This window comes from Nuphar pumila, chromosome 1, assembly GCF_984573655.1.
Source record: "Nuphar pumila chromosome 1, dmNupPumi1.hap1.1, whole genome shotgun sequence".
In the NCBI taxonomy this organism is placed as follows: Eukaryota; Viridiplantae; Streptophyta; class Magnoliopsida; order Nymphaeales; family Nymphaeaceae; genus Nuphar; species Nuphar pumila.
Genome location: NC_143249.1, coordinates 93,807,898 through 93,952,076, shown reverse-complemented (window position 1 = coordinate 93,952,076; position 144,179 = coordinate 93,807,898).

Below are 144,179 nucleotides of genomic sequence, written 5' to 3'. Positions count from 1 at the left end.
ATGACAACGCAATTGTCGTGATTTCTGCGATGACTCAATACCTAGTAATGGGATATCTTTTTCAAATTGTCTACCATATTTCCAACAAATATTTCTCCCAAAAACCAATTCTTTCAGAACCTAATCAGGTCTTTGCCTTGCAGAAAGCATCCACAACATTTGATGGTTCGGACAAGATTAGGCAAAAGAACAACGGTATCTCAATACTCGTCAGCCTTAGAAGAAGAAATGGGCTCCCCGCGATCCGAGAGGAGTCAAGAGCAGCAACAAGAGGATGATGGCATAGATCCTCAAATATATGCCATGTTCCGAAAAATAATGAATAAGATGATGAATGAGCAGCCCAGAACCAGCTAAAAAAGGAATCCATTCAGAGAGAAGTTCCACGGGCACAAGGATAAGAAGGCTTCTAAAAGGCAAGTCCAGTCAGAGGAGATTTCAGATGAATCAGACTCAACTGAAAACACCGATGAAGAATATGAGGTGCCTCCGGCATTCCAGAAACGTGGCCAAAGGAGGAGCCACAAACCAAGAAGTCAAGTTGCAGAAGAGCCCTTGCAAGCGCAGTTCAAGGAAATGGCCAAAGTAGTTAAAGATCTGCAAGCCCGCGACAAGGGCAAGAAAATCTTCACCAGCGAGGACTTTTATGATGGCCTAGAAGGGGACGATGACCTGGAAAACCTTCCTCGAAAATTCATCAAGTTCAATGGTTCTGGCGACCCGAAAGCTCATCTCGCCACATTCTTTGCTGAGTGCTCAAGGTTCAAGAGGGACAACAGAGCACTATTTCTATGTTTTCCCCGCAGCTTGGAAGGAGTTGTAGCTAAATGGTATGCTGAGCATATCAACCCCATCGACCTCAAGGAGTTCGATAAAGTAGTGAACTTGTTTATTGAATGCTTCCTATTCAAAACGGAGGCGCTCCTGACACTAAGTCAACTCTGCAATTTAAGGCAGAACGAGAATGAGAAAGCATGAGATTTCATTCACAGATGGAGGTCAGTCTGCAATAAAATGAGGGATCCCATATCAGAAAGGCATGCCCTATCATTGATCCTCAACAATTTCTCGCAACCATTAAGAGGATTAATCTCTACTGCACCATCCCGAACTTTCATCGAGTTGACTGAATGAGCCGAATGGCTCAAGCTGAGTGTGGAAAATGGAGTCTACGAAGGCTTCACATTCCCCAAGCATAACCCCCAAGGTGAACAGAAAAAAAAAACACATTTCACCTACTCTGCCAACAACGGCCACAACAGTCGAAATCATCACAAGGGGCAGAAGAAAGATTACTGCTACGGCGTAGGAAGTTCGAATAACAAAGGCGATTAGAAAAGAAAGCCTGCTCCTCAATACAACAAGCCTTCTCAACAGGATCAAGGGCCGAAGCTGCGGGAGAAAACCAAGCATGAAGGATGGAGCTACAACAGAAAGTTCACTCGTTTAGACCAATCACACGAAGATGTACTCGAGTATATGCTATCAAAGGAGATGGTCAAGTTACCAAGACTGGCTGATCCCCCTGTACCCATGGGGAAGTGGAAAGACCAATTTTGCAAGTTCCACAGGACAGTGGGACACAACACTGAGAACTGCTTTGTTCTCAAGAACATCGTGCAAGACCTCATTGACAAGAATCTATTGGTAGAAGGAGAAGAAGAAGAGAAAATGGATATTCTTAACCAACCATTTTCGTCACATACTACAACAGTAGTATCTGAACAGCCATTCCTACCTCATGAACACATCAAGCCATGTTCTATTCAAGACCTCCAGATGCAACATCAGGTGTCAGTGCTACGACAAGCAGCTCCAACTTCTAATAAGATGGACATAATCTCATCATTCGGCAGGATGAAAGTGTCTGAAGAGCCCACAAAGTCATCCCCTAAGTCAAAGGGAATTCCTGATTTCCTTTATCAAATCATCAAACCCAGGCCAAAAAATTCAAGTCAGAAGCCTCTGACCGCTGTGTCCAATGTTTCCATTCTTGACTTGGCCAAGAATTCCCGCAAGCATCAGCAAGTACTGGATGATCTGCTCAGAAAGATTAAAGTCAAGCCCAGTACCACACCCGAAGACATGGCACAAATTATGAACTCAACCATGACAAATGCACCAATCACCTTCTCAGATGAGGACCTTCCAAAGCCTCATTCCTTTCATAATAATGCTTTGTACATCGTCGTTCGAGTGAGAGGGATGATAGTACCCCATGTGCTGGTTGATGGAGGCAGCCACCTCAATATATGTCCTGAAATAACAGCAAAGGCATTAGGGATCAAGGACGAAGAATACATTCCAGATCCTATCACCATATATGGGTTTGACAATCATGGTCAAACAGCTAAGGGCAAGATATTCCTGGAAGTGTTCATCAATTATTCAGTGCACTCCGTCCTCTTTCATGTGGTCAATGTACCACCCACCTACAATCTGCTGCTCGGAAGAACGTGGATTCATAATGCTAATGCAGTGCCTTCCACCCTTCATCAATATGTAAAATGGTCAAAAGGTGGATTGATTACAACAGTATTGGGAGAGGACCCAGAAGAAAGGCTCTCGCAGCCCATGATCCCTCGACCGTCATTCACTGCGGATATTCCCAGCATCAGGGAAAGTGAAGAAGTCAATCTCAGAGAAAGCCGAGAAATACTCCAAGCAACATCAGAACTGTCTCTGCACACTATAGCCATGACCCGATGGAGAGGTCTTGAATTCTTCAAAATTGGAGGCCGAATCAACTACAGTGCCATCAAAGATCATCCGTTGTTCCTGCAATTCATGAAGGCAAGAAAGGGATTTGATTTACTTCTGAAGCACGAATATCAACCCTTCAAAGGACTAGGCAAGAATGAAGATGGCCACATCGAGCCAGTGGTCCAAAAACATCGTCCCCACAGAGCATGGCTAGGGTTTACCGGCGAAAGCTCACCAAAGAAGACTGTTTTTGTCAAAGGGGCACATTGAGAACCATTTGTTATTTCATTCTATTCTTTCCAAATAAATATCTCATTCTATCAATGTCTTTGAATCAACTCGAAATCAATAAAATTTCAAATTTCTTTGCCTATCTGGATGCCATCTGTCTCCTTTCCGTCTATCTCCTCATTTTATAATTTTAATGCCATTTTATGCATGGTTCTTTTCAAATGATTGTTTGTCTTATAATGGGCAATATTCCCTAAATCAAATTTCTTATCCAAAATTTCAGAATGTCTTCCTGAGCAATCAAAAAGTTTGTTCTCAATCCAAAGGCCTTTCAGAAGTCGGCAACAATTCACCGAGTCAAAGCAAGTACAGAAGATAGCAAGGTTACAAAGCAATCAGATGACTATGCAGAATTTGATCAGTCTCTTCAGGAGTTACCAGAGTTCACCTCAGCTCAGAAGCAAGACGAACCATCTTCTCTAGTACAAGATCCAACTGAAGATGTCAATATCGGTTCAGAGGACAATCCCAAGATTCTAAAGATCGGTAGCAGTCTAAACCCGGAAGAAAAGGAAAGGCTCACTAATTTCCTCAGGCAATATGAGGAAGTGTTCGCATGGACATATGCAGATATGCCAGGCCTAGACCCAAAACTAGTCGAGCATCGACTCGTTTTGAAGCCAGATGCTAAGCTAGTTAAGCAGAAGCTGAGAAAGATGGATCCTAGGATAGAACAACAAGTCAAAGAAGGACTCAAAGATTTGCTCAAAGTAGGATTTATTCGAACTATTGACTACCCAGATTGGTTAGCCAATATCGTCGTTGTTCCAAAGAAAAGCGGCAAAGTAAGGATCTGCATAGACTTCAGAGACCTTAATAAAGCGACTCCGAAAGATGATTATCCACTTCCAAGCATTGATCTTCTAGTCGATAGCACGGCAGGACATGCCATGTTTTCCTTTATGGATGGATATTCCGGCTAAAATCAGATTAAGTTGGCCGCCCGCGAACAGTCAAAAACTTCCTTCACTACGCCTTGGGGCACTTTCTGCTATACAGTTATGCCTTTTGGGCTAAAAAATGCGGGAGCAACATATCAACGAGCAATGGTCGTTATCTTTCACGATCAGATGCACAAAATCATGGATGCGTATGTTAATGATATCCTCGTGAAATCCAAAGAGGAAGAAGATCACCTCGAAGCGCTTGATCAAGTCTTTGAGAGACTCATTCTTTATAAGTTGAGGCTTAATCCTCAAAAGTGTGTTTTCGGAGTCGAATGAGGCAAACTGTTGGGTTTTCTGGTCAGCAAAAAGGGAATTGAAGTTGACCCAGCCAACGCAAAGGCTATCATCGATATGCCACCCCCGACGAATCTCAAAGAATTGCGTAGCCTTCAAGGACGCATGCAATCAATTCGGCGATTTATTTCCAACTTGGCAATGAGATGCGAACCTTTCAACCACTTGCTCAGAAAAGGAGTTAAGTTTGAATGGGGACCAGAATATCAGCAATCTTTCGATCGTATGAAGAAATATCTTCTCAATCCTCCTATCTTGAAGCCGCCAGAATTGGGAAAACCACTCTTGCTATATATCTCAGTAAATCAAGTCGCATGCGGCGGATTCTTGGCGCAGTACAAAGAAGGCAGCTTGATAGAGCACGCCATTTATTATGTGAGTTAGACTTTCATAGATTATGAAAAGAAATACTCTCAAATAGAGAAGACCTGCCTAGCTCTGGTGTAGATGTGTCAGAAGCTAAGACACTACCTACAAGCATCTGAAGTCAAAATCTTATCCAAACTCAATCCTCTAAAATACATCCTAGAGCAACCTTTCCTCAGCGGGCGAGTCGCCAAATGGCAAGTCTTACTGATGCAATATGACTTAGAATATATCTCACAGCAATCCATTCAATTGGCGAATTTTCCTCTTGCAAAAGAGGTAAAGGCCGAGGATGATTTCCCAGACGAGCAAATTTGCAATATCCAGCCATCTCCAATCTGGAATTTATTTTTCGATGGTTCCAAAAATATGGCTGGAATAGGCATTGGGATCTTATTAATCACTCCAGAGAAAGAGATGATTCCATTTTCTCTTAAGTTAGACTTTCAATGCACCCACAATATGGCTGAGTATGAAGCCCTGATTCAAGGTCTAAAGATTCTACTAGACTTCAATGTTAAGAGAGTGCATGCTTACGGCGACTCATTATTCGTTGTCAATCAAGTCCGAACCGAATGACAAGTAAAAGATCAGAAGCTATTTCCTTATCAGAAAATCGTTTCAGCTCTTGTTAGTCAGTTCGAAGAATGTCAACTCTTCCATATCAAGAGAGATTTCAAACAAGTGGCTGATAGCCTAGCTAGCTTAGGCTCCATTATGACATTCAAGAATGGAGAATCATGTCGCTCTTTCAAAATTGGTAGACTTGATCAACCTACTTTCCTTCCAACAGAACAAGTAAACCAAGCTGAGCAGAAGAAGAAGCCTTGGTATTACAATATCAAAACTTTCATAGAAACTGGCGAATTTCCTCCAGAACTCTCAAAGAAAGAGCATCGAGCAATCCAACGTATGTCTACCCGATACTTCATTCTGGCCAATGTCCTCTATCGTCGTGGGTTCAGTTTAGAGTATTCCATATGTTTAGATGAAGACGAAGCCAAAGAAGTCATGCGAGAAGCACACGAAGGCATTTGTGGTGGCCACGTCGGCTACCAAACCCTGGTCAAGCAGATCATCAGAGCAGGTTACTACTGGAAGACTATGCAGCAAGACTGTTACCGTTTCGTGAAGAAGTGTGTCCAATGTCAGATACATGCACCTTCTATTCATACTCCAACAACATATTTGCAATCTGTTGTCTCTTCATGGCCATTCTCTATATGGGCCTTCGATGTCGTAGGTCCCATCACCCCTTCTGCTTCAAATGGCTACAATAACTTCCTTGCCGCAACCGAATATTTCACCAAGTGGGTAGAAGCCACCACTCTGTGCACAGTAGAAGGCCGACATGTGGTCTCTTTTATTCACAAGAACATCCTTTGCCGTTTCGGCATCCCGCATGACATCGTGTCTGTAACGCCCCGGATTTTCAAAACAAAGCTAAGTTAAAATTTTCATGGATTTCTTTTTCTTTTTTTTTCTTTGCAGCGGAACTTAGAAAAGCTTTTAGCAGCGGAATAAGACGATAATGAGTCGTCGGTTTTAGAAAACTCCGAGCACGTTGCAGGTATGTGGCCAAGCAACTCATTAACCACCAAAGTGTTCCATTTTATCGAAAGCACATGTTTATTACAACACTACTGCTTAGAAAAGCAGTGAAGGTTCAATAAAAAGGAAGCAGTACAACTCTGTCTAGAGAAACCCTGGAACTTGATGCCGCCTTGCTCCGCATATCGCCACGCAGGTTCAACACCTGAAATCCCCATTAAACGGGGTCAGAACCACTGATGGTCTGGTAAGTAGGCAAACACCTATCTATTCAACTCAAGTAAATGCATAGACCACTCAGGGTCGCAGTTCGTAATACGACGCTCAAGCCTCCATGACTTAGCGTATATCGCACAAGCCTCATCAGGGCTATGAGTTGAACATCCACGCAAGTCATCATGACTTCGCATAAGCCTCTTCAGGGCTGTGAGTTAGAATAACCTCTCAAGTCTCTACGACTTAGCCTTGACTTCCTCAGAGTCACGAATGGATGTCTAGCTCAAGCCTTTATGCTTGGCACATCCGTATCCTACGAATCTAAGGACAGCTCTCCGAGCTTCACTTAGTCGTACGGATATCAATGGGGTTCTTTCCCAATCGGTCCAGTAGTATACCGACCATGACATCTTCACAAAGGTTATGCAGGACTGACTCAACAACGTCATCCACTCATACATTCAAAGTAGCGTTGTACCTAAGCTAATGCTTTGTTTCGATAATTGCACCTCCCCCTGGGCTTAGGGGACTCATATCTGGGCGACAACGCGACGATCTGGGGGTTGATTATTCTATGTATTTTAGATACCCCAGAGGCCTGTTGACCCCATCCCCCTAGTAGAACGGTACAGCATACCGGAAGAGATCCTTACTAGGTATCCGAATGCATTCTGCTACTGCAGTAGTTGGGTTCAATCCTTAGATATTTAAGGATAACCACGACCTTCATACCTCTGAGTGACGAAGGCCATCAATGAACTCTATCAGGTTCGGGTGAAATATATGTCACTCAAGGCTGCGCCATCACCGTCTTCCTCGGTGAGAAATTCTGAAAGGGGCCTGCCGGTCTTACAATTACTTGACGAACATTGCATGCCTATAGGGCAGCCTTTGAGAAGTATGTACCCGACCCCAATCAACCACACGGTTTTCACCGTGGAACAAAGGTTTTATTCATATGCATGCTTAACTCTGCTCTCGGCACTTCGGCCTTGACGAGCACTTCACCTCTTTCGGTGGAAACAACACACTCCGGCTCAGCGGCCCTTACGAGTCTGGTTGTCTGAAAATTCTCAATGAGCATGCACATGACTCGATCTCTACGGATCGGCTACTCGGCGTATTTTTACGCAACGAGCTCAGGACCTCGTCAAGGCCCTACCACTACTTTGGCGCAACGGCTCTTACAAGTATGATGCCCTTGCAGGTGTCAGGGAGACGAGTCATTCTGACATCGTTCCAACAAAGGACATCATTGTGCCACTTAACTGGTTTTGGCAGCTCTTCTGCCAACCATTCTGTCAACACCTTCTCTGCTCTACCGGCAGTGGTGCGACGAACCTTTCTACATTGTAGAAGGCGTTCCATAACTGGGTAGCACTTCTGCTACGTTCTTTCTGAGCCATTCTTAGCTCCTTCAGGAATTTCAGCAGCACTTCCTCTCTTTGGTGGGAAATCGCTACGCTTATCTCGGGAAATGGATGCGCACCGTTGTGCGTACTTTGCATCCATCAAGGTTGCAGGAACCTTGGGCCATAGCCAGGCCATACATAATTGATTTAGTCTTTACGTAAAGAGCATTTTGCCAAAATGCGAAGCCTTTCCAATAGGGGCTTCATTCGTCAAGCAGAATCTTATACGAGGAGCGGTAAGGGAATCGCATGGGCGATTTTGGAGTTGATCTCCGTTTGAACGCTCACTTACGCGCCATATATGTAATATAAGCAGAAGCCTGTGCTTTATACAGCGGCAGTGTAAAGGAAATGCATATACTATTGTTCAGGGTGTGTAACTGAACGAAATATTCTACATATATAACAAAACAGGAGCCTTGGCATCGTTCGACGCGACGGCGTAAGTAAATACATTGCAGAAAGCAGGAGCCTTGGCATCGTTCGACGCGATGGCGTAAGTAAATGCATAATCGGAAGTGCAGTAATCGAAAGTACAGAAAGCAGGGAGCCTTGGCATCATACGACACGACGGCAAAGGTAAATTACATGGCCTGTGCGATATAAGACCCGTCGGCAGTATCAGCAGATATACACCTAGATCTGTATCCAACGATAGTTACGAGGCGAGCGAGTGAACACCGAAGTGTCCTAGAGGGCTCAACCAAGAACTAGGGTGAGATACTATTTTGAAGAATGCATATACTGCGTATTCGAACATATATATCCGACGATAGTTACGAGGCGAGCGTGTGAACACCGAAGTGTCCTAGAGGGCTCAACCAAGAACTAAAGCAAGATACTACTTCAGAAAGTATATGCTATATACAAACAATCAAATACTTGAGAGAGATGGTTTAATGAAGCGAACTTACTTCAATTTGAGGAAGAAACGACTTCGATTGCTTCAAACGCTTCGAACGAGGCTCGACTTCGAAAAAGGATCAACTTCGAACTTCGGACGAAAAAGGACTTGGACTTTGACTTTGAACCAAACCAGGTTCAAGTCAAGTCAACTGGGTTCAGACTTAGGTCAAGTAGGTTCAGACCTAGGTCAGGTGGGTTAGGACCAGGTCAGGCAGGCTCAAACCAGGTCAAGCAGGCTCAGGCTAAGTCAGGCAGGCTCAGACCAGGTTAGGTGGGCTCAGGTGGGCTAGGCTAGGTAGGGGAGGTTTGAAAAAGGAGGAGAGAGAGAGGGGTTGGCGATTTTCTAAAGGAGGGGGGGTCCTCTATTTATAGGTTCTGAAACTTGGTCCCCAAGTTTCAGAATCCCCTCTTTACCCTTGGGCTTTTCTGAGAATCCCTTCCATGGAAGGTGCTGGAAGGCTCTGGAAGGTGCTGGAAGGTGCTGGAATATTCTAGAATCTTCTAGAATATTTTCTGAGAAATATTTCTGTGGGTCCCGCAAGAATTTCGGGTTTTCGGCGATTTTTTTCCGAAAAATTCTGAGTACGCCATTATCTTCGTATTGATGCCACTAAGAAAGTTGGCTCGCAGGAATCCTTTGATTTTGTTCAGATAGGAAGTTATGGCTTCCAGAGTGTTTGAGCATATATTCGCGATTCGACTAATATCCTAAGTGTAACTGGCTCGCAGGAATTGATTCGTTTCGCATTCTGAGAAAAATGCCATTTTTACCAGTAAATGCCTCATGAATTTTATTCAGATATTTTCTGAAAAATTGCAGGTCTTACAGTGTCAGACAATGGCAGTCATTTCAAGAATGAAAGGATGAAGACATTCTGCTCAAAGTTCAAAATTCATCATCATTTCTCCGCTCCTTACTATCCTCAAGAGAATGGTCAGGCAGAAGCTACCAACAAAATCCTAATTCGTATCTTGGAGCGAACCGTGGAAACAGGCCGTGACTGGCATGAGAAGATCCACGATGCACTATGGGCCTACCAGACCACTATTCGCACTCCAACAAATGTGACTCCATCAGAACTGGTCTATGGAACAGAAGTAGTATTGCCGCTACATGTTCAGAAGCCCGCTTTGAAATTCACATCACTCTTACAATTACCCCTTGATCAATACCAGCAGCAGCGACTTGTACAGCTAGACTTGCTCGATGAGAGAAGGCTAAAAGCAGTAGAGCATGCTCAATCCTATCGCCAGAGAATAGCCAGGCAATACGCGAAGTCTGTCATCGAAAGAAGATTCAAAGTCAATGATCTAGTACTTCGATCCACAGCTTATCTCAAGCATCATTCTGGTGGCAAATGGTTGCCAAATTGGGAAGGTCCCTATGTTGTCAAAGAAGCATTACCCCGCAACTCATATCGGCTCATCAATGCCGATGGGGTAGAATTACCAGATCCCATTAATGCTCGACACTTGAAAAAGTTCTATACTTGAAGCATCTATTCTTCCTTTGTAATCTTCCTATTTTCTTCAATAAGGATCAAACTTTCTTTTCCCAGTTACACTGGGGCATTTGAAAAAAGAAAAAAAAAATTCTGTATGCAGGCAGGATAAACAAGTCTCTCATTTCACACTTGTGCATTCATGTGCATCAATTTACATTCATTTGCATTTCAACTGCATTAATAACAATCTGGACAGTATTGGGATTTCAACAAACAATCCCATCACAATTCCTAATTGTATTTCAAAATTGAAAAACAATCATTAGTATTGAACCAAAATTCAGTTCTCGAACTGGTATATTTTCAAAAATCTAGTGCTCGAACTGGTACATTTTTAAAATCCAGTGCTCGAACTGATACATTTTCAAAATCCAATTTTCAAGTTGGTCTATGTTTTCTTTTGAAAAATCGAGTTTCGACTCGGGTTTTTCCTCAAATAATTTTCCTTTGTTGATCCGAGTTCTGACTCGTGATCTCTTTACCTTATTTGAGCTCTGATTCGAGCTCTTCATTTTCCTCTGTTGATTCGAGTTCTGACTCGTGATCTCTTTACCTCATTTGAGCTCTGATTCGAGCTCTTCATCTTCTTTTGTTGATCCAGGTTCTGACTCGAGATCTTTTTATTCGAGCTCTGACTCGAGCTCTTCTTTTCCCTTTGTTGTTTTGAGTTTCGACTGGTGAACCATTTACTTCATTCGAGCTTTGACTCGAGCCATTTGTTCTCCTACGATGATCCAAGTCAGTTTGACCCTCAGGGTCTGTCAATTTCTCAAATTTGACATTTGGCCAACCAATTCCCAATTTAAATCTTCGGATCATCTAATTCTTCAATTTCGACCCTTGGGTCATTCAATCTCGACCCTCGGGTCATTTAATTCTTCAATTTTGACCCTCGGGTCAGTCAATTCTCCAATTTTGACCTCAGGTCACCCAATTCCAATTTTACAAGTTCAATTTCCAAGGTTGACCTTCGGGTCACCCAATTCTCCAATTTCGACCTTTGAGCCACTCAATAATCAATTTCGACCTTCAGGTCACCCATATTCGGCTTTTTGGTCAACCAATTCTCAATTTCGATCGTTAGATCATCTAATTTCAAACCTTCGGGTTACCAAGTCTATTTCAATCATTTTCGACCTGCGGGTCACCTTTGCCAATCTAGGTCGTGTTCATTCCGCCTATTGGCTCAATATCCAATTTTAATCATTTTCTCTTGCGAGAGACCCTTTTAGGGAGAGTTCGAGGGAGCTCGTTCTTTTCGCATGCTATCCAATTCATTCACTTAGCCCCTTTTCAGGGAGAGTTTGAAGGGACTCGCGTCTTTATGAACCGTTTGCAAAACAATTTTCAATTTCACATAGAAAACCCTTTTAAAGGGAGAGGCTCGATGGAGACTCGCTTTTCTTGTGGCCCCCCCAATTTTCCTACTTGGCCATTTTCGTCATGAAGGACCCTCTTTTTAGGGAGAGTGTGATAGACTCGTTCCTTTCATGACCCAATTTTCCGACCTCACTACTATCGGCCCCCTTTCTATAAGAGAAGTCTAATATTAGGGAGCTTTGACGAAAGCTTAATTTCTCTTCGAAAGTTCGTTTTGCAAACAACTCCTCTTTAGGGAAGAGAGGGGTAATTTCCATTTCCCATTCAGGTAAGGGCTAAGCCTGAGTCTCTCTTTTTGGGGAAATAGAGAGGAGAATTTTCGTAACGGATGTGTTGAGTCGGACCTCAAATGCTCTCTTTCACCCAGGATTTTAAGAACAATTGTGTCAATCTGTTAATCAATTACCTGTTGATTTCAAACTTTATTGCACAAATTTTACCTCAGCTTACCTTTAGCATTACTCCCAAAAGAGTGAAGCTTTTGCAAAAAGAGATTCAAAATTCAAATTCTTTTATTGGCCAACCAAAAGGATGAAGGATAAATCCTCGATATGGCCAGAAAAGAAGATCCAATGTTATTGAAAAGTCGTAGGTGATTGATATTGATCGCAGTTATGGCACATCTCTAAAGATTATTCTTGTAAAGATAAGACAGTGGAAATATCCTGAATGCTAGAAAAGAGAGCAGTTATCCAAGCCCTGTTTCCTCAAAATCACATAAGCTACAATTAAATATCCGCAAAGGGGATCCCTCAATTGTCCTCAAGATGAAGGCGAATTAAGCGAGCAGACCCCCGGGGCCAAAGAAGATTTGAAACATCTCCAAGATGACGGAGTTTGTGACGGATCCTTCCAGAGAAAGTCCAAAGCACTGTCGAGATGAAGGCAGATGTGATGAACCTCCCGACAATCCCCAAAAGATATTTAATTTCAGCTATCACCCAAAAATCTCTAACCCATGAGCCAACATCGTCAAAGAAGGATCGAAACATCTCCAAGTTGAAGGAGTTTGTGACGTACCCTTTCCAAAAGAGAGAAAGAAAAAACAAAGAGAAAGAGAGAAAAGTTAGGACATCTCCAAAATGAAGGAAAATGTAACCAAAACCCAAGAAAGCCAGAAGAGTGCAGAAAGATTATCATGAGAGAAGCTCCCAGGATATCAAACTGCCAAGTCTATCAAGAATTTTCTTTAAATTTGTGAAATTCTATTATCAATACTCTTTCATCAATTCCTTTCATAATATTAAATTCTCTATTTCCTGTTCATATCAAGGAAATTGATAGCTTCCCAGAAGAAGGTCAATCGCGAGCAATTTGAATTCCAAATCTTGATTCTATGAAGTCAATCTCGTTTGGAGGTAATGCTTCAGGTAGAAAAGAAGGAATATTTTGCAACAATATGCATCATTTTCAAATACTTTGAATCAACAACAAAATTTTCAACATTTTGACAATAATTTCTAGCTATCCTGACATGAAGTGAGAGCTTGATGTCCGTTTATGATACATCCTGACACCAATTTCTAAATCTCTCTTAAGGACTTGATTCCTTCCCTTCTTTGAGAGCATGAGCTCTCAGATTCGCACACTTCCCTGTGTCCCCACTGTCCCACCATAGACAGTCCCATTTCGGTTCGAGGTCGAACCACCAATCATTTTCTCGCAAAAGGCCAATTCAAAAGCTGATTTTAGTCTCAGAAATGAGGCGCCCAAGATCAATCCCTTTTCAAGGTTTAGGGACCCCATTTTTCTGCTTTTTGCAAAACCCCTATCGAATTTATTGTCCGAAGGTTCCATCATGGTCTCTTCTTTCGAGGATTCCATTCATTTTCCGCCCGATCAGGATAAGGGTACAAACCTGAGCCTCCTTTGATGAGGTATTTCATTTTCCGCCCAATCAGGATAAGGGTACAAACCTGAGCCTCCTTTGATGAGGTATTTCATTCTCCGCCCAATCAGGATAAGGGTACAAACCTGAGCCTCCTTTGATGAGGTATTTCATTCTCCGCCCAATCAGGATAAGGGTACAAACCTGAGTCTCATTTCAATGAGATATTTCATTCCCCAATCAGGTTAAGGGTCAAACCTGAGCTTCGTTCCATACGAGGTATTTTCTACCCATCCAGGTTAAGGGCAAAAACCTGAACTTCACTCTCATAGAGTGAATCTTTCCTCTTCATTCCACATCTCATATCTATCATCTTCACTGGGCTAATATATCTATACCCAGTCAGATCCTTCTAACTGGGGCATTGTTTTTAGCCCAAATTTGGTGTGTTTTTCTTTGCCACTAAGCTCGGCCACAAGCCGGTTTAGTAGCAAAAAGAGACATCTGTAAACACCCCAAATTTTTACTCACCTCCTCGACATTTCCACCCAGCATCATCATTCATCCTTTGAGATCACTAGAGGGCAAAATGTTAAATTTTTGAGCTCAGAACTTGCAAAAGTCCAAATTTCATCTGCAACTCTCAAAATTTCTCTATTCTAGCTCAGATGTTCAAAATTCTACTCCTAACAAGAGACTGGAATCTCCAAATCCTGATTCAAGATTACATTTCAGAAAACATGTCATTGCATAGCATTGCATGAACATTTCATATCATTGCACTGCACAACATGTCATTTCGAGATCCAAAACTCTCGATTTCAAAACCTTTAATCCAGATTCGAATTTCAACTCTTTTCAAAATCGATTCCAAAACCCTGGGTCTTTAAAATTATCAATTTTTCCCATTTTACCCTCAGGACTCTGAATTTCAAAATATTTCCTCAGGGAAACGATCTGGATAGTTTTCAATAAGGACTTCAGCCACTTCATCTCAGATTTTACCCTTTTGTCAGCAATTTACAATATCATTCTTTTGCAAAATGTCTGTTTTGCTAATTGGTCCAGATTTTTATGAAAATTCCAAAAAGAGGTTTACTGTCTTGTCGTTATTTCAATAAAGAAGCAATATGGGACCCACCCTGAGGTGGTGCCACATAGGCTTTTCTTTTGAAAAACCTAAATTTTGAAAAAAACACTAAAATATAGGAGCCTTGTCCCTGGATTGGCGCCACTTGTCTTTTTCTCTCTCCTCCCATTTCCCTGCCATGTGTCAGCATGGGGTTCACCTAGAGGTGGTGCCACATGTCATTTTCTCTCTCTTTCCATTTCTTTGCCAAGTGTCAGTGTGGGGCCTCTTTAAGATGGCGCCACATGTCCACCATCTTCACTCTGTGCCATGTGTCATTCCAAGCTCACCATGAGATGCCAAGTGTCATGTGCTGCCCAGTTCAGAAAAAGTAAATCTTGTCTCCTCTGAGGTGGCGCCATTTGAAGGGTGTCTCTTGCAGAGGACACGTGTCAATCTCTCCCTTCTTTAGAAAAAGCAGACTGACACATGTCTCTCCTTACTTTTCTCAGAAAAGTAAGTGACACATGTCACTCTTATCTTCCTTCAGAAAAAGTAGAGGACATGTGTCACTCTTGGCCTTCTTCTGAAAAAGCAACCATTCAAAAAAATTCAAACAAGGCCTAGGTCGCGCAAATGCTGATTTTCATCCATAAAATTATTTTATTTCATTTTTTTTTTGAGGTGGCACCACATGGTTCTTCTCCTTCTCTTCCCTTCCACCATGTGTCACTGCAGGATCTCCCAAAGATGTTGCCACATGTCCACCCACCAGTCCTCCAGAACCAACCTCATTTGAATTTCAAATCTACCCTTAGGTGGCACCATTTGAGAAGACTCCTCCAGCTAGCTGACACTTGTCAGAAGCAGAGCCATCCTGAACCGCCACGTGTCCAAATCCCCCTGCATCAGAAAAAGTGGAAGCAGCCCTCCTCTAAGGTGGCACATTTGGCTTCCTCTGCTCCTGTCCTCCTGCACATGGCAGCGTGGAGCCTCCCGAGGTGGTGCCACATGTCAGCCTCTGCTCCCTCCAGAAAAAGCAGAAATTTGAATGTTCAAACTCCTCAAAGGTGGCACCACATGGCATGCTCCTACTTCTTCTAGAGTCAAACCTCAAACCCCCTTTTGAGGTGGCACCATTCTAGAACCCCACTTGGCTTCAATTTTCATTTTTTTTTTATTCAAAATAAAAGGTAGCCCCATGAGGTGGCGCCATATGAGAAGCTTCAGAAAAGCAGAGTTTGAATTTCAAAAACCCGAGGGAACCCCCTCTGAGGTGGTGCCATTTGGGAGACTCCTGCAGAGAAAATCAAGCTAAGTTTGAAAATTTTTAAAAATCCCCTGCTGAGGTGTCTCACCCACAAAATTCTCATTTTTCTATTTTCTCAAAAATCCAAGTGGCATGCCCTGAGATGGCGCCATATGGAGGGCTTAGATTGAGCCTGTTTGAAATTCGAAAATCTCAAAAAAATGCTACAAATACAAGGTCCCACGCCCAGCTGAAGGGAGAGCTCCCTTTGGATTTAGCATTTTCACTCAGAGTTGCCCTACTACACGATTTTGAAGTTCTGAATTCATGCCCTCCTTGGGCTCAATTGAGAGGGTGCATTGAAGCACCAACCTTGCTCGCACCACTTCCAATTCGATCTAGGCGTGGATCGATTTTCGTGAACCCTCGGAAGCCTGGATTGAAGGACGAAAGAAGCCATTGGTAGCCGTTCATTTTGGGAGTTCCAAAGCTGTAGGAAAACACAAGGTGCACTTCTATCCCTATTGATTTCATTATAGTAATATCCTTACCCGATTCGTATTGTCGTTTTGAAGAAAGAGCTCATCCGAGGGATGGATCGAGCTATTCTCGTAAAATGACACATAGCAAAAGATGTTTTCATGCTTTCTTGATTAGATTTCCACATTTCATTATGTTCATGCATTAAAAAAAGTTAGCTTTACATTTTATTTCATTAAAATAGTATGCTCCATGAATTTATTTAATATTTCATGCATTCAGCTTCATTTATGTAACTCCCTGTTTTTGTCAGTCAATCCACACATCATTTTATGCATTTATTTTTCGTTACAAATACTGAGAAAATCATAGTAGGCGCCCTTTGGTGTCCCTAACACTTTGCCAAAATTTTGGAATGATTTGAATTCGTTTACTATGGTAAATGTTCAAAATGGTAGGTCGGGTTTTGTTACCTAGGATACATTTTGGAAATTTATCTCCGACTTGTAAAATCGCGATCTCTCTCATATGAGGTCCGATTTTCAATCTGAAACATGTCTTAAACTCGAGATGATGTCTAGTATTTAATCTGATTTTTTCCGATTTTGTGAGAATTTTTTGACGTCTGACAAAAATCTTAGAGTTTGGGACACGTGTCAGAGCCTGATTTGGGCCTCTGAGACTTTGGATCAACTTAAGTCGATGGGTTCTCTTCAATTATTGTTCCAAATCCGAATCTGTAAAAAATGAATGTCATTTTCTAAGTATCCTCTGTTTTCATATGAAATTTTATGATTTTTAGAATAGTCTTAATATTAGTTTCGGATTTTTCTTGTCAGTCTCCTGTTTTGTTCTATTTGTCTGATCTGTTAGTTTAGGCTAGTAATGTCATAATTTTATCTCTATTCCTGTTGATCAAATGCTGAAATCATGAAAATGAAAGTTGTTTCTGCATCTGTCTTTAGTTTTGCATTTAAATATCAGAAATTTCCATGGTCGGATGCTATTTTTTCAGCAATTTTATATCAGATCAGGTCGATTTTACCTCCGTTAGAGCCAAATTCCCGGTACCAAACTCACCGTAGTTCAAATCTCGGAGCTGTAAAAGTCAAAAGTGTTCAATTTCATGTCCTTTATCAGTCTGCAAAATATCAGATGTTTCTATGGTGAAATTTTTGCATTATCACATAAAGTGTTACATTTGGTTCGGGTCCGTAGGCGAAACTCGCCCATTTTAGGATTTTCTGTAAACTTTTGCATCCAAACCATGTCATTTCGTGGGTTTTAGCATTCTAGGCTGTTTATAATAGCAGATAGATGCTCCATACCAAATTTGACAGCATTTGGAATTCGTTTGATGCCCCGTTTAATCGTATCATCAAAACAGGGCCCCGCGGGACCCTGATCCAAGCGAAAAACAAGCGAAATTCATTAATTTTGATGCATGGAAGCATGTCAAAATTCTGATTCTACGGTCATAATGTGTTTAGCAGCATGTCATCATGCCTCATACTGCATTTCATTATCATTTGGTTCGATTCGAATTTCAAAATCTCAATTTTACCTTCAAAAACCCTGATTTTAAAAGGTATAATTTCAATATTAGGGGTATTTTGGTCATTTTGACCACAATTTCGAATTTCAAACTATTTCTTACTGAATTTCTTGCATTTGCTTCATTTCAAATATCAATAAAGCATGAAAATAGGGTTTATATCCAACTCAGTCCAATAATTTCGGAATATTATTGGAAAATCTTGGAAAAACCCACATATTTGAACTAACCCCATTTCAAGTTTGCCAGGGACATTCAAAAGAAGGATCTGAAGTCTGCAATTTCTTTTTATTTCATTTAATTAGTGATGTAATAATGTAACTTTTGGAATAAGAGGTTTAATTTTCTACTTAGACTAGGATGCATATCATATAGTTTGAATTCATGCAATATCCTGTTTATGTGATTCATGCATTTTATTTCAAAAGCACTATGGATGTACACAAATGACACATGCACCAACTCTTAGGGAGTTGATGAACTCGGTGGAGTCCATATTTACGGCCCTAGTCGGAATATGGACGAAACCCAGATTCAACATCTTCCTACCAGTCACACTGAGCCTACACTCTTAGGCTATCTTCTAAAATTTCACTACATGCCTTCAATTTTACAAAATATTTTAGAATTAACTAAGTAAATTATAAACATATTTACGGCCATAGTCAGAATATGTGATGATTCTGCTTAGTTTAATCATAAAATTGCATGTTTTCCTAAAATAAAAAGGGTTTTTCATAAAAAGACATTCATCCACTCATGTCATTTGCATCATGGTATCATTTGCATTTCTCATGATCTTCTCAAGAAAATTCTATTACAAGGAAATCGATTTCTCTAGAAACTCTAAAAATTTTCAAGGTTGGATTTCCCAAGTCAAGTTTTCCCATGATTTTCCCTGGAAAATATTCTTTTCTTAAGACTCATTTTCAAAAGGACTTCCTCATATTTCTCAAGAATCAAAATCGATTTCTAGATATTTCAAGGACAATGTTCTCAGGATTTCAATTTCCTAAGTTTTGATTTCCCTTCTCCAAAGAGCTTTCCAATGAATTTCAATCGTTTTCCAAAGAAAATTTTTAAAGTTAGAATTTTCCTGACAAATGCTTTCCTTTTCAAATGTTCACCTTTTTTCAAGAATTACTTCTACTTTCCCAGGATTATCAACCTTTCATGATTTTCCCGAATCTTTACAAACTTTTTTGAGATTTCAAATCCTTTTATCAGAATTTCCTAAGAAATTGATTTCCAATTTTCCTTAGAAACATTTTCCAACTTGTTATCATCACAAAATTTTTACTTTTGCGAGTCAAACTGACCTTTGAAAAAGATTTTGAAAATAACTCACCTCCGTTTTAAAATGCGGGAAAATTCCGAAGAATGGGACTCGCCTGTCGGTACGAAGTTCATCCGTTCCTGGCGCCTTTACCAGGGGTAATTGAACCAAGGATCAATTGTATGCTTAGCTTTGCTCAACTTGTCTAAATCATGTTCTATTTCCTAAATGCACAAAGAATCAGGCATGTGCTATGGATTTCTGAAAATGCATATTTGAAAACATGATGTTTGATTTGAATATTGGAAATATTTGGAGAATTCTTGGAAATTCTTGGAAAAGATGACACTTGGAAAATCGTGAATCATTGTGAAAGAATATTTCTGAAGAAAGTGAAAATCGATTTTTGAAGAAATCTTGAAGTTTTGTGAAAATCAATTTTGAGAAATGTGAAATAGCTTTGGAAAACTTGATTTCTTTGAATTCAAACTTTGAAATTGAAAATATAACTTAGAAAAATCGAATTTGGAACTTGGGAAATACTTGAAATATCATTGGCAAATCCATATTTTGAGAAAATCGATTTTTGAAATAGACTTAGGAGATTTTGAAGAAATTGATTTCTCTGAATTGAAATTGGAATTTGTAAATGAATGAAATGAATGAATATGGATTTGAAAAACTTGATTTTGAGGAATTGAGGAAATCCTTTTTGTATTTTTGAGAAATGCAGTGCATTTTGAAGTTAGCCTAAGAGTGTAGGCTGAATGTGGCTAATACGAAGATTACAAATCTAGGTATCATTCATATTCTGACTATGGCCATAAATACAAATTCCACCAAGTTTGTCAACTCCATAAGAGCTTGTGCACATGCCATTCGTGTAGACCATAGTGAATTGGTAAAAATATGCAAGAATTGGCATACATAGCAGTTATATATCACAGTTTAAAACTATATGCAATGCATCATATTCTATGCAGGAATTGAAATTCTTATTCCAAAATTAATTACAATTTACATCACTAATCAAATTTAAATACAGGAAATAAAGGAAAATAAAGTCTTCAATGTTCCTGCAAAACTAGAAAACTGGTAAGTGAAGATATGTTGGCTTTTCTAGGTTTATCCAGCAATATCTGGAAATTGCTGGATTTTGCTAGATATAAGCCATGATTCCCTGATATAAACTTAATGAAATATAAAATAAAATTGAAAAAATAATGGAAATAAGATTTGAAAATTCGAAATTGGGGTCAAAATGACCAAAATACCCCTGATAGCAAGACTATGGCCTTGAAATCAGGGTTTTTAGAAAGATATTTTGTAAAATACAACTTTTAAAATACAAATAATGATAAATTAACTCAAATATGATATGACATGATTAAAAATATGAAAATTAAGGTTAGGGATTTCAAAATTGAGGTCAAATGACCAAATTACCCCTATTAGCAAGACTATGGCCTTGAAATCAGGGTTTTCTGAAATAGATTTTGATAAAAATTTGAGATTTATGATTGAAATAAGCATAAAATCAAACATGAAACATCCTAATATGATTCTAAACATGAAAAAACCCTAAAACTGCACACTTATGCACAAAAATCAAGAAATATCACCAAAATTGTGATTTTATCAGAGTTTTTTTATCTTTCAGGTATCCTGTTTTGCAATTTTATTAATTCAGACATCAAATGAATTCTAAATTTTATAAAAATTGACACAGACACTTATTATAACCCTAAAATCAGATTGAAATTGCAAAAATAACTTTTTGACATTATTTTAATCCAAAAAATGCATTAACAACCTAAAATAAGCTATTTTTAACCTAGGCCACATACCAGTTTCAAAGTTAGACCCGAATAAGGGGTCAATCTTCCATGAAAACTTCTGAATTTTTACAGAGATAAACTAGGAAGAAAAACAGACATTTATCAATTTACAGATTGGAAAATCATCTCCGGTTAGGGAGAAACCCTTCCGGCAATCTGAACTAAAATCTAATAAACCTAACAGGGGTTAAAACAGCTACTTCAGATTGAAAATACAGACATAAATAGCAACCTTAATAAAAAATTTCTAAAATTTTATAAGTGAACAGCAGACAAAAAAATAAAAATACTCATTTTTTACAGATCATGAATTGGATCTGTGGTTTGGGATCTATGAACAACACAAGTCTGATTAGGGTTTTGGTAAACCCTAACGAGTTTTAAATTTAAAATCACACTTTCTGTCAAAGGAAAAATACTAAACAGATATCTAAAAATCTCAAAATTTCACAATAGACAGATCTAATCAATATGAATCCATGGCATTTTACATATCTCAAATCGGATATAGGATAAGAAAAATATCATAACAGAAAGTTACCCTTTTGATTTTAACAACGATTTTAAAGTTTTAAAACTCGATTTAATGTCTGATTTTTCTGACAGGGTTCCCGAATTCCAAAATCTCTGATTTTTTTACAGTAGTTCATTTACACATCCATGTATCATATATAAAAAAATCAAACATTAACAGTAAATATTTCAATCCAAAACAGCATGCTCTTTTCTGTTCTAAACTAAAAACACAGAAATCTAAGAAATTTGAGAAATCATGCATTAACTAATAAAAAACAATAAGATAAACACTAAAACAGTAAAATAAAAATTATTTCTATGCTGGAAAACGTATAATAAACATGAATAAACAAATAAATAAATAAATATTAGGGAATCAATGGCTGGAATTTGATGTTACCTTTAAAAGCATGGATTTAACCCATTAAAAGGGTAAATCACATGTTTCATTGGTTAATAATGTAAAGACCCATGTTAAAATTGATTCTAATGGATTAGAATCCCTGTAAATACCATGAAACAGAGTTAGATCACTTTCTTGAACCTCTCTTGAGGTTCTTGGACTTGAATCCATGGTTTAATCCTTGAACACAAGAGTTTCCATGGTGAAATCTATTGAAAAATCATAAAAAACTAATAAAATAATAAAATAATATTAAATAACTCACCTTGGGGCTGCAGCTGCAATGGAGGAAGGTGGAGGTGCTGGAGAGGAGAGAGAACCCATGAAAATTTGAGAGAGAAAAGACCCCCCTTTGACCATCTTTAGGTCCCCTATTTATAGATTTTTTTTTTTTTCGATTTGTTTAGGAAGAGTTTTGATTTTTTTGGACTCTTTTTAATTGTTTTTGATAAACCACATGGGGAGGACGGGTTTTTTTGGAGAATTCTAACCTAAATGGACTCTAATTAATCCCTAATTAACACCTAGTTAAACCTTCGAAAGTCCAAATGTGGCACCACCTAGTATGGACCCACATTTGGTTTTTAAAACTTGAATTTAAAACCTTTAAAAACCAATGGTTTAAAACTTAAATAAAATAGATTTTTAAAATTGATTTTGACTCTTGACCTTCCTAATTAAGCCCCTAACTAACCTAAGACTACTAATTAGTCCTCTAACTGACCTAAAAACCCCAAATGTGGCGCCATTTGGGTTTTTCAAAAACCTAATTTTTTTAAAACTTTAAAATCAAAGTTAGAAACTAGAGTGAAGATAGGGGTTTTTAAAATTAAATTTTGACTCACCTAGACATCTAACCTAAGTAGGACCTAGTCTAACCCTGACTTTTACAAATGTGGCGCCACCTTGAGTGGGCCCCACTTGAATTTTCAAAAACAATTTTAAAGCTTGAAATTGAGAGAATTTTCAAAAGAGATTCAAAAGTAGACTTGAAATTAAAAGTTTTGAAATGGCATAGAGTTCCAACTGGATCAGAACTCCTCTGGATATGGCGCTAACTGAGTGGACCCCACATCAGAGTTTTGAAAATTTGAAATAAATACTGAAAATGGCTTTGAAAAGGGGTTAAAATCAATAGTTGAAATTCAAAGTTTTGAAAGTAGAGTCTCAAGCGAACTGGAACTCCGGGTTAGAGTCCTAGATTTTTAGGACTCTGCGATTTTGGTTCTTAAAAGCCAAATAAAGGAATTTTTAAAAAGATTTCATCGAAAATTGTGAAATAAATTAAAAAAACACAGTCAGGGTTAGACTCCTAACTCGACCGAACTCTGAAATAGAGTCCTAAACTAACTGGACTTTGTAAAATGACCTAAGTTTTGAAAACAGATGGAAAAGATTGAAAAGGGAAGTGAAACAGACTTCAGAATAGACTCCTAACTGGATTAGGACTCTGGGACAGAGTCCTAATCAGACTGAAACTCTAGAATTTTGAGAAATTTGACAAATAAAGGAATCTAGAAGCGACACCACTTAAATGGGTCTCATCTGAGAATTGAAATCAATTAAAATTTGAATTTAAAATGAATCCAGATTGTTTTCTGAGAAAATATTTTGAAATATAAAGTCCTGGGGTTGGAAAATGACAGAATATTGAATAAAAACCCAGGTTTTGAAATTGGTTTTTGAAAGAAAGGTTTTAAAAATAGAATCTGGATTAAATGTTTTAAAAACAAGAGTGATGGATCTCAATAATGAGATGTAATGACATGCAATGCTATGCAATGCAATGAAATGGTATGCCGAATGCATGCAATGATATGCAATGACACATGAAATGTAAGTACTGGATGTGGGTGAAAATTTGGGGTGTTTACTGATGCCCCTCTTTGCTGCTAAGCCGGTTGAAAGCCGAGCTTAGTGGCAAAGAAAACACACCAAATTTGGATTATAATAAAAAATGCCCCAGTTAGAAGGATATGACTGGTTATGAAGAAATTAGCCTTGATAAAAATGGTAGATATGAAATGGAGAATAAAGAGGAAAGAATTTACTTCAAAAGAGGTGAGATTCAGGTTTTGCCCTTAACCTGGATGGGACGGGAAATACCTCGTGTAGAAACGAAGCACAGGTTTGACCCTTAACCTGACCGGGCGACGAAATACCTCATCAGAATGAGGCTCAAGTTTAACCCTTAACCTGCTTGGGAAATGAAATACCTCCTCAGAGGAAGCTCAGGTTTGTACCCTTATCCTGATTGGGCGGAAAATGAAATACCTCATCAAAGGAGGCTCAGGTTTATACCCTTGACCTAATTGGGCAGAAAATGAAATACCTCATCAAAGAAGGCTCAGGTTTATACCCTTGACCTGATTGGGCAGAAAATGAAATACCTCATCAAAAGAGGCTCAGGTTTATACCCTTGACCTGATTGGGCAGAAAATGAAATTCCTCATCAAAGGAGGCTCAGGTTTATACCCTTAACCTGATTGGGCGGAAAATAAAATACCTCATCAAATGAGGCCCAGGTTTATACCCCTAACCTGATCGGGCAAAAATGGAATACCTCATCAAAGGAGGCTCAGGTTTGTACCCTTGACCTGATTGGGCGAAAAACGAAATACCTCATCAAATGAGGCTCAGGTTTGTACCCTTAACATGATCGGGCAAAAATGGAATACCTCATCAAAGGAGGCTCAGGTTTGTACCCTTATCCTGATTGGGCAGAAAATAGAATACCTCATCAAAGGAGGCTCAGGTTTGTACCCTTATCCTGATTGGGCGGAATTGAACAGAATCCTCGAAAGAAGACCGTGATGGAACCTTTGAATTTTACACAATAAATCTGACAGGGGTTTCGCAAAAGGATGGCATTGAGGTCCCTAAAGTTCAAAAAGGGATTTGATTTTGGGCGCCTCATTGCTGAGACTAAGTAACTTTTGAAATTGCCTTTTGCTGGAATTGGTGGCTTAACATCAAGCCGAAATTAGACTGTCTATGGTGGGACAGTGGGGACACAGGGAAGTGTGCGAATCTGAGAGCCCATGCGCTCAAATTATACCAAAGAAGGGAAGGACTCTTGAAAACTCCCGTTATCAAGTCCTAAAAGGGATGGTGTCAGGATGCGCCAACGATGAACCTCAAGCTCTCGATTCATGCCAGGATAGCTAGAAAATATTGTCAAAATGTTGAAAATTTGTTGTTGATTTAAAATGATTGAAAGTGATGCACATTGTTTTGAAAATATTCCTTCTTATCTACCGAAAGTATTACCTCTGACTGGGCTTAACTCCGTAGAATCAAGATTCGAATTCAAATTACTTGCGATTGGCTTTCTTTCAAAGAAGCTATCAATTTCCTTGATATGAACAGAAAAGAAAGTATTCTTGATATTGTGAAAATCATTGGTGAAAGAATATTGATAAAAGAATTTCACAAAATTAAAGAAGATTCTTGATAGATTCGGCAGTCTGATATCCTGGGATTCTTTTCTCATGACGATCTTTCTGCACTCTCTTTTTGACAGAATTGGAGCTCTCTTGGATTTTTTTTTTCGGGAATTACATCATCCTTTATTTTGGAGATGTTTTGACTTTTCTCTCTTTTTTTTGGGAAGGGTACGTCACAAACTCCTTCATCTCAGAGATGTTCCGATCCTTCTTTTCTCTCAGAGATTATCTTGATAGTTATTAGCTCTTTGGTTGGAAGTCTCTTGATGATAGCGGTAATTAAATATCCTTTAGGGTTTGTCGGTAGGCTCATCACACTCGCCTTCATCTCGACGGTGATCTGAACTTTCCCTGGAAGGATCCATCACAAACTCCGTCATCTTGGAGATGATTCAAATCTTCTTTGGCCCCGAGGGTCGACTCGCTTAATTCGCCTTCATCTTGACGACAATTGAGAGATCCCTTTTACAGATATTTAATTGCAGCTTAGGTGTTTGAGGAGATATGGAGATTGAGTGGATTTTTCTGTATCACCCAGGATATTTCGACTGCTTCATTTTTCAAGAATGATCTTTAAGAGTGTGTCATTGACTGCGATCAATATTAATCACTCATGGCTTTGCAACAACATTGAATTTTCTTTGCTGGCCATATCGGGGATTTATTCTTCATCCTTTTGGTTGGCCAATAGAAAGATTTTGAATTTTGAATCCTTCTTCGTGAAAGCTCTGTCCTTTCAGAAGTAATGCTGAAGGTATTTTGAAGTAATGTTTTTGTGCAATAAAGATTTTGAAATCAACAAATATTCGACGACGAATTGGCAAAATTTTCTTGAAATCCTTTGTGAAAGCGCAACACATCCATGACTAAACTGAATCCTGAAAAGTCTTAGTAAGAGATCAACTCGAAGGTTAGGTTTGGTTTTGATTTACCAGCTTGAAAGCAGGATTTGTTGACCGTCCAGCTCGAAAGCAGGATTCGTTTTGACCTACCAGCTCGAAAGTAGGATTTGTTGCCTGACTAGCTCGAAAGCAGGATTTGTTGACCGACCAGCTCGAAAGCAGGATTTGTTGACCGACCAGCTCGAAAGCAGGATTTGTTTTGACTGACCAGCTCGAAAGCAGGATTTGTTTTGACTTACCAGCTCGAAAGCAGGATTTGTTGACCGACCAGCTCGAAAGCAGGATTTAATTTGACCGACCAGCTCGAAAGCAGGATTTGTTTATTTGGAAATGATTGACATTAATGAAGTTGTAACCCGAAGGCTTGAAAAGTGATAGGTATTGATAAAGTTGTAAACCGAAGGTAGGAGCATGACTGATGTTGGTAAGATTGTAACCCGAAGGCTTGAATTGAGAATCTGATAGAGTGGGCGGCTCAGAGGCCTGATTGATCAAATTGGATGATCCGAAGGTCAAGATTTGAGAATTACATGACCCGAAGGTCAAAATTGGGAGTCGAACGACACAAGGGATTGAAATGGGAAATCAAAGGTTGAGATTGAAAAATTGAATAACCCGAAGGTCGAAGTTGAGGATTTGAATGACCCGAAGGTCGAAATTAGAATTTGAGTGACCCGAAGGTTGAAATAGAGAATTGGAAATTGGAAATTAGAAATTGGAAATTAGAAATTGGAAGTTTAAAAATTGGAGATTTAAAAATTGGAAATTTAAAAATTGAAAATTGGAAATTGGAAGTTGGAAGCTTAAAAATTGGAAATTGGAGATTAGAAATTGGAAGCTTAAAAATTGGAAATTGGAGATTTAAAAATTGGAAATTTAAAAATTGGAAATTGGAAATTGGAAGTTTAAAAATTGGAAATTGGATGACCTGGAGGTCAAAATTGTGAATTGGTTTACTGGGAACGACATGGGTTCTGTAGGGATTCAGCCTAGGAACGACATTGGTTCATTTGGAACGACATGGGTTCTGTAGGGATTCAGCCTAAAAACGATCAATTCCATAGGGATTTAACCTAGGGACTATAGTTTAAGAAGGAAGGATTCAACTTGTGAGCTTTGAATGGACCAGGTGTTAAACTGGGCTTTTGAGGGAAGATTCGAATTGGAATTCAAGTCTTTAAGGAAAAACTAGATGAATTGGATTTTGAAAGAGGGTTTGGGTCAGAACTCGGATCTTCTAGACCAATTTAAAAGGAAAAGAAAACTCGGATCAGAACCCGAATCTTCGAAGGAAAACTAAATCCATTGTGGAAGGAAAAGAAATTCGAGTCGGAACTCGAATCCTGAAGGAAAGGTAGATCAATTTGGAAGGAAAAGAAATTCGAGTCGGAACTCGAATTTCGGAGGAAAACTAGATTAACTAAAAGGAAAGAAGATCCGAGTCGGAACTCGAATCCTGAAGGAGAACTAGACCGGTTGGAAGGAAAGGAAATTCGAGTCGGAACTCGAATCCCGGAGGAAAACTAGATCAACTAGAAGGAAAGAAGATTCAAGTCGGAACTCAAATCCTGAAGGAAAACTAAACCAGTTAGAAGGAAAGGAAATTCGAGTCGGAACTCGGATCCCGGAGGAAAACTAGATCAACTAGAAGGAAAGAAGATTCGAGTCAGAACTCAAATCCCGAGGGAAAACTAGATCAACTAGAAGGAAAGCAGATTCGAGTCGAAACTCAAATCCCGAAGGAAAACTAGATCAACTAGAAGCAAAGCAGATTCGAGTCGGAACTCAAATCCTGAAAGAAAACTAGATCAATGTGGATACTGAATCTTAAAGTGTACCAGTGCGAACACCGGATTTTGAAAATGTACCAATACCCGCATTATGTTTTAAAAAATTACCAGTATGAATACTGGGTTTTGAAAGATTACCAGCACGAGCACTGAATTTTGGAAGATTACCAGTACGAGCACTGGATTTTAAAAAGATTGTCAGTACGATCACTGGATTTTGAAAGATTACCAGTGTGAGCACTGAATTTTGAAAAATTACCAGTGCGAGCACTGGATTTTAGAAAGATTGACGATGGCTCGGACGACTTGCCGGGGTCTCAGGATTTTATCCCTTATCCTGAATGGGAATTTTGATGCGAATACAAATTGATGCAGATGAATGCAGGTGAATGCAAATGAATGCATGCAAATGCAAATGAATGTAAATGGGTGCACATGTGTGCAAAATGAGAGATTTGTTTGATCCTGCCTCCATACAGGGTATTTGTAGATAAAATCAAAAATTAAAAATGCCCCAGTGTAACTGGGAAAAGAGAATATTGATCATTATTTGAAGAAAATTTTGAAGGAATTATAAAGAATAGGACATGATTTAAGTATAGAATTTTTTTAAATGTCGGGCATTGATAGGATCTGGTAATTCCACTCCATCGTCATTGATGAGCCGATAGGAGTTACGAGGTAATGCCTCTTTGACAACATAGGGACCTTCCCAATTGGGTGACCACTTGCCACCCGGACGGTGTTTGAGATAAGCTGTTGACCTAAGCACTAGATCATTGACTCGAAATTTTCTCTCAATGACAGATTTTGCATATTGTCTGGCTATCCTTTGACGATACGATTGAGCGTGCTCTGCTGCTCTGAGCCTTTTCTCATCTAGCAAATCAAGTTGTACTAGCCGTTGTTGCTGATATTGATCAAGAGGTAATTCTAGAAGTGATGCAAATTTCAGAGCAGGTTTCTGAACATGTAGAGGCAGTACTACTTCAGTTCCGTAGACAAGTTCTGACGGAGTAGCATTAGTTGGAGTTCGAATGGTGGTTCTATACGCCCCCAACGCATCATGAATCTTTTTATGCCAGTCACGGTCTGTTTCCAAAGTTCGCTCCAGGATTCGAATCAGAATCTTATTGGTGGCCTCTGCTTGACCATTCCCTTGAGGATAATAAGGAGCGGAAAAATGATGATGGATTCTGAACTTTGAGCAGAATGTCCTCATTCTCTCATTTTTGAAATGACTACCATTATCTGAAACAATATCATGCGGTATGCCGAAACGACATAGGATATTCTTGTGGATGAATGAGACCACATGTCGGCCTTCTACTGTGCGTAGAGTGACTGCTTCTACCCATTTAGTAAAATATTCTGTTGCGGCAAGAAAGTATTTGTGGTCATTTGAAGCGGACGGAGTAATGGGGCCTACGATATCAAAAGCCCACATGGAAAATGGCCATGGTGAGACGACAGATTGCAAGTATGTCGCTGGCGCATGAATAGAAGGTGCATGCATCTGGCATTGAACACACTTCTTCACAAAACGATAGCAATCTTGTTGCATGCTCCTCCAGTAATATCCTGCTCGGATGATTTGTTTGACAAGAGTTTGGTGGCCAACATGACCACCGCAAATGCCTTCATGTGCTTCCTGCACAACTTCTTTGGCTTCTTCTTCGTCCAAACATCTGGAATATTCAGAACTAAACCCACGACGATAGAGGACATCGGCAAGAACAAAATATCGAACAGACATGCGCTGAATTGCTCGTTGCTCTTTCTTTGAGAATTCTGGAGAAAATTCGCCAGTTTTAATGAAATTCTTGATGTCATGATACCAGGGCTTCTTTTTTTGCTTAGCCTGGTTTATCTGCTCTACTGGGACGAAAGCAGGTTGATCAAGTCTACCAATTTCAAAGGAACGACAAGATTCTTTGCTCTTGAAAGACATGATGGATCCCAGATTGGCTAAACTGTCTGAAACTTTATTGAAGTCTCTCTTGATATGGAAAAGTTGGAATTCTTCGAATTTGTCGGCAAGAGCTGAGACGATTTTCTGATAAGGGAGTAATTTCTGATCCTTCACTTGCCATTCGGCTAGGACTTGATTTACGACGAGCAAAGAATCGCCATAAGCATGCACTCTTTTGACATTAAAGTCCTGTAGAATTTTCAGACCTTGTATCAAAGCTTCATACTCGACCATATTGTGAGTGCACTGAAAATCCAGTTTGAGAGAAAAAAGGATCATCTTTTTCTCTGGTGTGATTAGCAGAATCCCAATTCCTATGCCTGCCATATTCTTGGAACCATCGAAGAATAAATTCCAAATTGGGGATTGTTGAATATTGCAGATTCGCTCATCGGGGAAATCGTCTTCGGCTTTAACATCCTCTGCCAGAGGAAAATCTGCCAATTGATCTGCAACTGCTTGGCCTTTGATAGATTGTTGGGAGACATACTCCAGATCATACTGCATTAACAGAACTTGCCATTTGGCAATCCGTCCACTGAGGAATGGTTGTTCTAGAATATACTTGAGAGGATTTAATTTGGATAGGATCTTGACTTCAGATGCCAGCAGATAGTGTCTCAATTTCTGACACATCCAAACCAGAGCTAGACACGTCTTCTCTATCTGAGAGTATTTCTTCTCGTAGTCAATAAAGGTCTTGCTCACATAGTAAATGGCATGCTCTATCAAACTGCCTTCTTCGTATTGCGCCAAGAATCCGCCGCAAGCAACTTGATTAACTGAAATATATAGCAATAGGGGCTTCCCCAATTCTGGTGGTTTTAAAATAGGAGGGTTGAGCAAGTACTTCTTTATGCGTTCGAACGATTGCTGACACTCTGGTCCCCATTCGAACTTCACTCCTTTTCTGAGCAAATGATTGAACGACTCACATCTCATGGCCAAATTAGAAATAAATCGCCGAATTGATTGCATGCGTCCCTGAAGGCTACACAATTCTTTGAGATTAGTCGGGGGCGGCATGTCAATGATAGCCTTGGCCTTAGCGGGATCCATCTCTATCCCCTTTTTGTTGACCAAGAAGCCTAGCAACTTGCCAGATTCGACTCCAAAAACACATTTTTGTGGATTGAGTCTTAGCTTGTAAAGAATGAGCCGCTTGAAAACTTGATAGAGAGCTTCAATGTGATCTTCCTCTTCTTTGGATTTCACCAGAATATCATCGACATATGCATCCATGATTTTGTGCATCTGATCATGGAAAATGACGGCCATAGCACGCTGATAAGTGGCTCCAGCATTCTTAAGCCCAAAAGGCATAACCGTATAACAGAAGGTGCCCCATGGCGTGGTGAAGGATGTTTTGGATTGGTCACGAGCGGCCAACTTGATCTGATTATATTCGGAGTATCCGTCCATAAAGGAAAACATAGCATGCCCTGCCGTGCTATCAACAAGGAGATCAATATTTGGGAGCGGATAATCATCTTTTGGAGTGGCTTTATTGAGATCACGGAAGTCGATACAGATTCGAACTTTACCATTCTTCTTGGGAGCTGCTACGATATTTGCCAGCCAGTCCGGATAATCAATTGCTCGAATGAATCCTGCTTTAAGCAGATCCTCAAGTCCTTCCTTGACCTGTTGCTTGATTCGAGGATCCATTTTTCTTAACTTCTGCTTAATTGGTTTCGCATCAGGCTTCAGAACGAGGCGATGTTCCACCAATTTAGGATCTAAACCTGGCATATCCTCATAAGTCCATGCGAATACTTCTTCATGCTGCTTGAGAAAATTAATGAGCCTTTCTTTCTCTCCCGGACTCAAACCGCTGCCAATCTTGAGAATTCTAGGATCATCTTCTGATCCAATATTGATGTCCTCAGTCGGATCCTGAACTAAGGATGATGGCTCATCTTGTTTCTGAACTGATGCAAATTCTGGTAATTCTTGAAGAACTGAATCGAACTCTGTGGATTCTTCTGACTGCTTTGTAGTCTGTCTGCATTCTGTTCTTATTTTGACCTGATGAATTACTGCTGACTTTGAACAGGTATTTGGATTAAGGACGAGTTCTTGATAGATCGGGAAGACATTCTGAAAATTGAAGAGTAAATTGATCCAAGGAAATCGCCCATCATAAAACAGATTGCTTTTATTGAGAAGATAATTGTAAAAACAAGAGATCAAAGTAATGACAATTTTGCAAAGATTTGATAATGAGAAGTAAAGAGACAAATGGCATCTAGATAGATAAAGAAAACTTGCAACTTTATTGAAAGATAGAATTGATCACAATGACAGTGATGAAAATGAAATGGGGTATCATCCCAACAAAAGAATAGAAATGAAAAGACAAGCAGATTCTTTTAATGTGTCCCCTTGATGAAAATAGTGCCCTTCTGGGATCTTCTGCCAGTGAAACCCGATCCGGCTCCCTTAGGGTAGAATTGATGATTAGGCTTTTGAAAGAAATTTTGATTAGAGGAAAATATTGATTGAGAATTTTGGTAGACAATTGAAAGAATTATCCCATTACTAGGGATTGAGTTGTCGCTGGGATTACGACAATTGCGCTGCTATTCTTTGTAAAATAAACAACTGAAAATATGCCTTGTTACCTAGGCGAGGTCGTCAAACTAAGGTGAAATGAAAATTAAAGGAATTTTATTAAAAATATGATTTTAATAATACACTTGACAGAGGGGAGGGGGACAGACAATTTTCCACCACTCCTGATAATCAGAGGACACTCGAGGACCAGGAAAAATAGTAAGAGTAACAAAGGAATCCCAGCCATGTCTGGCAGAATGGTATGCTCCGGACCACTGATCTGATGTGAGATCGAACTCTGGCAGGACCCCTGATAGTGGACGAATCTCTACCCGCTTTTGTCTCTGAGAGAACTGCCTGACACACCGCTCTGGATGGTAGTATGCGCATAAGAAGGGACCAAGTAGCCTGAACCGCTTGTCGTACGCATAGGTATATCTGGGAAGTGACTCCTGACGATCAAAGTAGTCCCATACGACTTCTTCCTTCTGAAGGTTATCGATCAAGAATCGGTATCGAGCAACTGGAAGAAGCTTTTCACCATTGTATCTGAATGAGCTAGCTCGGGCTGGCACATGCCAGAGGAACCAAGATTGTAATGCGTAGGTGCACCCTTCGACTAGAATCGATTCTCCAAGTGTGAAGCGGGTCAACCCTCGGTATAGAAAAGCAAGTGCGGCCATGGCAATGGAGAGGTGGCTGGTCTGTCGACTTCCCCACCTTCGCAGAAGTTGGACTATCCTGATATCTATGTAATTCCGTCCATCGAGAAAGTCCCACTGCGAACACCAGTTCTAACCCACAATCGTCCAAGTGGTCCGGAAACATACGAGAGAAGTTCTTGAACCATGAATAATATCACCGGGGAAAGAAGGATCCGGTGCTGAGGACTCGATGTTCTGGAAGACCTTGTCGCACCTCATAGAAGATGTGACCCTCAGGAAAGACTGAATCGAGTTGACTGGATGCCATCAGACTGAAAAACATGGAAAAAATTGGGATAAGACTTGGGAAAATACAGGAATTTTGAAAGAGAATTGCAGGCAGGATAAAATGAAGCAGAAATTCGAGATCCAGAAGAAAGTGAGGATGGAAAATCACCTAGAGTTTTGAAGGAAATTAAGGGAAATTTGGAAAATCGTCAAGGGTTTGATGAAATATGAAGAAATGCTTCATAAAATGAAATCGTCCAAGATTTAAAACATGGACAGTATATGGAAATTGATTGGGGATTTCTGAAAAATCGTTCAGTTATTTAGAAAATTAGGAAAATATGGGAAATAAAAAGAAATGACTACAACACATCCTGCACAAACAAGTATGCACATACAGCATTCCCTAAAAGCTGACTCTAGATGCATAATTTTTTTGAAATAGCTGTGGGACCTTAATCCTAACTCTAAGGTTCAGATCAACTGTGTCCAACCATGCTATGCCGATATACTCAAGCCAAGGCTCGATGTACGTGGCATAAAATCAATTCCTCCGGTTCTAGGTTCAAGTTTTCCAACATCCTTGAGCACCTACCGATATACCTCGGACTATGGCCCTTAGGTACGTGGTAGGGGGGTGTTAACCCAAATAGGTGGCCCAGTTGTGAGACTCTGTCCCGAACTATGGTTCTGGAAGAGAGCCCAGCAACGTGAAGACCGGGACAATATAGGTGGGGTGTTTTTTGAAAAATATGAGCACATGCAAGCAAATAGAAGGCTCTAAGTCCTAAAGAGATAGCTTTTTGAAAAATTTGAAGAAGCAAGCATTGTTTTCATACTATTCCTAGATTAAGGAGTGTTGTATTAGACCTAAGTCTATGTGAGCATGAATAATTCTCCTCAATATGGTCCTACCAAACCATACTTAGTCTACATGGAGTCCATGTCAGCTGGGTTCAAGTCTAGGCTCCTAGGTTCACATGATATTATAAAGTAAAAGCTGACATTCCATGGAACACAATTTTGACAATTTGAATTAAGCAAAGCATTAGATTGATCAGGCGTAGACAGGTCCCATCTCGGTCGCCAAACCTGTTATCATCGCAAAATTTTTAATTTTGCGAGTCAAACTGACCTTTGAAAAAGATTTTGAAAATAACTCGCCTCCGTTTTAAAATGCGGGAAAATTCCGAAGAATGGGACTCGCCTGTCGGTACGAGGTTCAACCGTTCCTGGCGCCTTTACCAGGGGTAATTGAACCAAGGATCAATTGTATGCTTAGCTTTGCTCAACTTGTCTAAATCATGTTCTATTTCCTAAATGCACAAAGAATCAGGCATGTGCTATGGATTTCTGAAAATGCATATTTGAAAACATGATGTTTGATTTGAATATTGGAAATATTTGGAGAATTCTTGGAAATTCTTGAAAATTCTTGGAAATTTTTGGAAAAGATGACACTTGGAAAATCGTGAATCATTGTGAAAGAATATTTCTGAAGAAAGTGAAAATCGACTTTTGAAGAAATCTTGAAGTTTTGTGAAAATCGATTTTGAGAAATGTGAAATAGCTTTGGAAAACTTGATTTCAAACTTTGAAATTGAAAATATAACTTAGAAAAATCGAATTTGGAACTTGGGAAATACTTGAAATATCATTGGCAAATCCATATTTTGAGAAAATCGATTTTTGAAAGACTTAGGAGATTTTGAAGAAATTGATTTCTCTGAATTGAAATTGGAAATTGTAAATGAATGAAATGAATGAATATGGATTTGAAAGACTTGATTTTGAGGAATTGAGGAAATCCTTTTTGTATTTTTGAGAAATGCAGTGCATTTTGAAGTTAGCCTAAGAGTGTAGGCTAAATGTGGCTAATACGAAGATTACAAATCTAGGTATCATTCGTATTCTGACTATGGCCATAAATACAAATTCCACCAAGTTTGTCAACTCCATAAGAGCTTGTGCACATGCCATTCATTTAGACCATAGTGAATTGGTAAAAATATGCATGAATTGGCATACATAGCAGTTATATATCAAAGTTTAAAACTATATGCAATGCATCCTATTCTATGCAGGAATTGAAATTCTTATTCCAAAATTAATTACAATTTACATCACTAATCAAATTTAAATACAGGAAATAAAGGAAAATAAAGTATTCAATGTTCCTGCAAAACTAGAAAACTGGTTAGTGAAGATATGTTGGCTTTTCTAGGTTTATCCAGCAATATCTGGAAATTGCTGGATTTTGCTAGATATAAGCCATTTTTCATGATTCCTTGATATAAACTTAATGAAATATAAAATAAAATTGAATAAATAATGGAAATAATATTTAAAAATTCGAAATTGGGGTCAAAATGACCAAAATACCCCTGATAGCAAGACTATGGCCTTGAAATTAGTGTTTTTAGAAAGATATTTTGTAAAATACAACTTTTGAAATACAAATAATGATAAATTAACTCAAATATGATATGACATGATTAAAAATGTGAAAATTAAGGTTAGGGATTTCGAAATTGAGGTCAAATGACCAAATTACCCCTGATAGCAAGACTATGGCCTTGAAATCAGGGTTTTCTGAAATAGATTTTGATAAAAATTTAAGATTTATGATTGAAATAAGCATAAAATCAAACATGAAACATCCTAATATGATTCTAAACATGAAAAAACCCTAAAAATGCACACTTATGCACGAAAATCAAGAAATATCACCAAAATTGTGATTTTATCAGTGTTTTTTGATCTTTCAGGTATCCTGTTTTGCAATTTTATTAATTCAGACATCAAATGAATTCTAAATTTTATAAAAATTGGCACAGACACTTATTATAACCCTAAAATCAGATTGAAATTGCAAAAATAACTTTTTGACATTATTTTAATCCGAAAATTGCATTAACAACCTAAAATAAGCTATTTTTAACCTAGGCCACATACCAGTTTCAAAGTTAGACCCGAATAAGGGGTCAATTTTCCATGAAAACTTCTGAATTTTTACAGAGATAAACTAAGAAGAAAAACAGACATTTATCAATTTACAGATCGGAAAAATCATCTCCGGTTAGGGAGAAACCCTTCCGACAATCGGAACTAAAATCTAATAAACCTAACAGGGGTTAAAACAGCTACTTTATATTGAAAATACAGACATAAATAGCAACCTTAATAAAAAATTTCTAAAATTTTAGAAGTGAACAGCAGACAAAAAAATAAAAATACTCACTTTTTACAGATCATGAATTGGATTTGTGGTTTGGGATCTATGAACAACACAAGTCTGATTAGGGTTTTGGTAAACCCTAACGAGTTTTAAATTTAAAATCACACTTTCTGTCAGAGGAAAAATACTAAACAGATATCTAAAAATCTCAAAATTTCACAGTAGACAGATCTAATCAATATGAATCCATGGCATTTTACATATCTTAAATCGGATATAAGATGAGAAAAATATCATAACAGCAAGTTACCCTTTTGATTTTAACAACGATTTTAAAGTTTTAAAACTTGATTTGATGTCTGATTTTTCTGACAGAGTTCTCGAATTCCAAAATCTCTGATTTTTTTACAGTAGTTCACTTACACATCCATGTATCACATATAAAAAAATCAGACATTAACAGTAAATATTTCAATCCAAAACAGCATGCTCTTTTCTGTTCTAAACTAAAAACACAGAAATCTAAGAAATTTGAGAAATCATGCATTAACTAATGAAAAACAATAAAATAAACACTAAAACAGTAAAATAAAAATTATTTCTATGCTGGAAAACGTATAATAAACATGAATAAACAAATAAATAAATAAATATTAGGGAATCAATGGCTGGAATTTGATGTTACCTTTAAAAGCATGGATTTAACCCATTAAAAGGGTAAATCACATGTTTCATTGGTTAATAATGTAAAGACCCATGTTAAAATTGATTCTAATGGATTAGAATCCCTGTAAATACCATGAAATAGAGTTAGATCACTTTCTTGAACCTCTCTTGAGGTTCTTGGACTTGAATCCATGGTTTAATCCATGAACACAAGAGTTTCCATGGTGAAATCTATTGAAAAATCATAAAAAACTAATAAAATAATAAAATAATATTAAATAACTCACCTTGGGGCTGCAGCTGCAATGGAGGAAGGTGGAGGTGCTGGAGAGGAGAGAGAACCCATGAAAATTTGAGAGAGAAAAGACCCCCTTTAGGTCCCCTATTTATAGAATTTTTTTTTTTTTTGGATTTGTTTAGGAAGAGTTTTGATTTTTTTGGACTCTTTTTAATTGTTTTTGATAAACCACATGGGGAGGACGGTTTTTTTTGGAGAATTCTAACCTAAATGGACTCTAATCAATCCCTAATTAACACCTAGTTAAACCTTCGAAAGTCCAAATGTGGCACCACCTAGTATGGACCCACATTTGGTTTTTAAAACTTGAATTTAAAACCTTTAAAAACCAATGGTTTAAAACTTAAATAAAATAGATTTTTAAAATTGATTTTGACTCTTGACCTTCCTAATTAAGCCCCTAACTAACCTAAGACTACTAATTAGACCTCTAACTGACCTAAAAACCCCAAATCTGGCGCCATTTGGGTTTTTCAAAAACCTAATTTTTTTAAAACTTTAAAATCAAAGTTAGAAACTAGAGTGAAGATAGGGGTTTTTAAAATTAAATTTTGACTCACCTAGACATCTAACCTAAGTAGGACCTAGTCTAACCCTGACTTTTACAAATGTGGCGCCACCTTGAGTGGGCCCCACTTGAATTTTCAAAAACAATTTTAAAGCTTGAAATTGAGAGAATTTTCAAAAGAGATTCAAAAGTAGACTTGAAATTTAAAGTTTTGAAATGGCATAGAGTTCCAACTGGGTCAGAACTCCTCTGGATATGGCGCCAACTGAGTGGACCCCACATCAGAGTTTTGAAAATTTGAAATAAATACTTAAAATGGCTTTGAAAAGGGGTTAAAATCAATAGTTGAAATTCAAAGTTTTGAAAGTAGAGTCTCAAGCGAACTGGAACTCTGGGTTAGAGTCCTAGATTTTTAAGACTCTGCGATTTTGGTTTTTAAAAGCCAAATAAAGAAATTTTTGAAAAGATTTCATCGAAAATGGTGAAATAAATTAAAAAAACACAGTCAGGGTTAGACTCCTAACTCGACCGAACTCTGAAATAGAGTCCTGAACTAACTTGACTCTGTAAAATGACCTAAGTTTTGAAAACAGATGGAAAAGATTGAAAAGGGAAGTGAAACAGACTTCAGAATAGACTCCTAACTGGATTAGGACTCTGGGACAGAGTCCTAATCGGACTGAAACTCTAGAATTTTGAGAAATTTGACAAATAAAGGAATCCAGAAGCGACACCACTTAAATGGGTCTCATCTGAGAATTGAAATCAATTAAAATTTGAATTTAAAATGAATCCAGATTGTTTTCCGAGAAAATATTTTGAAATATAAAGTCCTGGGGTTGGAAAATAACAGAATATTGAATAAAAACCTAGGTTTTGAAATTGGTTTTTGAAAGAAAGGTTTTAAAAATAGAATCTGGATTAAATGTTTTAAAAACAAGAGTGTTGGATCTCAATAATGAGATGTAATGACATGCAATGCTATACAATGCAATGAAATGGTATGTCGAATGCATGCAATGATATGCAATGACACATGAAATGTAAGTACTGGATGAGGGTGAAAATTTGGGGTGTTTACACAACTCCAAAAGCATTTTCTAAGCATACATCGTGTTTTCCAACTTGCATTTTACAAAATTTCATAGCACATGCCTGAATTCTCTGTGCATTTAGAACAGAACACAATTTCGATGATTTAACTAAGTCAAGCACATTTTTGGTCCTTGGTTCAATTACCCCTGTTAAAGGCGGCAGGAACGGTCGAACCTCGTACCGACAGGTCGAGCCCCATCCCATGGATTTTCCCGCTATTTTAAAAAACGGAGGCGAGTATTTCAAAACCATTTCCAAAATCCGGTCAAGTTTGACTCGCGAAAGCATGTTTTCCTCTTTCTCTCCCGCACGGGAAGGGAAGACGGAAAATTTTCGTGACGATAACAGCTAGCCATGGAAGGCCCAGCCCACCAGCCTGCGCACCAGCCCTTCAAGGGGCGCTACCAACATAAGGAGAGGAAAACACAAAAAAAAGAACAAAAAAAAAAGAAGAAGAAAATTTAGCTTACCTTAATGCCAATGTTGGAAACAGCGTGAAATGGGGAAACCAAGGGTTTCCCTAGTATTTGATGGGTCTCACCCACCCACGAACCCACTGCACCATGCATGCAAGGGGACGGTTTGGGCCCATGCCCCAAACCGAAAGCAAAATAATAATAATAAAAAAATGAAATGAATGGAGGGGGCTCACCTTGCTGTGCAGGGTTGGCTCAGCTGGGAAGGAGTGTAAGACCCGCAGATTTCTGAGTGCTTTATTGTTTGATTTGAGTTGGAATGTATGCTTGTGTGTACTTGTGAGGTGTAGCACGTGATTTAATGAGATTTGACTATGCTTTGTATTTCTGCCTTGTATGCGCGACATGAAAATTGCATAACTATATGGTGCAAGTAAGAAGTGTCTAATCCTGGAAGAATTAGCTTCTGAAAATTTAAGGGTTAATTTATAATATATTTTTATGGTTTGTCCCTGAATTTAAGACTTATACGACGTAAAAACCTCGTCAGTGCATGCGAATTACGAGTTCGGACCCAAGTTTGGACCCGAATCGTGATACGCTTAATTCTCGCAATTGGGTGAGAATTTCCTTATAAGGCTTTATGCATTTCGTAGTAATTGAGGTTATATACGGCACTAAAAGATTTAATAGAATTTATTTAATGTTTTATTTCATTAATTAAGTGTTGTTTTGAAATATATTGAATTGGTGATTTTGGATCTTGGATCCGGGTCACCTAGAGGACCCAAAGCCTTTGGGCACCCCTCTAGAGGGACAATTTTGTCTATGGTTGACCAGCTGGTCAAGGTCTGACCAGCTGGGTGGCACTTTTGAAAAGATTTGCATGAATTTTAAAATATAGGCCACGATTGGCCATTTTCTTCTTTTGAAACTCATGATGAGTCTTGAAACTCATCATGAAGGGCATTTTTCAATAAAGGGGACCATGGGATTGGCGCCCCATGGTGCTTTTGTAATTGTTTCAAAGAGATTTAAATAGCCAAAACCGATTGGCTAGCCTTAGGGGCAGTCATTGTAATTCCTTCAACTTTTAAAGGCTCTTTCAAAACTTTTTAATGGCATATTTGCAAACCTTTTTAGAAACTTCAAATGAGAGACATGCATTGGTTGTGGACTGGCCATGGGGGGGCGTGGAGCACTCCAGCCCTCCATCTAGGATGGATTAATCTCAGCCGTCCATCCCTCCTAACCCTACCTACTTAACCCTTGAAGAGAGAGAAGAGAGCCCTCTCTTGGGCGATTTTCTTGGAGGAGCCTCTCTCTCCTCCCTTACTCTTCTCCTCCTTCTTCTTCTCAAAATCGAGTTTGTGAGTGTGAGTGTGGTGCGGCTCCAGCCGTGAGCACCTCCTTCATCTCCTTCCTCTCTATTGTAAAGCCGCGAAGGTGAGACACCTCCTTCCCTTTTTCCGATTATGGATTTTGTTCGAGCAAAGTTCTAACTTTGCTTGTATTATTGGGCATTTTCGTTCTTGATTTCCTCCTTCCTCGTTTATGTATTTTGCAAATGGGCTGCACCCTATGAGAATGTGGGTTTTCGTTTTTAAGCAAGTCTTTATGCAATTGTTTTCGCCGCCACACCATGAGCGTGGTTGGCTTGAAAGCCTCACGGTTTTTATCTTCCATTTGTTGATTTTTCATGAGGTTACATGCCTTCATTTCCATTTCGGGTCCATGCACCAACTGCTCCCTTTCTTTTCCTGGATTTAACGACTTTGCTTTGCTCGGTTTTGACGCCGTGAACCCTTCATTTTGGGCCCAGCCGAATCGGGTCCAGACTGCTGGACATGTCCAGCAGCTTGTTGACCTTGGAACGACTCCCAGCCAGGGCGTCTTCCCCTCCTTCCTTGTGGTGCGTTTCGAACCGTGGTCAAGCCCACCAAATCGGGTGGGTGTGGGTCGGTCTGGCCCTGGCCTGACATGGTCTGGACCATACACGGTCCAGACCTGTCAAAGGCCTGCTCCTGATTCGTTCAGCTGGGCGCCATGCCCAGCACACCACTCATTTCTGTTCGGGTTGGGGCATAGGCCCTTTTCGCGCCTTTCAGCTTGTGTTTCGGACTTGCTGCGGCAGTTGCAGCATTTGTGCTGTAACCGGGTGCAGGCTGCACCCGTCTCTTTGGCCATTGGCTAAGGCCAGCTTGGGTCTGGACCAGTCGGTCCAGACCTGGTCCACGTTGACGCACCTTCTGCAACCAAACTGCAGCAGGTGGGTCGCCTCCGGGTACTAGCTGCAATGCCAGCACCCTTCTCGTTTTGGTGGTAGCCGGGCCCCAAGTGAGGTCTGGACCAGTCGGTCCAGACCTGGGTCCCTTTCTTGGCTACACCCGGATTGCAGCCCATGCGGCTGCATGTGTGCTTATACAGCGCGGGGTCCAATACCCCCAACGAGTGCCTACGACAAGGGTTTTTCCTATGCCCCGACAGTCCACATTAGTGATTGGCCATGTCTAAGACATTGGGTTTGCGACCGCTCCATAGAACACACACACATGCATGTACATCCTCCTTGTTGCACCTTTGAGCAACTTTAGTGAGCCTTCGGACTGCAGCATAGGCGGCTGCAAGTGCACGCGTGGCACGGGGTCCAATGCCCCAATGAATTCCTTAATGTTGACTCGTTGTGATTTAGGTAAAGTGCGCGATTGCTAGAGGGAGTAGTAAATAAAACATATAGTTGTATGTGCGCTAATACCTGTTAATGTCATCGATATGATCATGTGGATTTAGCCTTTTCACACTTGTGTTTGTTTTGTTATGAAGCACGAAATGCTTACAAATATTTTTGTCTTCAATGCCTTTAAATAACTATGTCTTTTCCCTTGTCCTGCATGGATCAAAGCAACTTGTATATTTACAAGTGTTGACACTTGGTCATGTGGGGTTTCCGATGGTATTGGAGTGTCATGCACTCGAACACACACGCATAGCATAGTAGCATTTGGATGATGAATATGATCGCTAACTCATGTTAGTGAATCTCGTATGATTGTCACCTAAGGAACGTGGGCATAATCGTGCTTGCTATGCCTTGGGGTGCACTATGGATATTGCAGTCGTGTGAGACATATGCAATTTAGCCTATGGATATTGCAGTGGTGCATGACTCGCGCAACCTCGGAACTCCTTGGCGAGTTGTTAGCGAGATGAGTTTGTTGATGGTTGCAATGTGCGGGTTATGAACCTTGGCACTGCTTGTGAGTTAGACCTTATATGGCAAATGCTTCTAACTGTCCCATCATAGCATGCAATGTTGGAATTATCATAGGATGGTTCATTCGCTTATGACACGATGCACATATTTATTCATTTGTACTTTATGTTCTGTGATGCATACCTCACTATTCGATATGAGTTGTGACATGAATAGTCGTAGTTAGTCACTCATGCTTTGACTACTTACACTGATTTATGCTAGTGACAGATCTTCGTATTGTTGCATTAGTACTTTATGTTCTGCGATGCATAACTTGTCATAAATGTTGGTCCATTGCTTAATTATGTTCCTTGATACATGCCATGTTATACCTAGAAATTGTCGATATTGCTCCATGTGTAGTTATCACTGTTCTATACTTGTCCATGCTGCAATTGCTCAAAAACTGTAAGTTAGCATGATATGTTTACCTGGTATAGCTTGCTTTCGATTTCCACATATGGTATATTATGGTCTGGTTTGTCTCACAAGCTCGAAAGAGTACTGACCCCATTTTATGGGGATACAGGTTTACTTAGGCGTGCGATGGAGCTCGGTGTGCTGCAGCGGACCTTGAACCCACACTTCTGAACCTCACCTGTTGTATCCTGGCAGTTTTGGTTTTATAAGGGAATGATTTGTAAATTTATAAAATAATTAATAAAAGTTGTTTCATATACTGTTGTTTCACTCTCGTAGTGGCCGCCGAGGGTTTTTCCGCTTGTTCTTTTCCCTTTTGGCTTCTTCCGCATCTTTACGCATCTGATTTTCAAAAAAAAAAAGTTTACTCAAAAATTTAAAAAGGGCTTTACAGGTCGGGAAATCTGGGGGCGCTACAGTCTGGTATCAGAGCCGTGTTTTTAAAAGAGTTAAGAAGTGTGGTTCAAGTCTCTGTACGCATCAGTCATCGCATTGTAAGTATTTCTAATCCAGTTTCTGTTGTTTCGTGGCTTGTTCTGCTTGATTTGGTGAATTGTGTGTTTCTCGGGTGTCATCCGATGAGAGACCCGGTTTCGTGTTTTAAGCCTTGTATTTCGGGCTTAAGACATCGAATGTCGGAACCTAAGGGTTTGTTTGTGCTTGTGGACCTAGTTCCCAAGCTGTTTCGAGTCGACTCCTGTGAGAATTGGAGATTTCGACTGAGATCTTAGGGGACTACTCGCATAGTTTGCCCTTCTCGTTCTACGTCGTGTGGTGGAGACGATTGATATATCATAGCGATTATCGAGCATTTAGCCTTATCGTGTTATAGACGAGATGGCTTCGACGAGAATCATCGTGTGAGGCTCGGAGTGGATATTTTCCCTCTTTTCCCACTTCGATGGAATTGTTCGTAACCCTGCCTTTGACGAAGGGTATCTTGTTGGATGTGATTCTTTTGGACAGAAGGCTGAAGCCTTGTCTGTGCCAGTGAGCTTCTATGTATTCCGTTGGCGGATACTTGACACTGTCGTTTTCCCCAGACGTTCTTGGTGATAAGAACGTATTTGTTGCTCGTGCTTAGCAGGTCGTGTTTGTGTTGCCGGTGATGGCACCTGACTCTTGAGAGGGTCGTGTTCTGGGGATGGCTCGACACCGATTATCTGGGTGTTGTCGCTCGTGAGAGAGCGTTGCGGGAATTTTTGTTTCCCCCACCACTGTCTGGAGGATCATGGTGCGTTGGCTTAGGAGGTGATTCCTGGTAGCGCCAACTGTACCGCTGGATGGAGTAGCTCTCCGGCGATGCCATTAGCGTGGTGATTCGCTAATGATGCTGTTAGCGTGGTGATTCGCTAATGATGCCATTAGGATGGTGATTTCCTAATGACGCTACTGAAGTGGTGATTCTTCAGTAATGCAGTTAGCGTGGTGATTCGCTAACGATGTCATTGGAGTGGTGATTCTCTAATGAAGGTCATTGGAGTGGTGATTCTCCAGTGATACCGTTGGGGTGGTGACACTTCAGTGATGCCGTTAGCGTGGTGATTCGCTAATGATGTCGTTAGCGTGGGGATTCGCTAATGATGCCATTAGAATGGTGATTTCCTAATGACGCTACTGAAGTGGTGATTCTTCAGTAATGCAGTTAGCATGTTGATTCGCTAACGATGCCATTGGAGTGGTGATTCTCTAATGAAGGTCATTGGAGTGGGGATTCTCCAGTGATATCGTTGGGGTGGTGACACTTCAGCGATGCTGTTAGCGTGGTGATTCGCTAACGATGCCGTTAGCGTGGTGATTCGCTAATGATGCCATTAGGATGGTGATTTCCTAATGACGCTACTGAAGTGGTGATTCTTCAGTAATGCAGTTAGCATGGTGATTCGCTAACGATGCCATTAGGGTGGTGATTCTCTAGTGAAGGTCATTGGAGTGGTGATTCTCCAGTGATACCGTTGGAGTGATGATACTTCAGCGATGCCGTTAGCATGGTGATTCGCTGACGATGCCATTAGGATGGTGATTTCCTAATGAGGTTGCGGGAATAGTGATTTCCTTAGCATGGTTGTCAGCATGGCAGTTCTCCGACTATGCCATTAACGTGGTGATTCGCTGACGATGCCGTAGGATGGTGGTTTCCTAATGATGCCGCTAGGATGGCGATTCCCTAACGATGGTGTGCTTAACAAAGTTACAATTAACGATGTTACGATAGATGATAGCTTGGGACGATGCTAGATGAGTATAGATGACTCTCGTATTTTGTCTTGTCATGTGATGATGACTTTCCTTGTTTCGTTAGAATGGTGTTTTTCTAACGCTCATCGTCTAGGATGATGATCTTCTAGCGATAGCAACCTTGTTTGGTGTCGCTTGAATTCCTTCATAGAACGTGCTTTCGTCGTGTTGTGTCGCACGATTGAATGTGATGTAAATTTTGTCTCAATTTTTGTGTGCTTTATACTTATGATTGTTGTTTGACTGCTGCGATTGTTGTTTCGCGAGCTAGGTTTTTTTTCAGACCTACCTTTTTACTCACATTGCCTTCTGATAATGATAGATGACTTGGAAGACTAGATGCAATGTTGTTATGGGCACTGTGAACCACCTTGCAGAGGTTGTGCATCAGCAAGCAGCTGCAATGCATCAGATGGGCGAGAATCTTCAGCATGTAGCCCAGAGTGTGCAAAACAGCAGTGTGGTTACGTATAAGCAATTCATGGAGTTAGATCCTCCTGCTTTTATGGGTAAGGCAGACCCTGAAGCTGCTGAGTCGTGGTTACGTGAGATGGAACGTATTTTTCGTGTTCTGGATGTCCCAGAAGAGAAGAAAGTGGATTTTGGCACTTATCGTTTGAAGGACCATGCAGAGAAGTGGTGGGACACTATCTCTTCGGTCAGATTCAAGGACGCGACTGTTACGTGGGATGAATTCGTGGAAGTTTTTAACTCTGCTTATTTTCCGAAGCATGAACGCAGTAGGAAGATGCAAGAATTCTTGGACTTGCAGCAAGGAGCGATGACCTTGTCCGATTATATTACAAGATTTCGTTGTTTGGAACAATATTGTCTGAAAGTTTACGTTGCGGAGAATGATCGAGCAATGAAGTTCGCTCGTGGTTTGAGGCCTACTTTGAGAACTAAGGTGTTCACTAACGGACCTAAATCGCTCGAAGAGGCTATCGAAGTAGCTACGTTGTTGGATGACGATCAACCCGAGCATCAGGCTCAAGTTTTCGCGATTGTAGCGGAGAAGAAACCTAGTGTGGTGGAGTCCTCACCACCTACTAGAGGGCGGAAGCATCAGAAAGTGCAGCAGAATGTCCAGCGGGGACGACCTCAACGATCGAATCGCCAATAGAAGCAACCTCAGTGACCGGGAGTTCAGCGGAAGTATCGGCAATGCAATGTAGATCACGCTTTTGGAGCTTGTCCTCGTTTCAATGGCAAGTGTTTCAAGTGTGGACAACCTGGGCATATTGCCAAGTTTTGCTTAGAGAAGCCTCTGACAGACTTAGTTGTTGCCGAGTAGGTGCTGTCAGACGAGATCTGACCCTTTTATTGTTGCTTGTTGTTTCGTGATTTCGCGGACGAAATCCCCTTTAAGGAGGGTAGAATATAAGACCCGTGGATTTCTGAGTGCTTTATTGTTTGATTTGAGTTGGAATGTATGCTTGTGTGTACTTGTGAGGTGTAGCACGTGATTTAATGAGATTTGACTATGCTTTGTATTTCTGCCTTGTATGCGCGACCTGGAAATCGCATAACTATATGGTGCAAGTAAGAAGTGTCTAATCCTGGACGAATTAGCTTCTGAAAATTTAAGGGTTAATTTATAATATATTTTTATGGTTTGTCTCCGAATTTGGGACTTATACGACGTAAAAACATCGTCAGTGCATGCGAATTACGAGTTCGGACCCAAGTTTGGACCCGAATCGTGATACGCTTAATTCTCGCAATTGGGTCAGAATTTCCTTATAAAGCTTCATGCATTTCATAGTAATTGAGGTTATATACGGCACTAAAAGATTTAATGGAATTTATTTAATGTTTTATTTCATTAATTAAGTGTTGTTTTGAAATGTATTGAATTGGCGATTTTGGATCTTGGATCCGGGTCACCTAGAGGACCCAAAGCCTTTGGGTGCCCCTCTAGAGGGACAATTTTGTCTATGGTTGACCAGCTGGTCAAGGTCTGACCAGCTGGGTGGCACTTTTGAAAAGATTTGCATGAATTTTAAAATATAGGCCACGATTGGCCATTTTCTTCTTTTAAAACTCATGATGAGTCTTGAAACTCATCATGAAGGGCGTTTTTCAATAAAGGGGACCATGGGGTTGGCGCCCCATGGTGCTTTTGTAATTGTTTCAAAGAGATTCAAATAGCCAAAACCGATTGGCTAGCCTTAGGGGCAGTCATTGTAATTCCTTCAACTTTTAAAGGCTTTTTCAAAACTTTTTAATGGCATATTTGCAAACCTTTTTAGAAACTTTAAATGAGAGACATGCATTGGTTGTGGGCTGGCCATGGGGGGGCGTGGAGTACTCCAGCCCTCCATCTAAGCTGGATTAATCTCAGCCGTCCGTCCCTCCTAACCCTACCTACTTAACCCTTGAAGAGAGAGAAGAGAGCCCTCTCTTGGGCGATTTTCTTGGAGGAGCCTCTCTCTCCTCCCTTGCTCTTCTCCTCCTTCTTCTTCTCAAAACCGAGTTTGTGAGTGTGAGTGTGGTGCGGCTCCAGCCGTGAGCACCTCCTTCATCTCCTTCCTTTCTATTGTAAAGCCGCGAAGGTGAGACACCTCCTTCCCTTTTTCCAATTGTGGATTTCGTTCGAGCAAAGTTCTATCTTTGCTTGTATTATTGGGCATTTCTGTTCTTGATTTCCTCCTTTCTCGTTTATGTATTTTGCAAATGGGCTGCACACTATGAGAATGTGGGTTTTCGTTTTTAAGCAAGTCTTTATGCAATTGTTTTCGCCGCCACACCATGAGCGTGGTTGGCTTGAAAGTCTCACAGTTTTTATCTTCCATTTGTTGATTTTTCATGAGGTTACATGCCTTCATTTCCATTTCGGGTCCATGCACCAACTGCTCCCTTTCTTTCCCTGGATTTAACGACTTTGCTTTGCTCGGTTTTGACGCCGTGAACCCTTCATTTTGGGCCCAGCCGAATCGGGTCCAGACTGCTGGACATGTCCAGCAGCTTGTTGACCTTGGAACGACTCCCCGCCAGGGCGTCTTCCCCTCCTTCCTTGTGGTGCGCTTCGAACCGTGGTCAAGCCCACCAAATCGGGTGGGTGTGGGTCGGTCTGGCCCTGGCCTGACATGGTCTGGACCGTACACGGTCCAGACCTGTCAAAGGCATGCTCCTGATTCATTTAGCTGAGCGCCATGCCCAGCACACCACTCATTTCTGTTTGGGTTGGGGCATAGGCCCTTTTCGCGCCTTCCAGCTTGGGTTTCGGACTAGCTGCGGCGGTTGCAGCATTTGTGCTGCAATCGGGTGCAGGCTGCATGGTTGCACCCCTCTCTTTGGCCATTGGCAAAGGCCAACTTGGGTCTGGACCAGTCGGTCCAGACCTGGTCCACGTTGACGCACCTGCTGCAATAAAACTGCAGCAGGTGGGTCGCCTCCGGGTACTAGCTGCAACGCCAGCACCCTTCTCGTTTTGGTGGTAGCCGGGCCCCAAGTGAGGTCTGGACCAGTCGGTCCAGACCTGGGTCCCTTTCTTGGCTACACCCGGATTGCAGCCCATGCGGCTGCATGTGTGCTTATACAGCGCGGGATCCAATACCTTCAACGAGTGCCTACGGCAAGGGTTTTTCCTATGCCCCAACAGTGCACATTAGTGACTGGTCGTGTCTAAGACATTGGGCTTGCGACCGCTCCATAGAACACACACACATGCATGTACATCCTCCTTGTTGCACCTTTGAGCAGCTTTAGTGAGCCTTCGGGCTGCAGCCTAGGTGGCTGCAAGTGCACGCGTGGTACGGGGTCCAATGCCTCAATGAATTCCTTAATGTTGACTCGTTGTGATTTAGGTAAAGTGCGCGGTTGCCAGAGGGAGTAGTAAATAAAACATATAGTTGTATGTGCGCTAATACCTGTTAATGTCATCGATATGATCATGTGGATTTAGTCTTTTCGCACTTGTGTTTGTTTTGTTATGAAGCACGAAATGCTTACAAATATTTCTGTCTTCAATGCCTTTAAATAACTATGGCTTTTCCCTTGTCCAGCACGGATCAAAGCAACTTGTATATTTACAAGTGTTGACACTTGGTCATGTGGGGTTTCCGATGGTATTGGAGTGTCATGCACTCGGACACACACGCATAGCACAGTAGCATTTGGATGATGAATGTGATCGCTAACTCATGTTAGTGAATCTCGTATGATTGTCACCTAAGGAACGTGGGCATAATCGTGCTTGCTATGCCTTGGGGTGCACTATGGATATTGCAGTCGTGCGAGACATATGCAATTTAGCCTATGGATATTGCAGTGGTGCATGACTCGCGCAACCTTGGAACTCCTTGGCGAGTTGTTAGCGAGATGAGTTCGCTTATGGTTGCAATGTGCGGGTTATGAACCTTGGCACTGCTTGTGAGTTAGGCCTTACATGGCAAATGCTTCTAACTGTCCCATCATAGCATGCAATGTTGGAATTATTATAGGATGGTTCATTCGCTTATGACACGATGCACATATTTATTCATTTGTACTTTATGTTCTGTGATGCATACCTCACTATTCGATATGAGTTGTGACATGAATAGTCGTAGTTAGCCACTCATACTTTGACTACTTACACTGATTTATGCTAGTGACAGATCTTCGTATTGTTGCATTAGTACTTTATGTTCTGCGATGCATAACTTGTCATAAATGTTGGTCCATTGCTTAATTATGTTCCTTGATACATGCCATGTTATACCTAGAAATTGTCGATATTGCTCCATGTGTAGTTATCACTGTTCTATACTTGTCCATGCTGCAATTGCTCAAAAACTGTAAGTTAGCATGATATGTTTACCTGGTATAGCTTGCTTTCAATTTCCACATATGGTATATTATGGTCTGGTTTGTCTCACCAGCTCGAAAGAGTACTGACCCCGTTTTATGGGGATACAGGTTTACTTAGGCGTGCGATGGAGCTCGGTGTGTTGTAGCGGACCTTGAACCAACACTTCTGAACCTCACCTGTTGTATCTTGGCAGTTTTGGTTGTATAAGGGAATGATTTGTAAATTTGTAAAATAATTAATAAAAGTTTTTTCATATACTGTTGTTTCACTCTCGTAGTGGCCGCCTAGGGTTTTTCCTCTTGTTCTTTTCCCTTTTGGCTTCTTCCGCATCTTTACGCATCTGATTTTCAAAAAAAAAAAGTTTACTCAAAAATTTAAAAAGGGCTTTACAGGTCGGGAAATCTGAGGGCGCTACAAGGAGGCTGTTGTGCCCACCAAAAGGGGAGTGTTAGACGGTGGAGTGGAGAAGGGCTGGGGAAGAGAGGAAGAGGAGAGAGGGTGTCGACCCGCTCTCTCTTCCCTTCCCTTGCTTAAAAAGAGGAGAGGGGAGATGGGTGGTGGGCAGTGGAGGGGAGATGGGTGGTCTCCCTCTCCCACGCCCCACCCTAGCTCTATGGACCTAAAAAGAGGGGTCAAGGGTGGCCCCAACCACCCCCAACCACTCCCCTTAATTTAAGGGGAGTGGTTGGCCTTGACCTCTCAAGGTCAAGGTCAACCCAAAAAAATCGACATCTCTTATTTTTTTTTTGAAATCTTTATAAATTGTAGGGGCTACCTCCTAAGGGGCGTCCAACCTACCTGTAAACACCCCAAATTTTCCACATCCATTCTCAAACAACCCTCCTCAGGCAGTGTCAACCCTATTAGGTCAGTGTAGGAGTCAAACCCTGAGTCAGTTTCAGAAAATCACTATTTTACCCATTTTCACTAGGAAAATTACCATTTTACCCCTAGGTCATCCCGGACCCTAGTCAGTCGGAGTCAACAAAGCTCACTGGTCAGTTCAGAACATTTAGAATATCAGTCATTCCAAAGCTCATCTGAGCTCACAGTGAGAAGACCATTTTCATTTCTGACAATTCTTGCCAAATTGGGATCATTTCTTCAGAAATAAGCTCATTTTTCACTCAAATCCAAGTCAATTGTCTCTGAGTCAGTCATTCATAGTCAGTCATATTCCCCAGAGTCTAACTTGAGCTCACCAGAAGTTCGAGTGCTTCTGTTTCAGTTCAAAACCATTTCTAAGTGTTCAGGAGCCCATTTTAGTCCATTTCAGCTCTTTCAGCTGAAATTAAGCCGAGTTCAGTCAGTTGAGCTAGTGTTTGAGCCTTGATTTTAGTTCATCTCAGTATTACTGACCTTTGTTTTAGCTCAAAGCCAGTTCAGGTTCGTAATTCACTTCGCTCCAGTGACCATTCTGTATCATTTCTTTAAAAATGACAGCTTTTCTTGAAAATTCAGCCGGAAAGGTCAGTTGAGTCAGTATCATTGTCAGTTCATTTGAGTTCTAAAACTCTAAAACCCAGCTCAATCCAGTTCATTTCAGTTTAATCCAGCTCAAACCCTAATTTACAGTGTCACTCTAGCTTGGCAGAGCTCGAAAATGATTTCTTCAACCATTTTTGCAAATTTTGTCAATTTTAACACTTTTTGAACTGGTACGAGTGTCAATCGGGGTCTAACATCCAAAATTCTTCATTCAGGGTTAGCATTTCGCATAGCATTTCATGTCATTTCATATCATTTCATAACATTTCATCACATTTCATTTTATTTTCGAAGTCCAGAACTCTAGTTTTATAAATTTCAATCCAGATTGAGTTTTAAAAATTTTCAGAAATCAATTTCAAACCCCGGGTTTCCAAAATTAACATTTTTACCCCCGAAAGTCTAAATTTGGAAATATTTTCTCAAGAAAAATAATCTGGATTTATTTCAAACTCAAAATTTTCAAATTCTACACTGGATTTGCTTCGCAACGAGCTATTAAACTTCAAAATCTGAGCTCGTTTCAAAAACTGCCAAAAATATTTCGTTTTGTTTGGAAATATTTTCTCGAGAAAGACAATTTGGATTTCTTTCAAAATCAAAATTTCAAATTCTACACTGGATTTGCTTCGCAACGAGCTATTAAACTTCAAAATCTGAGCTCGTTTCAAAAACTGCCAAAAATAGCTCGTTTCGTTTGGAAATATTTTCTCGAGAAAAACAATCTGGATTTCTTTCAAAATCAAATTTTCAAATTCTACACTAGATTTGCTTCGCAACGGGGTATTGAACTTCAAAATCCGAGCTCGTTTCAAAAACTGCCAAAAATAGCTCGTTTTGTCTGGAAACTTTCTGAAAAGACTATTTTACCCCTCTAATCGTCAAAATGAATTTCAAAATCAAAATTTGGACCCGCTCTGAGATGGCCCATCCATTTGCATTCTCTTGTTTTAATTTATAAGAAAAGAAAAAAAAATTATCTTTTTCTTTATTTTTTGTTGTTTGTTTTATTTTATTTTATTTATTTATTTTTAAATTATTTTATTCTTCCTAAGGTGGGACCCACAAGGGGATCAACCACCCTAGCCCACCTTCCAGCCCACTTCCTTTCTTCTTTTTCCTCTATTTTTTTTTATTTTTATTTTTTATTTTATTTCTTTTCTATCCTTCTTTCCTTCTTTCTTTCTTTTCTTTCTTTCTTTCTTTTTTTCCTTCCTCCTTTCTTTCCTCTCCCTCTAACTCACGTATGGTAGTCCAGCCCCTCCTCTCTTCCTCTTTCTCCCTCCTTTCTTTCTTTCTTTCCTTTTCCTTCTTCCCCTCTTCTTTCTTTTTCCTATCCTTCCTTCTTTCCCCTTTCTTCCTTACTCTCTTGCCATTTCCCTCCACAGCCGTATGGCTGCCAACCATTCACGTAAACTGATTCCATCCTCTCATTCCTAGCAAAAATTAAACCTAGAAACTTAGGGCAAATGGTTATTAAGCCCTAAGTCAAAAAACAAAACGGGGAGATACGTTGGCTGCCTCTCATCTCTTAACGCACCTCTCATATCTCATATCTCTCTCTCTCTCCCTTGAACTCTCTCTTTCATTGCAGCAACACAGCTCCACGCCCAGCACTTGTACCACACCACCACACAAGACACCAGTCACTTTCAAGCTCCTTTCTGCAGCCCTTCTTCAGCCACCCCGAGGAAACAGTTCAGCCATCTCCAGCCAACAGCCACCAGCTGGCACCACCTCTTCTAAGTGCACTTCGCAGCAGCCAACCTTCAATAGTTGCAGCAGCTGCCGCTCCTTCCATGACCAGCAGTTCAACCTCTCCTTCACCAGCCACACCATCTTCAAGCTCCAGCCGGCATCCTTTTCGCAGCTGCAGCAACAGGTTCAGCCACCTCCTTGGAAGCTTAGCCCTTCCATCGATGCAGCAAGTATTCCTTCAACCATATCCAAGTGCAAATCCCAGGTAAAGACCTTCCTCGTGTTTTTCTTTTGAATATGGCTTGTGAATCCAGTGTAAAACTAGATTCGCATGTCTTGGAAATCCTGTTCTTTAATTATCATGATGTGAGATTTTCGATTCCCCATGAGAATGCTATGAAAGAGGGGCGATCCATCCGACAAGTGGATCGGATCTCCTCACATCAAAAGCTAACATCAAGCCAATATCATACCTTCTTGGGTATTTCTTTTCTTTTCATTAATTTCATGTAGGTTGCACGTTTTAATGTCATATTTTGGTTCATTGCATGATTTAAGTAGTTGCTCTAGTTATGTAGCGTAGGTTTTACTAGTTTTTGTCTAAAAAATTTTATGCTTTGATGTTATGCGCAGTCCCAGTTATGATTCTGTGTCTAATTTTTCTTTTATAAATCCTAAAAATTTTTATGATAGTTCTATTATCTTATCTCTGACCTCCCGCCAAAAACCCCAAACCATTTGGGTTCTAGAACCCTATCAAACAAATCAAATCCCAAACCGGGATTCTGCATTTCTGGAACTTCCAGTTTCTGCTTTAGCAGACAAAAACCTATGGCACCACCCTTGTGGGAGATTAGGATTGTCCTCCAAAAATCACAGTGAATTCATAATCGAATCTACTGATGATCTGAAAATTTTGAGGTTTTTACAGTTAGTTTTGACCTCTGTAAAAAAATCGGATTTCTCAGCTCCTTGGGAAAATCTCAATTTTCCTTCATCAAGGTATAGACAGACCTTAATGCACCGATTCAACCCAATCCATAGCCCTTCTGCAAAAACCTTCAAAATGAAAGTTGTTCCTAACATAATTTCCTGTCATTTCCCAAAATGTAGGAATTTTTGGATCTGTTTCATTATTTTTCCTGGATTTTCCCTTTCTGTCTAACAGATTCAAATGTCCAGAAATCTCAGAGATTTAGGTCTCTGATAACAGTATGGACTTTTCCAAACCATAACCCGAATCCCAATGTTGTCAAAAGATTAAATCTTCCTTTGTTTGTCAGGGACATCTTCCCACAATTTCAGCCTTTTTCCCATCCGTCTTCCATTTTTCCCATGTTTTCTACCGAAACCTGTCTGTTTCCCCTAAATCGTAGAGTCGCCGGATTCCGATCCGACTTGCCGGAGTGGCACAGCTCCGACCATAGGTCAAAACCAGAAAGTGTAAAAGGAAACAATCCTTGCCTTACTGTCCTCTATCACCCCATAAAATTTGGGAAATTTTTATGGAAATTTGATATCCTAAATCCCCTTTACAATCAACATTTTAGGCAAAAATCACAAAATTTAAGGTTTTTATTTGAATTTCCATATTTAAAAATACAAAAAAATTAGATTTTCGAGCTCCATTATGTTTCTAGGGTTATTTTAGGTGTCCATGCCAAATTTGGTTTAATTCCAAGTTCATTTGCTCCATGTGTTAGTTTATCTTTAAATTCAGAAGCGAAAATCAGGCGAAAATCAGGTTAAATTTGATATTTATGATATTTTTGCCATTTTAGGGTTTTTATCATGTACATAAGCATGTAGAATCATATTAGGGTTAATTTCAATCTCCTTTGCATTTCATATTTTTCAATTTTGCAAAATTTATTTCAGAAAACCCTCGTTTCAAGGCCATAGTCTTGTTATCGGGGGTATTTTGGTCATTTTGACCTAAATTTCGAAATTTCAATTTCTAATTCTCCAAAATTTTATGCATATCATCATATTTCATCATATTATATTTGATTTATTTCATTTGATTTTCAAATTTCCAAAATTTACAAAAATTCTTTCAAAAAACCCAGATTTCAAGGTCATCAGGGGTATTTTGGTCATTTTGACCCCAATTTCGAATTTTCAAGTTTATTTTTGAAATTTATTCATTATTTATCATGTTTATATCAAAGGGGGTATGATTTTGGGTTTATATCTGAATAATATCCGATAATTTCCTATATTTTCGGATAAATTCAGAAAAACCTACATTTTTGTGCTAACCTTGTTTTCTAGTTTTGCAGGAACATTCAAAAAGAAGATTTAGCTTTTATTTCTTTTATTTCAGTTTAATGTAAAAATCAATGTAATATTTGGAATAAGAGTTACTTTTCTGCTTAGAATAGGGTTGCATTGCATATAGTTTAATTTATGCAAATTTCAATATGTGATGTATGATTCTTGCACATTATTTCAAATTCACTATGGTTTACACGAATGGCACATGCACAAGCTCTTATGGAGTTTATAAACTCGGTGGGATTTGTATTTATGGCCATAGTCAGAATACGAAGAAACCCAAGATTTATGATCTTCATATTAGCCACATTCAGCCTACACTTTTAGGCTAACTTAAAAAATGCACTGCATTTCTCAAAGTTTTAAAAGGATTTCCCAATTCCTCAATGAAGTTCCCTTTTCAAATTCATATTCATTCATTCATATTATTCAAGTTGCATTGTTTTCAAATTCATTTTCCAATTTCAATTTCAAAAAATTCAGTTTTCTCAAGAATTTCCAAGTCTTTCTCAGGATCTGATTTTCTCAAAATCCTAAGTTTTCAAATGACATTTCAAAGCATTTCCCAAGTTCAAATCAAGATTTTCCTATGCTTTAAAATTCTCAAATTTCAAAATCCCAAGTTTTCAGAAATCCATCTTCTCAGAATTCCTGTTTTCCTGAGAATTCATTTTCCTTTTCAGAAATCACTTTTCCAATAAATTTCCTGATTTTCTCAGAATTTTCAAATCCATTTTCTCAGAAAACAATTCCAAATTTCAAAATCGATTTTCCAAAGTTCAAGTTTTCCTGAGGAATCACTTTCCAATGCAAATTTCTGATTTCCATTGAAATTCAGTGATTTTCCTAGGAATTCAATTTTCAAGCACTTTTCCAATCCTTTTCCAAATGCATTTTAATTTTCCAAAGCAAACATCATATTTTCTCAAACTTGCATTTTTCAAAATTCCATAGCACAAGCCTGATTCTTTGTGCATTCTAGGAAAAATAGAGCATAATTTAGCTATTTGAGTCGAGTTAAAGCACATAATTGGTCCTTGGTTCAATTACCCCTGGTAAAGGCGCTAGGAACGGTTGAACCTCGTACCGACAGGTGGATCCCATTCCACGGAATTTTCCCGCAAATTTTTAAAATGGAGGCGAGTAATTTTCAAAACCAATTTCAAAACTTTGGTCGAGTTTGACTCGCAAAATTCGTTTCTCTCTCACAAGGGAGGGGAAAATTTTTTGCGATGATAACAGGTTTTGCGACCGAGATGGGACCTGTCTTCGCCTGATCAATTATGTGCTTTAACTTAGCTCAATTATCAAAATTATGTTCTATGGAATGTCAGCTTTAATTCCTGATATCATGTGAACCTAGGAGCCTAGACTTGAACCCAGCTGACATGGATTGCATGTCGACTAGGCATGGTTTGGTAGGACCATATTGAGGAGAATTATGCATGCTCACTTAGACTTAGGTCTGAAATACAACACTCCTCAATCTAGGACTTGTATGAAAACAATGTTTGCTTCTTCAAAAGTTTTCAAAATTCTATCTCTTTAGGACTTAGAGCCCTCTGTTTGCCTGCATGTGATCATATTTCAAAAACCACCCCACCTATGTCTACCCGGTCTTCACGTTGCTGGGCTCTCTTCCAGAACCATAGTTCGGGATCGAGCCTCACAACTGGGCCACTTATTTGGGCTAACGCCCCCCTGCCATGTACCAAGGGTCATAGTCCAACGTATATCGGCATGCGCTCAAGGATGTTGGGAAAACACAGGCCTAGACCCGGAGATGAGTTTTATGCCACGTACATCGAGCCTCGGCTCGAGTATATCGGCATAGCATGATTGGACACAGTTGATCTGAGCCTAGAGTCAGGATTAGGGTCCTAAAGCTCTTTCAAAATCAATGCATTTAGAGATCAGCTTCTTAGGGATTGTTGTATGTGCATAATTGTTTGTAATTGAATGTATGATATTCATTTTCGCCTTATTTTCTCATATTTTTCCCAATTTTTCCAAAATACAGAACAATTTTCCAAAATACCTCATTTTTCATCTTTTATGAAATATCTCCTTTTTCTCAAAAACCCTGGACGATTTTTTTAAATTATCCACCTTTTCTTCAAAACTTCAAGAGATTTTCCATTCTTTCGTTCCTCTGGACTTCGAATTTCCAGCTTTCATTTTATCCTGCCTGCAATTTTCAAAGTTCTTGTATTTTTCCAATGTCTAATTCCAATATTCCTATCTTTCAGTCCAATGGCATCCAGTCAGCTCGACTCTGTCTTTCCTGAGGGTCACATCTCCTACGAGGTGCGACAAAGTCTTCTCGAGCATCGAGCTCTTAGCACCGGACCCTTCTTCCCCCGGTGGTACTATATTTGGTTCAAAAACTTCTTCCGTATGTTTCCAGACCATTTCAGCGACTGTGGGTTGGAACTGGCATCTGCAGTGGGGAAGTTGACAGTTAATGGCAATCTGATCCATGCACTGGCAGAGCGGTGGAATCCGCGCACTTGCACATTCTGGTTCCCATGGGGCGAGATGACCCTGTTGATGAACGAATTTTCAGAGATTATGGGACTGCCCGAGCCAGCCAGTCAGCCTGGAGATCCATTGGAGCAACAATTTTTTTTTTTGATCAATGTCAAGAGTCTGGACCCTAAAGATGTTGTAGCTCGCATGACAGGACGCAAGTCTTTGCCACTGATTGAAGAAAATGGAAATGACTATGTGAAACTGATCGAGATCTACCGACAGTATGGGGCATTTGCAGAAGTCAGCTCATTATCCAGAACAACTCGAGAAAGAATTCAGTATGCGATGGTCATATGCACTGAAGGGCTCGCTTTCTTCCCAGATATACATATGTGTATGGCAAGCAGTTCAAGCTACTTGGCCCATTTTCCTATACCTACTACTATCCAGAGTGATGCGTCAAGCAATTTTCTCAGAGACAGAAGCGCATAGAAGCTCGGCTACTATTAGGGGTTATGCCAAAGTTCAACCTTGCATCAGCGCAGTGGTCCGAAACATACCATTCTGCCAAATATGGCTGGGATTCTTTCATCATTCCAACTCTTTTCTCCAGACCTCGTGTCTCTGCTGATCATAAAGAGTGGTGGCAAATTGTTTGTCCGCCCCCTCTTTCTCAAGTTTATTATTAATGCAATCATGTTTTCCCTTCAATGAATAAAAAACTTTCAAATTCTTCATTCTTGGTTTGACGACCTCGCTTAGGTGACAAGGCATATTTGCAGTTGTTCGTTCTTCTCGCAAAGAATGGCAACACAATTGTCGTGACTCCAGCGACGACCTAATCCCTAGTAATGGGATGTTCTTTCAATTATCTACCAAATTCTCATCAAATATTTTTCCTATATTCATTTCTATCCTGAATCTTCATCATTAAAATATAATCATCCATCTCATTCTGCAGAGAATATCGGTATTTCCAAGTGGTTCAGGTCAGATCAAGAAAGAAGACACCACTGTGTCAGTGCATCAGTGATTTTAGAAGCAGGCAAGAAGAAATGGATTCTCCAAGATCTGCCAGAAGACAGAGTCTGAATGATAGGGATGACATTGATCCTTCTACATATCAGATGTTCAAGAAAATGATGATTAGGATTATGTCTGAGCAAGCTGAAGACAGTTTCAGAAAGGCTCCCATCAAGGAGAAGACATATGTCTCCTTCTCTCAAAATATCATTGGCAAGAGCAACAAGTGATTTGGCGCGTGTCTGCTCGATATTTTATTCTCTCTGATGTCCTTTATCATCGTGGATTCAGTTCTGAATATTCCAGATGCCTAGACAAAGATGAAGCCAAAGAAGTCATGTGGAAAGTACACTAAGGCATTTGCGGTGGTCACGTCGGCTACCAAAATCTTATCAAGCAAATCATCCGAGCAGGATATTACTGGAGAACTATGCAACAAGATTGCTATCGTTTTGTGAAGAAGTGTGCTCAATGCCAGATGCATGCACCTTCTATTCATGCGTCGACGACATATTTGCAATCTGTTGTTTCGCCATGGCCATTTTCTATGTGGGCTTTTGATGTTGTAGGCCCCATTACCCCTTCTGCTTCAAATGACCACAAATATTTTCTTGCCGCAACAAAATATTTTACTAAATGGGTAGAAGCAGTCACTCTACGCACAGTAGAAGGTCGACACGTGGTCTCGTTCATCCACAAGAATATCCTATGTCGTTTTGGCATACCGCACGATGTCGTGTCGGACAATGGTAGTCATTTCAAGAATAATAGAATGAGGACATTTGGCTCAAAGTTCAGAATTCATCATCATTTCTCCGCTCCTTATTATCCTCAAGGGAATGGTCAAGCAGAGGCCACCAATAAGATTTTGATTCGAATCCTGGAGCGAACTTTGGAAACAGGCCGTGATTGGCATGAGAAGATCCATGATGCATTGTGGGCATACAAAACCATCACTCGGACTCTAATTAATGCTACTCCGTCAGAACTTGTCTACGGAATTGAAGTAGTACTGCCTCTACATGTTCAGAAACCTGCCCTGAAGTTTGCATCACTTCTGGAGCTACCACTTGATCAGTATCAGCAACATCGGCTAGTATAGCTTGATTTGCTCAATGAAAGGAGGCTCAGAGCAGCAGAGCATGCTCAATCATATCGTCAGAGGATAGCCAAACAATATACAAAATTTGTCATTGAAAGGAAATTCTGAGTCAATGATCTAGTGCTCAGATCAACGGCCTATCTCAAGCACCGCCTGGGTGGCAAATGGTCACCGAATTGGGAAGGTCCCTATGTTGTCAAAGAGGCACTACCTCGTAATTCATATCGGCTCATCAATGCCGATGGTGTGGAATTATCAGACTCTATCAATGCTCAATATTTGAAAAAATTCTATACTTAAATCCTCTATTCCATCTTTTGTAATTCCTCAATATATTTTCTTCAATAATGGTCAAATTCTTCTTCCCCAGTTATACTGGGGCATTATTTTGAAAATTATCTTCAAAACGTCCTGTATGCAGGCGGGATCACACAAATCTCTCATTTTGCATGCATGTGCACCCATTTACATAATTTGCATCCATCTACATTTGCATGCATTCATTCGCATTCATCTGCATTCATATGCATCAATTTGCATTTGCATCAAACTTCCCCTTCAGGTTAAGGGATAAACCTGAACTACCCATTCAGGATAAGGGATAAATCCTGAGACCCCGACAGTTGTCTAAGTCATCGTGAGGATGAAGATTGAAAATCTCTCATCAGAATTAGTTGGGTAAATTTTCAAAAATCCAGTGTTCGTGCTGGTAAGATTTTCAAAAACCAGTGTTCATGCTGGTAAAATTTTCTAAATCTTGTGTTCGTGCTGGTAAATTTTCAAAATCCAGTGTTCGTGCTGGTAAGATTTTGAAAAAACAGTGTTCGTGCTGGTAAAATTTTCTAAATCCAGTGTTTGTGCTGGTAAATCTTCAAAATCCAGTGTTCGTACTGGTAATTCTTTCAAAAACAGTATTCGTACTGATCCATTTTCAAAATCCAGTACTTATACTGGTTCATTTCCAAAATCCGGTATTCACACTAGTACATCTTTCAAAATCCAATTGTTATTGGTCGGACTTTCAAAATCCAATTTTTATTGGTCAAACTTTCTAAATCTGGTTTACTGGTTAATGTTTTCAAACCTAATCCATGCTACTCTAGTTTTCTTCATGATTCGAGTTCCGACTCGAATTTTCTTTTCTTCCAATGGATCCAGTTTTCCTTCGAAGCTTCGAGTTCCGACTCGAATTTCTTTTCCTTCCACAATGGATCTAGTTTTCCTTCGAAGATTCGAGTTCCGACTCAAATTTTCTTTCCTTCTAATTGATCTACTTTTCCTTCAGGATTCGAGTTCCGACTCGAATTTCTTTTCCTTCCACAATGGATCTAGTTTTCCTTCGAAGATTCGAGTTCCGACTCGAATTTTCTTTCCTTCTAACCGGTCATGTTTTCCTTCAGGATTCGAGTTCCGACTCGAATTTTCTTTCCTTCCAATGGATCCAGTTTTCCTTCGAAGATTCGAGTTTCGACCTGAATTTTCTTTTCCTTCTGAATTGGTCTAGAAAATTAGAGTTCCGACTCGAATTTTCTTCTAAATCCAATTCAAATGTCTAGAATTGGTCTAGAAACTTAGAGTTCCGACTTGAATTTTCTTTCAAAACCCAATTCATTTAGTTTTTCCTTGAAGATTTGAATTTCGATTCGAATCTTCCCTTAAAACCCAGTTTAGCACCTGGTCCATTCAAAGCTCACAAGTTGAATCCTTACTTCTTAGACTGTGATCCGTAGGTTAAATTCCTATGGAATTGATAGTTCGTAGGTCGAACCCCTGCTGAACCGATGTGATCCCTAGGTTAAATTCCAATGGAATTGATAGTTCTTAGGTGGAATCCCTATTGAACCCATGTCGTTCCCAGTGAACCAATGTCGTTCTTACGCTGAATTCCTATTGAACACATATTTTTTCCAGTAAGCCAATTTTCAATTTTGACTTCCAGGTCATCCAATTTCCAATTTTTCAATTTCCAAATCTCTAATTTCGACGTTCGGGTCACTCAATTTCCAATTTCGACCTTTAGGTCAATCAATTTCAATTTTGACTTTCGGGTCAATCAATTTCCAACTTCGATCTTTGGGTCGATCAATTCCAATTTCGACCTTTGGGTCAATCAATTTCCAAATTTCCAACTTCAATCTTTGGGCCGATCAATTCCAATTTCGACCTTTGGGTCAATCAATTTCCAATTTCCAAATATCAATTTCCAAATTTCCAATTTCCAATTTCCAATTTCCAATTTCCAATTTCAAATATCAAATTTTAAAATTTCAAAATTTCAATTTCCAATTTTGACCCTTTTGGTCACCCAATACCAATTTCAGTCATTTCCTCTTGCGAGAGACCCTTTTTACATGGAGTTCAAGGGAGCTCGTTCTTTTCGCATGCTATCCTTTGTTCACCTAGCCCCTTTTCAGGGAGAGTTTGAAGGGACTCGTGTCTATGTGAATCGTTTGCAAAATAAAATTCCAATTTCATACAAGGAACCCTTAGTTCAGGGAGAGCTTCGACGGAAGTTCGCTTTCCTTGTGACCATAATTTCGTACTAGGCCATTTCATCATGAAGGACCCTCTTTTCAGGGAGAGTGTGATGGACTCGCTCCTTCATGACCAATTCACCGACCTCACCATTACCGGCCCCCTTTCCATAAGAGAAGCCTAATGTTAGGAAGTTTTGACGAAAGCTTAATTTCTCTTCGAAAGTTCGTTTTGCAAACACCTCCTCTTCAGGGAAGAGAGGAGTAATTTCTATTTCCCATTTCTGAATCTTCTCCTTTGGGGAAAGGAGAAGAAAATTTTTGTCGTGGATGTATTGCGTTGTGCTTCAAATACTCGCTTCCACAAAGGATTTAAAGAAAATCTTGCCAATTTGTCATTAAATATTTGTTGATTTCAAAATTTTTTATTGCACAAAAACATTACCTCAGAATACCTTCAGTATTATTTCCGAAAGGTCAAAGCTTTCGTGAAAAAGGATTCAAAATTCAAATTCTTTTTATTGGCCAACCAAAAGGATGAAGAATAAATCCTCGATATGGCCAGCAAAAAGAAATTAAATGTTGTTGCAAAGCCATAAGTGGTCGGTATTGATCGCAGTCAATGGCACATTTTTAAAGATCATTCTTGGAAAATAAAGCAGTCAAAATATCCTGGGTGATACAGAAAAATTCATTAAATCTCTATATCTCCTCAATCACCTAAGCTGCAATTAAATATTTGCAAAAGGGATCTCTCAATTGTCGTCAAGATGAAGGCGAATTAGGCGAGTAGACCCCCGGGGCCAAAGAAGATTTGAATCATCTCCAAGATGACGGAGTTTGTGACGGATCCTTCCAGAGAAAGTTCAGAGCACCGTCAATATGAAGGCGACTGCGATGAGCCTCCCGACAAACCCTAAAAGATATTTAATTTTCGCTATCATCAAGAGATTTCCAACCAATGAGCCAATAACCGTCGATTTAATCCCTGAGAGAAAAAGAAGGATCGAAACATCTCCAAGATGAAGGAGTTTGTGACGTACCCTTCCAAAAAAAAAGAGAGAGAAAAGTCAGGACATCTCCAAAATGAAGGATGATGTAATAAAATCCCCAAAAGACTAAGAGAGCTCTAATTCTGCCAAAAAAAAAAGTGGGCAGAAAGATCATCATGAGAAAAGAATCCCAGGATATCAGACTGCTGAATCTGTCAAGAATCTTCTTTAAAATTTGTGAAATTCTATTATCAATATTCCTTCACCAATTGCTTTCACAATATCAAGAATACTCTCTTTTCTATTCATATCAAGGAAATTGATAGCCTCCTTGAAAGAAAGTCAATTGCAAGAAATTTGAATTCGAATCTTGATTCTACGAAGTTAAGCCCAGTCGGAGGTAATACTTTAGGTAGAAAAGAGGGAATATTTTCAAAACAATGTGCATCATTTTAAATTATTTTGAATCAACAATAATTTTCAACATTTTGCCAATATTTTCTAGTCATCCTGGCGTGAAGCGAGAGCTTGAGGTTCATCTTTGGCGCATCCTGACATCAGTTGTTATCCCTTTTAAGGACTTGATAACGGGAGTTTTCAAGGTTCCTTTCCTGTTGGTATAATCTGAGCGCATAGGCTCTCAGATTCGCACACTTCCCTGTGTCCCTACTGTCCCACCATAGACAGTCCAATTTCGGCTTGAGGTTAAGCCACCAATCATTTTCTCGCAAAAGGTCACCAATTTCAAAAGTTATTTAGTCTCAGCAATGAGGCGCCCAAAATCAAACCCCTTTTCAAGCTTTAGGGATCCCAATTTCATCCTTTTGCAAAACCCTTATCGGATTCATTGTGCGGAAATTCGAAGGTTCCATCATGGTTTCTTTCTTCGAGGATTCTATTCATTTTCCGCGCAATCAAGATAAGGGTACAAACCTGAGCCTCCTTTGATGAGGTATTTCACTTTCCGCCCAATCAGGATAAGGGAACAAACCTGAGCCTCCTTTGATGAGGTATTTCATTTTCCGCCCAATCAGGATAAGGGAACAAACCTGAGCCTCCTTTGATGAGGTATTTCATTTTTCGCCCAATCAGGATAAGGGTACAAACCTGAGCCTCCTTTGATGAGGCATTTCATTTTCCTTCTGATCAGGATAAGGGTACAAACCTGAGCCTCCTTTGATGAGGTATTTCATTTTCCTTCTGATCAGGATAAGGGTACAAACATGAGCCTGCTTTGATGAGGTATTTCATTTTTCGCCCAATCAGGATAAGGGTACAAACCTGAGCCTCCTTTGCTGAGGTATTTCATTTTCCGCCCAATCAGGATAAGGGTACAAACCTGAGCTTCCTCTGAGGAGGTATTTCGTTTTCGATCAGGATAAGGGTACAAACCTGAGCCTCCTTTGATGAGGTATTTCATTTTCCGCCCAATCAGAATAAGGGTACAAACCTGAGCCTCATTTTGATGAGGTATTTCATTTCCCGGTCAGGTTAAGGGTTAAACCTGAGCTTCGTTTCTACATGAGGTATTTCCTGTCCCATCCAGGTTAAGGGCAAAACCTGAATCTCACTTCTTTTGAGGCAAAATTTTTCTTCTTTATTCTCCATTTCATATCTACCATTTTCATCAGGGCTAAATCTCTTCATATCCAGTCAGATCCTTCTAATTGGGGCATTTTTATAGCCCAAATTTGGTGTGTTTTTCTTTGCCACTAAGCTCAACTGTAAACACCCCAAATTTTCCACATCCATTCTCAAACGACCCTCCTCAGGCAGTGTCAACCCTATTAGGTCAGTGTAGGAGTCAAACCCCGAGTCAGTTTCAGAAAATCACCATTTTACCCATTTTCACTAGGAAAATTACCATTTTACCCCTAGGTCATCCCGGACCCTAGTCAGTCGGAGTCAACAAAGCTCACTGGTCAGTTCAGAACATTTAGAATATCAGTCATTCCAAAGCTCATCTGAGCTCACTGTGAGAAGACCATTTTCATTTATGACAATTTCTGCCAAAATGGGATCATTTCTTCAGAAAAAAGCTCATTTTTCACTCAAATCCAAGCCAATTGTCTCTGAGTTAGTCATTCATAGTCAGTCATATTCCCCAGAGTCTAACTTGATCTCACCAGGAGTTCGAGTGCTTCTGTTTCAGTTCAAAACCATTTCTAAGTGTTCAGGAGCCCATTTTAGTCCATTTCAGCTCTTTCAGCTGAAATTGAGCCGAGTTCAGTCAGTTGAGCTAGTGTTTGAGCCTTGATTTTAGTTCATCTCAGTATTACTGACCTTTGTTTTAGCTCAAAGCCAGTTCAGGTTCGTAATTCACTTCGCTCCAGTAACCATTCCGTATCATTTCTTTAAAAATGGTAGATTTTCTTGAAAATTCAGCCGGAAAGGTCAGTTGAGTCAGTATCATTGTCAGTTCATTTGAGTTCTAAAACTCTAAAACCCAGCTCAATCCAGTTCATTTCAGTTTAATCCAGCTCAAACCCTAATTTCCAGTGTCACTCTAGCTTGGCAGAGCTCGAAAATCATTTCTTCAACCATTTTTGCAAATATTATAAATTTTAACACTTTTTGAACTGGTACGAGTGTCAATCGGGGTCTAACATCCAAAATTCTTCATTCAGGGTTAGCATTTCGCATAGCATTTCATGTCATTTCTCATCATTTCATATCATTTCATAACATTTCATCACATTTCATTATATTTTCGAAGTCCAGAACTCCAGTTTTATAAATTTCAATCCAGATTGAGTTTTAAAAATTTTCAGAAATCAATTTCAAACCCCGGGTTTCCAAAATTGACATTTTTACCCCCGAAAGTCTAAATTTGGAAATATTTTCTCAAGAAAAATAATCTGGATATATTTCAAACTCAAAATTTTCAAATTCTACACTGGATTTGCTTCGCAACGAGCTATTAAACTTCAAAATCTGAGCTCATTTCAAAAACTGCCAAAAATAGCTCGTTTCGTTTGGAAATATTTTCTCGAGAAAGACAATTTGGATTTCTTTCAAAATCAAAATTTTAAATTCTACACTGGATTTGCTTCGCAACGAGCTATTAAACTTCAAAATCTGAGCTCGTTTCAAAAACTACCAAAAATAGCTCATTTCGTTTGGAAATATTTTCTCGAGAAAAACAATCTGGATTTCTTTCAAAGTCAAATTTTCAAATTCTACACTGGATTTGCTTCGCAACGGGGTATTGAACTTCAAAATCCGAGCTCGTTTCAAAAACTGCCAAAAATAGCTCGTTTCGTCTGGAAACTTTCTGAAAAGACTATTTTACCCCTCTAATCGTCAAAATGAATTTCAAAATCAAAATTTGGACCCGCTCTGAGATGGCCCATCCATTTGCATTCTCTTGTTTTAATTTATAAGAAAAGAAAAAAAAAATTCTTTTTCTTTATTTTTTGTTGTTTGTTTTATTTTATTTTATTTTATTTTTTTTAATTATTTTATTCTTCCTAAGGTGGGACCCACAAGGGAATCGACCACCCTAGCCCACCTTCCAGCCCACTTCCTTTCTTCTTTTTCCTCCATTTTTTTTTTTTTTTTTTTTTTTATTTTATTTCTTTTCTTTCCTTCTTTCTTTCTTTTCTTTCTTTCTGTTTTTCCTTCCTCCTTTCTTTCCTCTCCCTCTAACTCACGTATGGTAGTCCAGCCCCTCCTCTCTTCCTCTTTCTCCCTCCTTTCTTTCTTTCTTTCCTTTTCCTTCTTCCCCTCTTCTTTCTTTTTCCTTTCCTTCCTTCTTTCCCCTTTCTTCCTTACTCTCTTGCCATTTCCCTCCACAGCCGTATGGCTGCCAACCATTCACGTAAACTGATTCCATCCTCTCATTCCTAGCAAAAATTAAACCTAGAAACTTAGGGCAAATGGTTATTAAGCCCTAAGTCAAAAAACAAAGGGGGAGATACGTTGGCTGCCTCTCATCTCTTAACGCACCTCTCATATCTCATATCTCTCTCTCTCTCTCCCTTGAACTCTCTCTTTCATTGCAGCAACACAGCTCCAAGCCCAGCACTTGTACCACACCACCACACAAGACACCAGTCACTTTCAAGCTCCTTTCTGCAGCCCTTCTTCAGCCACCACGAGGAAACAGTTCAGCCATCTCCAGCCAACAGCCACCAGCTGGCACCACCTCTTCTAAGTGCACTTCGCAGCAGCCAACCTTCAATAGTTGCAGCAGCTGCCGCTCCTTCCATGCCCAGCAGTTCAACCTCTCCTTCACCAGCCACACCATCTTCAAGCTCCAGCCGGCATCCTTTTCGCAGCTGCAGCAACAGGTTCAGCCACCTCCTTGGAAGCTTAGCCCTTCCATCGATGCAGCAAGTATTCCTTCAACCATATCCAAGTGCAAATCCCAGGTAAAGACCTTCCTCGTGTTTTTCTTTTGAATATGGCTTGTGAATCCAGTGTAAAACTAGATTCGCATGTCTTGGAAATCCTGTTCTTTAATTATCATGATGTGAGATTTTCAATTCCCCATGAGAATGCTATGAAAGAGGGGCGATCCATCCGACAAGTGGATCGGATCTCCTCACACCAAAAGCTAACATCAAGCCAATATCATACCTTCCTGGGTATTTCTTTTCTTTTCATTAATTTCATGTAGGTTGCACGTTTTAATGTCATATTTTGGTTCATTGCATGATTTAAGTAGTTGCTCTAGTTATGTAGCGTAGGTTTTACTAGTTTTTGTTAAAAAAAATTTATGCTTTGATGTTATGCGCAGTCCCAGTTATGATTCTGTGTCTAATTTTTCTTTTATAAATCCTAAAAAATTTTATGATAGTTCTATTATCTTATCTCTGACCTCCCGCCAAAAACCCGAAACCATTTGTGTTCTGGAACCCTATCAAACAAATCAAATCCCAAACCGGGATTCTGCATTTCTGGAACTTCTAGTTTCTGCTTTAGCAGACAAAAACCTCTGGAACCACCCTTGTGGGAGATTAGGATTGTCCTTCAAAAATCACAGTGGATTCATAATCGAATCTACTGATGATCTGGAAATTTTGAGGTTTTTCCAGTTAGTTTTGACCTCTGTAAAAAAATCGGATTTCCCAGCTCCCTGGGAAAATCTCAATTTTCCTTCATCAGGGTATAGACAGACCTTAATGCACCAATTTCACCCAATCCATAGTCCTTCTGCAAAAACTTTCAACATGAAAGTTGTTCCTAACATAATTTCCTGTCATTTCCCAAAATTGAGAAATTTTTGGATCTGTTTCATTATTTTTCCCGGATTTTCCCTTTCTGTCTAACAGATTCCAATGTCCAGAAATCTCAGAGATTTAGGTCTCTGATAACAGTATGGACTTTTCCAAACCATAACCCGAATCCCAATGTTGTCAAAAGATTAAATCTTCCTCTGTTTGTCAGGGACATTTTCCCACAATTTCAGCCTTTTTCCCATCTGTCTTTCATTTTTCCCATGTTTTCTACCGAAACCTGTCTGTTTCCCCTAAATCCTAGAGTCGCCGGATTCCGATCCGACTTGCCGGAGTGGCACAGCTCCGACCATAGTTCAAAACCAGAAAGTGTAAAAGGAAACAATCCTTGACTTACTGTCCTCTGTCACCCCATAAAATTTGGGAAATTTTTATGGAAATTTGATATCCTAAATCCCCTTTAGAATCAACATTTTAGGCAAAAATCACAAAATTTAAGGTTTTTATTTGAATTTCCATATTTAAAAATATAAAAAAATTAGATTTTTGAGCTCCATTATGTTTCTAGGGTTATTTTAGGTGTTCATGCCAAATTTGGTTTAATTCCAAGTTCATTTGCTCCATGTGTTAGTTTATCTTTAAATTCAGAAGCGAAAATCAGGCGAAAATCAGGTTAAATTTGATATTTATGATATTTTTGCCATTTTAGGGTTTTTATCATGTACATAAGCATGTAGAATCATATTAGGGTGAATTTCAATCTCCTTTGCATTTCATATTTTTCAATTTTGCAAAATTTATTTCAGAAAACCCTCGTTTCAAGGCCATAGTCTTGTTATCGGGGGTATTTTGGTCATTTTGACCTAAATTTCGAAATTTCAATTTCTAATTCTCCAAAATTTTATGCATATCATCATATTTCATCATATTATATTTGATTTATTTCATTTGATTTTCAAATTTCCAAAATTTACAAAAATTCTTTCAAAAAACCCAGATTTCAAGGTCATCAGGGGTATTTTGGTCATTTTGACCCCAATTTCGAATTTTCAAGTTTATTTTTGAAATTTATTCATTATTTATCATGTTTATATCAAAGGGGGTATGATTTTGGGTTTATATCTGAATAATATCCGATAATTTCCTATATTTTTGGATAAATTCAGAAAAACCTACATTTTTGTGCTAACCTTGTTTTCTAGTTTTGCAGGAACATTCAAGAAGAAGATTTAGCTTTTATTTCTTTTATTTCAGTTTAATGTAAAAATCAATGTAATATTTGGAATAAGAGTTACTTTTCTGCTTAGAATAGGGTTGCATTGCATATAGTTTAATTTATGCAAATTTCAATATGTGATGTATGATTCATGCACATTATTTCAAATTCACTATGGTTTACACGAATGGCACATGCACAAGCTCTTATGGAGTTTATAAACTCGGTGGGATTCGTATTTATGGCCATAGTCAGAATACGAAGAAAACCAAGATTTATGATCTTCATATTAGCCACATTCAGCCTACACTTTTAGGCTAACTTAAAAAATGCACTACATTTCTCAAAGTTTTAAAAGGATTTCCCAATTCCTCAATGAAGTTCTCTTTTCAAATTCATATTCATTCATTCATATTATTCAAGTTGCATTGTTTTCAAATTCATTTTCCAATTTCAATTTCAAAAAATTCAGTTTTCTCAAGAATTTCCAAGTCTTTCTCAGGATCTGAGTTTCTCAAAATCCTAAGTTTTCAAATGACATTTCAAAGCATTTCCCAAGTTCAAATCAAGATTTTCCTATGCTTTAAAATTCTCAAATTTCAAAATCCCAAGTTTTCTGAAATCCATCTTCTCAGAATTCCCGTTTTCCTGAGAATTCATTTTCCTTTTCAGAAATCCCTTTTCCAATAAATTTCCTGATTTTCTCAGAATTTTCAAATCCATTTTCTCAGAAAAGCAATTCCAAATTTCAAAATCGATTTTCTAAAGTTCAAGTTTTCCTGAGGAATCACTTTCCAATGCAAATTTCTGATTTCCAATGAAATTCAATGATTTTCCCAGGAATTCAATTTTCAAGCACTTTTCCAATCCTTTTCCAAATGCATTTCAATTTTCCAAAGCAAACATCATATTTTCCAAATGCATATATGTATTCTAAGGCAGTCAAAAAAATCTTATAGTAATTAAATCATGCTTATATGTGTTCTAAGGTTGTCAAAAAAATTATAGTGATTCATTCTTGCAAATATGTGTTCCAATGCTCTCAAAAAAAATTTGTAGTGATTCAATCATGCATATATGTGTTCTAAGGCTGTAAAAAAAAATTTATGGTGATTCAGTAATGCATTTTTGTGTTCTTAGGCTGCAAAATAATTTCATAGTGATGCAATCATGCATATATGTGTTCTAACGTTGTCAAAAAATTTTTATGGTGATTCAATCATGCAGATATGTGTTCTAAGGTTGTCAAAAAAAATTTATAGTGATACAATCATGCACATATCTTTTCTGATGCTGTCAATTTTTTTTATAGAGTTTCAATCATGCATATTTGTGTTGTAAGGCTGTCAAAAATTTTCATAATGATTCAATCAAGCATATATGTGTTCGAAGGCTGCAAAAAAAATTCATAATGATTCAATCTTGTAGATATGTGTTCTAAGATTGTCAACAAAAATTTATAGTGATACAATCATGAAGATATGCATTTTAAGGTTGTCAAAATTTTTTTACAGTGATTTAATCATGCATATATGTGTTCTAATGCTCTAAAAAAAAAATTTATAGTGATTCAATCAAGCATATATTTGTTCTAAGGCTAAAAAAAAAAAATCATGGTGATTCAATGATGCATAATATATGTTCAAAGGCTGCAAAAAAAAATCATAGTGTTTTAAACATGCGTATATGCGTTCCAAGGTGGTAAAAAAAAAATCGTAGTGATTCAATCATGCAAATATTTGTTCTAAGGTTGTCAATTTTTTTTTATAGTTATTCAATCCTGCATATATGTGTTCAAATGCTCTTAAAAAAAAATTATAGTATTTCAATCACGCATATATGTGTTCTCAGGCTGACAAAAAAATTTCATAGTGATTCATCATGCATATATGTGTTCTAAGGATGCAACAAAATTTCATAGTGATTCAATCAGGCATATATATCTTGTTAGGCTATCAAAAAAATATCATAGCGATTCTATCATGCAGATATGTGTTTTAAGATTGTCAAAAAAGAATTATAGTGATTGAATCATGCATATGTGTGTTCTAATGCTCTAAAAAAAATTTGTAGTGAATCAATAACATATATGTGTTCTAAGGCAGTCAAAAAATTTAATAGTGATTCAATCATGCATATATGTGTTATTAGGCTGCAAAATAATTTCATAGTGATTGAATCTTGCATATATGTGTTCTAAGGTTCTAAAAAAAAATTCATAGTGATTCAATCATGCTTATGCTTGTTCTAAGGCTGTCAAAAAAAATTCATAGTGATTCAATCAAGCATATATGTGTTTTAAGGCGGTCAAAAATTTTTTATAGTGATTCAATCATGCATATATGTGTTCTAAGATTGTCAAAAAAAATTTAATGTGATTCAATGATGCATATATGTGTTCTAATGCTCTCAAAAAAAAATTATAGTGATTCAATCATGCATATATGTGTTCTAAGGCTGGCCAAAAAATTTCATAGTGATTCAATGAAGCATATATGTGTTTTAAGGCTAAAAAAAAATTCATAGTGATCCAATCAAGCATATATATGTTCGAAGGCTGTCAAAAAAATTTCATAGTAATTCAATTATGCATATATGTGTTATAAGGCTGTCAAAAAAATTTCATAGTGGTTAAATCATGCTTATATATGTTCTAAGGCTGTCCAAAAAAATTTATAGTGCTTCAAGCATGCATATATGTGTTCTAAGGCTGTCAATAAAATTTTATATTGATTCAATCATGCATATATGTGTTCTAAGGCTGTCAAAAAAAATTCATAGTGATTCAATCATGCAAATATGTGTTCTAAGGTTGTGAAAAAAAATTCATAGTGATTCAATCATGCATATATATATTCTAAGGCTGTCAAAAAAAATTTATAGTGATTCAATCATGCATATATGTGTTCTAAGGCTGTCAAAAAAAATTCATAGTGTTTAAATCATGCTTATATGTGATCTAAGAGTGTCAATAAAATTTCATAGTGATCCAATCATGCATATATGTGTTCTAAGGCTGTCAAAAAAATTCATAGTGTTTAAATCATGCTTATATGTGTTCTAAGAATGTCAATAAAATTTCATAGTGATTTAATGATGCATATATGTGTTCTAAGGCTGTCAAAAAAGATTCATAGTGATTCAATCATGAAGATGTGTGTTCTAAGGTTGTCAAATTTTTTTTACAGTGATTCTATCAGCCATATATGTGTTCTAGTGCTGTGAAAAAAAAATTTAGTGATTCAAGCACGCATATATGAGTTCTAAGGCTGTCAAAAAAATTTCATAGGGTTTAAATCATGCTTATATGTGTTCTAAGAATGTCAATAAAATTTCATAGTGATCCAATCATGCATATATGTGTTCTAAGGCTGTCAAAAAATTTCATAGTGATTCAATCATGAAGATATGTGTTCTAAGGTTGTCAATTTTTTTTTACAGTGATTCAATAAGGCATATATGTGTTCTAAAGCTCTAAAAAATAATTTAGTGATTCAAGCACGCATATATGAGTTCTAAGGTTGTCAAAAAAATTCATAGTGATTCAATCATGCATATTTGTGTACTAAGGCTGCAAAAAAATTTCATAGTGATTCAATCATGCATAAGTGTGTTCTAAGGACGTCAAAAATGTTTCATAGTTTTTCAATCATGCATATATGTGTTCGAAGGCAGTCAAAAAAAATTTATAGTGATTAAACCATGCTTATAAGTGTTCTAAGGTTGTCAAAAAATTTTTATAGTGATTCACTCTTGCATATATGTGTTCTAATGCTCTCAAAAAATTTTTGTAGTGATTCAATCATCCATATTTGTGTTCTAAGGCTGTAAAAAAAAATTCATAGTGATTCAATAATGCATTTATGTGTTCTTAGGCAGCAAAATAATTTCATAGTGATTCAATCATGCATATATGTGTTCTAAAGTTGTCAAAAAAAATCATAGAGATTCACTCATGCAGATATGTGTTCTAAGGTTGTCAAAATTTTATAGTGATACAATCATGCGCATATCTTTTCTGGTGCTGTCAAAATTTTTTTATAGAGATTCAATCATACATATATGTGTCGTAAGGGAGTCAAAAATTTTTCATAGTGATTCAATCATGCATATATGTGTTCTTAGGCTATAAAAGAATTTCATAATGATTCAATCATGCAGATAGTTGTTCTGAGATTGTCAAAAAAAATTTATAGTGATATAATCATGAAGATATGTGTAGTTGTCAAAAAATTTTTACAGTGATTTAATCATGCATATATGTGTTCTAATGCTCTCAAAAAAAAAAATTTAGTGATTAAATCAAGCATATATGTGTTGTAAGGCTGGCAAAAAAAATTCATTTTGATTCAATCATGCATATATATGTTCAAAGGGCACAAAAAAAATTCATAGTGATTCAACATGCGTATATGTGCTTCGAGGTGGTAAAAAAAAATTCATAGTGATTCAATCATGCAGATATGTGTTCTAAGGTTCTCAAAAAAAATTTATAGTTATTCAATCCTGCATATATGTGTTCAAATGCTCTAAAAAAAAATTGTAGTGATTCAATCACGCATATATGTGTTCTATGGCAGACAAAAAAAAATCATAGTGATTGATCAAGCATATATGTGTTCTAGGGCTGAAAAAAAAATCATAGTGATTCAATGAAGCATATATATGTTCTAAGGCTTTCAAAAAGATTTAATAGTGATTCAAACATGCAAATATGTGTTTTAAGGTTGTCAAAAAAAATTTATGGTGATTCAATCATGCATATGTGTGTTCTAATGGTCTAATTTTTTTTTTGTAGTGATTCAATAACATATATGAGTTCTAAAGCAGTCAAAAAAATTTAATAGTGATTCAATCATGCATATATGTGTTATTAGGGTGCAAAATAATTTCATAGTCATTCAATCATGCATATATGTGTTCTAAGGTTCTCAAAAAAAATTTCATAGTGATTCAATCATGCATATATGTGTTCTAAGGCAGTCAAAAAAAAATTTATAGTGATTCAATAGGCATATATCTGCGCTACGGCTGTCAAAAAATTTTTCTACTGATTTAATCAATCATATATGTGTTCTAAGGCTGTCAAAAAAATCTCATACTGATTTAATCATGCATATATATATATATATATATATATATATATATATATATATATATATATGCTACGGTTGTCAAAAAAAATTCATAGTGATTCAGTCATTCATATATGTGTTCTAAAGCTGTCAAAAAAAATTTATAGTGATTCAATCATGCATATATGTGTTCTAAGGCAGTAAAAATAATTCATAGTAAATGCACCATGCATATATGTGTTCTAAGGTTGTGAAAAATATTTTATAGGGATTTAATCAAGCAGATAAGTGTTCTAAGGCTGTCAAAAAAAATTTATTGTGGTACAATCATGCATATCTTTGTTCTTATGATGTCAAAAAATTTTTATGGCGATTTAATCATGCATATATGTGTTCTAAGGCTGTCAAAAAAAAATTGTAGTGATTCAATCATGCATATATATGTTCTAAGGCTGAAAAAAAAAATCATAGTTATTGAATCATGCATATATGTGTTCTAAGGTTGTGAAAAATATTTCATAGTGATTGAATCATGCATATAATTGTTCTATGGCTGTCAAAAAGATTTCGTAGTGATTGAATCATAAATATGTGTTCGAAGGCTGTAAAAAAAAATTCATAGTAATTCAATCATGCATAATTGTGTTCTAAGGCCATAAAAAGAATTCATTGTGATTCATTCAGGCAGATACGTGTTCTAAGGTTGTCAAAATTTTTTTAAAGTGATTTAATCATGCATGTATGTGTTCTAAGGCTGGCCAAACAATTTCATAGTGATTCAATCATGAATATATGTGTTCTAAGGCTGCAAAAATATTTTATAGTGATCCAATCATGCATATATATGTTCTAAGGCAGTAAAAAAAAATAATAGTTATTCAATCGTGCAGATATGTGTTCTAAGGTAGGAAAAAAAATTTGTAGTGACTCAATCTTGCATATATGTGTTCTATTGCTCTAAAAAAAAAATTATAGTGATTTATTCAAGAATATATGTGTTCTAAGGCTGTCAAAAAATTTTCATTGTGATTCAATCATGCATATATGTATTCTAAGGCTGCAAAAAATTTTTATAGTGATCCAATCATGCATATATATGTTCTAAGGCAGTCAAAAAAATTTCATAGCGATTCAATTATGCTTATATGTCTTCTAAGGCTATCAAAAAAAAATTGTAGTGATTCAATCTTGCATATGTGTTCTAAGGTTGTCAAAAAAAATTGTATTTATTCAATCATACATATATGTGCCCTAAGGCTATGAAAAAAATCTCATAGTGATTCAATCATGCATATATGTGTTCTACGATTGTCAAAATAATTTCATAGTGATTCAATCATTCATATATGTGTTCTAAGGCAGCAAAAAAATTTCATAGCCATTCAATCATGCATATATGCGTTCCTAGGCTATGAAAAAAATTTCATAGTGATTCAATAATGCATATATGTGTTCTAAGGATGCCAAAAAAAATTCATAGTGATTCATTCCGGGAGATATGTGTTCTAAGGTTGTCCAAAACTTTTTATAGTGATTTAATCATGCATATATGTGTTCTAAGGCTGGCTAAAAAATTTCATAGTGATTAAATCATGCATATATCTGTTCTAAGGCTGCAAAAAAAATTTATAGTGATCCAATCATGCATATATATATTCTAAGGCTGTCAAAAAAAATTGATAGTCATGCAATCATGCAGATATGTGTTCTAAGGTAGTCATAAAAAATTTATAGTGATTCAATCATGCATATACGTGTTTTAATGCTCTAAAAAAAATTATAGTGATTCAATCATGCATATATTTGTTCTAAGGCTGTCAAAAAAAATTCATTGTGATTCAATCATGAATATATGTGTTCTTAGGCTGCAAAATAATTTCATAGTGATTCAATCATGTATATATGTGTTCTAAGGTTGTCAAAAAAAATTCATAGTGACTCCATCATGCATATATGTGTTCTAAGGCTGTCAAAAAAAATTCATAGTGATTCAATCATGCTTATATGTGTTCTAAGGCTGTGAAAAAAAAATTCAAAGTGGTTCAATCATGCATATATGTGTTCTACTGCTCTTAAAAAAAATTTGTAGTGATTCAATCATGCATATATATATTCTAAGGCTGTCAAAAAAATTTCATAGTGATTCAATCATGCATATATATGTTCTAAGGCTGTAAAAAAAAACTCATATTGATTGAATCATGCATATATGTGTTCTAAGGTTGTTAAAAATATTTCATAGTGATTCAATCATGCGTATATGTGTTCAAAGGCAATCAACAAGATTTCATAGTGATTCAAACATGCATATATGTATTCTAAGTCAAATAAATTTCATAGTCATTCAATCATGCATATATGTGTTCTAACACTATCAAAAAAATATTATAGTGATTCAATATTCCATATATGTGTTCTAAGGCTGTCAAAAAAAATTCATAGTAATTCGTTCAGGCAGATATGCATTCCAAGGTTTGTCAAAAAAAAATTATAGTGGTTGATTCATGCATACATGTGTTCTAATGCTCTAAAAAAAATTTATAGTGATTCAATCATGCAATTATGTGTTCTATGCCTAGCCAAAAACTTTCATAGTGATTCAATCATGCATATATGTGTTCTAAGGCACCAAAAAAAATTTAAAATGATCCAATCATGCATATATATGTTCTAAGGCTGTCAAAAAAATTTCATAGTGACACAATCATGCAGATATGTGTTCTAAGTTAGTAAAAAAAAATTTGTAGTGATTCAATCTTGCATATATGTGTTTTAATGCTCTCAAAAAAAAATTATAGTGATTCAATCATGCATATATGTGTTCTAAGGCTGTCAAAAATTTTTTATAGTGATTCAATCATGCATATATGTGTTATAAGGTTGTCAATAAAAATTCATAGTGATTGAATCATGCATATATGTGTTCTAAGGCTGTCAAAATATTTTTATAGTGATTCAATCATGCTTATATGTGTTCTACGGCAATAAAAAAAAAATCATAGTGATTCAATCAAGAATATATATATTCTACTGCTCTCTAAAAAATTTGTAGTGATTTAATCATAGCCATTCAATCATGCATATATGTGTTCTAAGGCTATCAAACAAATTTCATAGTGATTGAATCATGCATATATGTGTTCTAAGTTTGTAAAAAATATTTCATTGTGATTCAATCATGCATATTTGTCTTTAAAGGCAGTCTATAAGATTTCATAGTGATTCAATCATGCATATATGTATTCTAAGGCTGTAAAAAAATATTCATAGTGATTCAATCATGCATATATGTGTTCTAAGGCTATCAAAAAAAATTCATAGTGATTCAATCATGCAGATGTGTGTTCTAAGTCTGTAAAAAAAAATTCATAGTGATTCATTCAGGCAAATATGTGTTCTAAGGTTGTCAAAAAATATTTATAGTGATTTAAGCATGCATATATGTGTTCTAATGCTCTAAAACAATTTTTATAGTGATTCAATTATGCATATATGTGTTCTCAGGCTGGCCAAAAAATTTGTTAGTGATTCAAGCATGCATATATGTGTTGTAAGGCTGCAAAAAATTTTTATAGTGATCTAATCATGCATATATATGTTCCAAGGCTGTAAAAAAAAACTATATTGATTCAATCATGCAGATATGCGTTCTAAGGTAGTAAAAAAAAATTATAGTGATTCAATCTTGCATATATTTGTCCTAATGCTCTCAAATAAAATTTATAGTGATTCAATCATGCATATATGTGTTCTAAGGCTGTAAAAAAAAAATCATAGTGATTCAATCTTGCATATATGTGTTCTAAGGTTGTCAAAAAAAATTTGTACTGATTTAATCATGCATATATGTGATCTAAGTCAGTCAAAAAAATCTCATAGTGAATTCATCATGCATATATGTGTTCTATGGTTGTCAATAAAAAATCATAGTGATTCAATCATGCGTATATGTGTTCTAAAGCTGTAAAAAAAAATCATAGTGATTTAATCAGGAATATATGTGTTCTACAGCTCTAAAAAAAAATTATAGTGATTCAATCACGCATATATGTGTTCTAAGGCTTTAAAAAAGATTTCATAGTGATTCAATCATGCATATATGTGTTCTAAGGGTGTCAAAAAAAATTCATAGTGATTCAATCATGCATATATGTGTTCTAAGGTTGCAAAAAAATTTCATAATGATTCAATCATGCAGATATGTGTTCTAAGATTGTCAAAAAAAAATTATAGTGATACAATCATGAAAATATGTGTTTTAAGGTTGTCAAAAACTTTTTACAGTGATTTAATAATGCATATAGGTGTTGTAATGCTCTCAAAAAAAAGTTTGTAGTGATTCAATCAAGCAGATATATGTTCTAAGGCTGCCAAAAAAATTTCATGGTGATTCAATCATGCATATATATGTTCAAAGGCTGCAAAAAAAATTCTTAGTGATTCAATCATGCATATATGTCTTCAAATGCTCTAAAAAAAAATATGTAGTGATTCAATCACGCATATATGTGTTCTAAGGCCGACAAAAAAATGTCATAGTGATTCATCATGCATATATGTGTTCTAAGGCTTAAAAAAAAATTCATAGTGATTCAATCAAGCATATATATGTTCTAAGGCTGTCAAAAAAATTTCATAGTGATTCAATCATGCAGATATGTGTTTTAAGGTTGTCAAAAAAAATTATAGTGATTCAATCATGCATATGTGTGTTCTAATGCTCTCAAAAAAAAATGTAGTGATTCAATAACATATATGTGTTCTAAGGCTGTCAAAAAAATTTAATAGTGATTTAATCATGCATATATGTGTTATTAGGCTGCAAAATAATTTCATGGTGATTCAATCATGCATATATGTGTTCTAAGGTTGTCAAAAAAAAATTCATAATGATTCAATCATGCTTATACGTGTTCTAAGGCTGTCAAAAAAAATTCATAGTGATTTAATCATGCATATATGTGTTTTAAGGCGGTGAAAAAATTTTTGTAGTGATTCAATCATGCATATATGTGCTCTAGAGCTATCAAAAAAAAATTGTACTGATTGAATCAATCATATATGTGTTCTAAGAATGTCAAAAAAAATTTATAGTGATTCAATGATGCATATATGCTTTCTAATGCTCTCAAAAAAAATTTATAGTGATTCAATCATGCATATAAGTGTTCAATGCTGGCCAAAAAATTTCATAGTGATTCAATCAAGCATATATGTGTTCTAAGACTGCAAAAAAAATTCATAGTGATCCAATCAAGCAAATAAATATTCTAAGGCTGTCAAAAAAATTCATAGTGATTCAATTTTGCATATATGTGTTATAAGGGTGTCACAAAAATTTCATAGTGATTAAGTCAAGCATATGTGTGTTCTAAGGCTGTCCAAAAAAATTCATAGTGCTTCAAGCATGCATATATGTGTTCTAAGGCTTTAAAATTTTTTTATAGTGATTCAATCATGCATATATGTGTTCTAAGGCTGTCAATAAAATTTTAGATTGATTCAATCATGCATATACGTTTTCTAAGGCTGTCAAAAAATATTCATAGTTATTCAATCATACATATATGTGTTCTAAGGTTGTGAAAAAAAATTTATAGTGATTCAATCATGCATATATATGTTATAAGGATGTCAAAAAAAATTCACAGCGACTGAATCATGCATATATGTGTTTTAAGGCTGTCAAAAAAAATTCATAGTGTATAAATCAAGCCTATATGTGTTCTAAAAATGTTAATAAAATTTCATAGTGATCCAATCATGCATACATGTGTTCTAAGGTTGTCAAAAAAGTTTTACAGTGATTCAATCAGGCATATATGTGTTCTAATGCTCTGAAAAAAAAATTAGTGATTCAAGCACGCATATATAAGTTCTAAGGCTGTAAAAAAAAATTCATAGTGTTTAAATCATGCATATATCTAAGAATGTTAATAAAATTTCATTCTGATCCAATCATGTGTTCTAAGGCTGTCAAAAAAAAATTCATAGTGATTCAATCATGAAGAAATGTGTTTTAAGGTTGTCAATTTTTTTTTACAGTGATTCAATCAGGCATATATGTGTTCTAATGCTCTAAAAAAAAATTTAGTGATTCAAGCACGCATATATGAGTTCTAAGGCTGTCAATAAAATTTCATAGTGATTCAATCATGCATATTTGTGTACTAAGGCTGCAAAAAAAATTCATAGTGATTCAATCATGCATGTATGTGTTCTAAGTACGTCAAAAATATTTCATACTGATTTGATCCTGCATATATGTGTTCTAAGGCAATAAAAAAAAATTTATAGTGATTAAATCATGCTTATATGTGTTCTAAGATTGTCAAAAAAAATTTATAGTGATTCACTGTTGCATATATGTGTTCCAATGCTCTCAAAAAAAATTTGCAGTATTTCAATCATCCATATATGTGTTCTAAGGCTGTAAAAAAAATTCATAGTGATTCAATAATGCATTTATGTGTTCTTTGGCTGCAAAATCATTTCATAGTGATTCAATCATGCATATATGTGTTCTAAGGTTGTAAAAAAAAAAATCGTAGAGATTCAATCATGCAGATATGTGTTCTAAGGTTTTCTAAAAAAATTTATAGTGATATAATCATACACATATCTTTTCTAGTGCTGTCAATTTTTTTTTATAGAGATTCAATCATGCATATATGTGTTGTAAGGCTTTCAAAAAATTTTCAGAGCGATTCAATCATCCATATATGTGTTCTATAGCTGCAAAAAAGTTTTATAATGATTCAATCATGTAGATATGTGCTCTAAGATTGTCAAAAAAGATTTATAGTGATACAATCATGAAGATATGTGTTTTATGGTTGTCAATTTTTTTTTACAGTGATTTAATCATGCATATATGTGTTCTAAGGCTGCAAAAAAAAATCATGGTGATTCAATCATGCTTCAAAGGCCGCAAAAAAAATCATAGTGATTCAAACATGCATATATGTGTTTCGAGGTGGTAAAAAAAATTTCATAGTGATTCAATCATGCAGATATGTGTTCGAAGGTTGTCAAAATTTTTTTATAGTTATTCAATCCTGCATATATGTGTTCAAATGCTCTCAAAAAAAATTTGTAGTGAATCTCTCATGCATATATGTGTTCTATGGCTGACAAAAAAATTTCATAGTGATTCATCATGCATATATGTGTTCTAAGGCTGCAAAAAAAATTCATAGTGATTCAATCAAGCATATATATGTTCTAAGGCTGTCAAAAAAATTTCATAGTGATTCAATCTTGCAAATATGTGTTTTAAGGTTGTCAAAAAAAAATTATAGTGATTCAATCATGCATATGTGTGTTCTAATGCTCTAAAAAAAAATTGTAGTGATTCAATAACATATATGTGTTCTAAGTCAGACAAAAAAATTTAATAGTGATTTAATCATGCATATATGTGTTATTAGGCTGCAAAATAATTTCATAGTCATTCAATCATGCATATATGTGTTCTAAGGTTCTAAAAAAAAAATCATAGTTATTCAATCATGCTTATATGTGCTCTAAGGCTGTCAAAAAAAATTCATAGTGTTTCAATCATGCATATATGTGTTTTAAGGTGGTCAAAAAAATATTTTAGTGATTCAATCATGCATATATGTGTGCTAAGGCTGTCAAAAAAAATTTCTACTGATTCAATCAAACATATATGTGTTCTAAGGCTGTCAAAAAAATCTCATAGTGATTCAACCATGCATATATATATATGCTACGGTTGTCAGAAAAAATTCATAGTGATTCAGTCATTCATATATGTGTTCTAAGGCTGTAAAAAAAAATTCATAGTGATTCAATCATGCATATATGTGTTCTAAGGCTGTAAAAAAAAATCATAGTGTTCTAAGGTTGTGAAAAATATTTTATAGGGAATCAATCATGCAGATAAATGTTCTAAGGTTGTCAAAAAAATATTTTTGTGGTACAATCATGCATATATCTATTCTAATGCTATCAATTTTTTTTTATAGAGATGTAATCATGCATATATGTGTTCTAAGTCTGTCAAAAAAAATTCCTAGTGATTCAATCATGCATATATATATTCTAAGGCTGAAAAAAAAAATTCATAGTTATTGAATCATGCATATATGTGTTCTAAGGTTGTGAAAAATACTTCATAGTGATTGAATCATGCATATATGTGTTCTATGGCTGTCAAAAAGGTTTCGTAGTGATTGAATCATGCAGATATGTGTTCGAAGGTTGTCAAAAATTTTTTATAGTTATTCAATCCTGCATATATGTGTTCAAATGCTCTCAAAAAAAATTTGTAGTGAATCTCTCATGCATATATGTGTTCTATGGCTGACAAAAAAATTTCATAGTGATTCATCATGCATATATGTGTTCTAAGGCTGCAAAAAAAATTCATAGTGATTCAATCAAGCATATATATGTTCTAAGGCTGTCAAAAAAATTTCATAGTGATTCAATCTTGCAAATATGTGTTTTAAGGTTGTCAAAAAAAAATTATAGTGATTCAATCATGCATATGTGTGTTCTAATGCTCTAAAAAAAAATTGTAGTGATTCAATAACATATATGTGTTCTAAGTCAGACAAAAAAATTTAATAGTGATTTAATCATGCATATATGTGTTATTAGGCTGCAAAATAATTTCATAGTCATTCAATCATGCATATATGTGTTCTAAGGTTCTAAAAAAAAAATCATAGTTATTCAATCATGCTTATATGTGCTCTAAGGCTGTCAAAAAAAATTCATAGTGTTTCAATCATGCATATATGTGTTTTAAGGTGGTCAAAAAAATATTTTAGTGATTCAATCATGCATATATGTGTGCTAAGGCTGTCAAAAAAAATTTCTACTGATTCAATCAAACATATATGTGTTCTAAGGCTGTCAAAAAAATCTCATAGTGATTCAACCATGCATATATATATATGCTACGGTTGTCAGAAAAAATTCATAGTGATTCAGTCATTCATATATGTGTTCTAAGGCTGTAAAAAAAAATTCATAGTGATTCAATCATGCATATATGTGTTCTAAGGCTGTAAAAAAAAATCATAGTGTTCTAAGGTTGTGAAAAATATTTTATAGGGAATCAATCATGCAGATAAATGTTCTAAGGTTGTCAAAAAAATATTTTTGTGGTACAATCATGCATATATCTATTCTAATGCTATCAATTTTTTTTTATAGAGATGTAATCATGCATATATGTGTTCTAAGTCTGTCAAAAAAAATTCCTAGTGATTCAATCATGCATATATATATTCTAAGGCTGAAAAAAAAAATTCATAGTTATTGAATCATGCATATATGTGTTCTAAGGTTGTGAAAAATACTTCATAGTGATTGAATCATGCATATATGTGTTCTATGGCTGTCAAAAAGGTTTCGTAGTGATTGAATCATGCATATATGTGTTCTAAGGCTGTAAAAAAAAATCATAGTGATTCAATCATGCATATATGTGTTCTAAGGCTGTAAAAAAGAATTCATTGTGATTCATTCAGGCAGATACGTGTTTTAAGGTTGTCTAAAATTTTTTATGGTGACTTAATCATGCATATGTGTTTTAAAGCTCTAAAAAAAAATCATAGTGATTCAATCATGCATATATGTGTTCTAAGGCTGGCCAAAAAATTTCATAGTGATTCAATCATGAGTATATGTGTTCTAAGGCTGCAAAAATATTTTATAAAGATCCAATCATGCATATATATGTTCTAATGCATAAAAAAAAATCATAGTGATTCAATCGTGCAGATATGTGTTCTAAGGTAGTCAAAAAAAAATTTTAGTAACTCAATCTTGCATATATGTGTTCTAATGCTCTCAAAAAAACATTATAGTGATTTAATGAAGAATATATATGTTCTAAGGCTGTCAAAAAAATTTCATTATGATTCAATCATGCATATATGTATTCTAAGGCTGCAAAAAAATTCATAGTGATCCAATCATGCTGTGATCATCGCAAATTTTTTCCTCTCTTTGATACTTCTCTCTCTTCCTTCTCTTTTTCCTTTCTAACCTCTATTTCCTCCTTTTTGAAGGGAGAAAATGAAAGACAGAAAAGAAGAAAGAAGAGAAAAGAAAAGAAAGAAGAGAGAGAGGAACTCTTCTGCGAAGGTCTCACTTGACCTAAATTTTGAAAAATATTTTAAAAGATTACTCGCCTCCGTTTTTGAAATATTTGCGGGAAAATTGGGAGACGGGATTCACTCGTCGGTACGAGGTTCGACCGTTCCTGGTGCCTTTACCAGGGGTAATCAAACCAAGGGTCGAATTTATGCCTTTTTGCTTTGCTAAAAGATTATCTAAGAATTTATTCTAAGTCTAGAGAAAATGCACAAAGAATCATGCTTGTGCAATGCAAGGATGTATGCTCTTTTCAATAATGGTTTGAAAAAAAAAATCTCCAAGTATTTTCTGAGATGAACTTGATAATGGAGTGAAGAAATGGTTGAATCTAACTTAGAACTTGAGATAGATCAGGGAAAAGATAATTTGAAGTTCTACGTCTTTGAAATAATCAGAGTTTTGGAGAATAAATCTTTGATTTTGAAAAGAATGATTTGAAGCTGAGATAAAAAGGAAAATAAAGGAAATTTTAAAGTCACAAATTGACTTTGAATGGATTTAGGAGAGAAAATAAAATTTGAAATGGAATTGAATTCCAATTTCGAAATTTGAAATCAGGATGGGACTTGAGAAATCCAAATTGAGTTTGAAAAATAGAATTGGGCTTAAGAGATCAAGATGGGATATGAGAAACGGAATTGGTTTTTGGAATTTGGAAATCAAGATAGAATTTGAATCCAAAGTCTGAATTCTAAATGGAATTTGTATCCGAAGTTTGAGATCCAAGATGGAGCTGGATCCGAGATTTGGAATCCTAAATGGAATTTGGATCTGGAGTCTGAGATCCAAGATGAAGTTGAACTCTGGATCTAGAATCCTAAAATGGAGTTAAATTCTAATTTTGGAATTGGATTTTGAAAGTCCAAAATGGGACTTTTGAAGAATGGTCTGGGTTTTTTAAAAACCCATAGTGATTTTAAGACTTAGGAAAATTTTCATAATCATTCTCAAAACTTTGAATTGAGAATCAAGACTCAATCTTGGAATAGAGCTTGGAAGATAAAGAATAATTTTGAAATGAGAAGATGAATCAGAGATTTCAAAGTTAAATTGAATTTTGAATTGAATTGAAAATTTGAAGTTTGAATATAAAGTGATTCTGAAATTTCAAAGTCAAATTGGACTTTGAATTTTGAAAAATAGAATTCTGAATTTGTATCTGTAAATAAGGATTGATTTGAAGAAAATACTCAAAATCACTTGGAATTTTGAAAGGAAATTTTAAAAATATGATGCAATTCTATACTATATGATGAATGAATCTAAAAGAATGTAAAATTGGATTTTAAAAATCATATTTCATTCTTTAAGTGAATGCAAATGAGATTGAAGATATAATATATCCTTGACTATGGTCATTGAATATATTATATAACAATCATGTTTAAATTCAGGTGAAGAATAAAATATATTTTAGTGCTTTTATAGAGTTTTAAAATGAAATTAACCCTCAATATATCCTGACTATGACCATTGATATATATTTTGAGTTAATTTTAAGCTAAACTCTGATAAAAGAGGAAAATATTTAGAAAAAAAAATATGATGATTTTTTAAAAGGATCTAGTGTAGATCTAGTGTTATTTTATAAAAGATAAAAATCCTAAGTTTTGTTTACATCCTGACTATGGCCATTGATGTAAATCATCAACTTAGGATTAATCACCTTTTATAAAAATGGTGTGCGTGCCATTCGTGTTTCACCATTGTGAGATTTTGGAAAATAAAGATAAAAAGCATGAAAACAAGCAATTTATGACATTTACAATGCTCATCCATTCTATCTAAGAGCTGGAAATGTAAATTCTCATTAAGACCTAACTTATTACAATATTTAAAATTGAAATTACAACTCCCAAGTAATGACATTTTCCACATATTCCCTACAAAACACTTGGTTAATATGAAAATAGAAGAAAATCGCACATATCATATGAATGTCAATGGTAAAATGCTCATATGCCAAGATATACATGATGAAAAAGATGGAAAATGACACACATACCTATATACATACATAGATATACATGCATGCTTATGTATACATACATATATATGAGTATATACATATATATATATATATATATATATGCATATATTCATATATATATATATATATATGTATATATATATATCATGTATGACATGCACTCAATGTAGGTGGATGGGAGTGATGCTGATGAAGGGACAGAAAACAGGGTGTAGAAATGCTAGCAATGAGCTATACATAAGTGGAGGCACAAAGGCATTGTGCAGGGGATATTGCTGGTGGAGATGGTGGTGAGTGAGGCTGGTATGTGAATGAAGTGGAAAACGTTGGAATGAAATGGAATACAATGGCATATGTTGTGGTAGGCTACAGGATGAATAGTGCTATTAACAGAAAATGAGTATTGATGATAATACTATAACTTACAGGTGATATTGTGGATGTTGCAAAGGATATAATGAGGGCTGCTATACTGTTATGAATACCAGAAGGGTGAGACACAGCAGTGCATTGGATCTGCTGTGAGTATGTGCAAGGCTACAATAGTGTCAAGCACTGCTGTTGGTGTATGGATAGCCAAATGATAGACGGTGAAGGTATGGAGTGATAAAACTCTGGTTGTGAATAGGAAGAGGATAACATTCATGCTGTTGTAAGTGCAGCGGTGATACTTGTAAAGAATGTAAATGAGATGTTGGGGTGTAGATAAGATGCAGGGTCGTGGATCAGACTTTTTCAAAGACTTTGAAGTGGAAAGATGGTAACTCTAATAAATAAAGTAACATAGGTAGCTGAGAAAAAGGGGAGTATTTGAAGTTACTGCTGCAAGTGCAGTAAGTGAACAGGGTATACCAGTGTAATGGTGGTTGCTGGGAGTATGTATGTGTTAGGGAGGTTGCGGCGGTGTAAAGCATGGTTGTGGATATATGAAGGGCTATAACAGTGCTTGGCACTGTTATAGATGTGTAGACACCACAGAATCTGTGAAGGCTATGGGGGTTATATCCATGAGATGTTCCAGTTCGCTATGCTAAAAACCCAACTTACAAACAGTACACACAATACAATTTGCTATTGAGATAATGGGAATATGCACAATACAGTTTTCTATGCTCATTTGACACACATAACAAGCACTTATGCTAACATGCCTATATTTACAAACAGTACCATTATTATTTACTGAACATACTCACATTATTTAATTTACTGTGGAGACCTTAAAATTTCGGTCAAAACATAACCCAAGAAATACTTACCTAGTTGGCCCCTTTCTTAGACCACGTGTATTCATCTTGACCGAATAAAATCAAGCTGTATCTATGTGGTAATCAGCACAAGGAAAGTGAGAGTATGGAAGCGACTTATAGTGGAAGCTGTGAGTGCACAATATATGAAAATTTTGCGTAGCAGGGAGACTACAGTGGGTGCCACTATTCAGATCAGTACTAGAGTAGTATGGGTAGTAGGTGGTGATCAGTGAGGTAAAGTAAGGTGATGGCTGTGACAGGAGCTATCAACGAGCCAATATCGAGGGATATAATCCAAGGGGATAGTAATGGTAAGTACTTAATCACAGGACCAATCGAAGGTGACTTACAGGGATTTGGTTGATCCTGTTATGAGGGAACAAAAGTCCTAACACCAAATTGTCTTCCACATCCAAAAAGTTGGCACAACACAGCATATATATATATATATATATATATATATATATATATATATATATATATATATATATATATATATATAAAAGGATATAGAATACCTGATTTCTTAATTTTTAAAGTTCTCTAATTGATAATGAACACAATACTAACCCATGACATTCATTTCGCTAGAGACAACATTGTCAGCAGATATGAGTTCCAGACAAATATTTGTAATTCTATCTGCTAGGTCCGCCAACACATCTTCCAAGACATCTATATCATGTTGAGCAAGGAATTGACCATCATACTACTCTCCAGTCTTAATTGAGCTAAATCACAGCAAATCTGCATATAGACCATCCTTCCCAGTTTTGAACTCCATAAAATGGAATCATCATCTTCAAATCTTTCAAATGCTCTTGCAAGAATAGCCTTCTGATGCGTTATCTCCCTTAAAGACAACTTCTCTTTCAGCCATCCCATGTATATGGGTTGAATTGAGGCCTTCATAATTCCTGATATAACTACTAACCAGTCCTCCTTGTTGAGAATGCCACTGCCTTCTGAAATATTCTCAACCTCTCTTGATGCTGTAAGTGTTCCATCATTAGACAAAGCAACAAGACCAGGCTTCCTACCATCCATCTTCCAAAAGGGTACGGTGATGGATGATAACTTTATTTCAGCAACAGTGGGGGTTGTTTGCTGTCAAAAACCAAAACTGCCATATCATCCACAACCTTTTTAGGATATCAACAGTTCAGAGATATTTCAGAGGCCGCTTGAGCTAGGACGAAAGGTTTCTGGCGAGAGTGGTCGCAAGATTCTTGGCAGCAAAACTAAATGCCCCAGAATCAGCTCTCTACCGATTGGGAGCTGAGGAACCCTTTCGGCAATTTTTATTCAGATTGCAAACCACAAAGAGAAGAGAGAGATGATACAGAACATAAGAACTGAAAAAAACAAATTGTACAATATTGCATAACAGGAAATGAAAACAACGAAATAGCTTCAAGACAATTTATATTGGAATTAGTAATCTGTACAATATGGGTAAATACCAAAAGGGGAAATGCAACCACAATGTATGATACTTATAAAATCTAAACGCACTGTGTCGTGGAAGTTAACGACTAATCAAGGATAAGGGAAAGACATTGATGTATACCTACGTGCGATGATATGTATGATTGATGCTTACGAACAGGGAAATGGGATATCTAACACTGTGCTGATCACAAACACCAAATAAGATGAATGAAAGGGGTGTACAGGCTTATAACAACATGCTCGAAGCAAAATGTAAAGCAAGAAATGGTAAATAAGAGCATATGCTAAATGCTGAATAACAAAAAAGAGAGATATGCGAACGCCATCGGATATCATCTGAAACAATAAACTAAGCATACACGGAAAATCAAAACAGAACTAAGAAAAGGGAACGGAATGTTAACGAGTAAAGGATAGATCCCCATCAAACGGGGAGACCACTCGTACCTGTGGGAAGATGCCATGGTCCGTCCAACACCAAGATGTAATTACCATAAAAAAAAAGTATATCGATCTAGGTGAACTAAAAACAATTAAATGTCATCTATACTGGTGGTTCAATACAAACAGACGATCAAACACAAGTTACGAACATCAATAATTAGAATAAGCAGAAGAAATAGGATACGAATACAGGGATCTTCGATCAAATCGGTTCTGGATGATTTCTCATAGCAAACGATTATGTCAAAAAATGAACAAAAAGAAGATGGGACGAAATAAAAATGATCATACACAATGAGAAAACTAGAATCGAGCAAAACAAGACAAGTAAAATCAGTCGATAAAATGACTTAGTCGGGATTAAACAAACTAATATTCAATTTTCCTAAACTAAAGAAATTTTGAAACAGGAAAAAGAAACTGTCAGGATCAGATCATCCTGTTGATGTTGCATGCATGCAAATCGAAATTGCCATGAGCAAGTCGATGATGCCAGAGGTGCGTTAACGGAGTAAAGAAAAACAGAACTTAAACAGAGAGAAACAACAATGGATTTTTTTACCGTGATCTGATATTACAAGGAGGATCGGCCTTCTTTAAACAATCCAGAGAAGTGGAGGGTTTTAGTTGATCGGGTGATGTTTCCTATGGAAGGATGAAGACGGATCTTCTACGGTGCATGCTCCCGCTGGGATCCTGAGGTTGCAGGCAGCCTTTTGCTTCAGCCGACAGAAAAAGGAAAAGGGGGATTAGAGGAAGAAGAGAAGGAAGAAAAAAATTGAGGAGAAGCTGTGGAGGGGTGAAGGCGATGGATTTAGGGTTCCTCTGTGTGTCTTTTTAAAGAGGGGAAGAAAGTTCGGGAAGAAAGGCTGGTGGGCATCGATGGCGGAGGAAGGGGGTTCGGAGATGGAGGGTTTGAGGAAGAGGGTTTCGGGAGGGTAGCGCGGGTGAGAGAGTTTCCGAGAGAGATAGAGAGAGAGAGAAAGAGAGAGAAAAAAGGAAGCTTGCGAAAAAGGAATTTTTTGTTTTTTCCAAAAAGGGTCTCCCTTAAAAAGGTTTTTTTATAAAAAATGGGTTTTCAAATGAGGTTTTTAGCGAAAACACGTTTCAAAAAGAATTTAAACTGCATATTTTCTATTTTTTTTGGATTTTTTGGCATTTTCCATAATTTTTTGTATTTTGGGAATAAAACCCTAAATTTTACGAGAAAACAAAGATTTAAAACTATTTTTTTTGTATTTTGAGAAATATTTACAAAAAGGGGGTTTTCTAAGGATTCAGGCTTTTATTTTTGAAATTTTTCTCAGAAAAGGGGTTTTGGATCCGATTCGGATCAAAACTGGGTCAGAGATAAGACTTTGAGTCCGAATTCTAACAAACCTAAGGAATGAATGGAATTTTTGGTTGAAAATTGACCCAATTATTTAGAAGACGGAGGTCAGGGGCAAAAGGGGAATTGTTTGGATTTTTTGGAAAATTTGGGGTGTTCACAGATGCCCCTCTTTGCTGCTAAGCCGGTTGTAAGCTGAGCTTAGCGGCAAAGAAGACACGCCAAATTTTCTAAAAACAATGCCCCAGTCAGAAGGTCTGAACTGGGTGTGGAAGAATTGGCTTTGAAAAGCTTTTATTTTTCAGGTTTTTGGGCCTTACCTTGAAGAGGTTTTGGGGAAGAGAACGAGATCCTCGAGACTGAAAATAATTTGGACAGAAGAAAATGAGGAAATTGTGATGGGACTTTGGTATGATTATCCCGAAATGGTAAAAGGAGAGATTTTTGAAGAAGTCTCACGGCTGAGACAAAGATAAGAATTCTTGAAAAGACACAGGTTTAGCCCTTAACCTGGATGGGACATTTTTGATAAATACCTCGTGAGATGAGGTTCAGGTGTAATTTTTATTTGAATGGAAATACAAAGCATGGATTCCTCGATGGGAAGAACCATGACGGGACTGGGAGAAATACCTCACCAGAATGAAGCAATTCTCTTTAAAAAGTATATACAATGCTAAGTTGTATCAAAATATATATTGAGCATTTATTTCATTTTGGATAACCAGAAAATTTTGCCAATAAGATGGAATTGCAATTGATTCAAATGCTTGAAAGTGTTCTCGAATGTGCGAAAGATATTCCCTCTTTTGACCTAGAGTATTTCCTCCAAAATAAAGTTAACTTCCGAGATTTCGGAGTCAGATTCAAATTTCAAAGTTGTTGAGTTTCTTCAAGGAAGTTATCCATTTCCTTGACATGAATAGAGAAGAGATACTCTTAATTTCATAGAAGCGAGTAGTGAAAAGACATTGATGAAAGGATTTTGCATGAGAAAAGAGGATTTCTGTCAATTTTGGCAGTTTGATATCTTGAGGTTTTTCTCAGAATGATCTTTCTGGCATTCTTTTTGATATAATGAGCTTTCTTGGGTTTTCGGGGGAGTTTATTACATCATCCTTCATTTTGGAGATGTCCTGGCTTTTTCTTTTTCTTCGAGGAAGGGTACGTTACAAACTCCTTCTCAGAGATGCTTCGATCCTTCTTTTTCTCAGGAATTATATTGGTGATATTGGCTCATTGGTAAAAATCTCTAGATGATAGCAGCAATCAAATATCTTTTAGGGTTTGTTGGGAGGCTCAGCGCAGTCGCCTTCATCTTGGCGGTGATCTGAACGTTCTCTGGAAGGATCCGTCACAAACTCCTTCATCTTGAAGATGATTCGAATCTTCTTTGGCCCCGGGGGTCGAACTCGCATATTCGTCTTCATCTTGACGACAATTGACAGATCCCCTTTGCGGATATTTGATTGAAGCTTAAATGAATGAATGAGGAGGTATGGATTGAGTGGATTCTTTTTATCGCTCAGGATATTTCCACTGCCTGATTGCAAGAAAAAACAACTTAAAACATGTGCCATAGCTATGATCAATATCGATTCACTTTCGACTTTTCAACATCATTGAATATTTCTTTTGCTAATCGTACCAAGGATATTTCTTACGTCCTCTTGGTTGATCAACAGAGAGAAGATTTGAATTTTACTCTTTTCCGCAAAAAGCTTCACCCTTTTTGAAAGGAATACTAGAGGTAGTCTGAGGTGATTCTTTTGTGCAATAAAATAGTGAAATCATCACAAATTTTGGCAGATTGGCAAGATTTTCGAGAATCCTTGGTAAGATAACCACTCAATATGAATTTTGATAAGACCTAGGGATGAAATTTTTAATTTTTTGGCAATTTTGATCAGTAAAACTGGATTTTACAAGACCAACTTAAAAAACGAGGTTAAGTAAAGAATTTTGGAAAAGAACCTGGGTAAAAGAATTTGGTAAAAGAATTTGCTAAAGGACAAAATGTCAAACTGGAATTTGAGAAGGACTTTGATAAAAGAATTTTTGAAAAAAAAAGATTTTGGTAAAGGATTTTGGTTAAACTGGAATTTGAGAAGGACTTTGATAAAAGAATTTTTGAAAAAAAAAGATTTTGGTAAAGGATTTTGGTTAAACTGGAATTTGAGAAGGACCAATTTGTGAAAATTGGAATTTTGGAGGACCAATGTACACATTGGAATTTTGAAGGACTAGTGTAAAACTGGAATTTTGAAGGACCAATTTGAGCAATTGGAATTTGGAAGGACCAATGTAAACATTGGAATTTTGAAGGACCAGTGTAAAACTGGAATTTTGAAGGACCAATTTGAGAAAATTGGAATTTTGGAAGGACCAATGTAAACATTGGAATTTTGAAGGATCAGTGTAAAACTGGAATTTTGAAGGACCAATTTGAGCAATTGGAATTTGGAATGACCAATGTAAACATTGGAATTTCGAAGGACCAGTGTAAAACTGGAATTTTGAAGGACCAATTTGAGAAAATTGAAATTTTGGAAGGACCAATGTAAACATTGGAATTTTGAAGGACCAGTGTAAAAATGGAATTTTGAAGGACCAATTTGAGCAATTGGAATTTGGAAGGACCAATGTAAACATTGAAATTTTGAAAGACCAGTGTAAAAATGGAATTTTGAAGGACCAATTTGAGCAATTGGAATTTGGAAGGACCAATGTAAACATTGGAATTTTGGAAGGACCAGTGTAAAACTGGAATTTTGAAGGACCAATTTGAGAAAATTGGAATTTTGGAAGGACCAATGTAAACATTGGAATTTTGGAGGATGAATTAGAAAAAAATGAAAATTTGAAGGATCTGGTGTAAAACTAGAATTTGAAGGACCAATTCATGAAAATTGGAATTTGGAAGGACCAATGTAAACATTGGAATTTTGAAGGACCAGTGTAAAACTAGAATTTTGAAGTACCAATTTGAAAAATTGGAATTTGGAAGGACCAGTGTAAACTGGAATTTTTGAAGGACCAATTTATGAAATTGGAATTTGGAAGGACCAATGTAAACATTAGAATTTTGAAGGACAAGTGTAAAAACTGGAATTTTTGAAGGACCAATTCATGAAAATTGTAATTTGGAAGGACCAATGTAAACATTGGAATTTTGAAGGACCAGTGTAAAACTGGAATTTTGAAGGACCAATTTGAAGAATTGGAATTTGAAAGGACCAATGTAAACATTGGAATTTTGAAGGAGCAATGTAAGACTAGGGTTTTAAAGGACCAATTTGAGAAAATTGGAGTTTTGAAGGACCAATGTCAACATTGGAATTTTGAAGGACCAGTGTAAAACTAGAATTTTGAAGGACCAATTTGAGAAAATTGGAATTTTGGAAGGACCAATGTAAACATTGGAATTTTGGAGGATGAATTTGAAAAAAATGAAAATTTGAAGGATCTGGTGTAAAACTAGAATTTGAAGGACCAATTCATGAAAATTGGAATTTGGAAGGACCAATGTAAAAATTGGAATTTTGAAGGACCAGTGTAAAACTGGAATTTTAAAGTACCAATTTGAAAAATTGGAATTTGGAAGGACCAGTGTAAACTGGAATTTTTGAAGGACCAATTTATGAAATTGGAATTTGTAAGGACCAATGTAAACATTAGAATTTTGAAGGACAAGTGTAAAAACTGGAATTTTGAAGGACCAATTCATGAAAATTGTAATTTGGAAGGACCAATGTAAACATTGGAATTTCGAAGGACCAGTGTAAAACTTGAATTTTGAAGGACCAGTTTGAAGAATTGGAATTTGAAAGGACCAATGTAAACATTGGAATTTTGAAGGAGCAATGTAAGACTAGGGTTTTGAAGGACCAATTTGAGAAAATTGGAGTTTTGAAGGACCAATGTAAACATTGGAATTTTGAAGGACCAGTGTAAAACTGGAATTTTGAAGGACCAATTTGTGAAAATTGGAATTTTGAAGGACCAATGCAAACATTGGAATTTCGAAGGTCCAATTGGGATTTTGAAGGACCAATTTACGAAATTGGAATTTTGAAGGACCAATGAAAATATTGGAATTTGATGAAGGGCCAATTGGAATTTGAAGGACGAGTGTGACACTGGAATTTTGAAGGACCAATTTGAGAATTGGTTTTGGTGAAGGACCAATATGAGAATTGGATTTGGAAGGACCACTGTGAGAATTGGATTTGATGAAGGACCAATGTGAGAATTGGATTTCATGAAGGACCAATATGAGAATTGGATTTGATGAAGGACCAGTGTTGGACTGGATTTGGAAGGACCAATGTGAGAATTGGTTTTGATGAAGGACCAGTGTTGGACTGGATTTGATGAAGGACCAGTGTTGGACTGGATTTGAAAGGACCATTATAGAAGGTTGCGCTGCTTCTATGAATGGTTTCAGGATTATCCCTTATCCTCAACGAGAAACTCAGGTTTACCCCTTAACCAGAAGGGGAATGAAGAAATTTTGAAGAGAATAAACCTGAAGCTTGAAAAAGGAGTCCGAGTCGGAACTCGGATATTTAAAAGGAAGATGGAACATATAAGGGGGAAAACCCGAGTTGGAACCCGAATCTTCAAAATAAATGATAAAAGAGAAAATCGAGTTTGAAAACTCGATTTTTTGACGCAACGATTGGTTCCAACACGAGCATTGGATCCAAAAGGAAGTCCGAGTCGGAACCCGAACCTTCAAATGAAAAGATAAAAGGAAGACCCGAGTCGGAACCCGAATCTTTAAAAAGAAAAAAATAAAAGATAAAAGAAAATTATTGGTCCAATTAGAACCAAAGGGCAGCCCGAGTCAGAACTCAAAATTTCAAAAGAAAAGATAAAAGGAAGACTCGAGTCGGAACCCGAATCTTTAAAAGGCGAAGATAAAAAGAAAAATGATTGGTCCAATGCAAGCATTAGAACCAAAGGGAAGCTCGAGTCAGAACTCGAAACTTCAAAAGAAAAGATAAAAAGGAAGACCCAAGTCGGAACCCAAATCTTTAAAAGGAAAAGATAAAAAGGAAAACGATTGGTCCAATGAGAGCATTAGAACCAAAGGGAAGCTCGAGTCGGAACTCGAAACTTCAAAAGAAAAGATAAAAAGGAAGACCCGAGTCGGGACCCGAATCTTTAAAAGGAAAAGATAAGAGATAAAAGAAAACGATTGGTCCTAATTAGAACCAAAGGGGAGCCCGAGTCAGAACTCGAAACTTCAAAAGAAAAGATAAAAGAAAGACCCAAGTCGAAACCCGAATCTTTGAAAGGAAAAGATAAAAGAAAACGATTGGTCCAACGCGAGCATTAGAACCAAAGGGAAGCCCGAGTCGGAACTCAAAACTTCAAAGGAAAAGATAAAAGGAAGATCCGAGTCGGAACCTGAATCTTTAAAAGGAAAAGATAAAAAGAAAATTAAGAATTGATGAAAATTAAAGAAATTATGGAAAATGATTCAGGTTTATCCCTTAACCTGAAAGGGAAAAGAATAAAATTGACAAATTTGACAAGATTTGATAAAAGGTTGATAAAGAATTAAAAGAATTGATAACAAATGATAAAGAATCAATAAAATTGATAAAGAATTGGAATTAATAAAGAATTGACAAAGATTGTCAAAGATCTAATAAAAAAACGGTAAAGCTTGGTAGAAAAATTGAAGATATTTGGAAGATGATGAAAGACTTCAGGATTATCCCTGATCCTGAAGGAAAAAGGATCTCGCGGGACGAGGTTCAGGTTTATCCCTTAACCTGAAAGGGAAATTCAGGTTTGTCCCTTAACCTGAGTGGGAAATTCAGAAGAAAAATGAATACCTCATGGGAAAGAGGCATCATGTTTATCCCTTAACCTGAAAGGGTAAAGAAGAAGGAAAAGGAATACCTCATGGGAAAGAGGCATCAGGTTTATCCCTTAACCTGAAAGGGTAAAGAAGAAGGAAAAAGGAATACCTCATGGAAAAGAGGCATCAAGTTTATCCCTTAACCTTAAAGGGTAAAGAAGAAGGAAAAAGGAATACCTAATGGGAAAGAGGCATCAGGTTTATCCCTTAACCTGAAAGGGTAAAGAAGAAGGAAAATGAATACCTCATGGGAAAGAGGCATCAGGTTTATCCCTTAACCTGAAAGGGTAAAGAAGAAGGAAAAGGAATACCTCATGGGAAAGAGGCATTAGGTTTATCCCTTAACCTGAAAGGGTATTTGAAATAAGAATGACAAAATTAATAAAAATGGATGAAAAATAAATAAGATTGATAAAATTGATAAAGATGAATAAAACTGCTAAAACTAATAAAGATTGATAAATGAAAAAGTTGAGAAAAAGATTTTGTTTGATCCTGCCTGCATGTGGGATCTTTAAAATGAGATGAGAATGTTTATGAGAAAATCTTTTTTGAAAAGAGGATCAACCGTGAGGTTGATTTTGAAGAATGATCAATACGAGAGCTAATCTTTTTGGAGAAGGATCAATACGAGGATTTATTTTGGAGAGAGATCATCATGAGGGTTGATCTTTTGAAAACAGTGGTTTTAAAACCGATTTTGAAAAGGATATCAACACAAGACCTGATTTTTGAAGGTAATGGTTCGAAACTGATTTTGAAAAGAGAAGATCAACACAAGGGTTGATTTTTTGAAGATGACGGTTCAAAACTAATTTTGAAAAGAAAGATCAACACCAGGGTTGATTTAAGATGGTGGTTCAAAACCATTTTTAGAAAAGGATATCAACACAAGGGTTGATTTTTGGAAGATGATGGTTTTAAAACTAGAAGATCAACACACTGGTTGATTTGGAAGAAGATTGGGTCAAATTTTGAATTTTTGGTGATTATGATGAAAATTTTGCAAAAAAATATATATATATTTTTTTCAGATTTTTATGATTTTGAAAAACCCTCATAGGCAATATCATTTCTCTCATGGATGATGTTGGGATTTGCCCTTATCCTGAAAAGCATAGGAATCTGATGGCAAAAAGAATATTTTGAAGCGTAAATGTAATTTTAACAATAAAAGATGCACCAATATGGCGAAAGAAATAAGAATTGAACATCAGAAATAGGAATGAAATTGCCATTTCATTGATAAGTAATGACTGAAAACAAAACTTGGATATTTACAAGTGATAAAAAGGGATCACAGAAGACTGGGGCTGACTTGCCCCTACAAGATGATTGCTAAGAAAAGGAGAAAAAAATTAGAGAAGCTTCAGCATCTCTAGTTCTTGGAGTGGTCCGGGAAAGGCTTGGTTAGGACAGCGGGTTGTTCTTCTTCTTCGTTCTCTATCAGGAGATTTTTATCAATGTAATCCTGGATAATGTTCTTTAGGATGAAGCAGTGCTCTGTATCATGCCCCACTGCTCGGTGAAACTTGCAGAACTTGTCCTTTCATTTTCCCAGGGAGACCGGGGGATCAGCAACTCTCGGAAGTTTAATCATATCTTTGCTCAACATATACTCCAGAACTTGCTCGAGGGACTGTTCCAGAGCAGTGAATTGGCGGTCATAACCCCACCCTTCACGTTTTATTTTCTCCTTCTACTTGGCTGAAACTGGCTTGTCATTCTTCTTGGAGGGTTCCTCCCGCTGCCCCATCTGCTTGTTCGTGCTATCCTTGCTGCTACTGCCCCCAGAGTTAGCTGAGAATGTATAATTCACCTTCTTTTTGAGGTCTTGACCGCCCTTGACGAGAGTGATGCCCTCATAATTTCCATTGTCCATCCCCATTTCGAGCCACTCAGCTCGTTCAATAAGCTCTACGAATGATTTTGATGGGTAAGTAGAAATGAGGCTTCTGAGAGGCTTAGAAAAATTGTTCAGGATAACTTGGATTGCATGCTCCTCTGAGATGGGGGTTCTCATCTTATTGCAGGTATCTCTCCACCTCCGAATGAAGTCTATGGCCTTTTCCTTATCTTCTTGTTTCAGGTTGTATAGGTGATTGAGGGTTGGCAGTGCTTCAGTGTTAAACATGAACCGTTCCACGAACAGATTAACAACTTTATCAAAATTTTGCAGATCGACGGGGTTGATATGCTCTGCGTACCATTTTGCTGCTACGCCTTCTAAGCTGTGAGGAAAGCACAAGAAGAGGGCCCGATTGTCTTCACTGAATCTGGCGCATTTGGCGAAGAACATTGCGAGATGGGCCTTTGGGTTGCCGGATCCATCGAACTTAATAAATTTTTGGGGGAGGTCTTCCAAGCTGCTGTCCCCATCTAGACCAAGGTAGAAGTCCTGCTTGGTATACACTTTCTTTCCCTTGTCTCGAATCTGCAGATCTTTGACCATCTTCGTCAATACTTGAATTGAATCCTCTGCCAGGACCCCATCTTTAGGCTTGTTGACTTATTCAGGTTCTTCTGCCACTTTCTTGGGCTGTCGCATATGTTTTGGGACGAATACGAACTGCTCTTCTTCGGAATCCTCTCCTGCTGATTCTGAACCCTCTGAGATGCTGTCCTGCTGAATTTTCTTTTTGTTGATCCTGACATGTTTCTTTACTGGCTTTCTCTTGATCTTGTTTTTAGAGGATGTTTTCTTTGAACTTCCCCCGGCTTGCTCAGACATCATTTTTGCCATCATCTTTTGAAAGATCTTATACATTGTCGGGTCGACATCATCCTCATCTGAATCATGTTTCCGGGATGCTCTGGGAGAGTTCACTTCTTCCACCTCATTGTCATTGTGCTACTGAGCTGCCCTCCTTTCTGCCCGTGTTTGAACCATGATGAAGTGTTGATGCTGTCTGTAGAATAAAGGAAGGATTAAAACTCGAGGATTTTTTTGGGAAAAAGAGACGATGAAGGAGATATTTAAAAGACTTTGAGAAGAGATTTCTTGATAAAAGGAGATCTTGGATGAGAAAAATAGAATTTTTGAAGACTTTTTTGATGATGGATGACAAGACCTGAATATTTTTGAAAAATTGCAGGCAGGATCAAAGAAAATTAAATAAATCAGAAAAGAAAAGAGAAAAATACACCTGGACTTTTGAAAGATAGAGGAAGACTTAAAAGAATATCCAGGGTTTTTTTTAAAAAAATTTACGAAAGAATAAAGAATGAGAAATATACAATCCTGGATTTTGGAAAATAGAAGAAATTTCGAAACAAATATTCAGGGTTTTGTAATAGGATTTTATAAGATAATATCTAAAAGAATCAAATTATACAAGCAATGATGCTCATAATAGCACTCCCTAGAAGCTGACTCTAAATGCAATATTCGAAAAGGCTAGTAGGACCTTAATCCTAATTCTAAGGTTCAGATCATCCGATTTCGATCAAGGTATGTCGATATACCCAAGCCGAAGCCCGAAGTACGTGGCATATAAAATATTTCTTCCGTTTTAAGGTAAAGGCTTCCCAACATCCTTGAGCACCTACCTGTAAGACCCGCAATTTTTCAGAAAATATCTGAATAAATTCATGAGGCATTTACCGGTAAAAATAGCATTTTTTCTCAGAATGCGAAACGAATCAATTTCTGTGAGCCAATTATACTTAGGATATTCGTCGAATCGCGAATATATGCTCAAACACTCTGGAAGCCATAACTTCCTATCTGAACGAAATCAAAGGATTCCTGCGAGCCAACTTTCTTAGTGGCATCAATACGAAGATAATGGCCTACTCAGAATTTTTCAGAAAAAAATGCCGAAAACTCAATTTTTGCGGGACCCACGGAAATATGGGTGGGACCCATAGAAATATTTCTCAGAAAAACATTCTAGAATATTCTAGAATGTTCCAGCACCTTCCAGAGCCTTCCAGCATGTTCCAGCACCTTCCATGGAAGGGATTCTCAGAAAAGCCCAAGGGCAAAAGGGTAAATGAGGTTGCTTAGCCCCTAAGCAACCTCCCCTATAAATAGAGGACCCCCCCCTCCTTTAGAAAATCGCCAACCCCTCTCTCTCTCCTCCTTTTCCAAACCTCCCCTACCTAGCCTAGCCCACCTGAGCCCACCTGACCTGGTCTGAGCCTGCCTGACCTGGTCCTAACCCACCTGACCTAGGTCTGAACCTACCTGACCTAAGTCTGAACCCAGTTGACTTGACTTGAACCTGGTTTGGTTCAAAGTCAAAGTCCAAGTCCTTTTTCATCCGAAGTTCGAAGTTGATCCTTTTTCGAAGTCGAGCCTCGTTCGAAGCGTTTGAAGCAATCGGAGCCGTTTCTTCCACGATTTGAAGTAAGTTCGCTTCATTAAACCATCTCTCTCAAGTATTTGATTGTTTGTATATAGCATATACTTTCTGAAGTAGTATCTTGCTTTAGTTCTTGGTTGAGCCCTCTAAGACGCTTCGGTGTTCACGCGCTCGCCTCGTAACTATCGTCAGATATATATGTTCGAATGCGCAGTATATGCGTTCTTCAAAATAGTATCTCGCCCTAGTTCTTGGTTGAGCCCTCTAGGACACTTCGGTGTTCACTCGCTTGCCTCGTAACTATCGTTGGATACAGATCTAGGTGTATATCTGCTGATTTTGTCGACGCGTTTTATATCGCACAGGCTATGTAATTTACCTTTGCCGTCGGGTCATATGATGCCAAGGCTCCCTGCTTTCCGCAATTTCCAATTATGCATTTAGTTACGCCGTCGCAACGAAGGATGCCAAGGCTCCTGCTTTCTGCAATGTATTTACTTACGCCGTCGCGTCGAACGATGCCAAGGCTCCTGTTTTGTTATATATATAGAATATTTCGTTCGGTTAAACACCCCGAACAATAGTATATGCATTTCTTTACGCTGCCGCTGTATAAAGCACAGGCTTCTGCTTATACTACATATATGGCGCGTAAATGAGCGTTCAAATGGAGATCAACTCCAAATCGCCAATGTGATTCCCTTACCGCTCCTCGTTCAAGATTCTGCTTGACGAATGAAGCCCCTATTGGAAAGGCTTCGGTTTTTGGCAAAATGCTCTTTACGTAAAGACTAAGTCAATTACGTATGGCCTGGCTATGGCCCAGGGTTCCTGCAACCTTGATGGATGCAAGTACGCACAACGGTGCGCATCCATTTCCTCGAATTAAGCGTGGCGATTTTCTACCAAAGAGGGGAGATGCCGCTGAAATGGATAAAAGAAACGCACGCTTTCTCCGTAAAAGAGAGGAAGTGCTGCTGAAATTTCTGAAGAAGCTAAGAATAGCTCAGAAAGAACATAGCAGGATACTCTGACATATAGCAGAGTGCTACCCAGTTCATGGTTTGCCCTCTACAAACGTAGAAGGGTTCGTCGCACCACTGCCGGTAGAGCAGGGGAGGTGCTGACGAAATGGTTGGCAGAAGAGCTGCCGGAACCAATGGAAGGGCAAAATGATGTCCGTTGATGGAACGATGCCAGATCGGCTCGTATTCTTGTGCCTGCAAAGGCACCTTGCTCGTAAGGGCCGCTGAGCCGGAGTAGAGGTTGTGCCTTGGCTAGGTTTGGACTCGTTGCGTAAAAATACGCCGAGTAGCCGATCTATTTAGATCGAGTCATATGCATGCTTATTGAGAACGGTTACGCAACCAGACTCGTAAGGGCCGAAGAGCCAGAGTGTGCTGTTTCCACCCAAAGAGGTGTGATGCTCGTGGTGGCCGAAGTGCCAAGAGCGGTGTTCTGCATGCATATGAATAAGACTTAAGGTCGCACATACCCCGCGGTTGAAAATCGTGTTAGGGGTACCCCCTCAGTAATGACTGTGTTGGGGCGGACTGAATGGGGTCGGGTACATACTCCCGTAGTGCTAAAAGCACGGGCTGCCTAAATGTCATGCAGATTTTGTCCAAGTAATTGTAAGACTGGCAGACCCGTTCAGGAATTATGCTCACTGTGGAATGACAGTGATGGTACAGCCTTGAGTGACACGTATTTTACTTTGGACCTGATAGAGTCCACGATGGCCTCAGTCATTCATGGGTTTTGGGGTCGTGGTTATCCTTAAGATCTAAGGATTGAACCCAACTACTGCAAGTAGAGGATGCATCCGAATATGGGCCTAGTAGGGTTCTCCCAGTTGAAACACACTGCCCTACTATGGATAGGGTCAACAGGCCTCTGGGGTATCTAAAATACATAGAATAATCAACCCCCAGAACGTCGCGTTGATGCCCGGACAATAGCTCTACCTGCGTACCAAAGGCGGGAGCGGTTAATTATCAAACAATGCATTAGCTTAGGTACAACGATGCTTTGAATGTATGAGTGGATGACGTGTTGAGTCAGTCCTGCATAACCTTTGTGAAGGTGTCATGTTCGGTATACTACTGGGCCGACTAGGCAAAGACCCGTGTTGTATCCGCACGACTAAGTGAAGCTCGAGGAGCTGTCCTTAGATGCGTGGGATATGGATGTGCCAGGTATGAAGACTTGAGCTAGGCATCACTTTAAGACCCGAAAGAGGTCAAGGCTAAGTCGTGAAGACTTGAGCGAATGTTCAACTCAAAGCCCTGCGGAGGCTCTTGCGATATACGCTAAGTCTTGGAGGCTTGAGCGTCGTTATTACGCATTGCGACCCTAAGTGGTCATTATTTGTACTTGAGTTGAATGGATGAATGACTGCATGCTTACCAGACCATCAGTGGTTCTGACCCCGTTTAATGGGGATTTCAGGTGTTGGACCTGCGTGGCGATATGTGGAGCAAGGCGGCATCGAGTTCCAGGGTTTCTCTAGACAGAGTTGTACTGTTTCCTTTTATTGAACCTATACTGCTTTTCCAAGCAGTGATGTTGTAATAAACATGTGGTTTTCGATAAAATGGAACACCTCGGTGGTCAATGAGTTGCTTGGCCAGATACCTGCAACGTGCTCGGGGTTTTCTAAAACTGACGACTCATTATCGTCTGATTCCGCTGCTAAAAGCTTTTCTAAGTTCCACTGCAAAGAAAAAAAAAAGAAATTCATGAGAATTTTAACTTAGCTTTGTTTTGGAAATCCGGGGCTTTACAGAATTGGTATCAGAGCATGTGTCTGAGAAACCTGGTTCAAGATCCGTCGTGTTTGCGGTATCGCACTGTAAGTATAAATCTTATACTTTTTTTGATTTGATTATATTTGTGTGAATAGATAAATGGCTTCTAGGACGAGGAGAACCATGCCGAGCGAGGAGTCCCATACACAGGACTTCCTGCTAGAGACACTCAACAGGCTTGTGTCTGCCATTCGTGAATCAAGGCAAGCACCAGCCCCACCTCGCAATGAGAACCTTGGAGGAATAACATATGAAAAGTTCCTCAAACTCGACTAACCAGTTTTCGTTGGTAGTGCCGATCCAGAGCTTGCAGAAAGCTGGATCGAGGAGACAGAGCGTGCATTCATGGTGTTGGGAGTACCAGAGGATAGAAAGACAAACTTCGACAATTATAGGCTGAAGGATAATGCACGAAAGTGGTGGGATACCACTAAGATTATCCAGTTCTCAGATCACGAAGTCATCACTTGGAATGATTTTCGGAGAGCATTTTTGGATAATTACTTCCCGTTGCACTCCAGGAATAAAAAGAAGATGGAGTTTTTGGAATTGGAGCAAGGTGGTATGAGTCTGATGGACTATACCACCAGATTTCAAAACCTTGAACGATATTGCTCCACGTTATTCGATTCTGACCAAGAAAGGGCCGATAAATATATAAATGGATTGCAAGGAGGGTTGCGATCTCGTGTGATAACAAGCATGCCCTCGACTTTTCAAGTTGTTGTGACAGCATCTTCAAAGATTAGCGAGGATTGGGCGCGATCAAAAGTGATCATAGCAAAAAGGCCCGTAGTTGATGGTGGGAACAATAAGAGGATGTTCCCAGGTGACCAGGACTCACGACCACCTTTTTATAAGAGGGATTTTCAAGAGAACAACTTTACTCCACCGGCCGAGCGTCCATTGCAGATGGTAGAAGCCAATCAGCCCTACCAACAGCCTAATTTTCGATGCTCAAGGTGTAGCTCAGATCATCCCGGAGGGGTTTGTCCTCGCGATATGGGAGGTTGCCTGTATTGCGGCAAACCAGTGCACCGTGTAAGAGAATGTCGCAAGAAGGCCTCAAATCTTCAACAGAGAAATATGGGATCTGGAGGACCCTCTCAACAAACACAACAACAACGACTATCACTACCCAGGATAGAGCAGAAACCTGTGGCAGGTCGTGTCTATTCAGTGACAGCCGAACAACTCACGAATAATGACCATATCAAGGAATCTGGATACCTTGATAGATAGAGTTGTAATGGGTAAAAAGCTATCAAAAGACAAGATCCAATAATTGCTCGAGACAAGAGGCTTATGACCTTGTGTACGGTCATCTGGATCGATATGTATCCCTTCTCTCTAAAGTAATGTTGGATTTGTTAATTTAAATTTTAAAGTGCTTATACCCAGAAATTGATGGCTATAGACTCCATGATTGGGAAATTAAGTTTGCGTAATTAGAAACGCTAAAAGTCACTTAATAAAATAAACCATCGAGGAATTGTTCCCAAGAAGAGAGTCCTGTGAGGTTTTACATATTCAAGATCAGATCGTCTAGCCAGAGCGAGCCTGTGAGGGTATACAGCTCTGTGCGAGTTTATATGTTCCAAAACCAGTAGCTTGGCTAGTATGATTCTGTGAGGGTGTACTGATCCAATATCAGGTAAGTCTGACGAAGGCGAACCTGTGAGGAGGTACGTTTCCAATACCAGGTAGTCTGACAGGGGACTTGTTCCAAAATGGTTAAATCCTAGTAAGAAGGATCTGTGTATGAAATAGTTACACGAGATGGCTATGTTGATAGCCGGTTGGAAGAACATTGATTCATCAGAACTGTCGTGGTTGTAGCGTAATTTGAACTCAGATATGAGAAGCATACCTCATCGATCATGAAACATGATAGGAGGTTATGATTGGAATAAATACGATGTTGAACTAAGTGAATAACATTATGAATCTAACATATGGAAGAAATATCCTGAGTTACGCACTTTGTACTCTTAACTGAATTTCGCGGATGAAATTCCTTTAAGGGGGTAATGATGTAAGACCCGCAATTTTTCAGAAAATATCTGAATCAATTCCTGTGAGCCAGTTATACTTAGGATATTCGTTGAATCGCGAATATATGCTCAAACACTCTGGAAGCCATAACTTCCTATCTGAACGAAATCAAAGGATTCCTGCGAGCCAACTTTCTTAGTGGCATCAATACGAAGATAATGGCCTACTCAGAATTTTTTAGAAAAAAATGCCGAAAACTCAGTTTTTGCGGGACCCACGGAAATATGGGTGGGACCCACAGAAATATTTCTCAAAAAAACATTCTAGAATATTCTAGAATGTTCCAGCACCTTCCAGAGCCTTCCAGCATGTTCCAGCACCTTCCATGGAAGAGATTCTCAGAAAAGCCCAAGGGCAAAAGGATAAATGAGGTTGCTTAGCCCCTAAGCAACCTCCCCTATAAATAGAGGACCCCCCCCTCCTTTAGAAAATCGCCAACCCCTCTCTCTCTCCTCCTTTTCCAAACCTCCCCTACCTAGCCTAGCCCACCTGAGCCCACCTGACCTGGTCTGAGTCTGCCTGACTTAGCCTGAGCCTGCCTGACCTGGTCCTAACCCACCTGACCTAAGTCTGAACCCAGTTGACTTGACTTGAACCTGGTTTGGTTCAAAGTCAAAGTCCAAGTCATTTTTCGTCCGAAGTTCGAAGTTGATCCTTTTTCGAAGTCGAGCCTCGTTCGAAGCGTTTGAAGCAATCAGAGTCGTTTCTTCCACGATTTGAAGTAAGTTCGCTTCATTAAACCATCTCTCTCAAGTATTTGATTGTTTGTATATAGCATATACTTTCTGAAGTAGTATCTTGCTTTAGTTCTTGGTTGAGCCCTCTAAGACGCTTCGGTGTTCACGCGCTCGCCTCGTAACTATCGTCAGATATATATGTTCGAATGCGCAGTATATGCGTTCTTCAAAATAGTATCTCGCCCTAGTTCTTGGTTGAGCCCTCTAGGACACTTCGGTGTTCACTCGCTTGCCTCGTAACTATCGTTGGATACAGATCTAGGTGTATATCTGCTGATTCTGTCGACGCGTTTTATATCGCACAGGCTATGTAATTTACCTTTGCCGTCGGGTCATATGATGCCAAGGCTCCCTGCTTTCCGCAATTTCCAATTATGCATTTAGTTACGCCGTCGCAACGAAGGATGCCAAGGCTCCTGCTTTCTGCAATGTATTTACTTACGCCGTCGCGTCGAACGATGCCAAGGCTCCTGTTTTGTTATATATGTAGAATATTTCGTTCGGTTAAACACCCCGAACAATAGTATATGCATTTCTTTACGCTGCCGCTGTATAAAGCACAAGCTTCTGCTTATACTACATATATGGCGCGTAAATGAGCGTTCAAATGGAGATCAACTCCAAATCGCCAATGCGATTCCCTTACCGCTCCTCGTTCAAGATTCTGCTTGACGAATGAAGCCCCTATTGGAAAGGCTTCGGTTTTTGGCAAAATGCTCTTTACATAAAGACTAAGTCAATTACGTATGGCCTGGCTATGGCCCAGGGTTCCTGCAACCTTGATGGATGCAAGTACGCACAACGGTGCGCATCCATTTCCTCGAATTAAGCATGGTGATTTCCTACCAAAGAGGGGAGATGCCGCTGAAATGGATAAAAGAAACGCACGCTTTCTCCGTAAAAGAGAGGAAGTGCTGCTGAAATTTCTGAAGAAGCTAAGAATAGCTCAGAAAGAACGTAGCAGGATACTCTGACATATAGCAGAGTGCTACCCAGTTCATGGTTTGCCCTCTACAAACGTAGAAGGGTTCGTCGCACCACTGCCGGTAGAGCAGGGGAGGTGCTGACGAAATGGTTGGCAGAAGAGCTGCCAGAACCAATGGAAGGGCAAAATGATGTCCGTTGATGGAACGATGCCAGATCGGCTCGTATCCTTGTGCCTGCAAAGGCACCTTGCTCGTAAGGGCCGCTGAGCCGGAGTAGAGGTTGCGCCTTGGCTAGGTTTGGACTCGTTGCGTAAAAATACGCCGAGTAGCCGATCTATTTAGATCGAGTCATATGCATGCTCATTGAGAACGGTTACGCAACCAGACTCGTAATGGCCGAAGAGCCAGAGTGTGTTGTTTCCACCCAAAGAGGTGTGATGCTCGTGGTGGCCGAAGTGCCAAGAGCGGTGTTCTGCATGCATATGAATAAGACTTAAGGTCGCACATACCCCGCGGTTGAAAATCGTGTTAGAGGTACCCCCTCAGTAATGACTGTGTTGGGGCGGACTGAATGGGGTCGGGTACATACTCCCGTAGTGCTAAAAGCACGGGCTGCCTAAATGTCATGCAGATTTTGTCCAAGTAATTGTAAGACTGGTAGACCCCTTCAGGAATTATGCTCACTGTGGAATGACAGTGATGGTACAGCCTTGAGTGACACGTATTTTACTTTGGACCTGATAGAGTCCACGATGGCCTCAGTCATTCATGGGTTTTGGGGTCGTGGTTATCCTTAAGATCTAAGGATTGAACCCAACTACTGCAAGTAGAGGATGCATCCGAATATGGGCCTAGTAGGGTTCTCCCAGTTGAAACACACTGCCCTACTATGGATAGGGTCAACAGGCCTCTGGGGTATCTAAAATACATAGAATAATCAACCCCCAGAACGTCGCGTTGATGCCCGGACAATAGCTCTACCTGCGTACCAAAGGCGGGAGCGGTTAATTATCAAACAATGCATTAGCTTAGGTACAACGATGCTTTGAATGTATGAGTGGATGACGTGTTGAGTCAGTCCTGCATAACCTTTGTGAAGGTGTCATGTTCGGTATACTACTGGGCCGACTAGGCAAAGACCCGTGTTGTATCCGCACGACTAAGTGAAGCTCGAGGAGCTGTCCTTAGATGCGTGGGATATGGATGTGCCAGGTATGAAGACTTGAGCTAGGCATCACTTTAAGACCCGAAAGAGGTCAAGGCTAAGTCGTGAAGACTTGAGCGAATGTTCAACTCAAAGCCCTGCGGAGGCTCTTGCGATATACGCTAAGTCTTGGAGGCTTGAGCGTCGTTATTACGCATTGCGACCCTAAGTGGTCATTATTTGTACTTGAGTTGAATGGATGAATGACTGCATGCTTACCAGACCATCAGTGGTTCTGACCCCGTTTAATGGGGATTTCAGGTGTTGGACCTGCGTGGCGATATGTGGAGCAAGGCGGCATCGAGTTCCAGGGTTTCTCTAGACAGAGTTGTACTGTTTCCTTTTATTGAACCTATACTGCTTTTCCAAGCAGTGATGTTGTAATAAACATGTGGTTTTCGATAAAATGGAACACCTCGGTGGTCAATGAGTTGCTTGGCCAGATACCTGCAACGTGCTCGGGGTTTTCTAAAACTGACGACTCATTATCGTCTGATTCCGCTGCTAAAAGCTTTTCTAAGTTCCACTGCAAAGAAAAAAAAAAGAAATTCATGAGAATTTTAACTTAGCTTTGTTTTGGAAATCCGGGGCGTTACACTACCGATGTACCTCGGACTATGGCCCTTAGGTACGTGGTAGGGGGGCGCGAACCCAAATAAGTGGTCCAGTTGTGAGGCTCTCTCCCGAACTATGGTTCAGTGAGACAGCCCAACAACGTGAAGACCGGAACAATATAGGTAGGGAGGTTTTCAAAAATATGCTCAACATGCAAGAAATCAGATGTCTCTAATGCAAGTCCTAAAGAGATAGATTTAAATAAAGAGAGGCATACACTTGCACACATTGTTTGCATTCAATCCCTAGAATTGAGGAGAGTTGTATTTCAGACCTAAGTCTAATGTGAATATGGAATAATCTCCTCAATATGGTCCTACCAAACCATACTTAAATCCTATATGCAATGATGTCAGCTTAGGACAGAGTCTAGGCTCCTAAGGTTTGCATGAAAAATGAAGCTGACATTTGAAGAATAAAGACTTAGATAATATCAAAGCAAAGCAAAAGGCACAGATTCAACCGGACGAAGACGTGTCCCATCACAGTCGCCACTTCTGTGATCATCGCAAAATTTTTCCTCTCTTTGGTATTTCTCTCTCTTCCTTCTCTTTTTCCTTTCTAACCTCTATTTCCTCCTTTTTGAAGGGAGAAAATGAAAGACAGAAAAAAAGAGAGAAGAGAAAAGAAAAGAAAGAAGAGAGAGAGGAACTCTTCTGCGAAGGTCTCACTTGACCTTAATTTTGAAAAATATTTTAAAAGATTACTCGCCTCTATTTTTGAAATATTTGCGGGAAAATTAGGAGACGGGATTCGCTCGTCGGTACGAGGTTTGACCGTTTCTGGCGCCTTTACTAGGGGTAATCAAACCAAGGGTCGAATTTATGCCTTTTTGCTTTGCTAAAAGATTATCTAAGAATTTATTCTAAGTCTAGAGAAAACGCATAAAGAATCATGCTTGTGCAATGCAAGGATGTATGCTCTTTTCAATAATGGTTTGAAAAAAAAAATCTCCAAGTATTTTCTAAGATGAACTTGATAATGGAGTGAAGAAATGGTTGAATCTAACTTAGAACTTGAGATAGATCATGAAAAAGATAATTTGAAGTTCTACTTCTTTGAAATAATCAGAGTTTGGGAGAATAAATCTTTGATTTTGAAAAGAATGATTTGAAGCTGAGATAAAAAGGAAAAGAAAGGAAATTTCAAAGTCAGAAATTGACTTTGAATGGATTTAGGAGAGAAAATGAAATTTGAAATGGAATTGAATTCCTATTTCGAAATTTGAAATCAGGATGGGACTTGAGAAATCCAAATTGAGTTTGAAAAATAGAATTGGGCTTAAGAGATCAAGATGGGATATGAGAAACGGAATTGGTTTTTGGAATTTGGAAATCAAGATAGAATTTGAATCCAAAGTCTGAATTCTAAATGGAATTTGTATCCGAAGTTTGAGATCCAAGATGGAGTTGGATCCGAGATTTGGAATCCTAAATGGAATTTGGATCTGGAGTCTGAGATCCAAGATGAGGTTGAACTCTGGATCTAGAATCCTAAAATGGAGTTAGATTCTAATTTTGGAATTGGATTTTGAAAGTCCAAAATGGGACTTTTGAAGAATGGTCTAGGTTTTTTAAAAACCCAGAGTGATTTTAAGACTTAGGAAAATTTTCAGAATCATTCTCAAAACATTGAATTGAGAATCAAGACTCAATCTTGAAATAGAGCTTGGAAGATAAAGAATAATTTTGATATTTGAAATCAGAAGATGAATCAAAGATTTTAAAGTTAAATTGAATTTTGAATTGAATTGGAAATTTGAAGTTTGAATACAAAGTGATTCTGAAATTTCAAGGTCAAATTGGATATATGTGTTCTATGGCTGACAAAAAAATTTCATAGTGATTCATTATGCATATATGTGTTCTAAGGCTGCAAAAAAATTTCATAGTGATTCAATCAAGCATATATATGTTCTAAGGCTGTCAAAAAAATTTCATAGTGATTCAATCTTGCAAATATGTGTTTTAAGGTTGTCAAAAAAAATTATAGTGATTCAATCATGCATATGTGTGTTCTAATGCTCTAAAAAAAAATTTATAGTGATTCAATAACATATATGTGTTCTAAGTCAGACAAAAAAATTTAATAGTGATTCAATCATGCATATATGTGTTATTAGGCTGCAAAATAATTTCATAGTCATTCAATCATGCATATATGTGTTCTAAGGTTCTCAAAAAAAATTCATAGTGACTCAATCATGCTTATACTTGCTCTAAGGCTGTCAAAAAAATTTCATAGTGTTTCAATCATGCATATATGTGTTTTAAGGTGGTCAAAAAAATATTTTAGTGATTCAATCATGCATATATCTGTCAAAAAAAAATTCTACTGATTCAATCAAACATATATGTGTTCTAAGGCTGTCAAAAAAATCTCATAGTGATTCAACCATGCATATATATATATGCTACGGTTGTCAGAAAAAATTCAAAGTGATTCAGTCATTCATATATGTGTTCTAAGGCTGTAAAAAAAAAATCATAGTGATTCAATCATGCATATATGTGTTCTAAGGCTGTAAAAAAAAATCATAGTGTTCTAAGGTTGTGAAAAATATTTTATAGGGAATCAATCATGCAGATAAATGTTCTAAGGTTGTCAAAAAAAATTTATTGTCGTACAATCATGCATATATCTGTTCTGATGCTGTCAATTTTTTTTTATAGAGATGTAATCATGCATATATGTGTTCTAAGGCTGTCAAAAAAATTTCGTAGTGATTCAATCATGCATATATTTATTCTAAGGCTGAAAAAAAAAATTCATAGTTATTAAATCATGCATATATGTGTTCTAAGGTTGTGAAAAATATTTCATAGTGATTGAATCATGCATATATGTGTTCTATGGCTGTCAAAAAGGTTTCGTAGTGATTGAATCATGCATATATGTGTTCTAAGGCTGTAAAAAGAAATCATAGTGATTCAATCATGCATATATGTGTTCTAAGGCTGTAAAAAAGAATTCATTGTGATTAATTCAGGCAGATACGTGTTCTAAGGTTGTCTAAAAATTTTTATGGTGACTTAATCATGCATATATGTGTTTTAAAGCTCTAAAAAACAAATCATAGTGATTCAATCATGCATATATGTGTTCTAAGGCTGGCCAATAAATTTCATAGTGATTCAATCATGAGTATATGTGTTCTAAGGCTGCAAAAATATTTTATAAAGATCCAATCATGCATATATATGTTCTAATGCATAAAAAAAAATCATAGTGATTCAATCGTGTAGATATGTGTTCTAAGGTAGTCAAAAAAAAATTTAGTGACTCAATCTTGCATATATGTGTTCTAATGCTCTCAAAAAAAAATTATAGTGATTTAATCCAGAATATATATGTTCTAAGGCTGTCAAAAAATTTTCATTGTGATTCAATCATGCATATATGTATTCTAAGGCTGCAAAAAAATTCATGGTGATCCAATCATGCTGTGATCATCGCAAAATTTTTCCTCTCTTTGGTACTTCTCTCTCTTCCTTCTTTTTTTCTTTTCTAACCTCTATTTCCTCCTTTTTGAAGGGAGAAAATGAAAGATCGAAAAGAAGAGAGAAGAGAAAAGAAAAAAAAGAAGAGAGAGAGGAAGTCTTCTGCGAAGGTCTCACTTGACCTTAATTTTGAAAAATATTTTAAAAGATTACTCGCCTCCGTTTTTGAAATATTTGCGGAAAAATTGGGAGACGGGATTCGCTCGTTGGTACGAGGTTCGAACATTCCTGACGCCTTTACCAGGGGTAATCAAACCAAGGGTCGAATTTATGCCTTTTTGCTTTGCTAAAAGATTATCTAAGAATTTATTCCAAGTCTAGAGAAAATGCACAAAGAATCATGCTTGTGCAATGCAAGGATGTATGCTCTTTTCAATAATGGTTTGAAAAAAAAAATCTCCAAGTATTTTTTGAGATGAACTTGATAATGGAGTGAAGAAATGGTTGAATCTAACTTAGAACTTGAGATAGATCAGGGAAAAGATAATTTGAAGTTCTACGTCTTTGAAATAATCAGAGTTTGGGAGGATAAATCTTTGATTTTGAAAAGAATGATTTAAAGCTGAGATAAAAAGGAAAAGAAAGGAATTTTCAAAGTCAGAAATTGACTTTGAATGGATTTAGGAGAGAAAATGAAATTTGAAATGGAATTGAATTCCAATTTCGAAATTTGAAATCAAGATGGGACTTGAGAAATCCAAATTGAGTTTGAAAAATAGAATTGGGCTTAAGAGATGAAGATGGGATATGAGAAATGGAATTGGTTTTTGGAATTTGGAAATCAAGATAGAATTTGAATCCAAAGTCTGAATTCTAAATGGAATTTGTATCCGAAGTTTGAGATCCAAGATGAAGTTGGATCCGAGATTTGGAATCCTAAATGGAATTTGGATCTGGAGTCTGAGATCCAAGATGAGGTTGAACTCTGGATCTAGAATCCTAAAATGGAGTTAGATTCTAATTTTGGAATTGGATTTTGAAAGTCCAAAATGGGACTTTTGAAGAATGGTCTGGGTTTTTTAAAAACCCATAGTGATTTTAAGACTTAGGAAAATTTTCAGAATCATTCTCAAAACATTGAATTGAGAATCAAGACTCAATCTTGGAATAGCGCTTGGAAGATAAAGAATAATTTTGAATTTTGAAATCAGAAGATAAATCAGAGATTTCAAAGTTAAATTGAATTTTGAATTGAATTAGAAATTTGAAGTTTGAATACAAAGTGATTCTGAAATTTCGAAGTCAAATTGGACTTTGAATTTTGAAAAATAGAATTCTGAATCTGTATCTGTAAATAAGGATTGATTTGAAGAAAATACTCAAAACCACTTGGAGTTTTGAAAGGGAATTTTGAAAATATGATGCAATTCTATACTATATGATGAATGAATCTAAAAGAATGTAAAATTGGATTTTAAAAATCATATTTCATTCTTTAAGTGAATGCAAATGAGATTGAAGATATAATATATCCTTGACTATGGTCATTGAATATATTATATAACAATCATGTTTAAATTCAGGTGAAAAATAAAATATATTTTGGTGATTTTATAGAGTTTTAAAATGAAATTAACCCTCAATATATCCTGACTATGGCTATTGATATATATTTTGATTTAATTTTAAGATAAACTCTGATAAAAGAGGAAAATATTTAGAAAAAAAAAATATGATGATTTTTGAAAAGGATCTAGTGTAGATCCAGTGTTATTTTATAAAAGATAAAAATCCTAAGTTTTGTTTACATCCTGACTATGGCCATTGATGTAAATCATCGACTTAGGATTAATCACCTTTTATAAAAATGGTGCACGTGCCATTCGTGTTTCACCATTGTGAGATTTTGAAAAATAAAGATAAAAAGCATGAAAATAAGCAATTTATGACATTTACGATGCTCATCCATTCTATCTAAGAGCTGGAAATGTAAATTCTCATTAAGACCTAACTTATTACAATATTTAAAATTGAAATTACAACTCCCAAGTAATGCATTTTCCACATATTCCCTACAAAACACTTGGTTAATATGAAAATAGAAGAAAATCACACATATCATATGAATGTCAATGGTAAAATGCTCATATGCCAAGATATACATGATGAAAAAGATGGAAAATGACACACATACCTATATACATACATATATATACATGCATGCCTATGTATACATACATATATATGAGTATATATATATATATATATCACGTATGACATGCACTCAATGTAGGTGGATGAGAGTGATGCTGATGAAGGGACAAAAAACAGGGTGTAGAAATGCTAGCAATGAGCTATACATAAGTGGAGGCACAAAGACATTGTGCAGGGGATATTGCTGGTGGAGATGGTGGTGAGTGAGGCTGGTATGTGAATGAAGTGGAAAACGTTGGAATGAAATGGAATACAATGGCATATGTTGTGGTAGGATACAGGATGAATAGTGCTATTAACAGAAAATGAGTATTGATGATAATATTGTAACTTACAGGTGATATTGTGGATGTTGCAAAGGATATAATGAGGGCTGCTATACTGTTATGAATACCAGGAGGGTGAGACACAACACTGCTGTGAGTATGTGCAAGGCTACACCAGTGTCAAGCACTGTTGTTGGTGTATGGATAGCCAAATGATAGACGGTGAAGGTATGGAGTGATAAAACTCTGGTTGTGAATAGGAAGAGGATAACATTCATGTTGTTGTAAGTGCAGCGGTGATACTTGTAAAGAATGTAAATGAGATGCTGGGGTGTAGATAAGATGCAGGGCCGTGGATCAGACTTTTTCAAAGACTTTGAAGTGGAAAGATGGTAACTCTAATAAAGAAAGTAACACAGGTAGCTGAGAAAAAGGGGAGTATTTGAAGTTACTGCTGCAAGTGCAGTAAGTGAACAGGGTATACCGGTGTAATGGTGGTTGCTGGGAGTATGTAAGTGTAAGGGAGGCTGCGGTGGTGTAAAGCATGGTTGTGGACATATGAAGGGCTATAACAGTGCTTGGCATTGTTATAGATGTGTAGACACCACAGAATCTGTGAAGGCTATGGGGGTTATATACATGAGATGTTCTAGTTTGCTATGCTAAAAACCCAACTTACAAACAGTACACACAATACAATTTGCTATTGAGATAATGGGAATATGCACAATACAGTTTTCTATGCTCATTTGACACACATAACACACACTTATGCTAACATGCCCATATTTACAAACAGTACCATTATTATTTACTGAACATACTCACAATATTTAATTTACTGTGGAGACCTTAAAATTTCGGTCAAAACATAACCCAAGAAATACTTACCTAGTTGGCCCCTTTCTTAGACCATGTGTATTCATCTTGACCGAATAAAATCAAGCTGTATCTATGTGGTAATCAGCACAGGGAAAGTGAGAGGATGGAAGCGACTTATAGTGGAAGTTGTGAGTGCACAGTATATGAAAATTTTGCGTAGCAGGGAGACTACAGTGGGTGCCACTATTCAGATCAGTACTAGAGTAGTATGGGTAGTAGGTGGTGATCAGTGAGGTAAAGTAAGGTGATGGCTGTGACAGGAGCTATTAACGCGCCAATATCGAGGGATATAATCCCAGAGGATAGTAATGGTAAGTACTTAATCACAGGACCAATCGAAGGTGACTTACAGGGATTTGGTTGATCCTGTTATGAGGGAACAAAAGTCCTAACACCAAATTGTCTTCACATCCAAAAACTTGACACAACACAACATATATATATATATATAAAGGATATAGAATACATGATTTCTTAATTTTTGAAGTTCTCTAATTGATAATGAACACAATACTAACCCATGCCATTCATTTCGCTGGAGACAACACTGTCAGCAGATATGAGTTCCAGACAAATATTTGTAATTCTATCTGCTAGGTCCGCCAACACATCTTCCAAGACATCTATATCATGTTGAGCAAGGAATTGACCATCATACTACTCTCCAGTATTAATTGAGCTAAATCACAGAAAGCACAACAAATCTGCACATAGACCATCCTTCCCAGTTTTGAACTCCATAAAATGGAATCATCATCTTCAAATCTTTCAAATGCTCTTGCAAGAACAACCTTCTGATGCTTTATCTCCCTTAAAGACAACTTCTCTTTCAGCCATCCCATGTATATGGGTTGAATTGAGGCCTTCATAATTCCTGATATAACTACTAACCAGTCCTCCTTGTTGAGAATGCCAGGCTTCCTACCATCCATCTTCCAAAAGGGTACGGTGATGGATGATAACTTTATTTCAGCAACAGTGGGGGTTGTTTGCTGTCAAAAACCAAAACTGTCATATCATCCACAACCTTTTTAGGATATCGACAGTTCAGAGATATTTCAGAGGCCGCTTGAGCTAAGATGAAAGGTTTCTGGCGAGAGTGGTCGCAAGATTCTTGGCAGCAAAACTAAATGCCCCAGAATCAGCTCTCTACCGATTGGGAGCTGAGGAACCCTTTCGGCGATTTTTATCCAGATTGCAAACCACAAAGAGAAGAGAGAGATGATACAGAACATAAGAACTAAAAAAAACAAATTGTACAATATTGCATAACAGGAAATGAAAACAACGAAATAGCTTCAAGACAATTTATGTTGGAATTAGTAATCTGTACAATATGGGTAAATACCAAAAGGAGAAACGCAACCACAATGTATGATACTTATAAAATCTAAACGCACTGTGTCGTGGAAGTTAACGACTAATCAAGGATAAGGGAAAGACATTAATGTATACCTACGTGCGATGATATGTATGATTGATGCTTATGAACAGAGAAATGGGATATCTAACACTGTGCTGATCACAAACACCAAATAAGATGAATGAAAGGGGTGTACAGGGTTATAACAACATGCTCAAAGCAAAATGTAAAGCAAGAAATGGTAAATAAGAGCATATGCTAAATGCTGAATAACAAAAAGGAGAGATATGCGAACGCCATCGGATATCATCTGAAACAATAAACTAAGCATACACGGAAAATCAAAACAGAACTAAGAAAGGGAACAAAATGTTAACGAGTAAAGGATAGATCCCCATCAAACGGGGAGACCACTCATACCTGTGGGAAGATGCCATGGTCCATCCAACACCAAGATGTAAGTACCATAAAAAAAAAAGTATATCGATCTAGGTGAACTAAACACAATTAAATGTCATCTATACTGGTGGTTCAATACAAACAGGCGATCAAACACATGTTACGAACATCAATAATTAGAATAAGCAGAAGAAATAGGATACGAATACAGGGATCTTCGATCAAATCGGTTCTGGATGATTTCTCATAACAAACGATTATGTCAAAAAATGAACAAAAAGAAGATGGGACGAAATAAAAATGATCATACACAATGAGAAAACTAGAATCGAGCAAAACAAGACAAGTAAAATCAGTCGATAAAATGACTTGGTCAGGATTAAACAAACTAATATTCAATTTGCCTAAACTAAAGAAATTTTAAAACAGGAAAAAGAAACTGTCAGGATCAGATCATCCTGTTGATGTTGCACGCATGCAAATCGAAATTGCCATGAGCAAGTCGATGATGCCAGAGGTGCGTTAACGGAGTAAATAAAAACGGAACTTAAACAGAGAGAAACAACAATGGATTTTTTTACCGTGATCTGATATTACAGAGAGGATCGACCTTCCTTAAACAATCCTGAGAAGTGGAGGGTTTTAGTTGATCGGGTGATGTTTCCTATGGAAGGATGAAGAGGGATCTTCTATGGTGCGTGCTTCCGCTGGGATCCTGAGGTTGCAGGCAGCCTTTTGCTTCAACCGACAAAAAAAGGAAAAGGGGGATTAGAGGAAGAAGAGAAGGAAGAAAAAAATTGAGAAGGAGAAGCTGTGGAGGGGTGAAGGCGATGGATTTAGGGTTCCTCTGCGTGTCTTTTTAAAGTGGGGAAAGAAAGTTGGGGAAGAAAGGCCATTGGGCATCGATGGCGGAGGAAGGGGGTTCGAAGATGGAGGGTTTCGGGAGGGTAGCGCAGGTGAGAGAGTTTCTGAGAGAGAGAGAGAGAGAGAGAGAGAGAGAGAGAGAGAGAGAGAGAGAGATAAAAAAGGAAGCTTGCGAAAAAGGAATTTTTTGTTTTTTCCAAAAAGGGGCTCCCTTAAAAAGGGTTTTTCATAAAAAATGGTTTTTCAAACGAGATTTTTAGCGAAAACACATTTCAAAAAGAATTTAAACTGCATATTTTTTGATTTTTTTGGATTTTTTGGCATTTTCCACAATTTTTTGTATTTTTTGAATAAAACCCTAAATCTTACGAGAAAACAAAGATTTAAAACTATTTTTTTTGTATTTTGAGAAATATTTACAAAACGGGGGTTTTCTGAGGATTCAGGCTATTATTTTTGAAATTTTTCTCGGAAAAGAGGTTTTGGATCCGATTCAGATCAAAATTGGGTCAGAGATAAGACTTTGAGTCTGAATTCTAACAAACCTAAGAAATGAATGAAATTTTTGGTTGAAAATTGACCCAATTATTTAGAAGACGGAGGTCAGGCGCAAAAGGGGAATTGTTTGGATTTTTTGGAAAATTTGGGGTGTTCACACATGCATATATATGTTCTAAGGCAGTAAAAAAAAATTCATAGCGATTCAATCATCAATACATGTGTTCTAAGGCTATCAAAAAAAATTTGTAGTGATTCAATCGTGCAAATATGTGTTCTAAGGTTGTCACAAAAATTTGTATTTATTCAATCACACATATATGTGTCCTAAGGTTGTGAATAAAATCTCATAGTGATTCAATCATGCATATATGTGTTCTACGATTGTCAAAATAATTTCATAGCGATTCAATCATTCATATATGTGTTCTAAGGTTGCAAAAAAAAATCATAGCCATTCAATCATGCATATATGTGTTCTAAGGCTATGAAAAAAATTACATAGTGATTCAATCATGCATATATGTGTTTCAAGGCTATAAAAAAATTCATAGTGATTCAATCATGCATATATGTGTTCTAAGGCTGTCAAAAAATTTTCAAAGTGATTTATTCCGGGAGATATGTGTTCTTAGGTTGTCCAAAATTTTTTATAGCGATTTAATCATGCATATATGTGTTCTATGGCTGGCAAAAAATTTTCATAGTGATTAAATCATGCATATATGTGTTCTAAGGCTACAAAAAAAAATCATAGTGATCCAATCATGCATATATATATTCTAAGGCTGTCAAAAAAAATTGAAAGTGATTTAATCATGCAGATATGTGTTCTAAGGTGGTCAAAAAAAATTTATTGTGATTCAATCATGCATATACGTGTTCTAATGCTCTCAAAAAAATTTATAGTGATTCAATCATGCATATATGTGTTCTAAGGCTATAAAAAAAATTTCATTGTGATTCAATCATGCAAATATGTGTTCTTAGGCTGCAAAATAATTTCATAGTGATTCAATCATGTATATATGTTTTCTAAGGTTGTCAAAAAAAATTCATAGTGAATTCATCATGCATACATTTGTTCTAAGGCTGTCAAAAAAATTTCATAGAGATTCAATCATGCTTATATATGTTCTAAGGCTGTGAAAAAAAAGTTCAAAGTGATTCAATCATGCATATATGTGTTCCACTACTCTCATAAAAAAATTGTGGTCATTCAATCATGCATATATGTATTCTAAGGCTGTCAAAAAAAATTCATAGTGATTCAATCATGCATATATATGTTCTAAGGCTGTAAAAAAAAAATCATAGTGATTGAATCAAGCATATATATGTTCTAAGGTTGTGAAAAATATTTCATAGTGATTCAATCATGCGTATATGTATTCAAAGGCAATCAATAAGATTTCATAGTGATTCCATCATGCATATATGTATTCTAAGGCCGTCAAAAAAATTTCATAGTGATTCAATCATGCATATATGTGTTCTAACGCTATCAAAAAATCATCATAGTGATTCAATATTGCATACATGTGTTCGAAGGCTGTATAAAAAATTCATAGTGATTCGTTCAGGCAGATATGTGTTCCAAGGTTGTCAAAAAAAAATTATAGTGATTTAATCATGCATATTTGTGTTCTAATGCTCTAAAAAAAAATTATAGTGATTCAATCATGCAATTATGCATTCTAAGGCTGGCCAAAAAATTTCATAGTGATTCAATCATGCATATATGTGTTCTAAGGCAGCAAAAAAAATTTATAATGATCCAATCATGCATATATTTGTTCTAAGGCAGCAAAAAAAAATTATAATGATCCAATCATGCATATATATGTTGTAAGGCTGTCAAAAAAAATTCATAGTGATGCAATCATGCAGATATATGTTCTAAGTTAGTCAAAAAAAATATGTAGTGATTCAATCTTGCATATATGTGTTCTAATGCTCTAAAAAAAAATTTGTAGTGATTCAATCATGCATATATGTGTTCTTAGGCTGCAAAATAATTTCATAGTGATTCAATATTGCATATATGTGTTCTTAGGCGGAAAAATAATTTCATAGTGATTTAATCATGCATATATGAGTTCTAAGGCTGTCAAAAAAATTTTATAGTGATTCAATCATGCTTATATGTGTTCTAAGGCAATAAAAAAAATCATAGTGATTCAATCAAGAATATATGTGTTCTACTGCTCTCAAAGGAATTTTATATTGATTCAATCATGCATATATGTGTTCTTAGGCTATCAAACAAGTTTCATGGTGATTCAATCTTGCATATACATGTTCTAAGGCTGTAAAAAAAAAATCATAGTGATTGAATCATGCATATATGTGTTCTAAGTTTGTGAAAAATATTTCATTGTGATTCAATCATGCATATTTGTGTTCAAAGGCAGTCAATAAGATTTCATAGTGATTCAATCATGCATATATGTATTCTAAGGCTGTCAAAAAAAAATCTTTGTGATTCAATCATGCATATATGTGTCTAAGGCTATCAAAAAAATTTCATAGTGATTCAAACATGCATATATGTGTTCTAAGTCTGTAAAAAAAATTCATAGTGATTTATTCTGGCGGATATGTGTTCTAAGGTTGTCAAAAAAACATTATAGTAATTTAATCATGCATATTTGTGTTCTAATGCTCTCAAAAAAATTTATAGTGATTCAATCATGCATATATGTGTTCTGAGACTGGCCAAAAAATTTCATACTGATTCAATCATGCATATATGTGTTCTAAGGCTGCAAAATTATTTTATAGTGATCTAATCATGCATATATATGTTCTAAGGCTGTAAAAAAAAAATCAAAGAGATTCAATCATGCAGATATGCATTCTAAGGTAGTAAAAAAAAAATTGTACTGATTCAATCTTGCATATATGTGTCCTAATGCTCTCAAATAAAATTTATAGTTTTTCAATCATGCATATATGTGTTCTAAGGCTGTAAAAAAAAAATCATAGTGATTCAATCGTGCATATATATGTTCTAAGGTTGTCAAAAAAAAAATTGTATTGATTCAATCATGCATATATATGATCTAAGTCTGTCAAAAAAATCTCATATTGAATTAATCATGCATATATGTGTTCTATGGTTGTCAATAAAACTTTATAGTGATTCAATCATGCATATATGTGTTCTATGGCTGTCAAAAAAATTTCATAGTGATTCAATAATGCTTATACGTGTTCTAAGGCTGTCAAAAAAAATGCATAGTGATTCAATCAAGAATATATGTGTTCTACAACTCTCAAAAAAATTTGTGGTGATTCAATCATGCATATATGTGTTCTAAGGCTTTAAAAAAGATTTCATAGTGAATCAATCATGCATATATGTGTTCTAAGGCTGTCAAAAAAAGTTCATAGTAATTCAATCATGCATATATGTGTTGTAAGGCTGTCAAAAAATATTCATAGTGATTAAGTCATGCATATATGTGTTCTATGGCTGTCAAAAAAATTTCATTGTGATTCAATGATGTATATATGTGTTCTAATGCTCTAAAAAAAATTTGTAGTGATTCAATCATTAATATATGTGTTGTAAGGCTGGCCAAAAAATTTCAAAATGTTTCAATCATGCATATATGTGTTCCAAGGCTGGAAAAAATTTTCATAGTGATCCAATCATGGATATATATGTTCGAAGGCAGTCAAAAAATTTTCATAGCGATTCAATCATGCATATGTGTTCTGAGGCTATCAAAACAATTTTGTAGTGATTCAATCATACATATATGTGTTCTAAGGTTGTCAAACAAAATTTGATTTTATTCAATCCTACATATATGTGTCCTAAGGCTGTAAAAAAAAACTCATAGTGATTCAATCATGCATATATGTGTTCTACGATTGTCAAAAAAATTTCATAGTGATTCAATGATACATATATGTGTTCTAAGGCCGTCAAATTTTTTTTATAGTGATTCAAACTTACATATATGTGTTCTAATGCTATCAAAAAATTTTATAGAGACTCAGTCATGGATATATGTGTTCTAAGGTTGTCAAAAAAAATTCATAGTAATTCAATCATGCATATATGTGTTCTAAGGGTGTCAAAAATTTCATATTGATTCAATCATGCATGTATGTGCTCTAAAGCTGCAAAAAAATTTTATAGTGATCTAATCATGCATATATATGTTCTAAGGCTGTAAAAAAAAAATCATTGTGATTCAATCATGCAGATATGCATTCTAAGGTAGTAAAAAAAAAATTATAGTGATTCAATCTTGCATATATGTGTCCTAATGCTCTCAAATAAAATTTATAGTGATTCAATCATGCATATATGTGTTCTAAGGCTGTCAAAAAAAAATCATAGTGATTCAATCATGCATATATGTGTTCTAAGGTTGTCAAAAAAAATTTGTATTGATTCAATCATGCATATATGTGATCTAATTGTATCAAAAAAATCTCATATTGAAGTAATCATGCATATACGTGTTCTATGGTTGTCAATAAAAATTCATAGTGATTCAATCATGCATATATGTGTTCTAAGGCTGTAAAAAAAAAAATTATATTGATTCAATCATGCTTATATGTGTTCTAAGGCTGTCAAAAAAATTCATAGTGATTCAATCAAGAATATATGTGTTCTACAACTCTCAAATAAAATTATAGTGATTCAATCACGCATATGTGTTCTAAGGCTTTAAAAATGATTTCATAGTGATTCAATCATGCATATATGTGTTCTAAGGATGTCAAAAAAAAATCATAGTGATTCAATCATGCGTATGTGTGCTAAGGCTGTCAAAAAAGTTTCATAGTGATTAAATCATGCATATCTGTGTTCTATGGCTGTCAAAAAAAATTCATAGCGATTCAATGATGTATATATGTGCTCTAATTCTCTAAAAAAATTTTGTAGTGATTCAATCATGAATATTTGTGTCGTAAGGCTGGCCAAAAAATTTCAAAATGTTTCAATCATGCATATATGTGTTCCAAGGCTGCAAAAAAATTTCATAGTGATTCAATCATGCATATATGGGTTCTATGGCTTTAAAACAAAAATCATAGTGATTCAATGACGCATATATGTGTTCTATTGCTCTAAAAAATAGTTTGTAGTGATTCAATCATGAATATATGTGTTGTAAGGCTAGCCAAAAAATTTTAAAATGTTTCAATCATGCATATATGTGTTCCAAGGCTGCAAAATTTTTTCATAGTGATCCAATCATGCATATATATGTTCTAAGGCTGTCAAAAACTTTTCATAGCAATTCAATCATGCATATATGTGTTCTAAAGCTATCAAAATTTTTTTGTAGTGATTCAATCATGCATATATGTGTTCTAAGGTTGTCAAAAATGTTTTGTTTTTATTCAATCATACATATATGTGTCCTAAGGCTGTCAAATAAAAACTCATAGTGATTCATTCATGCATATATGTGTTCTACGATTGTAAAAAAAAATTCATAGTGATTCAATCATTCATATATGTGTTCTAAGGCTGCAAAAAAATTTCATAGCCATTCAATCATGCATATATGTGTTCTAAGGATGTAAAAATAATTTCATAGTAATTGAATCATGCATATATGTGTTCTAAGGTTGGGAAAAATATTTCATAGTGATTCCATCATGCATATAGGTGTTCAAAGGCAGTTAATAAGATTTCATAATCGTTCAATCATGCATATATGTATTCTAAGGCTGTCACAAAAATTTCATAGTGATTCAATCATGCTTATATGTGTTCTAAGGCTATCAAAAAAATGTTATAATGATTCAATCATGTAGATGTGTGTTCTATGGTTGTCAAAAAAAAATCATAGTGATTCAATCATGCATATATATATATATGTGTGTTCTAAGGCTGTAAAAAATAATTTCATAGTGATTGAATCATGCGTATATATGTTCTAAGGTTGTGAAAAATACTTTATAGTGATTTAATCAAGCATATATGTGTTCTAATGTTGTAAAAAAGATTTCATAGTGATTCAATCTTGCATATATGTGTTCTAAGGCTGTGTAAAAAAGTTTATAGCGATTCAATCATGCATATATGTGTTCTAAGGCTGTAAAAAAAATTTCTTAGTGATTCAATGATGCATATATGTGTTCCAATGCTCTAAAAAAAAGTTTGTAGTCATTCAATCATGAATATATGTGTTGTAAGGCTGGCCAAAAAATTTCAAAGTGATTCAATCATTCATAAATGTGTTCCAAGGCTGCAAAAAAAAATTCATAGTGATCCAATCATGCATATATATATTCTAAGGCTCTTAAAAAAATTTTATAGCGATTCAATCATGCATATATGTTTTTTTAGGCTATCAAAAAAATTTTCTAGTGATTCAATCACACATATATGTGTTCTAGGGTTGTCAAAAAAAAATTGTATTTATTCAATCATACATATATGTGTCCTAAGGCTGTCAAAAAAATGTCATAGTGATTCAATCATGCATATTTGTGCTCTACGATTGACAAAAAAATTTCATTGTGATTCAATCATTCATATATGTGTTCTAAGTCTGCAAAAAAATTTCATAGCCATTCAATCATGCATATATGTGTTCTAAGGCTATAAAAAAAAATTCATAGTCATTGAATCGTATATATATGTGTTCTATGGCTATCAAAAAAATTTCATAGTGATTCAATCATGCATATATGTGTTTCAAGGCGGTAAAAAAAAAATCATAGTGATTCATTCTGGGAGATATGCGTTCTAAGATTCGCCAATTTTTTTTATAGTGATTTAATCATGCATATATGTGTTCTAATGCTCTAAAAAAAAATTTGTAGTGATTTAATCATGCATATATGTGTTCTAAGGCAGGCCAAAAAATTTTCTAGTTATTAAATCATGCATATTTGTGTTCTAAGGCTGCAAAAAAAAATCATAGTGATCCAATCATGCATATATATATTCTAAGGCTATAAAAAAAAATTGATAGTGACTCAATCATGTAGATATGTGTTCTAAGGTAGTAAAAAAAAATTATAGTGATTCAATCATGCATATATGTGTTCTAATGCTCTAAAAAAAAATTTAAAGTGATTCAATCATGCATATATGTGTTCTAAAGATGTCAAAAAAATTTCATAGTGATTCAATTATGCATATATGTGTTCTTAGGCTGCAAAATAGTTTCATAGTGATTTGATCATCATATATGTTTTCTAAGGTTGTAAAAAATATCTCCTAGTAATTCAATCATGCATATATGTGTTCTAAGGCAGTCAATAAGATTTCATAGTGATTCAATCTTGCATATATGTGCTCTAAGGCTGTCCAAAAAGTTTCATAGTGATTCAATCATGCATATAAGTGTTCTAAGGCAATAAAAAAAATTCTTAGTGATTGAATCATGTGATTGAATCACTATGAATTTTTTTTTATAGCATTAGAACACATATATACATGATTGAATTACTATAATTTTTTTTTGAAAACTTTAGTACACATATCTGCATGATTGAATCACTATGAAATTTTTTTGACAGCGTTAGAGCACATATATGCACGATTGTGTCACTATGATTTTTTTTTACAGCCTTGGAAAAGATGTATGCTTGATTGAATCACTATAAAAAAAATTTCACTGCATTAAAACACATTTATGCATGATTGAATCACTATAAATTTTTTTTGATAGCTTTAGAACACATATCTGCCTCATTATTTTTACTATGAAATCTTTTTGACAGCCTTAGAATACATATATTCATGATTGAATCACTATGAATTTTTTTTTACTGCCTTCGAACACATATATTTAAGATTGAATCGCTAAATTTTTTTTCAAAGAGCCTAGAACACGTATATACATGATTGAGTCACTATGAAATTTTTTTGACAGCCTTAGAACACATATATGCATGATTGAAAGACTATAAATTTTTTTTGACACCCTTAGAACACATATATACAAGATTGAGTCACTATGAATTTTTTTTCATAACCTTTGAACACGTATATGTATTATTTAATCACTATTAAATTTTTTTAACGACATTAGAACACATGTATGCATGATTGAATCACTATAAATTTTTTTTGGAAGCCGTAGAACACATATATGCATGATTGAATCACTATAATTTTTTTTTCAGAAGCCGTAGAACACATATATACATGATTGAATCACTATGAATTTTTTTTGACAGCCATAGAACATATATATACATGATTGAGTCACTATAAAAGTTTTTTGACAGCCTTAGAACACATATATGCATGATTGAATCACTATGAAATTTTTTTGACAGCATTAGAACATATATATACATGATTCAGTCACTATGAATTTTTTTTACAGCATTAGAACACATATGTGCATGATTGAATCACTATAATTTTTTTTGATAGCCTTAGGACATATATCTTCCTGATTGATTCACTATGAAGTTTTTTTTGACAGCCTTAGACCACATACATGCTTGATTGAATCACTATGATATTTTTTTTACAGCCTTAGAACATATATATACATGATTGAGTCACTGAATTTTTTTTTACAGCCTTGAAACACATATATGCTTGATTAAATAGCTATAAATTTTTTTTACAGCCTTAGAACACATATATGCATGATTAAATCTCTATGAAATTTTTTGACAGCCTTAGACCACATATATATATGATTGAATCACTATAAAAAATTTTGACAGCCTTAAAACACATATATGCATGTTTGAATCACTATGATTTTTTTTTTACTATCTTAGGACACATATATGCATGATTGAATCACTAGGAAATTTTTTGGACAGCCTTAGAACACCTATACGCGTGATTGAATCACTATGATTTTTTTTTGACAGCCTTATAATACATATATGCATGATTGAATCACTATGAAATTGTTTTTACTAGCTTAGAACACATATATGCATGAATTAATCACTATGATTTTTTTTTTGACAGCCTTAGATCACATATATACATGATTGAATCAATTTGAAAATTTTTTGACAGCCTTAGAATGCATATATGTTTGATTGAATCACTATGATTTTTTTTTAACAGCTTTAGAACACATATGCTAGATTGGATGACCATAACTTTTTTTGACTGCTCTAGAGAACATAAAAGCATGATTGAATCATTATGTATTTTTTTGACAACCGTAGAATAGATATTTGCATTATTGAATCACTATGAAATTTTTTTAACAACCATCGGACACATATATGCCTGATTGAATCACTATTAAATTTTTTTGACGGCCTTAGAATATACATATACAAGATTGAATAACTATGATTTTTTTTTGACAACCTTAGAACATATATATACAAAATTGAATCAATTTTAAAAAAATTTTACAGCCTTAGAACACATATATGCATGATTGAATCACTATGAAATGTATTTAACAGCCTTAGAACAAATATATGCATGATTGAATCACTATGATTTTTTTTTGAAAGCCTTAAAACACAAATATGCAAGATTGAATCTCTATGAAATTTTTTTGACAGCATTAGAAAACATAAATGCATGATTGAATCTTTATGATTTTTTTTTTGACAGCGTTAGAACACATATATGCATGATTGAATCACTATGAAATTTTTTTGATATCCTTAGAACATATACATTCATGATTGCATCACTATGATTTTTTTTTGACAAGCTTAATACACATATATGCATGATTGAATTGGTATGATTTTTTTTTTCTGGCTTAGAGCGTATATATGCATGATTGAATCACTATGAAAATTTTTTTACAGCATGATAACATATATATGCATGATTGAGTCACTATGCAATTTTTTTGACAGTATTAGAACATATACATGCGTGATTGAATCATTATGAATTTTTTTTGACAATCGTAGAACAAATATATGCATTATTCAATCACTATAAAAAAAAACTTAACAACCTTAGGACACATATATACATGATTTAATCACTATAATTTTTTTTTGACAATCATAGAACATATATATACATTATTGAATCACTATGAAATTTTTTTAACAACCTTAGGACACATATATGCTTGATTGAATCACTATGAAATTTTTTGACAGCCTTAGAACATATATATGCATGATAGAATCACTATGAATTTTTTTTGAAAGCCTTAGAACACATATGCATGATTGAATCACTATGAAATTTTTTTGATAGCCTAAGAAGACATATATGCAAGAGTGAATCACTATGAAATTTTTTTGACAGTCGTAGAAGACATATATGCTAGATTGGAATATTGTAAATTTTATTTGACAGCCTTAGAACACATATATGCACGACTGAATCACTATAAATTTTTTTTGACAACCTTAGAGCACATATCTGCATAATTGAATCACTTTAAAAAAATATTAACAGCCTGAGAACACATATATGCATGATTCAATCACTATGATTTTTTTTTGATAGCCTTAGAATGCATATATGCATGATTGAATCACAATGAATTTTTTTTACAGCCATAGAACATATATATGCATGATTGAATCGCTACAAAATTGTTTTGACAGCATCAGAACAAATATATGCATGATAGAATCACTTTGAAATTTTTGTACAGCCTTAGATCACATATATGCCTGATTGAATCACTATGAATTTTTTTTTAGAACGATAGAACAGATATATGCATTATTGAATCACTATGAATTTTTTTTAACAAACTTACGACACATATATGCCTGATTGAATCACTATGAAATTTTTTTGACAGCCTTAGAACATATATATACAACATTGAATCACTATGAAATTTTTTTGACAGCCTTACAACATATATATGCCTGATTGAATCACTATGAAATTTTTTTGATAGCCTTAGAACACATATATGCATGAATAAATCACAATGAAATTTTTTTTATAGCCCATGAAAACATATTTATAAGATTGAATCACTATAAAATTTTTTGAGAACATTATATGCATGATTGAATCACTATGAAATTATTTTGACAGCATTAGAACACATATATACATGATTGAATCACTATAAACTTTTTTTGACAACTTTAGTACACATATCTGCATGATTGAATCACTATGAAATTTTTTTGACAGCCTTAGAACACATATATGCATCATTGAGTCACTATGAAATTTTTTTGACAACCTTGGATTATATATATGCAAGATTGAATCACTACGAAATTTTTATGACAGCCTTAGAACACATATATGCTTGATTGAACCACTATAAATTTTTTTTACAGCATTATAACACATATATGCATGATTGAATCACAATAAATTTTTTTGACAGCCAAAGAACACATATCTGCCTGATTGATTCACTATAAAATCTTTTTGATAGCCTTAGAATACATATATGCATGATTGAATCACTATAAAAAAAATTTACTGCGTTCAAACACATATATGTAAGATTGAATCATTACAAAATATTTCTCAGAGCTTAGAACACATATATACATGATTGAGTCACTGTGAAATTTTTTTGACAGCCTTAGAACACATATATGCATGATTGAAACACTATAAAAAAAATTTGACAGCCTTAGAAAACATATATGCATGATTGAGTCACTACAATTTTTTTTTTACAGCCTTAGAATACATATATGGATGCTTGAATCACTATGAAATTTTTTTGACAACCATAAAACACATATACGCTTGATTGAGTCACAGTGAACTTTTTTTGACAACCTTAGAACACATATATACATGATTGAAACTGTATAAATTTTTTTTGACAACCTTAGAATACATATATGCATGATTGAGTTACAATGAATTTTTTTTACAGCCTTAGAACACGTATACGCATGATTGAATCACTATTAAATTTGTTTAATGGAATTAGAACACATATATGCATGATTAAATCACTATGAAATTTTTTAACACCCTTACTACACATATATACATGATTAAGTTACTATGAAATTTTTTTGACAGCATTAGAACATATATATACATGATTGAGTCACCATGAATTTTTTTTTACAACCTTAGAACACATATCTGCCTGATTGATTCACTATAAAAAATTTTTGACAGCCTTAGGATAAATATATGCATGATTGAATCACTATGAAATTTTTTTTATAGGCTTATATCACATATATGCAAGATTCAATCACTATGATTTTTTTTTTGTTGCCTTAGAACACATATATACATGATTAAATCTATGTGAATTTTTTTTAACAGTTTTAGAACACATATACGCATGATTGAATCACTATAAAAAAGTTTGGACAGACATAGAACACATATATGCATGTTTGACTCACTATGAAATTTTTTTACTACCTTAGGACATATATATACCTGATTGAATCACTATGAATTTTTTTTGACAGCCTTAGAACACATATTTTTTATAGCCTTTGAACACATATATGCATGATTGAATCACTATAAATTTTTTTTTGAAAAGCTTATAACACATTTAAGCATGATTGAATCACAATGAATTTTTTTTGGAAGCCATAGAACACATATATGCATGACTGAATCACTATGAAATTTGTTTTACAGCCACAGAACATAATATACATGATTGAGTGACTATAAAATTTTTTTGACAGCCTTAGAACACATATATGCATGATTAAATCACTATGAAATTTTTTTGACAGCATTAAAACATATATATACATGATTGAGTCAGTATGATTTTTTTTTACAGCATTAGAACAAATATGTGCGTGATTGAATCACGATAAATTTTTTTTGACAGCGTTAGATCGTATATCAGCCTGATTGATATCCCTTGAAATTTTTTAGACAGCCTTAGACCACATATATGCTTGATTGAATCAATATACATGATTGAGTCACTATGAATTTTTGTTTACAGCCTTGGAACACATATATGCTTGTTTGAATCACTGTAAAAAATTTTTTTACAGCCTTAGAACACATATATGCATGATTAAATCTCTATGAATTTTTTTTGACAGCCTTAGAACACATATATACATGATTGAATCACTATAAAAAATTTTGCCATCCTTAGAACACATATATGCATGTTTGAATCATTATGATTTTTTTTTTACTAGTTTAGGACACATATATGCATGATTGAATCACTATGAAATTTTTTTGACAGCTTAGAACACATATATGCATGATTGAATCACTATGAATTTTTTTTGACAGCCTTATAACACATATATGCATGATTGAATCACTATAAAATTGTTTTTACTGCGTTAGAACACATATATGCATGATTGAATCACTATGATTTTTTTCTATAACCCTAGAACACATATCTGCATGATTGAATCACTATGAAATTTATTTGACAGCCTTAGAACACATATATACATGACTGAATTACTTTGAAATTTTTTTGACAGCCTTAGAATGCATATATGTATGATTTAATCACTATGAATTTTTTTTAACAGCTTTAGAACACATATATGCTTGATTGGATCACTATGAATTTTTTTTGACAGCTCTAGAACACAAAAATGCATGATTGAATCACTATGAATTTTTTTTTACAATCGTAGAACACATATATGCATCATTGAATCACTATGAATTTTTTTTAACAACCTTAGGACACATATATGCCTGATTGAATCACTATCATTTTTTTTTACAGCCTTAGAACATATGTATGCAAGATTGAATCACTAAGATTTTTTTTTTACAGCCTTAGCACATATATATGCATGATTGAATCAATTTAATTTTTTTTTCACAGCCTTAGAACTCATATATGCATGATTCAATCACTATGAAATGTTTTTGACAACCTTACAACAAATATATTCAAGATTGAATCACTATGATTTTTTTTTTAAAAGCCTTAAAACACATATATTCATGATTGAATCACTATGAATTCTTTTTATAGCATTGGAACACTTATATGCATGATTGAATCACTATGAAATGTTTTTCACAGCCTTAGAACACATATATGCATGATTGAATCTCTATGAATTTTTTTTGGCAGCATTAGAACTCTTGTATGCATGATTGAATCCCTATGATTTTTTTTTTACAATCGTAGAACACATATATGCATTATTAAATCACTATGAAATTTTTTTGACAACCTTAGGACACATATATGCATGATTGAATCACTATCAATTTTTTTTGACAGCCTTAGAACACATATATGCATGATTGAATCATTATAAATTTTTTTTGACAGCCTTAGAACACATATATGCATGATTGAATCACTATGAAATTTTTTTGAAAACCTTAAAACACATATATGCATGATTGAATCACTATGAATTTTTTTTGACAGCATTAGAACACATATATGAATGATTGAATCATTATGAATTTTCTTTATAGCATTAGAACACTTGTATGCATGATTGAATCACTATGAATTTTTTTTACAGACATATAACACATATATGCATCATTTGAGTCACTATGAAATTTTTTTGACAGACTTAGAACACATATATGCAAGATGGGGTCACTATGATTTTTTTTTTACAGTATTAGAACATATAGATTCATGATTGAATCACTATAATTTTTTTTTGACAGGCTTAGAACACATATATGCATGATTGAATCACTATGAAATTTATTTTGACTGACTTAGAACACATATATGCAAGATTGAATGACTATGAAATTTTTTTGACATACTTAGAACACATATATGCATGATTGAGTCACTATGCAATTTTTTTGACAGTATTAGAACATATACATGCGTGATTGAATCACTATGAAATTGTTTTGACAGACTTAGAACACATATATGCATGATTGAATCACTATAAAAAAATTTTGACATCATTAAAACACATATATGGAAGATTGAATCGCTATGAAATTTTTTGACAACCTTAGAACACAAATATGGTTGATTGAATCACATTGAAATTTTTTTGACAATCGTAGAACAGATATTTGCATTATTGAATCACAATGATTTTTTTTAGCAACCTTAGGACACATATATGCATGATTGTTTCACTTTAAAATTTTTTTAACAATCATAGAACTGATATATGCATCATTGAATCACTATGATTTTTTTTTAACAACCTTAGGACATATATATGCATGATTGAATCACTATGAATTTTTTTTGACAACCTTAGAACACATATATACAATATTGAATTACTATGGAATTTTTTGACATGGTTAAAAAACATACATGCAAGATTAATTCACTATGAAAGTTTTTCGACAGTCATGGAACACATATATACATGAGTGAAATACTGTAATTTTTTTTGACGGCCTTAAAACACATATATGCACAATTGAATCACTATAAACAAATTTTGACAACCTTAGAACACATATCTGCATGATTGAATCACTTTAAAATTTTTTTAACAGCCTTAGAACACATATATACATGATTCAATCACTATGAATTTTTTTTGATAGCCTTATAACACATATATGCATGACTGAATCACTATGAAATTTTTTTGACAGCCTTAGACCACATATATGCATGATTGAATCACTACAAAAAAAAATTTGACAGCATTCGAAGAAATATAGGCATGATAGAATCACTATGATTTTTTTTTAACAAACTTGGGACACATATATGCATGATTGAATCACTGTGAAATTTTTTTGACAGCCATAGAACAAAAATATGCTTTATTGAATCACTATGAATTTTTTTTGACAATCCTAGAACAGATATTTGCATTATGGAATCACTATGAATTTTTTTTAACAACCTTATGACACATATATGCATGACTGAATCACTATAATTTTTTTTTAACAATCGTAGAACTGATATATGCATTATTGAATCACTATGAATTTTTTTTAACAACCTTAGGACATATATATGCCTGATTGAATCACTATGAAATTTTTTTGACAGCCTTAGAACATATATATGCATGATTGAATCACTATGAATTTTTTTTGACAGCCTTAGAACACATATATGCATGATTGAATCACTATGGACTTTTTTTGACTGCCTTAGAACACATACATGCAAGATTGAATCACTATGAAATTTTTGCGACAGTCGTAGAACACATATATGCATGATTGAAATACTATAAAAGTTTTTTGACAGCCTTAGAACACATATATGCACGATTGAATCACTATAAAAAGAAATTGACAACCTTAGAACACATATTTGCATGATTGAATCACTTTAAAAAAAAATTAACAGCCTTAGAACACATGTATGCATGATTTAATCACTATGAATTTTTTTTGACAGCCTTAGAACACATATATGCATGACTGAATCACTATGAAATTTTTTTGACAGCCTTAGAACACATATATGCATGACTGAATCACTAAAAAAAAAATTGACAGCATTAGAACAAATATATGCATGATAGAATCACTTTGAATTTTTTTACAGCCCTAGAACACATTTATGCCTAATTGAATCACTTTGAATTTTTTTTAACAAACTTAGGACACATATATGCATGATTGAATCACTATGAAATTTTTTTGACCGCCTTAGAACACAAATATGCTTTATTGAATCACTATGAAAATTATTTGACAGCCTTAGAACACATATATACGTGATTGAATTACTTTGAATTTTTTTTGACAGCCTTAGAATGCATATATGTATGATTGAATCACTATGAATTTTTTTTGACAGCCTTAGACCACATATATGCATGATTGAATCACTACAAAAAAAAATTTGACAGCATTCGAAGAAATATAGGCATGATAGAATCACTATGATTTTTTTTTAACAAACTTGGGACACATATATGCATGATTGAATCACTGTGAAATTTTTTTGACAGCCATAGAACAAAAATATGCTTTATTGAATCACTATGAATTTTTTTTGACAATCCTAGAACAGATATTTGCATTATGGAATCACTATGAATTTTTTTTAACAACCTTATGACACATATATGCATGACTGAATCACTATAATTTTTTTTTAACAATCGTAGAACTGATATATGCATTATTGAATCACTATGAATTTTTTTTAACAACCTTAGGACATATATATGCCTGATTGAATCACTATGAAATTTTTTTGACAGCCTTAGAACATATATATGCATGATTGAATCACTATGAATTTTTTTTGACAGCCTTAGAACACATATATGCATGATTGAATCACTATGGACTTTTTTTGACTGCCTTAGAACACATACATGCAAGATTGAATCACTATGAAATTTTTGCGACAGTCGTAGAACACATATATGCATGATTGAAATACTATAAAAGTTTTTTGACAGCCTTAGAACACATATATGCACGATTGAATCACTATAAAAAGAAATTGACAACCTTAGAACACATATTTGCATGATTGAATCACTTAAAAAAAAAATTAACAGCCTTAGAACACATGTATGCATGATTTAATCACTATGAATTTTTTTTGACAGCCTTAGAACACATATATGCATGACTGAATCACTATGAAATTTTTTTGACAGCCTTAGAACACATATATGCATGACTGAATCACTAAAAAAAAAATTGACAGCATTAGAACAAATATATGCATGATAGAATCACTTTGAATTTTTTTACAGCCCTAGAACACATTTATGCCTAATTGAATCACTTTGAATTTTTTTTAACAAACTTAGGACACATATATGCATGATTGAATCACTATGAAATTTTTTTGACCGCCTTAGAACACAAATATGCTTTATTGAATCACTATGAAAATTATTTGACAGCCTTAGAACACATATATACGTGATTGAATTACTTTGAATTTTTTTTGACAGCCTTAGAATGCATATATGTATGATTGAATCACTATAAATTTTTTTTAACAGCTTTAGAACACATATATGCATGATTGGATCACTATGAAATTTTTTTGACAGCTCTAGAACACATAAATGCATGATTGAATCGTTAAGAATTTTTTTTGACATTCATAGAACATATATATGCATTAATGAATCACTATGAATTTTTTTTAACAACCTTAGGACACATATATGCCGGATTGAATCACTATCAAATTTTTTTGACAGCCTTAGAACATACATATGCAAGATTGAATCACTATGAATTTTTTTGATAGCCTTAGAACACAAATATGCTTGATTGAATCACTATGAATTTTTTTTGACAATCCTAGAACAAATATTTGCATTATGGAATCACTTTGAGTTTTTTTTAACAACCATATGACACATATATGCATGATTGAGTCACTATAAACTTTTTTTAACAATCGTAGAACTGATATATGCATTATTGAATCACTTTGAATTTTGTATAACAACCTTAGGACATATATATGCCTGATTGAATCACTATGAAATTTTTTTGACAGCCTTAGAACACATATATGCATGATTGAATCACTATGAAAATTTTTTGACAGCCTTAGAACACATATATGCATGATTGAATCACTATAGAATTTTTTTGACTGCCTTAGAACACATACATGCAAGATTGAATCACTTTGAAATTTTTGCAACAGTCGTAGAACGCATATATGCATGATTGAAATACTATAAATTTTTTTTGACAGACTTAGAACATATATATGCACGATTGAATCACTATAAAAAAATTTTGACAACCTTAGAACAAATATTTGCATGATTGAATCACTTTAAAAAAATTTTAACAGCCTTAACACATATATGCATGATTCAATCACTATGAAATTTTTTTGACAGCATTAGAACACATATAGGCATGACTGAATCACTATAAATTTTTTTTTACAGCCTTAGAACACATATATGCATGATTGAATCACTACAAAAAAAGTTTGACAGCATTAGAACAAATATATGCATGACAGAATCACTTTGAATTTTTTTTACAGCCTTAGAACACATTTATGCCTAATTGAATCACTATGATTCTCTTTTAACAAACTTAGGACACATATATGCATGATTGAATCACAATGAATGTTTTTGATAGCCTTACAACAAATAAATGCATGATTGAATCACTATGAAATTTTTTTGAAAGCCTTAAAACACATTGATATTTTTTTGACAGCATTAGAACACATATATGCATGATTAAATCATTATGAATTTTTTTCTATAGCATTAGAACACATATATTCATGATTGAATCACTATAATTTTTTTTGACAAACTTAGAACACATATCTGCATGATTATATCACTATGAAATTTTTTGACAGACTTAGAACACATATATGCATGATTGAGTCACTATAAAATTTTTTTGACAGCCTTAGAACCTATACATTCAAGATTGAATCACTATGATTTTTTTTTGACAGGCTTACAACACATATATGCATGATTGAATCACTAATAAATTTTTTTGACAGACTTAGAACACATATATGCAAGATTGAATCTCTATGATTTTTTTTTGACATACTTAGAACACATATATGCATGATTGAATCACTATGAAATTTTTTTGACAGTATTAGAACATATATGCATGATTGAATCACTATAAAAAAATTTTGACATCATTGGAACACATATATAGAAGATTAAATCACTATGAAATTTTTTGGACAGCCTTAGAACACAAATATGCTTGATTGAATCACTATGAATTTTTTTTCACAATCGTAGAAAAGATATATGCATTATTAAAACACTATGATTTTTTTTTAACAACCTTAGGACACATATATGCATGATTGAGTCACTATAAATTGTTTTTAACGATCGTAGAACTGATATATGTATTATTGAATCACTATGAATTTTTTTTAACAACCTTAGGACATATATATGAATGATTGAATGACTATGAAATTTTTTTGATAGCCTTGGAACACATATACGCATGATTGAATCACTATGGAATTTTTTTGACAGCCTTAGAAAACATACATGCAAGATTGAATCACTATGAAATTTTTTGACAGTCGTGGAACACATATATGCATGATTGAAATACTGTAAAAAAATTTTGACTGCCTTAGAACACATATATGCATGATTGAATCACTATAAAAAATTTTTGACAACCTTAAGACACATGTCTGCATGATTGAATCCCTTTAAGAAATTTTTAAGAGCCTTAGAACACATATATGCACGATTTAATCACTATGAAATTTTTTTAACTGCCTTAGAACACGTATATGCATGACTGAATCACTATGAAATTTTTTTGACAGCCTTAGAACTCATATATGCATGATTGAATCACTATAATTTTTTTTCAAAGCATTAGAACAAATATATGCATGAGAGAATCACTTTGAATTTTTTTTACAGCCTTAGAACACATATATGCCTCATCACTATGATTTTTTTTTAACAAACTTAGGACACATATATGCACGATTGAATCACTATAAAATTTTTTGACAATCATAGAACAAATATTTGCATTATTGAATCACTATGATTTTTTTTTCAATCTTAGGACACATATATGCATGATTGAATCACTATAAATTTTTTTTAACAATCATAGAACTGATATATGCATTATTGAATCACTATGATTTTTTTTTAACAACCTTAGGACATATATATGCATGATTGAATCACTATTAAATTTTTTTGATAGCCTTAGAACATATATATGCATGATTGAATCGCTGTGAAATTTTTTTGACAGCCTTATAACACATATATGCATGATTGAATCACTATGGAATTTTTTTGACAGCCTTAGAACACATACATGCATGATTGAATCACTAAGAAATTTTTTCGACAGTCGTAGAACACATATATGCGTGATTGAAATACTGTAACTTTTTGTCGACAACCTTAGAACACATATCTGCATGATTGAATCACTTTAAATTTTTTTTAACAGCCTTAGAACACATATATGCATGATTCAATCACTATGAAATTTTTTTGACTGCCTAAGAATGCATATATGCAAGACTGAATCACTATGAAATTTTTTTGACAGCCTTAGAACATATATATGCATGATTGAATCACTACAAAAAAAAATTGACAGCATTTGAACAAATCTCTGCATGATAGAATCACTTTGAATTTTTTTTATAGCCTTAGGACATACATATGCCAGATTGAATCACTATGATATTTTTTTAACAAACTTAGGACACATATATGCATGATTGAATCACTATGAAATTTTTTTGACAGCCTTAGAACACAAATATGCTTGATTAAATCACTATGAATTTTTTTTGACAATCATAGAACAGATATTCGCATTATTGAATCACTTATGATTTTTTTTTACCAACCTTAGGACACATATATGCATGATTGAATCACTATAAAAAAATGTTAACAATTGTAGAACTAATATGTGCATTATTGAATCACTATGAATTTTTTTTAACAACCTTAGGACATATATATGAATGATTGAATCACTATGAAATTTTTTTGAAAGCCTTAGAACATATATATGCATGATTGAATCACTATGAATTTTTTTGACAGACTTAGAACACATATATGGATGATTGAATCACTATGGAATTTTTTTGATAGCCTTAGAACACATACATGTAAGATTAAATCACTATGAAATTTTTTTGACCATCGTAGAACATGTATATGCATGATTGAAATACTGTAAATTTTTTTTGACAGCCTTAGAACACATATATGCATGATTGAATCACTATAAAAAAAATTGACAACCTTAGAACACATATCTACATGATTGAATCACTTTTAAAAAAATTTAACAGCCTCAGAACACATATTTGCATGATTCAATATCTATGAAATTTTTTTGACAGCCTTAGAACACATATCTGCATGACAGAATCACTATGAAACTTTTTTAACTGCCTTAGAACACATATATACATGATTGAATCACTACAAAAAAAATTTGACAGCATTAGAACAAATATATGCTTGATAGAATCACTTTGAATTTTTTTTACAGCCTTAGAACACAAATATGCCAGATTGAATCTCTATAAAGTTTTTTTAACAAACTTATAATGCATATACGCATGATTAAATCACTATGAGTTTTTTTGAAAGCCTTAGAACGAAAATATGCTTGATTGAATCACTATGAATATTTTTTGACAGCCTTAGAACGCAAATATGCTTGATTGAATCACTATTAATATTTTTTGACAATCGTAGAACAGATATTTGCATTATTGAATCACTATGAATTTTTTTTAACAACCTTAGGACATATATATGCATGATTAAATCACTATGATTTTTTTTTTACAATCGTAGAACTGCTATATGCATTATTGAATCACAATGATTTTTTTTTGACAACCTTAGGACATATGTATGCATGATTGAATCACTATAAAATTTTCTTGATAGCCTTAGAAATATATATGCATGATTGAATCACTATGAAATTTTTTTGACAGCCTTAGAACACATATATGCATGATTGAATCACTATAGAATTTTTTTTATCAGCCTTAGAACACATACATACAAGATTGAATCACTATGAAATTTTTTTGACAACCGTAGAACACATATATGCATGAGTGAAATTCACTATAAAAATTTTTGACAACCTTAGAACACATATCTGCATGATTGAATCACTTTCAAATTTTTTTAATAGCCTTAGAACACATGTATGCATGATTCAATGACTATGAAATTTTTTTGATAGCCTTAGAACATATATATGCATGACTGAATCACTATGAAATTTTTTGGACAGCCTTATAACTCATATATCTATGATTGAATCGCTACAAAAAAAATTTGATAGCATTAGAACAAATATATGCATGATAGAATCAGTTTGAATTTTTTTTACAGCCTTAGAACACATATATGCCTAATGGAATCACTATGAATTTTTTTTGACAAACTTAGGACACATATATGCATGATTGAATCACTATGAAATTTTTTTGACAGCCTTAGAATACATATATGCATGATTGAATCACAATGAATTTTTTTGATGGCCTATGAAAACATATAAGCAAGATTCAATCACTATGATTTTTTTTGACAGCCTTAGAACACATATATGCATGTTTGAATCAACATCAAACTTTTTTTGACAGCCTTAAAACACATATATTCATGATTGAATCTCTATAATTTTTTTTTGACATCAATCAAGCACATTGATGCATGATTGAATCTCTATGAAATTTTTTGGAAAACCTTATAACATATATCTGCATGTTTGAATAACTTTGAAATTTTTTTGACAGCCTTAGAACACAAGTATGGATTACTGAATCACTATTAAAATTTTTTGACAGCCTTAGAACAAATATATGCATGATTGAATCACTATAATTTTTTTTTTACAGTGTTAGAATATATATATGCATGATAGAGTCTCTATAAATTTTTTTTTACAGCCTTAGAACACATAAAAGCATGATTGAATCACTATGAAATTTTTTTGACAACCGTAGAACAGATATATGCATGATTGAACCACTATGAATTTTTTTTAACAACCTTAGGACAAATATATACTTGATTGAATCAGTATGAAATATTTTTTACAGCCTTAGAAAATATATATATGCATGATTGAATAACTACGAAATTTTTTTGATAGCCTTAGAACATATATATGCAAGATTGAATCACTTTAAAAAAATATTAACAGCCTTAGAACACATATATGCATGATTGAATCACTATAAAGTTTTCTTGACAACCATAGAACAAATATTTTCATGATTGAATCACTAAGAAATTTATTTGACAGCCTTAGAACACATATATGCATCACTGAATCACTATGAATTTTTTTTGACATCATTCGAACACATATATGTATGATTGAATTAGTGTAATTTTTTTTTACAAACTTAGAACATATATCTGCATGCTTGAATCACTATGAAATTTTTTTTACAGCCTTAGAACACATATATACATGATTGAATCACTAAATTTTTTTTTTTGACGGCATTAGAACACATATATGCATGATTGAATCACTATAAAAAAAATTGACAACCTTAAAACACATATCTGCCTGATTGGTTCAGTATG